Source organism: Trifolium pratense, linkage group LG2 (assembly GCF_020283565.1).
Source record: "Trifolium pratense cultivar HEN17-A07 linkage group LG2, ARS_RC_1.1, whole genome shotgun sequence".
NCBI classification, from domain to species: Eukaryota; Viridiplantae; Streptophyta; class Magnoliopsida; order Fabales; family Fabaceae; genus Trifolium; species Trifolium pratense.
The window spans coordinates 8861473-9005651 of NC_060060.1; the positions used below are offsets into that span (position 1 = coordinate 8861473).

The 144179-nt window shown below is 34.7% G+C and overlaps 11 protein-coding genes across 14 annotated transcripts; 6 read left to right on the forward strand and 5 right to left on the reverse strand.

Moving 5' to 3' along the window:
- Nucleotides 1-3781: 3781 nt before the first annotated feature.
- LOC123905764 lies at nt 3782-6451 on the reverse strand. The gene has a single exon (XM_045955485.1). The coding sequence runs from the start codon at nt 6381-6383 to the stop codon at nt 4101-4103; it is 2283 nt and encodes a 760-aa protein (XP_045811441.1). The 5' UTR covers nt 6384-6451; the 3' UTR covers nt 3782-4100.
- Nucleotides 6452-15843: 9392 nt separating this feature from the next.
- LOC123905765 (transcription factor TCP10-like) lies at nt 15844-17623 on the forward strand. Its single transcript, XM_045955486.1, has one exon. The coding sequence runs from the start codon at nt 16217-16219 to the stop codon at nt 17210-17212; it is 996 nt and encodes a 331-aa protein (XP_045811442.1). The 5' UTR covers nt 15844-16216; the 3' UTR covers nt 17213-17623.
- Nucleotides 17624-37802: 20179 nt separating this feature from the next.
- LOC123905766 (PLASMODESMATA CALLOSE-BINDING PROTEIN 5) lies at nt 37803-39633 on the reverse strand. Its single transcript, XM_045955487.1, has 3 exons — nt 39142-39633; nt 38941-38968; nt 37803-38185 (listed from the first exon to the last, which is right to left on the reverse strand). The coding sequence occupies exons 1-3, from the start codon at nt 39491-39493 to the stop codon at nt 38038-38040; spliced, it is 528 nt and encodes a 175-aa protein (XP_045811443.1). The 5' UTR covers nt 39494-39633; the 3' UTR covers nt 37803-38037.
- Nucleotides 39634-40532: 899 nt separating this feature from the next.
- On the forward strand, nt 40533-44001 carry LOC123904121 (protein FAR1-RELATED SEQUENCE 4-like). The gene is made up of 5 exons (XM_045953811.1): nt 40533-40632; nt 41338-43451; nt 43523-43693; nt 43777-43833; nt 43924-44001. Exons 1-5 carry the CDS (start codon nt 40533-40535, stop codon nt 43999-44001), a joined length of 2520 nt encoding a protein of 839 aa, XP_045809767.1.
- Nucleotides 44002-75700: 31699 nt separating this feature from the next.
- Nucleotides 75701-90961, reverse strand: LOC123905767 (aspartate aminotransferase, mitochondrial). Its single transcript, XM_045955488.1, has 10 exons — nt 90515-90961; nt 90070-90155; nt 86699-86905; nt 86449-86554; nt 86088-86192; nt 85829-86001; nt 85540-85699; nt 76550-76645; nt 76224-76318; nt 75701-76105 (listed from the first exon to the last, which is right to left on the reverse strand). Exons 1-10 carry the CDS (start codon nt 90686-90688, stop codon nt 76039-76041), a joined length of 1269 nt encoding a protein of 422 aa, XP_045811444.1. The 5' UTR covers nt 90689-90961; the 3' UTR covers nt 75701-76038.
- Nucleotides 90962-95992: 5031 nt separating this feature from the next.
- Nucleotides 95993-106102, reverse strand: LOC123905768 (probable alpha,alpha-trehalose-phosphate synthase [UDP-forming] 7). The gene is made up of 4 exons (XM_045955489.1): nt 105591-106102; nt 102939-104987; nt 102155-102428; nt 95993-96444 (listed from the first exon to the last, which is right to left on the reverse strand). Exons 2-4 carry the CDS (start codon nt 104939-104941, stop codon nt 96136-96138), a joined length of 2586 nt encoding a protein of 861 aa, XP_045811445.1. The 5' UTR covers nt 104942-104987; nt 105591-106102; the 3' UTR covers nt 95993-96135.
- LOC123905769 (uncharacterized protein At2g29880-like) lies at nt 96441-101188 on the forward strand. Of its 3 annotated transcripts, none has more exons than XM_045955491.1 (4): nt 96441-99066; nt 99161-99386; nt 99462-100509; nt 100599-101188. In XM_045955491.1, exons 3-4 carry the CDS (start codon nt 100156-100158, stop codon nt 101139-101141), a joined length of 897 nt encoding a protein of 298 aa, XP_045811447.1. In that variant the 5' UTR covers nt 96441-99066; nt 99161-99386; nt 99462-100155; the 3' UTR covers nt 101142-101188. The 3 variants fall into 3 exon arrangements, with proteins under 3 accessions (XP_045811447.1, XP_045811446.1, XP_045811448.1); XM_045955492.1 differs by having other exon boundaries at nt 98454-99066; nt 99161-99183; nt 100178-100509; XM_045955490.1 differs by lacking the exon at nt 99161-99386 and having other exon boundaries at nt 97876-97995; nt 100154-100509.
- A 1755-nt stretch (nt 106103-107857) lies between the features above and the next one.
- On the forward strand, nt 107858-112200 carry LOC123905771 (sm-like protein LSM36B). Its single transcript, XM_045955493.1, has 4 exons — nt 107858-107978; nt 108063-108203; nt 111687-111800; nt 111890-112200. Exons 2-4 carry the CDS (start codon nt 108092-108094, stop codon nt 111934-111936), a joined length of 273 nt encoding a protein of 90 aa, XP_045811449.1. The 5' UTR covers nt 107858-107978; nt 108063-108091; the 3' UTR covers nt 111937-112200.
- A 12196-nt stretch (nt 112201-124396) lies between these two features.
- On the reverse strand, nt 124397-127075 carry LOC123904122. Its single transcript, XM_045953813.1, has 2 exons — nt 125894-127075; nt 124397-125833 (listed from the first exon to the last, which is right to left on the reverse strand). The coding sequence occupies exons 1-2, from the start codon at nt 127073-127075 to the stop codon at nt 124397-124399; spliced, it is 2619 nt and encodes an 872-aa protein (XP_045809769.1).
- Nucleotides 127076-138370: 11295 nt separating this feature from the next.
- Nucleotides 138371-139401, forward strand: LOC123904123. The gene is made up of 5 exons (XM_045953814.1): nt 138371-138520; nt 138603-138870; nt 138951-139047; nt 139155-139273; nt 139382-139401. Exons 1-5 carry the CDS (start codon nt 138371-138373, stop codon nt 139399-139401), a joined length of 654 nt encoding a protein of 217 aa, XP_045809770.1.
- On the forward strand, nt 139374-140804 carry LOC123905772. Of its 2 annotated transcripts, none has more exons than XM_045955494.1 (5): nt 139374-139449; nt 139559-139846; nt 139958-140075; nt 140169-140360; nt 140445-140804. In XM_045955494.1, the coding sequence occupies exons 1-5, from the start codon at nt 139403-139405 to the stop codon at nt 140604-140606; spliced, it is 807 nt and encodes a 268-aa protein (XP_045811450.1). In that variant the 5' UTR covers nt 139374-139402; the 3' UTR covers nt 140607-140804. The 2 variants fall into 2 exon arrangements, with proteins under 2 accessions (XP_045811450.1, XP_045811451.1); XM_045955495.1 differs by having other exon boundaries at nt 140172-140360.
- Nucleotides 140805-144179: the final 3375 nt, after the last annotated feature.

Below are 144179 nucleotides of genomic sequence, written 5' to 3' on the forward strand. Positions count from 1 at the left end.
GTACATGAATTTGTTTTTTATTTTATTTTTTGTTGAAGCAAAGATGAAGAAGGGTCACTATAAGATCCACCGTAAATTAAAAGTTTGAATTTTACCATTAAACCTGTTAAACCAACTCATATATAAAGGTCTGCAAATTTGTCAAAGTGTGTAAATCACTAAATTGAAATCTTTTGGGTTTTCAAAATGTAAGTGATGCTCTTATGAGTGGAAATAGTAGTAATTAGATCACATATTATGACTAGAAAGTTCATCTTAAAACTAACTCTCCAATTAGGAGTGTAGACTTCACTGAGAATGAATTTATATTCATAGGATTTGTGTTGTTGATGATGAAATTTTGTTATTGGTATTGTTGAAAAGAAAAAAGGAGAGAATGAAGATGAGAGAGAAATGGGAAGAGGAGAGAGTGATTGTGTGTGGATACACTACCATGAAATCTGTAAATCCTACTAAATCTATGGTTAAAAATTGATGAGTCCAAGATGGACCAATAGATGTATTGGTCCAGCTTATACGGATCCTATTGACTACTACTAGAAATGCCCCTCTTAACTAAACTACGAGCAAACCCCGATACCCAAGTTATATTAATTTGAAATAGGACAAAATGAGGTGGTGACATGCAATGGAATGTAATAAATTTGTTATGAATCTTATGAAACTAAAAAAGATAAAAATTTGCTTCATTGTTTAATAAGTATAGACTTAATTATAAGGTGGGATGAGCAGTTCAACTGATTTAAGTTAAGGGTGAAAGGAATTAAGAGTAAAAGTCTAGGGTTCAAGTCTCGACGAAGTAAAAAACTTACAATAAAACCTAATTACTAATTTTACTTTGGCCATTTCAAAAAAAAAAAAGTATAGACTTAATTACAATTTAGATCCCTCTTTAACTCACTCACAAAATTGATCCCTCCATTTTAAAAACACTCAATTTTGGCCCCTCAATTAAATTTTTTGTACTTATAAATGATTGATCATATTTTAAATGACATGACACAACCTAATGATGTACAATCATCTAAATTGATTAATTATTTATATTTTATTAATTAAATTACAAAAATGAATAATTTCTAAAGTTAAATTGAAGTTTTTAATGAATTTTTAATAATTCAATATATCATCCAGACATATGTCACATCATTTAAAATTATAATTGTTTCAGTATAAAAATTTAATGAATGGCCTTAAACCGGGTGATTTTAAAATAGAGGGACAAATTTCATGAGTGTGTAAATATGGGGAAGTAAAACTATAATTAAGCTATAAGTAAGTATATCACATAGGAAGCAAATCAGTAAACAATAAGTTTGTTCCATTGTCAAAAGAATAAAAAGGAAAATGAAAAATAAAGGTAATAAATAAAAAATTAAAGTTAGTATGGAGGGCAAGTAAATTCCTAGGTAGAATAGCACTAAAAAAGGATGCTAGGGTTCATTCTACAACTACACAGGTACACACTTGCTAGACACTGACAACAGGTGAGGATGAAATTGCCAGATAGAGTGCCTAAAGATTTTTACACATCCCTGCTTGTGTAATTATATTTTACAAAATAATATAGAGTGCCTAAAGCTATTTTAACTATCACATCCCTGCTTGTGATTGCTTATCGATCAGCCTCTTGTTCATATATATCTAACTTCCGCTTCAAGATGTTAATGAGCAGCAGTAAGTTTCATGAACATAATTCTTACATGCAGTATTAAAGAAAACACATTCATCTAGACAGAAATATATGTCAACAGATACACAAGAAGTTTCTCTTCTAGCACTCAATCACAAGACTGTACCCGAAGTACAGTCAGTAAAAAAATATTAACTATTCTGTTGAGTTATTTATAATTTAATCTATTCTTAAGTTTTGTTTGTACAATATAAGTGGTCTTTACCAACCTTGTCTTCAGAATACATGCCAAGTAATATGTAAATGGAAATCAACAGTATGCTTATTCAATAACCAACTCGTAAAAGTTCCACTGCTGGTAGTTTATTCTCATCACAAACTCTCGCATCAACTTGTATTTGAGCAGCAAAACTCATGCATCAAAGAAAATGCAGACATCTAAGTACCAAAACCATGGATTATCACCAAAACCAAAACTGTTGCTAAATTATCAATCTTACAAGTGTGATCAACACCAAAACCATTACCGCAGGTAGCGTTATAAGCCATATACTAAAAACTGTAATTTAACTTGTATAAGTTACAAGTTATAAACAATATGTACCAATCCTGCATACAAGGTCTTAAAAAACGCATTTTAAATTATTAATAAGAAATCAAAGTTTTAAGCTTTGTTTGGGAATTTGGAGGGAAATGGAGGACTTTGAGGATAAAGAAATGAGTCAAATCCTCCTATGTGGAGAACCCAAAAAATGCATTGGGGGATGGTTTTGAAATAAATTTTAAAATCCTTTACTTCTCTTTATAATATTTTCAAAAAAAAAACAAAAAATATTACTCAGTTAGTATTTTCATCTCACTAATAGAAGACTCTATTTTAAATTTTAAAAAAGTCTTCTCTTACCTATCCTGCCTAACCCCCAAACAAAGCCTTTAGCTAAAGATACAGGTGCTTTTATGAACAGCTAAAGATACATGCTAATAACAACATAATAAGTCAAGGAATAAATCAGTTTAACACTGAGTGGATGATGCCTTGGCTGCACAAAGCATGAAAAAGGTAAAACAATCACAACAGAACACAGATAAATACAGGAGTCGGCAAGTAGAACATAACGAAGGTTAAGAAGCAACAGAAGGACAAGGGAACAAGCAGAAGTAGAAGAAGGCACAGATCTTTCTTCTATTTGAAAGGACTAGAAGACAAAAAGAGTACAAGCTTTGCATTGACTGCTGCAAGTAAAGCTTTAAATATTTAAAACCTAAGCAAAAGGTTGTTCTGATGAGAAAGAAAGGGGTGAAATCGCAAAACAACCAGAAGAGATTGTCCAACAACTCAAAACTTTTAACCCCTCATTTCAGAAAAGTGGCAGCACCAGACAAAATTAGAAACTGCTCCACATTTCCCACAGCAGGTGCAGCACTATGGCACACTATTGATAATTCTGGGCTGAAAACAGAGTCTTGAGTTTTCATCAGTACATACACAAGGGGCAAAAAAATTCACCACTTACAGATGATATAATCTTGCTAAATTCAAGATAAAATAAAACTTTATGCTTGGAATTTAAGGACAACTAATGAATATTGAAGTTAACACTTGAGTTTTCCAAGAGGCCTATGACAATAGATCAGATTTTTCGTTAGTTGGCAAAGAAATAATAGTTGATTAGAAAGGTCAGCCTAGACAAAGAGAGTTTTCTAAGAAACAAACATAACCAACTTAAACTGTTTTCCTGTTGATCATAACAGGTTAAAACTACCAAAATGATAAAAATCAGACAAGTAACATTCTTTAAATTAAGTAACGCTGATGTTTACTTCAAACAATTATGATCACTTAATAGAAAATTAGAAACTAAAGTAAAGAGTAAAAAAAATATGGAAACCATCAAAACAGCATGCCGCCTGAAACTCTACTGGAGGAATCTGGACTATAGCTGTAAACAAGACTACGACCATAAAGCAACATAGCATTGTAAGATGTGGCTAAGTAGGATTATAATAACAAGTAACAATCATCACATAAAACTGGCATGCACCAAATTAAATCAACTACCATAGCAATAGTCAATCATGCATAAGTTCCCAAATAGATTATCCTAGTCAGTAAATATCACGACATTCTTCCAATAAGATACCACTAGGTCAAGAAAAAGTAACATACCATGTAAAACTAGGACCAACTTTTTCTATGGCAAACAACAGAAAATTTTAGTTGGACCCTAAGGATAAATATTTTTTTTACATAAACCTTAAGGATAAATAAGAATGGCGTAGAGATGCAAAACAGGGAAGTAAATAACCACAAATTGTGACTAGGTCTCACACAATTGTAGTAGCATTACCTTACTTATAAGTCTCAGTTTTTAAGATAAGCCCTGTATATTAAAACATATACAAACTGGGGCCTTGAACTTATAGTGGACCGATTTTAATTGCATACTAATGGAAAAGCTAAACCTTACTAAGCAGCTTCTGCTTCACTTAGTGGAGCAATTTCAAGAGGATCAGAAATTTTGGATTTTGCATTCACTTCCTTCAATTGTTTTACTTTGTCATCAAGAGCCTGCAACTTGTCACCCAGGGATTCAACTCTACTTAGATGTCTTTTCAGGATACCCATCTGTCCCATCCACTCCTCTTCAATATCTTTACAGTTCTTTTCAAAATCTCGAAAAAATTCTCTCAATTTTACCCTTTCCTCTTCTTCCTTCTTCAGGCGTTCCTTTTCCAGATCCATCACACTCAAAACAAGCCCCCCAGAGTCAGGAACATCCTTGTAAAGTGGCTCATCAGCTTGTGGACAACGTGCTCTATAGTCAGCAAAAGCCTTTTGTGTTTCTTTCAAGGCTTTTCGGTAGCCTTCCACAAGGCTTTGCATCATGTAAAGTTCCTTCTCAAGCCGATATACCTCCACCTGTCTTTTCTGAGTCTCTTCAATCTTTGCTTTATGCAAATGGTTAACCACTTCATCCCTCTTCTGTAGCTCCTCAAGCAAGATTTGTTGATTCATTGCAGATTCTTCAACAGCCTGATCTTTTGATGCATACATCATCCTAGCTTTCCCCATCCAATGTTCCATCTGTTCCATGCAACCTTCAAAGTCAAGTGGCTTAGAACTCCATGGGCTATCGCTTCTCTGCCGCTTGTTACCGCCATTTAGGGTGTGATGAGAGTTATGATTATCCAAGCCACTGTCTCTCTTGTGACCGTTACCAAAAAGTGATGAGCCAGCAATCATCTGAGGATCATCCATAGCAGAGAGGAAATCTCCTACGTTATCACGAAGATCAATCCCAGAACCAAAAGGCATTTGCACTGCTTCCATTGATTGAATTGGACTCCCATTTGCAGAAGGCATTCCATCCATATGATACTTCGGTGACAAATGGAACCCACCTTCATGCTCATCTTCTTCAGCATCTTCATCCTCCTCTTGTTCATGATCTTCTTCGTATTCTCCCTCATTCCCTTTCACTTGGCCATAGTCCAAACTCTTCATCTCACTTTTTTGACACCGTCTCAAAGAGGGCTCCCCCACACAGTTCTTTTGACCCAAAAGCCATATCTCCGGTTCTTCTTCTTTAGACTGCTCAAAATCCATCATTTGTTCCCCTTCAGCTTGCTCTTTCTCCACCGGTAAAGTCTCAACATTATCTTGCCCCAAACTCAATTCAACATTGTGTTCCTCCAACTCACGAACCTGACTCTCTTCAACCCCACCCATTCTAACATCACCACTCCCATCCACCTCATCCCTTAACACCACTCCCTCTTCCTCTTCCTCCTCATCTTTGGCCTCACCCTCTTCCTCCTCATCTTTTGTCACACCCTCTTCTACTTCACCCTCCACCTCATTTGCCCGTGTTTCCTCCAGCAGTTCCTTGTGTTGTGACTTAATCAAATGTTGTAAATGTGAAGCATAGTAACACTCCATCAGTTTAGGGGACTTCAATTCCTTGTCCAACATGCTCCACATCAGTCCCGCCCAATCAACCTTCTCAAAATTTCTTTCCTTGATCAAACTAAACAGCTGCACAATATCATCCGTCATGATAAATGTATCATCATGCAAAAGCATCCAATTCGACACCAATTCATTAAGGAAAGCAATATCCCCCATACCAACTTCATCAACATCAATGGTAGGAGCAGCAGCAACTGAATTCTTCTTCGGAAGCTTAGGAAGCTTAAGAGCACGACCAAGTTCAGCACGGTTCACCATGACCTTAACATCATTAACATAACTACACCGATTGGTAGGGTTATAGCTAGCAATAAGCTGAGCAACGATATCGGTGCGAACAACAGAATCAAACTGAATGTGAACAAAATTCCAAAGCCCCAGACGCTCTAAAAGGCTCTTATGACTCTTAAAGTCAAGAGCTTTAGAAGGTGCAAAAGGAATAGGTTTTAGGGTTTCGATCAAAACCTGAAATTTCTCCTTGAACTTCTTTTTCTGTGCAGCGGTTCGCTTCTGAAATTTCTTCCGCTTACCTCCACGGCGAACGGTGTAGGTTGCAGGGGAAGGTAGTTCGGGCTCCGGGTCGTCGGCGATTTGGGGATGAGACGGATCGTCCATGAGAACTTGATTAGGGTTTGTGGAATCGGGAACGTTTTGGATTTGGGAATTTTTAGGGGCTTCGTCGGATTGAGGATCGGTGAGTGGTGGTTGTTCTTCCGGGCATTGTTGGGAAGTGTTAGGGTTTAGGGTTTCGTTGGGAGTGTCTGTGATTGGATTGGTCATGGCGCTCGATCTTGTAAGAGAGACGGAAAAGAGTGTTTTTCAAAACCAAGTGGAAAAGGGAATCGGTCAATCCTTTCTCACCTTATATATACAAACTTTTTGACCAATCAGACACTAATTTGTCACCAATATTAAAATGTCACATATTTTATTTTGTGTTAGAATTAATTAAATTAATTATCAAAAAATAAATTGTGCGATCAAAATCAATATTTTTTCTTTATTCATTAAAAATAAACTTATCTTTTTACGTGTTTTTTATTATAAAAGATAAAAGATAAATAAATAAAAAATATATTTGTTGAAATCAAATAAAAAAAACACGTAAAAAGATAAGTTTTTTTTTTTTTTGTACCAAAAAAAAAAAATAAACTTATCTTTTTACGTGTTTTTTATTATTTCAACAAATATATTTTTTATTTATTTATCTTTTATGTTTGGAGAATATCCGACTTTGTAATAAACTTCAATCATTGAACTATTTGGTTATTAGATTTAGCCGGCCCTAGCTTTTTTTTCGAGAAAAAAATATCTTTTCTTTCTAAGCTCTTTTCTCTTTTGTTCATAGGAGAGATAGAGAGTGATTTTAGGTCATTTTTTCCTAGAATCACCCCCAATACACCTTTTATTTCATTCTTTTAACACAAATAAGTGATTTTTACCCATATTAAGTTTTTTTTGTTTGTTTTTCGTGATTTCGTCTTTGAGTGCGGCGTTGTGTTTTACATCATATTGTTGTGGTGTTCGTTTGATTCATATTGAAAGATCGACTTAAGTAAATTATAGATTCAATTAATGATTTGGACATCAACGTTGCATATCCGGAGGCATAAATATTCCGGTCACTCTAATTTTATCATATTATTTATAGTAAATATTTTGCCGTTGTATACTATTAACTCGAATTTTGTGAGTATGTTCGCAGATTCATCCCTTACGTTTGAATGAATGAATGAATAACTTGTTTCTGTAAAAAAAAAAAAAAAAAAAAAAACTATTTGGTTCGTGGTTTCATGTCTGATAGCATGTGTATGAAAAATATATTTAGTTTTTATATGAATTTTAAATTTTTTGAGGAGATAAATTTTTCCTATTACGCACATGTATATCAAAACCTGCACGATTCTAATCAATTTTAATATAAAAAACCACAATTAATAATCCAGAAAAATTATTCAAATAATTTTTAATATATTTCTGATTTTAATTTTGATTAAAAAAATGTTAAATCAAATACCAAAATTCAAATCTGACAAAATGTGAACAAATACAAATACTCAGAATTGCTGAAGAACTCATTATGGTTAAAATTTACTTAATTCCATGTGAATGAATTCGATTGATGACATGTCAGTTATGGACAACTACCTTCAATTTATGTAAGGATAGATGAGTAGTTATCGTTTAACTAGTGTCCTAAGTATACTATTCAGCATTTTTTTTAAAAAAAACAATTAGCTCTTCCACAACATTGTGGTATATAATTTTTTTAATTTAATTTATATACACATATAACATAATATTCTTACACGTACTATTCAATCAAATTACATAGATAATTGTGACAATATTTTATCAACAAACTTACTCCCTTCGTCCCGAAACTTTAGTCTTTTTAGGATTTTAGTTTTGTCCCAAAACTTTAATCATTTTAAGGAATCAAGAAACAATTATACATTTTTCCATTTATACCCTTGCTAACCAGTGCCTCCGGGACACTAGTTAAGGAACCAAAAGAAGAAATAAAATAAAAGTTGTGCATGGAAAACATCAAAATATAAACTTTTGTTGTATTGACTACACTATTTCCAAGTAAAACTTTCTAAATTTGAATCCTTAACAAGTGCCCCTGGGGCACTATTTAGCATTTGCCTTAAACTAAATTTAAGTGCTTGTTGATAAAAACTGACACAGTGTAAAGATCATTGGGCATGCAGATCGCTGCCGTGTAGCTCTTGCAAAACCAAGTTAGCTACTTTCAGCATAATTAGTGCAAGCAGCAAATGTAATCAACAAAATGTCAATAAAAATAATTAGGTTTTAATGCACTTTTGATCCCCCTATTTTGAAAAACTTAAACTTTTGATCCCCTTATTTTAAAAACCAACTTTTTGATCCCCATTTTAGTTTTCTCTGAATTTTGGTCCTTCATCTCAATTTGGTCAAAATTTCGCTTGCGTGTCATTCTCATTGATGATGTGGCAGTGTCCATATTTACATATCATATTTCATGTCATTATTATTATTTTTTAAAATCAAATATTATGTTTTAAAAATATTAAAATAATAAAAAATAATCAATTAAATAGTTAAAAATAGTAAATTATCCAAATATATAATTAAAAATTACTAAATAACCCAAATATTTAATTAAAAATTAATAAATTACTCAAATATATAATTAAAAATAGTAAATTACTCGAAAATATAATTAAAAATTAATAAATTACCCAAAAAAAATTTGAACAAGTAAATTACCCAAATATATAATTAAAAATTACTATATTACCCAAATATTTAATTAAAAATTAATAAATTACACATATATATAATTAGAAATCAGTAATAATGTTATATAATTAGTTATATAATGTTTTAATACTTTTAATAATTACTGGTTTTTTATTAACTATTTTTTATTATTTTAATATTTGATTTTAAAAAATAATAATGACATGGAATATGATATGTCAATATGGACACTGCCACATCATCAATGAGCATGACACATAAGCAAAACTTTGACCAAATTGAGATGGGGGACCAAAATTCAGAAAAAACTAAAATAGGGGATCAAAAAGTTGGCTTTTAAAATAGGGGGATCAAAAGTCCAAGTTTTTCAAAATAGGGGGATAAAAAATGCATTAAAGACAAAAAATAAAAAATAAGGGGCAAATCAGCCCATAAGATTTAAAATTAACTCTTTCTTAATCTTTATGCCCAAGGCCAAAAGGATTAAAGTTTCGGGACTAAATTTTTTACACCTTGTGTACATTAACAATTGATCTCTAATTTCCTATCTCTATATTTTAAGCCTAATAGGCTTAAATGCAGTTTTGGCCCCCCAAGTTTCACAATTGCTTGATTTTGGCCCCCCACATCTCAATTGATTGATTTTAACCCTCTAAGTTTTACAATTGCTTGATTTTAGCCCTCAAAGTTTCAATTGCTCGATTTTGACCCCCAAAGTTTACCACATTTTGCATTTGCTAGCTTCCAGTTTGTAACACCCGAACCCATTATTTATATATTTCTACCTTTAGTAAAAAAAAAATCAAAATACACAACGGAAAGTAATGTTTGATATTATAAGAGTTGTGGTTCGAGTATTACATTCTTCAATCAAAATAATACTAATGTAATTAATTAGTAAAAACAGTGTTTATACAAAATAATCCTCTTTATCAAAATGTATAGTTTTACAAATAAATATCGAAAGTCATAAAGACTCTATAGTCTAAATACAACCCTTTCCCGTGTCACAATCAGAGCAGAGCTTCACCGACGACTCGACATCGAATACCACAAAACCTGTAAATCTGGACCCCCAACGGTCCAGCACATAACACATAAAAGAGAGTTAGACAACATACTCAAAATATACAAGTGTAAGTAAATGGTACTTAAACACTTCTTCATAAAAACATGCATAATCATACATTATACATATACATCACCATCATTCATGCATATTCATATATCATGCATATTCTTCATTTATCACGTCTAATTAGGAGTTACAACCTAATTGTTCTCACACTTCACTTATAAGCATACATCATTAATCTCATTCAATTATAAGCTACGAAAGGTTATAACCAAATATCAATCATAATTCACAAGATATTGAAGTCAATTACATTTAAAAATCATTGGACAATCAACACATACATCAAGTCTAACACACATAGACAATTATTACAAACTCCAAACATATGTGTCACATATCAAATATCAAATAATGTACACATATCCTAATGCAATCTAATGCCACAATCTTCATGCTATGTCCCCTAGACATATCTAATGCATGTGGTACCATCGTCTTTATTAGAGTATCTCACCTCTAATATTCGTCTTTATCGGATAAATATAATCCGATATCCGTCTTTATTGGAATATCCAATATACATCAACAATTCATGAATGCATGTATGTAATTCATAAATTCACACTCACACAATTAGCAATTTGCTCGTCATTTATAATGTGAAACACTATCCGACATTTCGTCTTTATTAAGATAACACTATACCTTAATATACGTCTTTATCGAATAACATAATTTGATATACTTCTTTATTAGAATAACATACTCTAATATTCCTCTTTATTAAGTTGATTAACACCTTAATATACTTCTTTCATATTTAAACAAACATCATCAACAATCATCAACAACAATTATATTACACAAATATAATCAACAATTCATCACAATACAATTAATCATGGTTATAGACACCTATTGTATGTTAGAATACCCTAATCACATGTTACAAGTGCCAAAATGCACTTAAAACAATTATCAAAAAGTTGTTGTCACAGTGTTGTTCGCTGAGCGAAGGCTTAGCGAGCCGTAGCGAACCTGCCATGTTCGCTGAGCGAAGGCCTAGCGAGCCGTAGCGAACCACACCAGTGGAACTCATGCTCGTGGCGAGCTGTAGCGAGCCGTAGCGAAGGCCTCATGTCAGGAATGCTCAAAACATGCGATTTTCACTTCAAATCACCCAAAAATCCCATTTTTCATGTTATAAACCCCAAATGAGTTTGTATTCAAGTGCAACAAACATATCTAAACACAAAAGGACGGTTCATTTCACCGATCTACTATTTTTACTATGAAAAAGTAAAGATTTAACACTTTTACTCAAAACTCTCAAGAACACAAAGTTCTTGAGTTTAATCATTCATAAACTTCGTTTTTAACCATTAAATTCGTTCATACATCATGATAAGAGCATATTAAACATGTTATGAACCTTAGAATCGATTTCCATTAAGAAAATCCATTCACAACTAAAACGAAAATGGGGTGGAGGAAGTTCGGGTGAGGAGAAATCGACATTCTCCCCTTCCTCGAGTCACCCACGAATATGAAATCTACTCTCTTACCTTAAATCGACGAACTCACGAAGATTGCTCCTCGAATCTCTCCTTCGAGCTCTTGCCCTAGCTCCTCTTGCTCTCCCTTCTCTCTAACTCTCCACAAAAACAAGAAAGAATGAGACATTCTCTCTCTAATGGGCTTCATATAGCGCCCCCCACCTTAAGTCCAAGGCCCATTGGGCCTCAAGCCCAATAGCTTGGCCCAACTCGCGTTAACTCTCACTAACTCGCGTGTTAACTAAAACCATCAATAAATAACTTAAAGTTACTATCTTACTTAAAAACCACGTCACCAAATAATTAAACACTTACATAGTGAATAATAAATTTGGGTCGTTACACAGTTGACTTTTTTACTAAAAATTGCTTATGTGACATTTTAAAAAAAATTAAAAATATGTTTTAATTAAAAAAAATAAAAAAATAATAATATTTGCTTTTATAAAAATGTATTAAAAATTGTTTTTTTTATTAAAAGCTTTAATAATTATTTTCTATTTAAAAAAAAAGTTTACAAAGGTTTTAAAAAAATAGTTCATAAAATGTTTTTTTTTTACTTTTTTATATAACAAAATTATTTTACAAACTACATATAATAAGAAAAATATTTTATAATTTAGTTTTAAAAAACATTTGTAATATATTTATTTATTTTTAAATACTTATTTAATTTTAAAATGCTACATAACCAATTTTTAATCAAAATATTCAACGGGGGCTAGCAAATGCAAAAGGGGTAAATTTGGGAGGCCAAAATCGAGCAATTAAAATTGGAGGGCTAAAATCAAGCAATTGTAAAACTTAAGGGGTTAAAATCAAGCAATTGAAACGTGAGGGCCAAAATCAAGCAATTGTGAAACTTGGAAGGCCAAAACTGCATTTAAGCCTAATACTCCCTCCGGTCCTTATTATAAGGAACAGTTTGGATTTTTTTTTTGGTCCTTTATATAAGAAACACTCCTTAAATCTATGCTTTATTAAATAAGTAATTCCTTTTATACCCTTATTGAATTGAATTGTATACTCCAATATAACCTATTCCAATGCTTAACATTAATTACACACACATTTCCTGTACAAAAAAAATGGAGGCAAATTTTAGTAAACAAAGAGTCACCTAAATGATAATGTAACATTGGAATTAATTAGCTTTGTGTATAAGAGGAGTTACATTGGAATTAAGAATAGTGGTTTAGTATATTGATAATTACAAGAGACAACAATCAATTAAGACCAAGGTTATTTTTGGAATTAAATATAACATTTTAGAATTTTTAATAAAAAAAATAGGTCTCCTTGATCTGTGTGTTTTTGTCAAACTGTTCCTTATAATAAGGACCGGAGGGAGTATGTAATATGTATATATATGTACAAACTACAAAGGGTAGGTGTTAAACGGTAAACATCTAACTGCAAGAGGGATTCATAAGACAAATCATCAAATATGCGTTTGTGGGGCTAAAAATAAAAACAACCAAAAGATCTTTCATCTCTTCTCTAACCATACTCTACCATACTTTTGCAGAAGCCTCCACGTACAATCTTTAATAATAATCCATAAGCCAAGGTAACTTTTTCCCCTACACCCATGTGATTGATTGATAGATATTAAATCATAGTTCAATGTATTTTTTTGGTAGCTTTTGTTTTTACCCTCCTAACTTATTACTATAGCCTATAATAGTACAATTAATGAATTTGTTACATTTGAAATTAATTCTTCACGTAGAACTAGAAGATATCACAAATCTACACCAACTGTAGAAGAATAAGAGAAAAGTCACATGAAGAAGCATTGAGTAGTACTAATTATGTTTTGTTTTTATGTATATGTATTCATGTGTTTTTGTGAGTGTTGGTGTTATTGGATAAAAGGAATCTGAAAGATTGCAATGGCAGGTGTTGGCTTTTTGGGACCAGCAGTAGCAGTTGTATAGAATTGTCACTGTTCAATAGTCTGCATATCAATGGAAGAAGCCAAAGACAAGAACCAAAGAAAATTGTGTGTTTTCCTAATGAAAATCTATAAGAAAACAAACCCTTAGAAAGAAAAAAATTTAACCATAGAATTATTAATTAATACCGTTAAGAGTCCTATATCGGTTGAGAGATGGTCTGACTAAGTGTTTATATACTAGAGACAATCCTCACCTTACAAGCCGATTTTGTAAGGATGAGTTGGGTCTAATACTCATTTCTAAGATGGTATCAGAATCTCTCCACGATCCGTTGGGCCACCTGTTATCATGTTTCCGTTATCGGGCCACCTACCGTTTATATCCACGCACCAAGCCCAATAGTGCTGGGCTGAGGGGGTGTGTTAAGAGTCTCACATCGGTTGAGAGATTGTCTGACTAAGTGTTTATATACTAGAGGCAATCCTCACCTTACAAGCCAATTTTGTAAGGATGAGTTAGGTCCAATACTCATTTCTAAGAATGCTACTAAAAAGCATAGGTATAATTTCTTTATATCCATTTACAATTCAACATATAGACTTTATTATCCAATAAATAATAAATATAAACATATACAATTTAAATTTAACTAAACAATTTAATCCGCGTGACATATATTATTATAATTAACAGCAATGCTATAGAGCACGACTAGTTTGTTCGTCTAAATGCACGAGCGCGGCACTTGAGTTTTCTCATTTACAAGCCTCCTTACTTAATTAAGGCCCTCCATGCCTCTTTTGAATTAATTATAATAAAATAAAATAAAACTAAATAATTCATAAGGTTAAATTATATTTTTGTACTTTGTTGTTTATCCCTTGAGCTTAGCTCGGTTGGTAAGAACATCACACTTTATATGTAGAGTCGAGATTCAAATCCGGACATTCTAGTTATTCACCTTTAAGCTAGATTTTTTAGCCACTAGGCTACTTTATAAAAAAAAAAGTTACAACATTTTACAATTAGGTCATTAAGTTTGGTGATGAGTTTAGTATACATAAAGTCTTAAGTTTGATCTTTATTAAATCCAATATAACAAAAAAAAAACATTTTAAGTCCTGTGATGCACGGACACCTCTATGATTAGCCGTGACGTGGTATCCGACACTTTTATGACACTTGTACGGCACCTGTCGGATAGTTTAGACAAATGTAAAAAAAAATCATTTTTTTTCCTTTACTCCGACACTCTTTGGGTCGTTGTCCGACACTACACTTTTTTCATTGCATATACTTTCTTTAGACACATATTAAACACATTTACAAATATTAAAGATGTGTCAAAACAATAATGTTAGTCAATGAAGATTAAAATATTACATTTTGATTACAATATTTTTAGTTTTTTTTGGAATAAGTAGTATTTTAGTAAGGAAGTCTTGAGATCAGTTGTATCTTGAATAAGGAAATCTTGAGATTAGTAATATTTTTATATATTAATTTATTTTAAATAAATTTTAATATATGTACATTATCATCAAGATTTTAGTCTCACAAATTTAACAAACTTTATATAAAAAAAATGGTTGGATGTTGGTCTTTTTGGTTGGTAAGTAGATAAATGGTTGGCAAGTAGATAAGAACAAAACTTAGAAACTGTGCCATATGTCCTGTTTTTACTGTTGCCTATTATAACAAGACACGTGGATTAAAAAATCTCAAAACAAATCCAAAAACTGTCACGTTAACTTTCGGCTTCGGCTTCGGCTCCGTTAACTTTCATAGAAGGATGAAGGATTATCTCGCAACAACCGCCTCAACCATAGTTCTTTCCAGATTTTTTTTTCTTTTCAATCTAAGGAAATTCAATATGAATTTTTTTAATCGTTGGTTGTTCTATGGAAATTCAACCTTCGTTGGTTGTTCTATGGCACAACACGATATTGTTTTTTCACCGCGGTGCATAACTACAAGCAGAGAGATTAATAATTCTTCCTCATCCAACATATATTTTAGTGGACAAAATTTCAAGAGATCTAGCAGAGGCAAATTCAATACAATAAAACACTTCTTTACTCAAATTACTTCTCACTTTTAGGAAGTACTCAAATTGGGACCCTCAAATTATCAATTTTTTGCGACAGTTACTCAAATGATCAGGAAAACTAGATAAATAAGAAGAATGAAATATAAACGGTATCTTAAAAGTTTCAGGCGGGCCGGGTACTGAATCAACGCCCCCAAGTGAATCAAAGTCTCAAACAAGTGTTATTTTGTTTTAAGAAATGTCTAACGATAGTTAACGGCGCTTAAAAAGATGATAGAGGGTGCTGGGTTGACGTGGAATTTTTAATCCACTTGTCTTGCTATTAGAGGATATCAGTAAAAACAGTATATAAAGCACTGTTTCTAAGTTTTGTCCAAAAAATAACGCTGCAGTATCAAGTCGTGCCTTTAGACGACAGACCGCGTCATGCAATCAAGCATTTCCCTATAACTAATCGTCAAAATGCACAAACAACACCTAAAACAACACATAAGTTTCGTCTTGAAATGAAAAGATAAGAATTTTAAAGAGCGTATGATTCACTTGAACACTATTAAGTATTGTATTTATTTATATTAAACATAATTAACTATCTTTATAAAACACAACGACTCTCTTTATAAACTCTTTTCCGATCTTACCTCCTTTGCATTTTTTCTCAATAAAGATACACACAAACCCTCATTATCAATATCCTCATCAATAAGCCAAAACCAACCCCACCAAACAGAAACAACTATTATAGAAAACATATATAGAGGAGTAGAGAAATAGGGATGAGGAGTACTACCGGAGGAGAGATAGTTCAAGTAGAAGGAGGGCACATAGTTCGATCCACCGGTAAAAAGGATCGGCACAGCAAGGTTTACACGTCAAAAGGACCCCGTGATCGTAGGGTTCGTCTCTCAGCACACACAGCCATCGAATTCTACGATGTTCAAGATCGCCTTGGCTTCGACAGACCAAGTAAAGCAGTGGACTGGCTCATCAAGAAAGCAAAGTCTTCCATTGACAAACTCGCCAAGCTTCCTCCATGGCATCCGATTGGCGAAAATCACACACTAAAACCTCAAGAAGAGCAGAATGTAGCTGCAGACACAACTGGTATGGCTATTGGAGAATCATCAGAATCTAATGGTTACAGTTTTCATCTCTTAAGTCAATTAAGTGAGAATCAAGTTAACAGTTCATCTTTCATTTCACCACATGATGTTGAAACTAATCCTATACCTTTCTTTCCAACTACCTCTTCTACTTCCTCATCCATCAATTTCCAAAACTACCCTTCTGAAAACCTTGGCCTCTCTCTTCATTCCTTCCAAGATCACAATGGTTTCATTCCTTGGCAATCACAACAAGTATGTGAAAACAATGAAACTTCAGATGTAAACCAAAACCAAGCACTTTTTGAGAACCAATATCAGAGAATTGTGAATTGGAACAATGAAACAACCAATGATTATATCAAGAAAGTTGGATTCATGGTAAACTCAAATCCATTTCTAGGCCAAGGTTCATATTCAGGTTCAGAATACTCTCCAAATGAGACACTTGAGTCGAATTTTTCACATTCGGTTAGAACATGGAATGAAATTCCTATGGCTGCTTCTTCTTCAGAGGTTCATCATCACAGGTCTCAACAAGCTTCAATCTTCGGAAACAGGTTTGGTTCTGATGGATTAGCAGGGTTCTGCGTTGCTGATACAGTTCAAGGTGGTGAAGAGGGTCATGGAGTTTCTTCTAATAGGCTTTCTTCTCCTAACAACAATTGAGCAATGTTTTTTTTTTTTTGTAATATTTCTATCAGGTATTATTCCACTCATAATATTAGGTTGAAGTTGTAATCTTTTTTTATATTTTTAGCTTTATGGAATCAATGAAATAAAACTCAGCAAATCAAGTACCAAATTTAAATTTCTTTCATGCCACTGAGTGAAGATTAAAGGGTCACCATTTTGTGAATTTTTTTTTTTTTTTTTGTGGTAACTGTGTGTGAAAAATATGTCTTTCAAGTTTACTTTTTTGTTTGTTGTTAGTTTTAAATTTCAAATGATTCCATTGAACCATCCCTGCTTGCATTCATGTAGGCTTGATGTATGCAAATGCAATTGCTGGATTATAGTCGTTAGTGTTTGGTGAATGTTGAGAACGATTATGTTCATTTGATAAATAAAATCTAGGGTTAAACACTATTTTGCCCCCGGTAATGTTAGGGAATTTCAGTTTACCCCACCTGTAATATTTTTTTTGCGATTCAACCTTTTTAATTTGAAGATTCCATTTTTTAGTTCCTCATTAAATACGTCGGCATATTACCGGACATAAATGACATGTCCTGCTTATTGAGGGGGTAAATCGAAATTCACTAACATTACATGGGCAAAACACTATTTAGCCCAAACAGTCATAAGCCAGCATGTTCACTCGGGGTTGGAATAAAAAAAAGAGCCGATTTTTCATTTTACAATCCAATGAAAGTCGATTTTTCTGTTTTTAGTTGTTTTGGATATGAATTTTTCGATTATGTTACTGCAATTTGCATTAGATTGGATTAGTTGACGAACATGATGCAGATCAGTTAATATTTCTAATAAAAATATAGTTGACACTCCTTCAGTTTGGCAACATGAACTTTTTTTTTTAACGGCAAAATATATTAATAATCGGGTCTTTGTACGAGACGAACAAAGACCAGTAAAAAAGTAGCTACAAAATAAAGGTGCCGCACGTAGACGGAACACAAAAAATAAACACCAAATCAAACACTCACATGCCCCCGAGAAATACCAGCCCGACCCAGAAAGATGTCTCTAGACAGTAACTCCCAAACTCGAAGCAAAAGCGTTCAGCCCATTAGAATCCAGAAAACAGTTCTGTGTGACAAAGACTGACACGACCTGAGTAAAATCAGTTCCCACCGACGTAGTAGAGAGCCAACCACATGCGGCAGCCACCGAAACACCCAAAGACTAGAAACAATAGACACCGAAGCAGCAAACCAACACCAAAACCATTGTCAGAACAACGAGCATCTCCATCAAAATAGATTTAGCTATACTTAGAATAGATTTACCTTAATTTTTTTTTTGTCAAGTAACCTAACGGCTAGAAATTTCATCCTTAAAGTGGATAAGTGGGATGATCGGGGTTCGAACCCCGGTCCCCTACATATATAATGCAATGTTCAACCAATTGAGCCAAGCTCACGGGACGATTTAGCTTGAATTCTACTAAGTTAAGTGTTAAGTATGTCAAAATTTAATCCGTCAAAAAAAAAAGTATGTCAAAATTTAAGTCTAACTATTAATTTTTTTTTCAATTTGTATATATAATTTCATTAATAATTACACAATGAAATACAAACGGAAAAAAGTTGTGTCGCTAACTTTTTTTAATGTGATTATGATAATACATGTGACTATAATTATAATCTTTTCCTATGGATGTTTATTTGTATACATGGACGGAGCTAGTAGGGCGACGACCGAGGCCACGGTCCCCCCTAATTATTTTTTTATATTAACATATCATTATATTATTAGTATTAGTTTAATTTTATTTTTGATCCTCCAATTTTATTAAACTCATAAAAATAGTCTCATTTTCTATATAATTCAACTTTTTAAACTCTTTCGTCAAAAAATTTTTTTTAACTCTATTTATACTTTGTAAGTTTGATCTCAATAAATGTTTTCTTCCTAAAAATAGTATTTTTTGTACCAAAGAAGGAGATTTATATGGCTCTATATTGAATTTAATGGTAAATTATCTTTTTTTAATCAAAGTTTACCTTATATTGTGCAAAAAGTTACAATTTTTTTGACAAAATTTATTACTTGAAACCAAAATTACAATAAATATGAAAATAGAGTTGGCAAAAAATTCGACTTAAAAAAGGTTGCCCATAAAATGTAGAATCACACTTTTAACTTTAGATTTATCTTACAATATTTGCTTCTTTTTTTTTGGGTAAACAAAATGTATCATCTGCGCGTAATTGCAGAGACTAATCCCTTCGAGGTAACTGAGATCTCCCAACAAATGATTCTACGGACCAATATTTGCTTTTATATGTTATGTTTTGAAAACTTAGTTTTTCTTTACTAAATTATACTGTAATTTTAAATTCGGTCCTCTTAAGTTAAATTTCTGACTCCGTCTCTGTATATATATGTGTGGCTATAATAATACATGTGCATGTACATATAATAATTTAAGATTTAAGATTTAAATTGTGGCGTTACAGAAAGTCAAGGCCTGAATGCTAATGTATATGTAGCATATAGAGTGTACTATAAGTTTTATTGTAGTGACTTGAAAAGTTGGAATGCATAAAAAATTCAAAGAGCAGGTCAATAGAATATAGGACGGCAGATATGAAACAAGTTACTGCTAAACTTACCTATGCATTCCGTAATTACTTTACTACTAACATTTAAGTCACTCTTTTTGACAACTTCCTTTGAAATCACTTCTACTTACCACAACTTAAGAGTGTGTTTGGATGGGGGAATTTTTTGAGGTAAAGTAATATTTTGAGGAAATTTAAATGATTTGAGGTGAATTCCATTGTTTGGATGAAAATTTGAAGAATTTTCAAAATGATGGAAATTTATAAAGTATTTTGTTCAAGTTAAATTTAAAGTGTGTTTGGATGGGGGAATTTTTTGAGGTAAAGTAATGTTTTGAGGGAATTTAAATTATTTGAGGTGAATTCCATTATTTGGATGAAAATTTGAAGAATTTTCAAAATGATGGAAATTTATGAAGTATTTTGTTCAAGTTAAATTTAGAGAATGTCAAAATGACACATAAAACCAAAGAATTTGAAATTCCTTCTTATCTAAAAACTTTTAAAAATTATTAATTGATCGTAAAACCTAAAATTAGCCGAAAAACCTAAAATCGACGATAAACGCTAAATCGGCCGAAAATCAAAAAAATTGGCAGAAAAAACCTAAAATCGGCCAAAAGCCCAAAAATCGAATATAAACCCTAAAATCGCCTGAAAACCCAAAAAATCGGCAGAAAAACCTAAAATCGGCCAAAATTCCAAAAATTGACTATAAACCCTAAAATCGGCGAAAAACCAAAAATCGACCGAAAACCCAAAAAATCGACCGAAAACCTAAAATTGGCCAAAAACCTAAAATCGGCCAAAATCCAAAAAATCGACTATAAACCCTAAAATCGGCCGGCAACCCAAAAAATTGGCAGAAAAACCTAAAATCGGCCAAAATTCCAAAGATCGACTATAAACCCTAAAATCGGCCGAAAACCCAAAAAATCGACCGAAAACCCAAAATCGGCCAACATCCAAAAAATCGGCTGAAGAATCTAAAATTGTCCCTAAACCCAAAAAACTCGGCCGAAAACCTAAAATCGACACAAAATCCTGAAATCGGCTATAAACCCCAAAATCGGCCGAAAAACCTAAAATCGACTATAAACCCATTTTTCGGCCGATATTAGGGTTTATAGTTGATTTTTGGGTTTTCGGACGATTTTTTGGGTTTTCAGCCAATTTTAGGGTTTATAGTCGATTTTAGGAATTTTGGCCGATTTTAGGTTTTTCTACCGATTTTTCGTATTGCCGACCGATTTTAGGGTTTATAGTCGATTTTTTGGATTGTGGCCGATTTTAGGTTTGCCAATTTTTTGGGTTTTCAGCCGATTTTAGGGTTTATAGTCAATTTTTGGAATTTTGGTCGATTTTACGTTTTTCGGCCGATTTTTTGGGTTTAGGGTCGATTTTTGGGTTTTCAGCCGATTTTAGAGTTTATAGTCGATTTTAGGTTTTTCAGCCGATTTATGGTTTTTGACCGATTTTAGGTTTTTCCGCCGATTTTTTCGGTTTTTCGGCCAATTTTTGGGTTTAGGGTCGATTTTATTAAAATAAATAAAATTAAATGAAGGAAATTCAATTACATTATCCAAACAAAGAATTTTACAATTGATGAAATTTCAATACTTTATCCAAACACTTGAATTTGAAAATTAATAATCAATTGAATTGCCTAATATTTAAAATCCCTTAAATTTCTAGAATTCATCATCCAAACACACTCTTAGAGTGTGTTTGGATGAAGGATTCTAGAAATTCAAGGGATTTTAAATACTAAGCAATTCAATTGATTCAATTGAATTCCCTTGATTTTCAAATTCCAGTGTTTGGATAAAGTGTTGAAATTCCATCAATTGTAAAATTCTTTGTTTGGATAATGTAATTGAATTTCCTTCATTTAATTTTATTTATTTTAATAAAATCGACCCTAAACCCAAAAATTGGCCGAAAAACAAAAAAAATCGGCTGAAAAACCTAAAATCGGCCAAAACCATAAAATCGGCCAAAGCCATAAAACCTAATTTTATTTCCATCAATTTTTGTGTTTACTGTCGATTTTAGGGTTTTTGGCCGATTTTAGGTTTTTTGGCCGATTTTAGGTTTTTCGGCCGATTTTTTTTTGTTTTTCGGCCAATTTTTGGGTTTAGGGTCGATTTTATTAAAATAAATAAAATTAAATGAAGGAAATTCAATTACATTATCCAAACAAAGAATTTTACAATTGATGGAATTTCAACACTTTATCCAAACACTGGAATTTGAAAATCAAGGGAATTCAATTGAATCAATTGAATTGCCTAGTATTTAAAATCCCTTGAATTTCTAAAATCCCTCACCCAAACACACTCAAACTAGAAGAAAACAAGGGTATGAAATTATTTGGTTAGTGGTTGGACTGGGCAACGGGCCTAAAAGCAAAATCAAACTAGCCCAATTAATATGAGAAAGGAAACAGGCCCAAAACAATTAAATCCTAAACATCCATTTGGCGACATAAGGTCTGGGCGAGGTGGGCAATGACTGATAACGCCTATAAGACGGATTTACCCACGATAACAAAATATCTTCCTCCTTCCCTGCCTTGGCGATTAACTTGGGAATGAAGAAAACAACTCCTTGAAACTGCCATGGCTTGGAGACCAAGGTTTTTATTCCTACTTTCACGCTGCATCACCGGAAAAGGCGCTGAAGACCGGATTTGTAGGAACCCTAGCTTGGAGAAGAAGACTTTAGTGGTCTATAAATAGTTTCATATTTTCATCTGTAAAGAGATCGAATTCTGACTTATTAAACTCCCAGGGTTGTTGGGATTGAACTGAGTGTAATCACACCATTTGATCAATAATACAAACCCCCTCGTTTTTTACCAGAACATTTTGGCGCCCACCGTGGGGCTGCGGTAAAATCATTTGATCCCAGCCTATCACAAGCAACTAGACGAAAAATCAAACATCTTCACATGGCTGGAGAACACGAAAACAACGACAACTCTAACGTTAACACCCTGCAAGCCGCCGTCGTAGAGATTCGGCGCTTACAAACTCAGATTGCGGCCATCGAAGCCGAAAGAACTAATGAGAAAGAGAAAGCGAAATTGATTTTGGAGGAGGAGGAGGGAGAGGGCGTCATGGACGTACAACCCTTAGCACAACACTTGTGGGATGCCCAAGTAGTGGAAACAATCAAGGTTCCTCACCTTCCTACCTTCGACGGAAAGACGGATCCAAGGGAGCACTTGATGGCAATTGGGACACAAACTGCCATAATCAATGCTCCGGAGCATCTGAAGTGTAAATTACTGGCCGGCACCTTCAAGGATGTCGCCCTACGTTGGTACATGAACCTTCCAAGAAACTCAATCGAGAGTTATGCTGACTTTCATAAAAAATTTATTCACCAGTTCGCTGGATCGAAACACGTGAAAGTCACATCAACCAGTCTTTTCTCCATCCGCCAAAACCATGGCGAGTCATTACGTAACTTCCTCGCCAGATTTAGCGAAGCCACCATCAAAGTCTCAAATCCAAATCAGGAGATGTTCGTGGCAGCCTTCCACAATGGGCTAAGAGCGGGACATTTCAATGAGTCCTTAGCCCAAAAGCCAGCCTCGTCAATGCAAGAGGTGAACAAGAGGGCGGAGTGTTATATAAAGGGCGAAGAAAGTAACGCCGAGAAAAGGCAAAGAGATGTTAAGGAGAAGGAATACGTGGGCCGTGCCACTAGAGCGCCCGAACACCCACGACCAAAATCGGGAGGCCACCAAGGGGACCCATGGCAGAGGCACCATGGGAAGCCCTACCGCCAACCGCCCAGAAGAGAATTCAGGAATCATCCCGCCAACGAAGACCTCACGCCATTAAACGCCTCAAAGGTTTACGTCTTAAATGAGATTCTGGCCACTGGTTTGGCAAACCTCCCCCCAAGGAGAACCAGTAACATCCCCATGGGGCTGGACGATAACGCCTGGTGCGCATATCACAGATGTAGAGGTCACTCCACGGAGAAATGCTTCCGCTTAAGAGATTTAATCGAAGAACTAATCAAAAGCGGACACCTTCGCAAATTTATTGACGACGCCGCCCAAGGGCGGGTTGTCGTGCCAAAAGTTCCCCGGCAGGAGCCACGAGACCCTCCTGGGCCAAGCAGAGAGCCTCCCAAGGGGAGAATCTCCGTGAATACAATAGCGGGAGGATTCTCAGGCGGGGGCGAATCAAGCTCAGCAAGGAAAAGGTATGTACGCCGAGCCATCTCGGAGATATACCTCGTAAGTCAGCCTCAGCCATTAGACGTACCAGATTTGGCATTCACGGCAAAGGATGATTTGGAGGTAGCACCCCATGACGATGATCCTTTAGTGATACAAGTCCAAATTTTGAACTGTGATGTAAAAAGAGTACTGATAGATTCGGGGAGTTCAGCGGACATTATGTACTGGGAAGCTTTCAAGGCCATGCAATTAGCAGAAGAGCAATTGCAACCATACTCCGGAACCCTGGTTGGGTTCTCTGGCGAACAAGTGGACGTAATGGGTTACGCCTCCCTTCTTACCACGTTTGGAGAAGGCAGCAACGCCAAAACTATCAAGGTGCGATATCTGGTAGTTAAAACTCCTTTTACCTCCTATAATATTATTATAGGAAGACCCGCCTTTAACGCATTAGGGGCGGCCATGTCCACTTTATACCTGGCAATAAAATACCCCCTCGAGAATGGGGGAGTAGGAACAGTAAGGGGCGATCAGATTCTCGCCAAGAAGTGCTACGAGTCTAGCTTAAAAATACGACACCGAACTTCCAGCGCAAGCGGGAAATTCGAAAGAAGACAAGCCGCAACCCCAGGCGGCATAAACATCATAGAGAGCGCAGATATGGATCCAAGGGAGGAATTCCAAGATCGAAGGGTAAGCCCTATAGAAGACCTGGAGCAGGTTCAAATTGGCGATTACCCTCACCAGACAACTAGCTTGGGAACAGCGTTGCCCAGCGAGGAGAGGAGACGAATCATCAAAATCTTGAAGGATAACGCTGACCTATTCGCATGGAAACCTTCAGACATGCCAGGGATTGACGAAGGGGTGATAACACATAAACTCTCAATATCACCCAGCACAAAACCAGTTTCCCAAAGAAAAAGGAAGGTGGGAGAAGAAAGACGAGTCGCTATAGCAGAGGAAGTAGAGAAACTAAAGGAAGCAGGATTCATCGAAGAAATAAAATACCCCTCATGGTTGGCAAATGTCGTCATGGTGAAAAAGGCCAACGGGAAGTGGAGAATGTGCGTGGACTTCACAGACTTAAACAAGGCGTGTCCCAAAGATCCATATCCCCTACCTAACATAGACAGGTTAATTGATGGCGCCTCGGGGTGTAAGATGCTGAGTTTTATGGACGCCTACTCCGGATACAATCAAATAAAGATGAACCCCTCCGACGCCCGCCATACAACCTTTATGTCGAATACCTGCAACTATTTTTACAACGTCATGCCTTTTGGACTGAAGAATGCGGGAGCAACATACCAAAGGTTGATGGACAGGGTTTTTGCTGAGCAAATAGGGAAGAATTTAGAGGTATATATCGACGACATGGTAGTAAAAACTTCCGAGGGAAGTCGCCATGATGATGATCTGTTGGACATCATGGGATCAGTAAGAAAGTACAACATGAGACTAAACCCAGCAAAGTGTTCCTTTGGGGTACAAGCCGGAAAATTCTTAGGGTTTATGCTCACCAGCAGAGGAATAGAGGCTAACCCCGAAAAATGCCAAGCCATCATAGACATGAGGAGCCCTACATCCGTGAAAGAAGTACAGACCTTGACAGGCAGAATAGCGGCACTATCCAGATTCCTATCATGTGCGGGCGAAAAGGGTTTCCACTTCTTCGCATCTCTTAGGAAAAATGAGAGATTTTCCTGGACGCCAGAATGCGAAGAAGCCTTCAAACAACTAAAAGAGTTCCTGGCATCACCGCCCATCTTGACACGCCCATTACCAGGTAACACCCTTTACCTATATCTCGCAGTTTCGGATAGAGCTTTGAGTTCAGCTCTAGTTCAAGAAATAGAGGGCGAAGAAAAACCTATATATTTTGTAAGTAGAACCTTAAGGGGAGCAGAAACAAGGTATCAAAGAATAGAGAGGTTATCTCTCGCGGTAGTTGTCACAGCCAGAAAGTTAAGGCAGTATTTTCAAAGCCACCAGGTAGTTGTTAAAACAGATTACCCTATCAAGAACGTCCTCCGAAAGCCAGACTTGGCAGGAAGGATGGTGGCGTGGTCCGTGGAATTATCGGAATTTGACATCACCTTCTCACCTAGAGGGGCCATTAAGTCACAAAGACTAGCTGATTTTGTATTGGAGATGTCTACTCCGCCAACAACAGAGAAAACGGCGTTTTGGACACTCTCAGTTGACGGGGCCTCCAATGTGCGAGGAAGTGGAGCCGGAATAGTACTGGAAGGACCGGATGGCGTGATGATAGAACAATCACTACGTTTCGCCTTCAAAGCTAGCAACAACCAAGCGGAATACGAGGCTTTGATAGCAGGAATGAAGTTGGCAAGCGATATGGAGGTAAAAGAGCTAAAGGCCATGAGTGATTCCCAACTGGTAACCAACCAAGTATCAGGGAAGTTTCAAACGAAGGAGCCGCAGTTAATCAAATACGTGGAGAAGGTGCAAAACCTAGCTAAGCATTTCGATTCGTTCGAGTTAGTTTACGTTCCCCGCGAACAAAACGTGAGAGCAGATCTATTGTCAAAACTGGCGAGCACCAAAAAACCAGGAAGCCATAGAACCGTTATCCAAGAAACCATAAAAACTCCCAGCATCAACGGGGAAGAGGTAATGATGGTAATAGAAGAAGAAGACTGGAGATCGCCCATTATCCGGTACCTCCAAAAGGATGAGCTCCCGAAAGAAAGGGAAAAGGCTTTTAAACTGAGGAAAATGGCGGCATGGTATTCAATGGTAGGGGATAAGCTATATAAGAGGGGATTCGCGTCCCCCCTCCTTTTATGCGTCAGTACTGAAGAAGCCAAGCGCATCATGAATGAAGTACACGAAGGATCATATGGTAGTCATATCGGTTCAAGAGCGTTAGCAGGAAAGATATTGAGAGCAGGATTTTATTGGCCAGATATACATGATGATACCGCCATGTATGTAAGAAACTGTGACAAATGTCAAAGACACGCCAACCTGCATCACGTTCCGGGGGAGCCACTAAAGTCAGTATTATCCCCTTGGCCCTTTTTCATGTGGGGTGTAGATATCGTTGGTCCATTTCCGGTTGGCTATAAACAAGCGCGATGGATCATCGTCGCCGTAGACTACTTTACAAAATGGATTGAAGCAGAGCCGGTATCCAGCATCTCGGCGGAACAGGTAAAAATCTTTTATTGGAAGAAAATCATCTGCAGATTTGGATTGCCCAAATACATCGTATCCGACAACGGTACACAGTTCGCCAGCGAAAAGGTCGTTGAATTCTGTCGAAGCAAAGGAATCAAAAACACCTTTATATCAGTGGAGCATCCACAAGCTAACGGACAAGCAGAGTCAGCAAATAAGGTGATACTAAGAGCCTTAAAAAGAAGGCTAGATAGTAAAGGCGAAGCTTGGGTAGCCCACATCTCACCCATCCTCTGGTCGTATCACACCACTCCCCAATCCTCGACAGGAGAAGCGCCATTTACAATGGTCTATGGTTCGGACGCGATGATCCCGGTGGAAATAAATCCTCCTAGTTGGCGCAGAGAAACCACGACGCAGGAAGAGAACGACAGAGCTCTGGAAGAGAACCTAGACATGATCGAGGAAAGAAGAGAAAAAGCGCATTTCAGGGAATTCGCCATAAAGCAAAGAGCCGCTAGGCGTTATAATACGAGAGTCAAACAAAGGAGTTTTCAAGAAGGCGACCTGGTGCTGAAAAGACCTATGGGAAAGGATAAAGGAGGAAAGTTCGCAGCAAACTGGGAAGGCCCCTTTCGGGTGCAAGAAGCTTTCGAAGGAGGAGCATATCGCCTAGAGACCATGGAAGGAAAAATCCTCCCAAGGACATGGAACGTAGCAAACCTAAAGTTCTACTATAGCTAATCACGGAGCATCACTTTATCGGTGGAAGAATAAGTAAAACCATTCTCTTCTTTTAGCAATATTTTTAAATTATGTATAAGAACCGTTTTCATAAATGAATAAAAAACAATGAGACACTCTTTTCCCCTGTTTCAACGGGGGTTTTTATCGAGGCTCATTGAATTTCAAAATTCTAGTAGTTTATATCTTCCTGCATATCCCAAAATATTTGCGTCAATAAAGGTCAACCTGATTAAGTTACGGGCTCTGAACCAACAAAAATGGTTATCTCAAACTTGAGCTCTGAATCTTTATTTAAAGATCAACTCAGATGTGAGCGCTGAACCAAAAACAAGGGTTACAGTGCCTTGGCGTCACCTACGAGTTGGGTACGTCAGAAAAAAAAATATAATTATTAAACAAGGGTTACAGTGCCTTGGCGTCACCTACGAGTTGGGTACGTCAGAAAAAAAAATATAATTATTAAACAAGGGTTACAGTGCCTTGGCGTCACCTACGAGTTGGGTACGTCAAAAAAAAAAAAAAAAAAAAAAATGTTTTTAAACAAGGGTTACAGTGCCTTGGCGTCACCTACGAGTTGGGTACGTCAGAAAAAAAAATAATTATTAAACAAGGGTTACAGTGCCTTGGCGTCACCTACGAGTTGGGTACGTCAGAAAAAAAAAAAAAATTTTTAACAAGGGTTACAGTGCCTTGGCGTCACCTACGAGTTGGGTACGTCAGAAAAAAAAAAAATTTTAACAAGGGTTACAGTGCCTTGGCGTCACCTACGAGTTGGGTACGTCAGAAAAAAAAAAATTATTATTAAACAAGGGTTACAGTGCCTTGGCGTTACCTGTAAGTCTTACGAGTTGGGTACGTCAGAAAAAGAAAAATTAAAAAGGTTGAAAGGCCTCGGCGTTACCTATAAGTCTTACGAGTTGGGTACGTCAGAAAAAGCAAAATTAAAAAGGTTGAAAGGCCTTGGCGATTACCTGTAAGTCTTACGAGTTGGGTACGTCAGAAAAAGAAAAATTAAAAAGGTTGAAAGGCCTCGGCGTTACCTATAAGTCTTACGAGTTGGGTACGTCAGAAAAAGCAAAATTAAAAAGGTTGAAAGGCCTTGGCGATTACCTGTAAGTCTTACGAGTTGGGTACGTCAGAAAAAGAAAAATTAAAAAGGTTGAAAGGCCTCGGCGTTACCTATAAGTCTTACGAGTTGGGTACGTCAGAAAAAGCAAAATTAAAAAGGTTGAAAGGCCTTGGCGATTACCTGTAAGTCTTACGAGTTGGGTACGTCAGAAAAAGAAAAGTTAAAAAGGTTGAAAGGCCTCGGCGTTACCTGTAAGTCTTACGAGTTGGGTACGTCAGAAAAAGAAACAGCAGAAAAAGGCGAGATTATCAACACCGCCAGAAGAAGCTTATACACAACCAAAGCAGGCGATTCATTATAACGCCAAAAGACAACAGGTATAAAGTTATTTGTATCAATTTACAATTATTATAGAAAGTCGAAGATGTCGCAGGTGCAAGGACAAAGTTTCCTAGACGAGAACGACAGAAGGCGTTACCTCACAACGTAATGCAAAAATAATTCATAAAGTTATGAAGAGAAGAAATCAGGCGAATAAAGAAATTTATAAAGGACCCAGCCAAGGGCCAAATTGTTCAAAGCCACAAAAGGGCATACAAAATAGTTACAAAAAGCCACAGAAGGACAGAAACAAGATCATTACAAAAGAGATCATTCACTGAGGAGGAACATAGGGAACGAGCTTGCCGTCAACAATTTGATTCATTGCATCAGCTTCGCCAAGGCGCTTAGCATCGAGATCTGGAAAAAGAAGCTTAACCTGTTCTATAGCAAAAGAAAAGCCCTCGTCATATTGGTTGGCGGCATAGAGCTGAAGCTCTGTGACATCACTCTCCAATCTAGCTTTCTCATCAGCTAAGGTCCCAACAGACAGTACCGCTTCATCCTTCTCCTTGGATAGCTTAGAGAGTTTCTCATCCTGGGCAACAGCATTCTCCTTGAGCTTGGCCTCCGAAGCGGCATAGCTTTCTTTAACTTTGGACAGCTTTTCCTCATACTCTTTCTTCAGTCTCTCTGTCTCGCCCTCCCGTTCTTCTTTCAGCTTCTTAATGTCGCCTTCCAGCTTTGCCTTAGTTTCAGAATACCTCTTCTCAATGTCAGCGAGATTATCATCAACCATCTTCACTTTTTGCCTCGCCTCTAGAACCTCTTGCTCTTGGCGGTTTGTCAGTAGATAATTAAGAAGAGTACCCTTGACTTCATACTCTAAGGCCTTCTTCCTTAGGTCTTCCGTCGGAGTGTCGGTGAAGCGAGTCATGTCGCCCACCATGGTTACTCCCCTCTCAATAAACTCCAGAGGATCGAAGGAGCTCCAGGAAAGGGGCGCAGCGGTTTCAGCGTCTTGAGCAGGAGGCTGAGAAGAACTGGAAGCCGCGCCTTTGCCCTTGTCAGCGCCCCCAGCCTTCTGAGTAATCTTCTCAACTTTTTGCTTTTTGGGAGGAGGAGGAGCAACACCCTCATTCTCCTCTGCTCCAGAGGCCGTTTTTCCCGGGATCTCGACACGGATACGCCCCTCATGCTTCTTCTTGCTCCGCCCTTCCTTCATAGCAGCTTCCTCCACTTGCAGCTTTTTCAGTGGGTCAATCACGGCGACAACAGGATTGGCTTTTTGCTGGCGAGCCTTAGCCAAGAATGCCAGTCTCTCCTCAGTAGAAATAGTCCTCATTCTCTCTGCAAAAGTAAAAAGAGACAAAAAAAAAAACACAAGAGTTAATAATAAGGCGAGATCAACATTAAACAGAAGTAGAAAAATACCAAATGCGTTACTTACGTAAATACTCTGTCAGGGCTTCACTATTACCCTCACACCTAAGAATATCGGCGGTATCCATAAGAGCATAGGAGTCAAGGAAGTTGACGGTATCTTGCTCAAAATCGCTTAAGGCCTCAAAGATAGCACCCTTGATAAGCCTAGGGTTATCAGTCCAGTAAAAGGGGAATAGAGGATCCTCAACCTCATCATACATCAAGTCAGAAAGTTCCTCAGCACTACGAACTCGAAAGAAAGAATTCTTAAAGTTCTTGAAGTTGGAAGCGTATAGATTCAGAAGGCGACGGTTAGGTTGACTGCTAAGGGAGACCAAAGTATGCGGCTTCAAGTTCTTTATGTGGTAGAAAGAGAAAAAAACGCCAATTGAGGGCTCCAATTCGAAGCCGGAACACATTACCTCATAGGCTTTGATAAAGGCCCAACTATTAGGATGGAGTTGGGTAGGGGCGACGTTGAGAACCTTCAATATCTCCGCCTCAAATGAAGTAAAAGGCAACCAAATGTTGAGGGGTTGGATCACGCCGGTATAAAGATAGAAATAATGCGGCGGGTTGTCATTCTTAGAAAATACAAACTCGTCCTCTCTGACGGGTTCGGTTATAATAGAGTCTTCGCGAGAGGGGTCTGAAAGCTTGACGGCTTTCCTAAAGCTCCTCACCATTTCCGTACTGGTATACTTTGAAGAAACTTCCATGGTGACGGGAGTATAACCAGCAACAACCAGATCTCGACAAGGATTCTTCCGCTTTCCTGTGAAAGAGGAAGGGGAGATTATGACGCAATCACTGTCATTACCACTATCAGCACTACTACTATCACTATCACTATCACTATCACTACTACTACTCCCAACATCAAAACCCCATAATTCCGAGTAAAATCCTCGGCTATTAAGAACACCGTTAGCCCTAGTATAGTGGGCGCGAACTTGTTGCGCCCATTCGAGATAACTAGGAGCAGAAATAGGAACCCTCCCCTCATTATCGTCTAACTCCCTCAAAATAACCATCTTTCTAAACCTAAATCAGAAAATTAGGGTTCCTACGCAACACAGACCAAACCGGCGAAAAGGAATAAGGTATAAAAGAAGAATACCTTAGGAAATTGACAAAGCTTGGAGCAATAAACTGGAAGCGTCCTAACACGAAGCGTTGAACAAAGGCTTGCTGGAGAATCGAAGAAGGATATGCAAAAAAGAGTACGGATTTGCGAGAAGAAATAAGTAAAGGGAAGGAAACAGAGGTACTATTTAAAGAGAAAAACCTTTTCGGCTGTTTGAAGTCCAGAAGTTGAAGCAAGAGGTAACGCACGCGTCGTCGGATTAAATACGTGTCAAAGCGCGCATCTCAAGAGTAAATCATGGAAGATTTATCGTCAGACAGTTAAAAACCACGCCCACCGGCGAGGTAACTATCTATAACGCCTTTAAAGGAAGGGCCACGCCAGGACGCATTATCTCGCCAAAAAAGCAAAAACTTGATTCGCCTTGGGGGCGCAACAAAGATATCCAAAACAACGCCCAACGAGAAAAAGCCAAAAATCAAGGAGAGGCAAGACATAAAATAAAGCAAAGACAAGACATAAAGTAATGCATTCTACTCAAAGCAAGAAAGAAAATCTTTATTATTAGCAGAAAATGGAAAGTACAACGAGGAGAAACCAAGGCTACATGGAGAAATCCTAAAATCCTATCAATCAGACTCCGAATCCTTTTGCACAGGCTCAGGGAAAGTCATCTTGGATTCCACGGTGACCCGGGACCCCTCTTCTTCACTGGACGAAGAAGCACGAAGCTCAGGAGGAACATAGGTCTCCAGAAACGAAACGTAATCCTCATCACCACTACCAGAATCGGAGGTATCCGAGGAAAGAACGATAACCTCCACCTTTTTGACATCCTTAGACCTTCGGGAGCGAGTGGAGTTAGAGGTTGAAACCTCAACTCTTTTCTTCCTCCGCTGAGGCGGAGTACTTCTGGCAACAGGTTTTTTCGCATTATTATTTTCCATCATAAAGATTCAAAACAAGATGATAAAAATTCAAGTTTTCAGCAGGTGATATTTATAGTCAGTGTTTAACCTTAACATCGTTATTAACGATAATAATAAATGCGCGGACGGTTAAAACTACCAAGTTTTGACTGTCTCGATAAATGCCACTTTTATGTTTCCAAGGAGTCAAAATTTGACCCATTTTAGTTATCGAAGATCGCAAAGGAAGGCGGTACTAAAAAGAACAGAAGAGCAACACATAAGGAAAGGAAATTGCTTAATATTCAAATTTTTCGCAAAGAAAATACAACGGAAGCAAGAAACAGAATGAAAATAACGAAGGTTCAAAGATACGGAAACAAATTACAAACATAGAAAAAAGACATAAAAGAGCAAGTAAGTAAAGACTTCATGGCATGGTAGAACTCCCCAATTCACCGGCGTCGGCGACGGCGAGACGGTGCATTTCCTCCAGCGCCCGTTTCACCCTCTTCGCCTTCACCATGTTTTCTTCAATAGGCTTCAGATCCTCTCTCAGCTCGTTCTGCTTGTCCAAAAGGTCCACCAAAGAATGGCGCCTGGAAATCAGCTTAGCAACATCATCCCTAATCTCGCCTTGAAGAGCCCTCTTCCTCTTCACAAGCGGCTTCATCTCCTTGTTCAGCAGCGCCAAACGATCGTCCACTCTCCGCTCCTCGTTGAAGCATATCCCTAAGATTTCCTCCTGCACACCCAAGGTTTCTTTCGTGATCTCTATCTGACTGTCGACAGCTTCGACAACTTCGGCATGGCATTCTTTGACATTCTCCACAGCAATCACGAAGGATGCACTATCCTTTAACTCCTTCTCTAGACGCAGCACACTGTCTAGAAAACGCTTCTCTTCCTTGGTCAGCCTCCAGCAATAGTCATTAAGCTCTTTGACAAATTCCGAGAATTCACCAAAATCGTCCATTAAGTCCTCCGTACTCAGGGTCAACATACGGCGGAGCCGCTTGATGACGGGGGAAGCAGGGGATTGTCCTCATTCAAAGGGAAGATTTTTGGGAGACATACTGTAACAAAGAAAACTGTTAGGTAAGCAGGTGAAAAGGTGATGAGCGGATACTATCATCGAGTGATCCATTTTATAGAGGAAATATCCGATCGTGTCATCGGTAAATGGAGAAACGGTTGATAGATACGGCATAGGAGAGCGAGATCGTGCATCAGAAAGTGGAGAGAAACGTGATGAAACTGTTCCCGCGCTACAAATTTTAGAGGGAAAATTCGAATCATACTCAAGCACTTCACCCCTTTGGACTTCGTGCTTGGGGGGCTGTGGACTGGGCAACGGGCCTAAAAGCAAAATCAAACTAGCCCAATTAATATGAGAAAGGAAACAGGCCCAAAACAATTAAATCCTAAACATCCATTTGGCGACATAAGGTCTGGGCGAGGTGGGCAATGACTGATAACGCCTATAAGACGGATTTACCCACGATAACAAAATATCTTCCTCCTTCCCTGCCTTGGCGATTAACTTGGGAATGAAGAAAACAACTCCTTGAAACTGCCATGGCTTGGAGACCAAGGTTTTTATTCCTACTTTCACGCTGCATCACCGGAAAAGGCGCTGAAGACCGGATTTGTAGGAACCCTAGCTTGGAGAAGAAGACTTTAGTGGTCTATAAATAGTTTCATATTTTCATCTGTAAAGAGATCGAATTCTGACTTATTAAACTCCCAGGGTTGTTGGGATTGAACTGAGTGTAATCACACCATTTGATCAATAATACAAACCCCCTCATTTTTTACCAGAACAGTGGTGATGAATTTCTGGTCGTTAAGGAACAAAATAGTGTTTAGAGGTTCACCAAAAGAAAAAAAAAAGATGTTTGGAGTTATAATTTATTGGGTCCAAAATGTCACTAATTTTTAAAATTGATCTATCTATATGTATGTTTCATCATATTTCCCAAAATTATTTAATATAGGTCATATTTGGAATAAAATGACAACAATATAACATTAGTTTCATCGGTATCGGTAGCTTTTTATTTTTTCTTCTTATATTTACCAGATGTAATATTATGTAATATCACCTTCCTTCCGGTTACTCACGCGTTTCTCATTTTACCATTCTGCTACTTAGGTAACTGACGTTATAAAAATTCTGACTGGGTGTTTTTTCCTCAAAATTTCTCATTTTTATAACATCCGCTATTTAAGTAATGGGTCTTGCTAACGAGTGCCCCCGGGGCACTCTTTAAGCATTCCATTTAAAGAAACTTTTTATTCAAAAAGTTAAACACTACAATTTCCAATGTGTTGACTTTACGCATTCCGATAAAAATTCTATAAAAAACTTACTATTTAAGGGCTTAAATAGTGCCCCGGGAGCACTATTTAGCATTTGCCTTAAGTAATTGACGTTAAAATCTTGATAGGGTGTTTTTGTCTCAAAAATCTGATTTTTATAACGTCCGCTACTTAAGTAGCATATGTTATGATGTTATAAATTTTTATAACATCCGCTACTTAAGTAACTGACGTTATAAAAATGAGATTTTTAAGAAAAAAATCCTCTTATGTATAATTTGTTACCTAAGTAGCGGACAAGAGTATATTGATAATTCCATAGAGTGCGCTGTAGAATAATAGGGTGACAAAAGTAAGTCTCTCGCCAAAGTCCAAACAATTCACCACATCTGTGCTTTGGTGCTTTCACACGTTTTTAAAACACTGTACAACTAAAAAGAAAATGAGGTTGCACAAAAAAATGAGGAGGTGCATTCTTCATATTGCAAACATCTCACAAACGACTCATACTACTATACAAAATTATTTAAATCGGCCCACTTAAATAAGCCAACATTAAATAATAATAATAATAATAATAATAATAATAATAATAATAATAATAATAATAATAATAATAATAATAATAATAATAATAATAATAATAATAATAATAATAATAATAATAATAATAATAATAATAATAATAATAATAATAATAATAATAATAATAATAATAATAATAATAATAATAATAATAATAATAATAATAATAATAATAATAATAATAATAATAATAATAATAATAATAATAATAATAATAATAATAATAATAATAATAATAATAATAATAATAATAATAATAATAATAATAATAATAATAATAATAATAATAATAATAATAATAATAATAATAATAATAATAATAATAATAATAATAATAATAATAATAATAATAATAATAATAATAATAATAATAATAATAATAATAATAATAATAATAATAATAATAATAATAATAATAATAATAATAATAATAATAATAATAATAATAATAATAATAATAATAATAATAATAATAATAATAATAATAATAATAATAATAATAATAATAATAATAATAATAATAATAATAATAATAATAATAATAATAATAATAATAATAATAATAATAATAATAATAATAATAATAATAATAATAATAATAATAATAATAATAATAATAATAATAATAATAATAATAATAATAATAATAATAATAATAATAATAATAATAATAATAATAATAATAATAATAATAATAATAATAATAATAATAATAATAATAATAATAATAATAATAATAATAATAATAATAATAATAATAATAATAATAATAATAATAATAATAATAATAATAATAATAATATGATAGCTTAAATAAGATACTCAAACCATTTCTTGGTTACCCATCCTGCCACATTGTAGTTTCTCCAATGAAAAAAAAAAACACCAAGACGGTCGAAATTGGATATTGTTTAACTAAGAACCCAACAAGGATTTAATTCAAGTCATGGATTAATCGTGGTATTCGTTTGTTTGGAGTGGTCAATTTCAATGAAAACAAATTGGTACGCTCAGTTGGACATGGTTAGAAATAGTTGATTATAATTTTCTAATTTTGGTGTCAAACGAACACGAAAATGGCTAAAAAAAGGAATAATTAGAGCAATGACAACAATTCAAATGAGGATGAACTAGGGATTAACATGTCTCATAACGATGAAGTTTCATTCAGTGATTTGCCTTCTGATCTTGTCGTTAACCAAATATAGTCAGATTCTGTAGGAAGTTCTCCAAATCGAAGAACAAACGCCAATATACCACCTTTTGGTTCCTCCACTACACTTCATAAACTATTCTATAGGAAGTTACATTTGTTGTGTCTACAGTCACATTTGTTCCTCCACTTCACAACACACTTCATAAACTATTCTACATAAATGATAGCCATACGTATGTGTGGCCATTTTAGGAATGCATAATAAATTTAAAACATAAAAGAAATTAAAATGACAACTATTTTTGTTTACCAAAAAAAAATTTTACTATTTTCTATTGGATTTCTAACTTTAATTTATGGGCTGGATCAACCATAAGCCCACTATCAGAATGTGACGAAAAGAGCAAGCATGTGACTTTTGAAGAATCAATAATCAATTAAGAGATTATAATTCAGAACATTTGAACCATAGGATATTCAAATTCTCTGTAAAATCATTACTTGAATAAAGTAGACCCAAAAAAATTGTTTAGCAACAGAGTGCTGGTCTGTCACACAGCTCACAAAATCATATCACATCACATGTCTACACCAGCAAAGTTTGAGTACCAATTAGAAACTCATGTGACATACTAACATTGAATGAGTGCATTGTGTGGAAAGGCATAATGAAACTGAATAGGAAATAGACTTGTTTAGATTGAGTCATTTGAGTGTATCTACAAGCATAAGCATTGGTGAGATTGTTTGCAAAAGTTCAAGGAAACAACTAATGTCATGTTCCTAAGCTGTTTTCAGCTTATTTTCATAAGCTCTTTGAGATAACTTATGAAAGCAGCTTAAAACATATATGAAAACAGATTGACTTTATTTTATCTTTTGTTATATAGGAATAGCTGATACTGTTATACATAAACACTTATATGACAAGAGTTTATGCTATAATTGTTTAATTTATTTGTTTAAAGCTTCTTTTCACTAAACATGCAATGACTCGGGCAAAATCTTCAAAGGTTCACAAAAATTGTAACGAAGCACAAATCTCCATCAAATTGATACTTTAATTTCAAACAGACCACCAAAGGTACAGATTTGAAAATAGCCAGATTAAGGAGAAACAATACATTCATCATTTCTGTTCTACATTGGTAGTAACACACAATTCGATATTCCTAAAATGTCTAACCTGTGCAGCGCATACAAAAACAAGGAAAGCTTTTTCTCTTGCCATTCCTTCATCAAATCAGTGCCTATTTTCACCTCTTTTTATGCAGAAACTCAAACCATGAGCAGCAAATGAGTGATCCCCAAAAGCCAAAACCACCATCCCCAAGAAGCTTTACTGCATCCGCTCACATTTTCACTTGGTCCAATTCCAATTGGTGGTGATGGTGATCCAGTAAAACTTCCATTGCTCACTGCCAAACTGTATCACCAAAAATGAAACCTCAGTCAAATCACAATCAACAATCTCCAAACACTATGATCCAAACCTTGGAGTTTCAACATATTAAATTTCAGCACAACAAGTTCGGCAAATTTAGAAAGAAAGTTTTGTTTCATATATGTTAATATATCTATATCTATTTTCATGTTAATTTTTTTTCTTCGATTTTCACCATCGGTATCCGGCCCACTGGACTGCCTAATCTGGTTCGGAGGTCGGTTCTCGTCAGTTCACGCATCAAGTGGTTCCAGCCTCCTCCCAATTGCACGTGCGGGGATCGAACCGTGGTCCTCCCTACCAAGTCCAGCATCAATCACCAATGGACCAACTAACGATCGAATATTTTCATGTTAATTTGTTAGTGTATTATTATCATCTAAAATGATTCCAATCATAGATCAATTCACTCAAACAAAACACCTTCAAAGTCAATTTTACAACAATAAGATATTCTAAAATCAAGTGTGTTTAGTTATACAGTTTGAAAAAATTGATTTCAATTAAAAGTAAATTTAGCGAAATGAGTTCAATTCGACGGCAAAATTAACATTTGGAGGCAAAAGCAACAAATCGTAGCTTCAAGTTAGAAAACACTATAGGCGAAATCAATTCTAATAAAAAAACTACCAAACATACCAAAATCATTTTTGAAGTCTTTAGAGTCACTTTTAGGAGTCTCTCCCAAAAGTGATTCCAAACATGCAATCAGAAAATTAAAATTCTAAAACACTTACCCAGATGGAAACTTGCAATTACCATAACCTGAAAATCAAAATCCAGAAAAGAGTGAGGAGAACTTCTACAAAAAAAAAAACTTCCAAAAACCCTGAAAGAATCAATTTTTATTCATCAGCAACAGTTACATTGCATGCATTTGAAAAATCCCCAAATTAAAAACAAAATCAGATGAACAAGAGGAAGAGAAAATAACTAACTAGGGTTTAAGGAAGTAACAGCAGCATTGTTACTAAAATTGCAGCTAACATCAGTCAAACCATGTTTGAGAAAATAATCATTGAAAGCATACGACGCCGTATTCTGAACACTGGTAACGTCATAGCAAGGTCCTCCGTTTTGGATTGGACCACAATTTGCTCCACCGGCTCCACAGGCCCAATCAAGTGCCGTCTGTAACTCGGCGTCTTCCGCGTTGTTTTTTGCCACGCACCATAGCTCTTGTTTTGTAACGTCTCCGCCGTTAGAGGCGCCGCAAAACGGAGAAAGGAGTAGAAGGAGAAGGAGGGGGGGGTGGTAATTGGAAAAAATGAAGGTTTTTGTTTTGGGCATGGTGGAAATGTGAGTGTTACTCGGAAGCAGTGTGTGTGAGTGTGGTGAGATTAGAAAACGAAGAGTTTGAAAGTGTGAATGGAATTGAAGTGGAGAGAGTGTTTTTGTAACAGTGACTGTTACACACACATGCTGATCTGTGTGGAACCTTGTCTTCTTCCATTCTTCTTTTTTGTTTTTTACTTTTTCTTTTGATATCTTATAAACTTCTTTGATGGTAAAAAAAAGAGATAGTAAATAATTTGCATTAAATTTCATGAGAATAAATAATACTACATCCGTCCTAATTATAAGATCTTGTATGACCACTTCACGTACGTCAATGCACAATTTTGATTACTAATATTTTTTTTTTGTACAATAGAGGGCAAAGCCCATATCTTTAATTGCCTCTTAGTAAAAATTATAAAAAGTTAATATTTTAAAAATACTCATAAAAACAAATTGAACAATATCTTATATGCTAATATTTACATTTATATATTATTAAAAAAATACGGTCAAAATAAGGTAAATAAATAGTACATTTTTGTCAAACAAGATTTTATAATTAGGGACGGAGGTAGTAGTAAATCTTGAGAATGATTAAAGTTAGTTGTTTTTGCTTATAATTTGGATAACAAAAAATATTTTTTTCTTATAATATGGGACGAATAGAATAATTTATAGTGTGTAACCAAATGAATTAATGAAACCAAAAAACTAATTTACATCGAATAAACTAATTGATTGAATTTGTAAAATTTTATAAATATAGCGGTTGAACTAACTTATCAATATTATGAAATAACATAAAAGATATATGGTTTAATATTTATTTTTTAAATTTTTTTTTGAAAGTAAGCTTTTGTTTTTAACAAACGAAAATTAGAATAACAGAGTGAAATCCAAAACCCAGATAAAGAAAGAATGACAAGCAGCTGATGAACAAACAATTAGAATATAAAGCACTTGTTTCATCGTGAAAATTGTTTTGGACGGAAAATTGAGCAGGTAAATTAGAGGGTAAAATTGAGTTTTCATAGCAGAACATGAGTTTATGATTTCTGGGAATAAAATTTTCCAAACCTCATCTCATGAGAATAATATTGACAATAACAAGATCGTGGGGGAACGTGAGGGGGGTTTTAGTTTCCTGGGTAAATTTTATTCCCAGATTTTTTTTTTCTTTTCCATCTACCAAACATAGAAACATTTATTTCCAGCCTATGAATCCCATGAATATTTTTTAAATCAGCGAAACAAACACTCCCAAAACAAATAACCCACCACTGCTATATACAGCGAATGAACTCTTCCCGAAATTTTCACGAAAGCAGACGTGGCATCTTTGCCTCTTTTTTTAAGAACGTGGGCCACTTTTAATATATCAAACAGTTGATAAAAAATAGAAATATTGCCCCCTGATAGCGCTAAACCTTAACCCACTAATTTTTAACCTAAAGAAAAATCAGAGACCAGCCACCGTTTTGTTTACAAGTTATTCCTCTGTTTTTTCATGTGTTGTGATATAGTAAGTTAGTAACCAAGAAAAAACCTAACTCAAAGAGGGCTAACATCAGGTTCAGCAGAAAAATTTATCAAGTAAGTTTACTCCTCTAAATTAAACTATCACTCATGCACAATCATTGTTCATCAAACTGTTTTTATGCAATGAATTATGCCTATTTGAATACACTGATAGTAAGGATTAATGAATACCTTTCGTGCTGCAATTGAAATTAAATATAAGTTTATCAATTGGCCTAGATTTCTATTTAAAGCTTAATCCAGTGTTCTTCCCATATCTCTTGTATTTTTAGTGACTAACATAAGTTTTTTCTCTCTTTAATTTATTGCATTAGTGGAAGAAGTAGTCGTATCTTCTGATGGAGAAGAAATAAACGAAGAAAATAATAAATGTGATGATAGTTTAGAAACAAATATTGTTCATGAAGATGAAAAACCTCGTGTTGGAATGATATTTAGTTCTAAAGATGAACTTACAGAGTATTACAAGAGATATGGTCAATCTGTGGGTTTTGGAGTTACTAAACTTAGTAGCAAAAATGGAGATGATGGAAAAAAATATTTTACTCTAGCATGCAGTCGTGGAACGAAGTATGTGAGCAAGTCAAAGAATCTTTTGAAGCCAAATCCTATAACAAAAACCCAATGTAAGGCTAGATTGAATGGATGTATTTGTTTAGATGAAACAGTTACTATTTCAAGTATTGTTCTTGAGCATAATCATGACCTAAGCCCTACTAAAGCACGCTATTTTAGAAGTAGTAAGAAGTTGGAGCCTCATTTAAAAAGGAGGTTAAAACTCAATGATCAAGCTGGAATAAATGTAAACAGAAATTTTCGATCTTTGGTTGTTGAAGCGGGTGGATATGAGAATCTGACATTTGGTGAAAAGGATTGTAGAAACTACATAGATAAAGTAAGGAGACTGAGACTCGGGATAGGAGATGCTGATGCGATTCAAAACTATTTTGTCAGGATGCAAAAGCAAAATAGCCAATTCTATTATGTAGTATACATTGATGATAATAGTCGTCTTCGAAACGTGTTTTGGGCTGATGCGAGATGTCGGGCTGCATATGAATATTTTGGTGAAGTTGTTACATTTGATATAACTTACCTAACAAATAAATATGACATGCCTTTTGCTCCTTTTGTTGGAGTAAATCATCATGGGCAATCTGTGTTATTGGGTTGTGCTTTGTTATCAAATGAGGATACTGAGACCTTTACTTGGTTGTTCAAAACCTGGTTAGATTGCATGCATGGACGTACCCCAAATGCCATAATTACTGATCAAGACAAAGCCATGAAAAAAGCAATTGAGGTTGTTTTTCCAAAATCTCGTCATCGATGGTGTTTGTGGCATATAATGAAAAAGGTTCCTGAGAAGTTAGGTAGACGCTCTGACTATGAGTCTATCAAAGCACTTTTGCATGATGCTGTATATGATTCTTTGAGTAAAAGCGATTTCATGGAAAAGTGGGAAAAAATGATTGAAGATTTTGAACTTTGGGATAACGAATGGTTGAAGGGCTTATTTAATGAAAGAAATCGTTGGGTTCCTACATATTTGAGAGACACATTTTGGGCAGGAATGTCAACAACACAAAGAAGCGAAAGTATGAACTCATTTTTTGATGGCTATGTAAATTCAAAGACAACATTGAAGCAATTTGTTGAACAATATGACAATGCATTGAAAGATAAAATTGAAAAGGAAAATCTGGCTGATTTTGGTTCATTTAATACATTGATAGCTTGTGTAAGTAATTTTGGCTTTGAGTCTCAATTCCAGAAAGCATTCACCAATGCAAAATTCAAAGAATTTCAAGATGAAATTGGAGGGATGATTTATTGTCATACTGTCTTTGAGAGATTGGAGGGATTGAATTCTATATATTCTGTTATAGAAAGCAAGAAAAAATTTGACAAAATAAAAGACATAATTTTCAAGGTATCCTTCAATGAGAAAGACTTTGAGATACAATGTATGTGTTGTTTATTTCAATTCAAAGGTATTTTATGTAGGCACATCCTTTGTGTGCTTAAGCTAACAAGAAAAACAGAGTCAATACCCTCTTATTATATTTTCTCACAGTGGAGGAAGGATATAAGGAGAAGACACACCCATATTAAATGTGGTTTTGATCATTTAGTTGGAAATGTTGAATTGCAAAGAGTTGATAAAGCGTGTGCTGCCTTTTACGAAGTAGCTTCTATGGTGATAAATAATGATGACGATTTGTTAAAAATGATGAATCAGATCAAGGAAATAAAAATTGAGTTTACCTCTAAAGAAACATCCCCTGACATTATAGAAGAAGATGGTTTCAGTGAAGAAATTGTGAAAAGGAAGTCTTCTAAAGTTGATCAAATTGTGAAGAAATTTGCAAAAAAGAGGATCCAGATAAGAAGTAAAAAAAGTGGAAAAGATCAAGGTCAAAATGAGGTAATTTTAAGATTTGTGTACATCTTGAGTAATAATTTTGGACATGTCTAATTTTCAATATTTGATGGCAGAACTTGTGTGCATCTAGAGTACAAGAGAGTGTTCAAGTAATTGATGGAATTGACACACAAGAGAGCATTCAAGTAAGTGAACAAAGTAGCTTTGGGTGGAATGGACAAAGTGGTACATATAATTTAGCTCCCTTCAATCCAAACTCAGTACTTATTGGTGAAGTAAATCAGGTACAAGTATGAACCCTACTGCTCTTTAGTTTCCTGCAACATTTATATTATGGGACCTAACAAGTATACTTAATGTTATGTAGGTTCCATTTTATTCTCAAGTCATGAATCATGATGTTTCCTATTTTGAATTGCTACAGGTACTAGGTCTTTATAGTTCATTTTTTTAAAAAAATAAATAATTATCTATTATGATATAAATCATCATTTTGTCAATGTGTTCTTTGTAGGCACAACACCATGTGAATGTGAATGATCCGTCATCATCAACAACACGCGAATCATACAGAGATGAAGCGAATGATTAGTCATTTTGATACTAGTTAGAAGCAATTTAGCATAGGATTCCTTTTGAACTATTTAGTACCTTTATATTTATTTGCTGCTTGTTTGAAGTAGTGGATTTCAATCTTAAGCACAATAATAAACAGCTATGTGGCAATTTAACATTTTATGTTTCTACTTGTTTGAAAGCAGTGCATTTCAAATTTAAGTGGAATACAAATAGTTATGTTTCCTATTTTACCTTTGTACTTGTTTGCTAATTCTTGAAAGAAGTGGATTTTAAACTTAAGTGAAGAAACTAGAAAATGATATATCACTGTACCACAAGAATCAGACTTAGTCAAAATTCAAATATTTAGCTTGATGAAATTAACAATTGATCATAGTCTGATATTGTAGTTACACCAAAGTCATTCACAAACAATTAAAAATTCCAAGTTTAGCATGATGAAATTAACAAACTACTAGGAAATTCAGCTCCAATAACTAATCGAAGACCAGTTCCACTTCCAAGCTACTCAACCTTGTGATTTAAACTCCTTGAAGTATCTCAATCTAAATCCATTAATTACAGCAACAAGGATTTAGCTTCAAATGCCTCATTAACCGACCAGGAATTAACCAACTGTTGAATATCCTTATTTGACAGCAACACAATGCAGGGACAACATGGATGGTACTAAAGACCACAAATCCAGAACTAAGCACACTATCGCACCACTGATTGGAAGACTGCTAACTACCAAAACTAGCTATAAGTATTGAAACTATATACATATGCAAGAGATAACAACATCAAATGTACAACTCCACTGCTACTACAGGCAGTAGAAATTGCACTGTTACTACACAAACAATTAGGAAATTGTGGTTAGAAAATCCCCACACCAGGAAGCAACCAATCAAAAACCGATTACGACCTGCTTCGGTCGCCATACTCAATTCTCCACACATTTGAGGCAAGCTCTAGGATTCAAAGGGGTAGAAAAGCTTGGTATGAACCCAACTAAAGGAGTAAGATTTTTTCTCTGTTATCATTATAATGAGAGCAGGCTTCATTCCTCTTTGAAGCATTTCATCAAAAAACTTGTCTGCTTGATCGAGTTAACTGCAAAATATGAAACAACTTTTTTTTCTTGAACAGGCAAAATATGAAACAACTGAACATCAATGTTCGATTAAGAGCAATTGCAAAATGCCTCCATCACAATCTTTGTGCCATTGAAGTTGAAGATTTCTCTGGTTGCGTCACGTGCAGACTCACCGTCATCGACAACAACATCCATGGAAGCGACAACCATGACTTATTTCGTAGATGTTACAGAGCAGGACGACTCCAACCCCAGACGCAACGTTGTTTCTCTTCTATTCAATCGTTCGCATCACACACTATTTATTCATCATTTTTGCTTCGATTATCTTGTTCACACTGTTTCGACAGGTTGATCACTTCTTCAACCATTTCTACAAAGATGAAAGAAGAAAAAAAAGAGAGAAGAAGCACGCGGAGAGAAAAAAAAATCAACTTAGGGAAATTAGTTAGGTTGGCAGAGAGAGAGAGCGAAATTGACGGGACACATCATTCGGGACAATTTCGTGAGTGAAATATTCGCGAGATGTAGCATTTCCCCAAAACAAAAGAGTAACAAACCTAAGGGACATAACATTTGACCCGGTAATTAAACACCCAAACGGGTAATGGATACACTAAAAACAACAATAATGGATCCAAACCTCTAATTCATTCTAAGAAAAGAAAAATATCACCAACAAAATTAAGCACACTTGCGAATAGGGGCGGACCTAGATATGAATTATCGATGTGGCTAACTTTTTTAGGCAGTATTGAAAAAAAAATCATCATTATCTTAATAATTCAGTTAAACAACAAACAACATATGAAATTATTATTAATACAATATGTGTATCTAAAAAAAACACTAACAAACCAACAATTCAGAAAATTTCCATTTAAAAAAAAAAAGAAATTAACAAACTAACAAACTATATCCAAAAAACTACAAAGTTTCTATTCGGAAAAAAAAAAGACTATAACTTATTGATTATATGTAAAATCATACATATTACTATTGTTTGATACATCACAAGATTCTATCTTGGACCAAAATATATAGAACCCAAACTTCTATCAGCTTATAGTTTATTTTGATAAACTAATTCAATTAACTTATAACTTATTAATATTTATTCCAATTTTACTCATACCTTCTTGCTCGAAAAAATTAAACCTATTATTTTATGTCATTTCATATTTATATGCTACAATCGTTAAAGTTAAAGTTGATTTTTATACAATTAAAGTATATAACTTAAAATAATATACTATGTATAACCAAAGAGTTGAATACTATAAACTAATATTTGCACTAATATTTAAATTAATATGTATCGAGAGACTTACAATCATTAATAATAAACTCTAAACTAATTAATATTTACATTAATATTTGTACAAATATGTATACAGAATAATTTAAAATTATTTATAAAATTATTATTATTATTTTTAAAAATATTTGGGCTAGGCTGGTGTGGCTATAGCCACACCAAGCCTCACACAGATTCGTCCCTGCTAGTTATGAGCTAATTTAAATAACTTATCAAAATAAATCATAAGTTAATATGAATAAGCTATGCTCGTGATAAAAAAAATGTTATAACATAAATAAAAAATTAAATATGAGAATATAAGTCATAGGCTCAAATTTTGCCAAACAAGTAGATAATACCAGAACACTTTTTTTAACACTCACTCTCTTATTTCGGCAAAAGTTAATATGCATAAGCATTTTCTTATGTATGGTGCATAAGTCATTCACAGTTATCAGATGATTTTACACATGTAATAATCATAACTGGAGAACTTTCTATTTTTGCTTGCTCAATTTCGGCCACATTTTACATGCGATTCGATCACCGATTTCGAAAACTAATATCGGAAACATTCATAAAATCGAACTACGATCAAAACGGTATAAAGAACGCCGAGTTTCGTTGATTATTGAGGGTCGACGAACCGGGTCGTCGTGACCCGTTTCTGCAGAAAATGGGTGAGGAAGATGATGAACAGTGACGCGCGTCCACGCCCACTCTCACTGGCGGCGTGTGGGGGCGCGTGCGGTGCTAAGGAGACTCCAAATTTTTTTATTATTTTTACATAAAAATAGTAAATAATTTTCTGAGAATTTTGGGACCAGTTTGGTATTTTTCTGAGACCTGAAACTATTTTTAGTTAATTAAATGAGGTAAATATGCTTTTATAAATATAAGATATTAATAAAATTTTCCCAAAATTTTATTTAGGGTATTTTGAATTATTTGGAACGGTTGGGGATACCTCACTCTCTTCGGTTTTATATCGTCTTAAAAATTTAAATTTATTTCACAATTTTTATTAAGGGTTAAATATGTTTTTGGAGAACAACTCTTTGAAACCATTCCACAGCAAAAATGATTTCATACCGTTATACACTGAAACCATTAGTCTAGTTAAATGGTTTCATGGCGTTATACACTGAAACCATTATTATAGTTAAATGGTTTTATATTATGAGCATTAGTGTCAAGATGTTATACACTGAAACAATTAGTCTTGTTAATTGGTTTCAAGATGTTATACACTGAAACCATTTGTCTAGTTAAATGGTTTGTTACTGTTATACACTGAAACCATTATTATAGTTAAATGGTTTTATATGAGAATTAGTGCCAAGATGTTATACATTGAAACCATTAGTCCTTTTAATTGGTTTCAAGATGTTATACACTGAAACCATTTGTCTAGTTAAATGGTTTCATACTGTTATACACTGAAACCATTATTCTAGTTAAATGGTTTCATAGCGTTATACACTGAAATCATTAGTCTTGTTATTTGGTTTCAAGATGTTATACACTGAAACCGTCTAGTTAAATGGTTTCATAGCGTTATACACTGAAACCATTATTTTAGTTAAATGGTTTCATATGGGCATTAGTGCCAAAATGTTATACACTGAAACCATTGCTATTAAGTAAAACATCACATAACCATTTTACAAAACCATGCTACATAAAACAAAAAATCATATAAAGCAATTAGGGTTAGTTTAGTTGAAAAAAATTTGGATAGTATGCATGAGATATTTGATTCAATCATTTTTTTATTGTAAAGAAAAATCGATATATATATATATATATATATATATATATATATATATATATATATATATATATATATATATGTAATTAATGTATGAAATTTTATTTATATTGTGATTATGATTGATAAAACTTAAAATTAAATTGTATGTTTGACAAGTATGCTTTATATATACATGAACCATTCGTTATTATGTTGGGCTTCGAGGGGGTGTATGACGAAAATTAATTAAAAATGGATTTTTATAATATATACTTCAAAGGAACAAAAATTATTATTTAATTGGAAACGGGGGGCGCGCTAAAAATTTGGGGGAGGGGTGCGCTAGAAGTTTGGAGGAGGGAAAAAAATTGGGGGCGCGCTAGAAATCTAGGGGAGGAAAAAAAATTGGGGGGCTCACAAGAAATCTAGGAGAAAAAGGGAAAAAAACTTGGGGGTGCGCTAAGCAAAAGGGGGGCGCGCAAGTAATGGGGTAGTATATGGGGGGCGCGCGAGTAATGGATTGCCTAATTTTGGGCTTGGGCTGACCTTTGGTTGACTTTTGGTGTATGAAGCAAATATGGTGGGTGTAGGAAGCAAGTTTATGCATGGGGCATAAGTTTAGGCTTATGCACCATAACCACACCCTCTTATTTCATGTAAGTCTCGCATTTTAAAAATGAGTTCACAAAAATTGACGGGACATACGCGAGCTTTATGTTGGAACAAAATTGATTTAAAAATGTTTGCCCCCAAATCTATTAAGGTTTTGATGATAACAAAGTATTAATAAACAATTGGAAGGACTAAAAATTTAATTTAAGTGTGCAGGACTTAGATTCAATTAAGCTCTGATTAAAGATCAGAAGATAAGGACTTCAGAAGTTTGTAAGCGTTCAGAAGATTGTAAGACTCAGAAGTTGTAATCTTCAGACGATGAAGTCTTCAGAACTTCTTAAGATCTTAGCTTCATCAAACTCTGATGATCTTCTTGAAGTTTGTAAAGATTCTCTTTTGCAAGTCAACTCTTCTACCAATGAAGAAAAGGACCTTTCAAGCCTGATCAGAACAGCTAATCTCTTTTTGTCTGTCCTCTTTTGAGAACGTGGGTCATCAGTGGTGTTAGCTGAATAAGGAAAGTCTTCTCTGCAGTAGTCAAAGTACCTGAAACTCTTACTCAGTTTTGGATACAACCAAACTGCATCAAGACAGGCTGCTTGAAGACAAAAGATTATCAACTTCAACGGTCATCTTTGCAACGACTCTTTTCTAGTCGTATATATACTAAAGGAATCAGTTGTAATTAAAAATCAAGGATTATTATCTCGCACGAACAAACTCTGAATTCCTCATACAAAGCTCTGAACCTCTGAACTGTGTTGTTGCACTTTTAGTTCAAATATTTAGTATTTGTTCTTCTAGGTTCTGACTAAGAGCTGTTGTATACAATCTATTATTCATTACATTTGTACTTGAGAAGTCTCTTGCTTGTGTGCTTGAGCATTGTTGTGAAGTCTTAAGCTTGTGTGCTTGAGCATTGTTGTGAAGTCTTAAGCTTGTGTGCTTGAGCATTGTTGAGAAGTCTCTTGCTTGTGTGCTTGAGCAGTTGTAATCTTGTGTGATTATAGTGAAATCCCTTGGAAGTGCAAGGGGACTGGACTACTCTCGTTTTGTGAGAGGAACCAGTATAAATTGCTTGTGTGATCTCTCTCTCTCTTTGAACTTGTTTTATTAAGTTATTTATCCGCTGCTGTTGAAGTTAAGTTAAGAACTTGAAAAAGTTTTAAACTTCACTAAAACACAATTCAACCCCCCCTTCTTGTGTTTTCACACCTTCAATTGGTATCAGAGCTCTGGTCTGTTACTTTCACTTAACAGTGAGACAGTAAAGATCTTGTGAGAACACTATGTCTGGAGGAGACGATAGTAGCACTAGAACAACCGGTGAAGCCGGTGATGCCAGTGGTGCTGGTGGTGGTCCTAGAAATGCCTTTGGTTTTGACTACTTAAGTAATGAATCACATGAACATAGTGGCAATAGGAAAGCCCCTATATTCAATGGTGATGCATCATTATTTGAGTGGTGGAAGGAAAGACTGTATAGCAATATTACTGCTATTGATCATGAGTTGTGGGATTTGGTTGAGCTGGGAGTAACTTTTGAAAACTTAAATGAACATGGAAGATTGTCCATTGAGCATAGAAAGTTACTCACACCAGCTAACTTAAAAACCTACACTAAGCATCATAGAGTAAAGGACATTGTTGTTGGTGCTATTAGACATGAGGATTATGTCAGAATAGAAAACAAGTCTACTGCTAAATCTATCTTTGATTCTATGTGTGCTACCTATGATGGTAATGAAAAGGTTCAAGAGGCTAAGGCTAGTCTCTTGATAAGGCAATATGAACTATTCACTATGCAACAAGATGAAAACATTGAAACTATGTTTACAAGGTTTCAAATCCTTGTATCTGGTCTTAAAGCTCTTAAGAGAAGTTATTCCACCTATGACCATGTTCAGAAGATTCTGAGAAGTCTTCCTATTGCTTGGAGACCTAAGGTCACTGCAATAGAAGAAGCTCAAAATCTCAAGACTCTGAGTCTTGAGGCTCTGATAAGCAATCTAAGAAGCCATGAGATGGTTCTGAATGCTGATTCAGAAGCTAAGAAGTAGTCCAAGTCAGTGGCTTTACAGTCAACTAGGACTCCTTCTAAAGCTCTTAAGACTCAGCTTCTTGACTTTGAGGAGGAATCTTCTGCAGATGGTCAAGAGGAGGAAATGGGTGAAGATGAGTTTGCTTTATTCACCAAGTTTCAGCAATGGAACAGATTTAACAAAAGAAACTTCAGAGGTAACAGCTCCAGAAATTTTGTCAGCAAAAAGGATGATCAGAAGAACTGCTTCAACTGTAAGAAGCCAGGACACTTTATTGCTGACTGTCCAGAAATGTCTGCCAAAGACAAAAACAAAAGATACAGCTCAATGAAGCAACAATTCAAGAGCAAATTGAAAAAGAGTCTGATGGCTACTTTTGAAGAGCTATCATCTGAGGAAGAAGTTGAGGAAGAGGAAGAGGCAAATCTAGCCCTGATGGCTTCAACTGACTCAGATGCAGACTCAGAGGATGAATCAGAATCAGATTCAGAAGTAACAGATGAGGTATTTTCTGACTGTTCTAAATCTCAACTTATAACTGCACTTAACAAGGTCATTGAGAAACATCTCAGAGTGTTAAGTAAACAAAAAGTTTTACAAGAAAAGCTTAACACTCTGACTGAACAAGCAGAACATTTTCAAGGTCTATATCAAGAAACTCTGAATAGAGTAAATGACTTTGAAAAGGGTTGTGCTGTTTGTCACAAACCTATTGATGAGCAGGAAATAGCTCTTCAACAGTTTGTGCATCTCAACCTTGGGAAGAGCAAAGCTGCTAATAGAATTTATAATGTTTTGAGACATAGAGGAGAAGGACTTGACTATGAATATGGTAGAACATATTCAAAGCTGAAGACCTTTGCCAAAAAGGTTGGAAAATCTTGGGTTTATTATGTTGTTCCACCAAGTGAAGAGGGAAAGAATCCTGGTATTGTTAAAAATGACAATGATGATCTGAGTGATTTAGAAGTTGACAGCTCAGAGGAACCTAGTTCCTCAGGATCTGGAAAGAAGAGTTCAGAAGATAGAAGTTGTTCAGAACCTGAGAACATCAGTTCAGAAGTTCTGAAAGCTTCAACATCTGAGACTCCAAATTCTGGATCCAAAGGAACTTCAGTACCTGAAGCTAGTCAATCTAAAAGATCAGAAGTTTTTAAAAGAAAAAATTCAAACTCCAAATCTCAGATGAAGTACAGGACTCAGATTATTTATGATTCTAGAGTCAGTAGATATAATCAATCAGAACATGGGATTGATGATAAATACAAACCCTGGAATCATAAACAATCCAAATCTTGGAACAATAACAGATTTCAAACAAAGAAAAGGTTTCAAAAAGGTTATTATTCCAAACCAAGATCTTTCTCTAACACTAAACAACATAGTAAGCATTTGTGGACTAACAAGCGTGGACCCAGAAGATGGGTACCAAAAGTTGAAATAATGTATCATTCAGATTTACCAACTAGGAAAGGATATGTCCTACCTAGAGTATGGAAACAAGTCCTATGCAAAGGAAGAAGGGCTTATGTCCTAGACAACTGGCTGACAAGTTCTCAAGTTAACAATCAGAACTTGAGAAATGAAGAGGAAGAATACTGGGATGACTTTATCATTAACTGTGATGAAGAGTTCTACCGCAATGATTAAAGTTGTTTCTCATACAGCCTGCCACTCAAAGAAGTATCATGAATCACTCATGGTATCTGGATAGTGGATGTTCAAGGCATATGACTGGTGACAAACAACTATTTTCTAAGCTGACTATGAAAGAAGGAGGATCTGTTGGCTTTGGAGGTAATCAAAAAGAAAAGATAATAGGTACAGGTACAGTAGGTAATTCTTCCCTATCTATTAATGATGTGGTTAGTAGATGGACTCAAACATAACTTATTGAGCATAAGTCAATTTTGCGACAATGGTTATGTAGTTGTCTTTAATAAGGAATCATGTATTGTATCTAAACAATCTGATAACTCCATTATATTCAAAGGTCTGAGAAAGAACAATGTTTATAAAATTAATCTTTCTGATTTGAATGAACAAAAAGTGATGTGTCTTTTGACCTTGAGTGAAGAAAAATGGATCTGGCATAAGAGGTTAGGCCATGCTAACTGGAGGTTAATCTCTAAGCTTAGTAAGCTTGACCTTGTCAGAGGTTTACCAAAAATCAAATATCACTCAAACACACTTTGTGGTTCTTGTCAAAAAGGAAAAATTACAAAATCATCTTTTAAACCTAAGAACATTGTTTCTACCTCAAGACCATTGGAACTTCTTCACATTGATCTGTTTGGGCCAATTAACACTGCCTCTATCAATGGAAAGAAGTATGGATTAGTAATTGTTGATGATTACAGTAGATGGACTTGGGTAAAATTCCTAAGAACAAAAGATGAAGCTTATGATGAGTTTAGCATCTTCTGCAAACAAATTCAAAATGAAAAAGGCTACACTATTTTAAAAGTTAGAAGTGATCATGGTGGAGAATTTGAAAATGAACCTTTTGAAAACTTTTGTGAAAAATATGGCATCTTGCATGAATTCTCTTCTCCTAGAACTCCTCAACAAAATGGGGTTGTAGAAAGGAAGAATAGAACTCTGCAAGAAATGGCCAAAACCATGATGCATGAAACTAATGTAGCAAAATTTTTATGGGCAGAAGCTGTAAACACAGCATGTTATGTTCAAAATAGAATCTATATCAGATCTAAATTGAACAAAACTGCTTATGAATTGTTCAAAGGAAGAAAACCTGACATTTCTTATTTTCATCAGTTTGGATGTACTTGTTACATCTTAAACAACAAAGTCCATCTAAAGAAATTTGATGCTAGAGGTTATAAGGGTATCTTTATAGGATATTCTGAACGCTCAAAAGCATACAGACTGTATATTTCTGAAACACACACTGTGGAAGAAACTATGCATGTCAAGTTTGATGACAAAGAGCCTGACCAAGTGTCAGAGCTTGTGGAAGGTTTGTCTAGATTTCAGGTATCAGAGGATCAGTATTCAGATATTCCAAACTACTCAGAACATCCATTCTCTGAAGAACCTCTGAACATAACAGTTCCTACAGACTCTGAACAACAAAGAACTGAAGCAACTGCTGAACCTGCTGTTGATGAGTCTGAAGATGATGAGCCCCCAAGAAACACTTTCAAATACAAATCATCACATCCAGAGGAACTGATCTTAGTCAACAAGGATAGTCCAATGAAGACAAGATCTCAACTAAGAAATGAGGAATCTTTAGTTGGTCTTATCTCAATGATGGAACCTTCAAAGATTGATGAAGCTCTGAAAGATGATGCTTGGATTGTAGCAATGCAAGAAGAGCTGAATCAATTTCAAAGGAATGATGTATGGACTCTAGTGCCCAAACCTTCACACAAGAACATTATTGGAACAAAATGGGTATTCAGAAACAAGCTGAATGAACAAGGTGAAGTGGTAAGAAACAAGGCTAGATTGGTTGCACAAGGTTATAGTCAGCAAGAGGGGATTGACTATACTGAAACCTTTGCACCAGTTGCTAGACTTGAAGCAATCAGGTTACTTCTATCTTATGCTGTTAATCATGGAATAACCTTGTATCAGATGGATGTTAAGAGTGCCTTCTTAAATGGTTTTATTTCTGAAGAAGTGTATGTTAAGCAACCTCCTGGTTTTGAAGATATCTCAAACCCAGAACATGTTTTCAAATTGAAGAAATCACTGTATGGTCTGAAACAAGCTCCAAGAGCTTGGTATGATAGACTCAGTAATTTCCTTCTTGAAAAGGGTTTTGAGAAAGGGAAGGTTGACTGCACACTCTTTAGAAAAACAACCAAAGAAGACATTTTAATCATTCAAATTTATGTTGATGATATTATCTTTGGTTCAACTAATGCTTCCTTGTGCAAGAATTTTTCTAAGATAATGCAGGATGAATTTGAAATGAGCATGATGGGAGAATTGAAATTCTTTCTTGGAATTCAAATCAATCAGAAGAAGGAAGGAACTTATGTTCATCAATCAAAATATACCAAGGAACTTCTGAAGAAATTCAACCTAGATGACTGCAAGATAATGAACACTCCTATGCATTCAACTACCAACATGAGCAAGTCAGAAGATGAAGGAAAAGTAGATCAAAAGGTCTACAGAGGTATGATTGGTTCCTTACTCTATCTGACAGCCTCTAGGCCAGATATTTTATTCAGTGTTTGCTTATGTGCAAGATTCCAGTCAGATCCTAGAGAATCTCATCTTACTGCTGTAAAGAGAATCTTTAGGTATCTGAAAGGAACAACTAATCTTGGACTTCTCTATAAGAAATCCAATGATTATGTGCTAAATGGATTCTGTGATGCTGACTATGCTGGAGATAAAATTGAAAGAAAATCCACAAGTGGCAATTGTCAATTTGTTGGTGAAAACCTTATCTCCTGGGCTAGTAAGAGACAAACTACTATAGCTTTGTCTACAGCAGAAGCAGAATACATTTCAGCAGCTAAGTGTTGCACACAACTACTCTGGCTAAAATATCAGTTAGAAGATTATCAGGTAAGCAGTCACAATATTCCTTTATATTGTGATAATACTGCAGCCATTCATTTATCTAAAAATCCTATCCTACACTCTAGAGCCAAACATATTGAAATCAAACACCATTTTATCAGAGATTATGTTCAGAGAGGCATTATAGATATTAAGTTTGTTGATACTGAAAATCAATGGGCTGACATATTTACTAAAGCCTTACCTGTTGAAAGATTTGATTTTATAAAGAAACATCTGAACATGTTTTCAATCTCTGAATGAAATTTTTTTTTTACAATTAAAGTGTAAGAGGTTATGTATATCAGAACTTATGATTCAGAACATCTGAAACACAAGCTCTGAAGTACTTAACTCTGATAGAGAATTTTAAATATCTCAGAGGCTCTGAACTATTTAAGTGGGAAACGTTTAGTATTCGCTGCTGAACAGTTGTCCATTAAAATAGCAGTTACCGAGTAAATTTCTGAACGTGGTCTACGTGTGTCAGGTAGTGGGTGGTTAATGATGATTTTTAGTATTCAACTTTCTGTCAATTAGCGTAACTTCCCAAATTTGCTATTTTCGTGTTAACTGTGTGCATTTAAATAAAACTTACACAATACACTTGCACACTTCTCACTCTCACAACCTACACTTTCTTTTCTCTCTAAACCTTCAACAAAATTTTCTTTCTCTCTCATTAGTTCCTACCCTTACCTAAACTCCATCATGGCTGGTTCTTCGTCTTCTTCAACAACAAAGATTCCTCCGTTCATGTTCAGAAATCTTCAAATCGTTGGGAACGAAATGGAGTTTCCAGAATCTGAACTCATCTTTCTCTCTGAGAAGATGATAGATTTTGATAGCTTGAAGGCAAATGGGTTCGATGTGAAACAGTACTTCTCCACTCAAGGTTGGGATAAGTACTTCAACATGCTTAATGGTCCTATTTACCCAGATCTCTTGAAGAAATTCTGGATGAAAGCTAAGGTTTTTGATAAGGCTGAAGCTAAGCAGGAAGAACTTGCTGCTATTGAAAGAGATCCTAGTTTAAAAGGTAAATTTAGGAAAGAAATGGGTTTACTGGAGTTTACTGGAAAACAGATTAGGTCAAATATCTGTGGTATGAATCTGGCTTTCTCTCCTATTCACTTCAACGCTTTGCTTGGCTTGGATAACTCTGGGATAGAGTTAGATGTTTTTGAGAAGGACACAAGGTACAGAGATGATCTTCTGGCTCTGATATGTACAGATCTGAAACTGAAGGGTAAAGTCAAGGGTTTGACTGATGTCTGCAGAGTGCTATTCAAGATCATACTAGCTGCTATCAGTCCAAGAGTTGGTGGTACTGATACAATCTCCTGGACTCATCGTCATTTGATCTTCTTCCTTCTGAAAGGAATGAAAGTGAATCTAGGAGAATATTTCTTTGAGAGGATCTGTGAAGCAATCTTCTCAAGCAAATCTCAGAGGAAAACAACCATAGCTTATCCAAGATTACTCTCAGACCTTCTTTATCAAGGTCATGTTGTTCAGAATCTGAAGAAATTCCATCCAGAACTTGTGGAAAAGAAGTTCACTCCTGAGATTCTGAATGCAAGTTTTCTAAACAAGATGCGTATCATCTCATCAAAGTTGGTTCAACCTCCACAAGAGTTTACAGCCAGTCTTGAAGATCGACTGTATGTAGATGGATATCCAGTAATTTCTGAAATGGATGCTGAGCACATCATCCAAGATTATCTGGAAGTTCTTAGAAAAGAAGGGTATACTGTTGATAGGAGTATGGTCCCTCCAGCTCCTGTAAACATGTATAATCCTAAGAGGAAACCTAAGAGGAAAGCTGAACAAGAAAAACCAGATCTTCTTGCTCAGAAGAAGGTTAAAGTAGAAGAAACTATTGCTGAGCAAAGAACAAAAAGGAAACATGAAGCTATTTCTGGAAAAGCTGCTGCAACTTCATCAAAGAAGCCTATTGTTATTGATGAAGAGGAAAGTGAAGAAAGTGACTCTTCTGAATCTCAGTCTGATTCATAAACTGAGTCTGATGAAGAAACTCTGAGTACTAGGATGCATCAGAAACAAGTTCCTGATCCCAAAGGTAAGTCTCCTAAGTACATCTTTAATGAAGCTGAAATTGGAATAGGGTTTACCAAACCGCTTAGAACTATTCTTCCCAACATTTCACCTTTTGATAACCCTCTTTCTGAACTAGAAAAACACCTCAGCCCTGACCCCCTCAATAATCAACCTCTTACTCATGAAACCCACAAATCTTCATCACCTTCTAAAACAAAATCACCTCTACCTCAACCCCAACCACAAAAACAATCACCTGCCATTCAACCATCTGAACCTCAACCAGATATTCCAACTGCTGAACAAACCTCTCCCACCAAACAACCTTCTCCACATAAATCTCCTGAACCAACAAAACTCTCTACCATTCCCAATATCTCACCCTCATCCTCTGACCCTTTTGGTAACCTCTCCAATCAGCTTTATGATGATTTACTTAGGTTATCACACATTCAGGACAGGTTTTTGGTGTGTCCCTCTGATGTGGATATGGAGGTGTCACTAATCAAGGCTAAAATCTGCAATGCTCTGGATGCAATGGGTGATGAAATCAAGACTGTGATTGGACAACGGGATTTGGATATTGTACATCTGCTGAAGGACAGCTTAGCAAGAGCTAGTTTGAAACGACTGACTGGGTTTAACCATGAAGAGCATGAGCGTGCTAATCTAGCTGCTATTGCTGCTACTGCAAGGCATATGTCTGCTTTTAAGGAATGCTGGGTGGATTCCAAGCTTTTTAAGAGCCTTGAGGATCAAAGGATTGAGAATGAACGTCTAGCTGAAGCTGCTGCAAGAATTGCTGAAGAAATCCCTGAGCTGAACCAAGAGGATGCTCCAGATGCTGATATTCTGATGATTGATTATCCAGAGGAAGGTGAACCCTCCTCTGATAAAGGCAAGGCATCTTTGGTTGAAGAACAGGCACCTTTGGTTGTAGATCAGTTGCAGATTCTTCAAGAAGCTCTGAGGGAACAACAAGAAGGTTTGGAAAGGCAAAGGACAGCTCACCTCAATTTGGAATCTAAAATGGATGGTCTAGTTTCCAACGTGGGGTCTCTGAATGACAAATTTGACCAGCTCTTAGCCTTTCTCAAGAAACCTTAGGATTCTTTGCACTTTCTGTCTTTCATGATATTTATCTTCTGAACAATCTTATTTTAAATTTTTACTTTTTTGTTGGTTTGATATTTTTTTGTTGTGTGATGTTTACTTTTATTTTCTTTGATAAACAAGAACATAAGAACACAAGATGAATTTAAAAGAAAATTTTTATTAATGATCTAACAATGTTGAGTACATTGGTAAAAAGAAAAAGACGACCTAATCCTAGTCAGATGGATAATACTCAGAAGAAATCTCAGATTTCTCCTCAGCATCCTCTGATGAAATTTCTATGGGATCTGGGTTCTGCTCTTCTTCTTCTTCTTGTTCTTCTTCTGGAACATAGCCAGCCAAGAACTCAACATAGTCAGCATCATCTTCATTTTCTTCAGCTTCAGAATCTGATGAAATGATTATAATCTCAGCATCTTGTGGTTTCTTGTCGTTTTCTTTATCTTTCTCATCTTTTTCGCGTTTTTCTTCTTCTTTCTTTCTCCTAAACTCTGCAATACGTGAACTAAATCTTCTCATTCTTCTTGATCTTTCTTGATATACTCGTTTATTATTGTTTTTATGTGAAGAATGTATGTTAACTCGTTCACCTTTTATAAACCTTTTAGCGCGTTGTTTTTTGTTTTTTGAAATAAATTCACCTTTGTAACAACCACTCTTCTTCTTTCACTGTCTTGGTTATCTAAATTTTTTTACTTTTTGATAATGACAAAAGGGGGAGTAGTTACGCATTAATTGATAAGTGATAAGTTTCAAAGCTGAAACCACGCTCACGCTTTTATCCGTTAAGTTAAAAGTTGTTTCTTTTAAGTTGTTTTACGTATTTCAATGTGGAGACTAAGTAAGTTGAAACTGAGATAAATTTCATAAGTAAGGATAAGTTAAGAGTGCAATTTTAACTTAGCCTTATGAGACTTAGGGGGAGAGCTTGCAAACCTCTCACTCTGAAGAAAGATATGAAATTTGTTTTATTTCAAATTATCTTAATCTTATACTAAATTAAATTTTCATGGATAAAACTTAAAGCTTAGGCTTTATGGAGTATCAATCTTAGGGGGAGCTTGAAAACCTCATAAACCTAAGAGAAACATGATAAGTTGATTTAACAACAATTGTCAATTAATACTTATGTTTGTCATCATCAAAAAGGGGGAGATTGTTGGAACAAAATTGATTTAAAAATGTTTGCCCCTAAATCTATTAAGGTTTTGATGATAACAAAGTATTAATAAACAATTGGAAGGACTAAAAATTTAATTTAAGTGTGCAGGACTTAGATTCAATTAAGCTCTGATTAAAGATCAGAAGATAAGGACTTCAGAAGTTTGTAAGCGTTCAGAAGATTGTAAGACTCAGAAGTTGTAATCTTCAGACGATGAAGTCTTCAGAACTTCTTAAGATCTTAGCTTCATCAAACTCTGATGATCTTCTTGAAGTTTGTAAAGATTCTCTTTTGCAAGTCAACTCTTCTACCAATGAAGAAAAGGACCTTTCAAGCCTGATCAGAACAGCTAATCTCTTTTTGTCTGTCCTCTTTTGAGAACGTGGGTCATCAGTGGTGTTAGCTGAATAAGGAAAGTCTTCTCTGCAGTAGTCAAAGTACCTGAAACTCTTACTCAGTTTTGGATACAACCAAACTGCATCAAGACAGGCTGCTTGAAGACAAAAGATTATCAACTTCAACGGTCATCTTTGCAACGACTCTTTTCTAGTCGTATATATACTAAAGGAATCAGTTGTAATTAAAAATCAAGGATTATTATCTCGCACGAACAAACTCTGAATTCCTCATACAAAGCTCTGAACCTCTGAACTGTGTTGTTGCACTTTTAGTTCAAATATTTAGTATTTGTTCTTCTAGGTTCTGACTAAGAGCTGTTGTATACAATCTATTATTCATTACATTTGTACTTGAGAAGTCTCTTGCTTGTGTGCTTGAGCATTGTTGTGAAGTCTTAAGCTTGTGTGCTTGAGCATTGTTGAGAAGTCTCTTGCTTGTGTGCTTGAGCAGTTGTAATCTTGTGTGATTATAGTGAAATCCCTTGGAAGTGCAAGGGGACTGGACTACTCTCGTTTTGTGAGAGGAACCAGTATAAATTGCTTGTGTGATCTCTCTCTCTCTTTGAACTTGTTTTATTAAGTTATTTATCCGCTGCTGTTGAAGTTAAGTTAAGAACTTGAAAAAGTTTTAAACTTGACTAAAACACAATTCAACCCCCCCTTCTTGTGTTTTCACACCTTCACTTTATCCAACAAGAGTGAATGTTATATTGACCGTTAAAAAATAGTGAAAAAATGTTGCAAACACTCTCTTGAACACTTAAGGTGTGTTTGATCTGCTAAAAAAAATATGGGACTGGACTGAACAACTTTTGTTGTACCCTGTTTGATTTGAAACTGATTATGAGACTGGACAAATTAGACAGCAAAGGACAGGACAAAAACAAGATTTTTTGTCCCTCACTAAACCACAGACCAACTTTTTGTCCACAGTACAACTATAAAACATATGAAAATACCTATTTTATTTTTGAATATAAAAATATTATCACCCTATATCTCTCCGGTACAGTATTGTCATGTCCTGTATTATCTTGTTCTGTCCTGTACTGTTCTGTCCAGTTCTTGCTGTTTTACGAATCAAACACACGATTCGTAAAACAACAAGAATTGAACAGAACATCACAGGACAAAACAAGATAATACAGGACAGGACAAAACTGTACCGGAGAGATATAAAGCGATAATATTTTTATATATTCGAAAATTAAATAGGTATTTTCATATTTTTTATAGTTGTACGGTGGACAAAAAGTTGTCATGTGGTTTAGTGAGGGACAAAAAATCTTGTTTTTGTCCTGTCCATTGCTACCTAATTTGTCCAGTCCCATAATCTGTTTCAAATCAAACAAAGTACAACAAAAGTTGTTCAATCCAGTTCCCTATTATTTAGCGGATCAAACACACCGTAATATTCACTTTTTTTTGTTACAACCGTAATATTCACTTTAATAATTATCAATTGTGAGAACTTGTGTTTTATAATAATAAAAGTGGTTTGGTCTTGTATATACGGCTATGTTTGGATTTGGTCTTGTATATACCCCTTTTTGGAAAATGTTGACATAAGATTCCACAAAAATGATAATGTGGCATCGTTAGTTAGAGGGTAAACGACCAAAACTCGTTAACATTAAGGGGTAACGATGGAATCTTAAGTCAACATTTTCCGTTAGAAGGCAAACCATAAAATCTTCACATTACAGAGGGGCAATAAAAAAAAAACATTTGCAATGAGGTAGACCAAAACCTGCATATTTTGTAGGGGGTAAAAATCTATTTACCATACAAGTAATGTCAAGAACAAGCATGAACCAATATATATATGTGTGTGTTTACGCTAAAACAATAATCTTATTCATATGACACAAAATAAGCAAGTGAATGATCAAATACATTTAAAAGTCATTCACTAATGAAAATTTATAGAAAATGGAAGAGATGAAAGATTATTTTCTTGCTATATGAAAATTGTGAAAAATAGGTTGAGAAATAAGATAGAAAATGAATTTCAAACTAATTAATACGGTTCAGTTGTTGATGAATTTTATGATATAGAGCAGTCGTGTACAATTTAGATAAACAGTATAATGCATTTTTTATTTTTATTAAGCATATTTAAGTACTATTATAATTATTATGATTTATTTAATTTTTATTATTTAATTATTCCGGCCTCTCATTTTATAGATTCTTGGATCCGTCCCTGTGTATAGGAGCTCCGCCCCGGTATGTTCAGACGCGAATACACTTTACAACAACATTTTTAGAATTTTTTTTCCTACCCTAACATTTAACACTTCACCCCTACAAATAATCAAATATTCCCATTTTACCCCTTTTATTATTTCATTTCACTTATACATTTAATTAAAGTTATAAATTGGAAAAATTAAAAAAGAGTTCTAGACATTTAGCCACAGTTAAACCGTGGCTAAATGGAAACTTTTCAGACCACTTCAAGAAAGTTTTCCGGTAAACAAATACAAACCGGAACAATTGTAAAATGATTTCCAGTTAAACCGTAGCTAAATATAGAATATGGAAATACAGAGAGAAAAAGAGATTAACGAAGAAGCTTCGAAGATTCAAAATCACCAAGTGAAGTTCGAGATTTCAATTCAATTTTCTGAACTTCGTTAAGATTAGAGTTCAATCAATGTATACTTTTTACTCAATTTTCTGCTTCATTTCATTGAAATTCTGTAATTTCGTAATTTTTGTAATTTCCCCAATTTTTTTGTGAAGAATAAAAATCTAATTTTTAATATTGGGTTTGCTCAATTTTGTTCAATTCAATGATCTCGTGATTGTTTAAAGTTTGGAGCTTTTGGGAATTCGCAAAGCAATGAGGTTTTTTGGATTGGTGCAAATATTGATAAAAATGTTCTTGTTATCATCACCTTGAGTAGCAATTCCAATTCGGAACGCTATTGTCTAACTTTAGCCCGGGAAAGTCATGTGACTTTGGGAAAATCTAGTCCATCTGATCAATCTGGTGTATCATATTCTGCCACGTGTACTGCACTTTAAATTTAAATTATTTAATATTTAAGTAAACACGTGTGTAATCTGAAGAACGATTTAAACTCCAAACTCCACCGCCATCGCCGACCAAGTTTCTGCCGTCGACCAAACGTCACCGCCGCACCTTCGGACCACACAACAACGTTGACCCTCTTCCTGTCGTTGACCTGCACCACAGTTTGTTTTTCTCTACTTTTTTTTTCTCTAGTGAAATAATTTCTTCAGATGGTTCTAATTAGTTTATAAACAATGAAAACATGGGAGCTTTATTGCGAAAAATCAGCAAAGGAAACCAGAAACAAATGGAGCTTTATTGTGAAGTACTGTAATTTACAACACAAAACAGATGAAAGAAACAAAGTAAAGAGGTAACAGTTGAGAAAGTCAAAAGAAAAATAAAAAATCAGCAATCAGCGTCGAAAGAGAGGAGATCGGCGTCGGTAGCTATACTGGAGCAAGGCGGCGTGGCAGCGATGGAAGGTGGTACCGCGGCGACTGAAGGTCGGGCAAGGAGGTTCTGCAACCTATCTTCTTTGCTTCATGTTTATTTTATTATTAAAAATAAATAATTTAAATAGCAGCCCACACGTGGCAGAGTATGGTACACCAGATTGATCAGATGGACTAGATTTGCCCAAAGTCACATGACTTTCCCGGGCTAAAGTTAGAGAATAGCGTTCCAACATGAGATTCTGATCTCTTCCTCAAACATATGTTATTAATGTTGTTGTTGTTGATGTTGTTTTCAAGCTTAATAACAGATGAAGCGAAATTGAGATTTCTTTGAAGATGAAGCAATTGTTGATGTTGTTCCCAGATCTGTGTATACATCTGGGAAATCATCATGGCTTGACTGCAATTGTTGCTAATGAACCAGAAACTTGGGATTTTATATTGAGAATAAATAACTTTTTGCTCTTTTGGAAGTTTGAAAATTAGTTGTGATCTCAATCGAGGTAGCTAGATGGGGACTACCCTAGGAAATATTTCAGTACAATGTGGCTCCTTAACATACCGGAGTACTCGATAACATAATTTTTTTTTTGCAATTTTTTCTATACCGGAAAACATTTTCAAAGCGTTCCGGTGACCAATTATAATAAGTTCTTAATAAAATACAAACCGGAACACTTGTTTTAAGTGTTCCGGTAAAAACGATGAAAATTTTTGCAAATTGAAAAATATCGTACCGGAATACTTTTGAAAAGTGTTCCGGTAAAATTAACAAACCGGAAAAAAAAAACTTACCGGAACATTGTGTTTGAAGGGGTGTACAGTTTACCTGAAAAGTAAAAAAAAACGACAAAGTAAAAAATAATAAAATATACAATAGTAAAATAAGGGTAAAATGGGAATTTTTAAAAATATGTTGGGGTAAAGAGATAAATGTAGGGGTAGAAAAAAAAATTCCACATTTTTATGATACTCTTGTATTTGTTTAAATTAATTTGAGTTCCAACAAATGGAGCCACACAATTTGGCCACTATAAGAAAGTTGTCGTATACCCACTGCTTATGGTAACGGCAACAAAAACCGTTGGTATAGACAACGTATACCCACTTCGCTTAAGGGTGTAAGTGTCATATACCAGCGGCTGAACTTTTTCACTAACCACAATAGGGATGACAATTTGACTCATACTCAGAGGGTACCCGCAAAAATTACCCACAATGGGTAGGGTAAAAACCCGCATTTTGGATACGGGTACGGGTATGGGTAATTACCCGCAAAAATGAACGGGTATGGGTGCGGGTACGGGTACCTTAGTACCCACCCCGCCCCATACCCGCATAATATATATTTATTTATTTTATTTATATTATTATATTATAATATATGTAAATCAATTTAAAAAAATATAACTCTACTAAATTATTACATATTTTTAATAAAAATATTTATTTATAACATAATATAAAAATAATGTGAATATTTAACATAAATATGAACTTTAACATAAGGTTAATAATAATTTTGTTTATAATTTTTATTAGTCAATATTAAAATCTTTGAAATTGTTTTAATTCTATTAAAATTATATGATATTTTATAATTGATCAATTTATTTTTAGTAAAAATACGGGTAACGGGTACGGGTATGGGTACTATAATACCCTACCCATTGTCATCCCTAAACCACAATAGCAACTCTGTTGTTACTACAAGCTTGTTAAGTTTTACTTTTTTTGTTAATTTAATTTAGACCAAACTTATGTACGGTTTTATAATACACAGTTCTTAATGTGCTAAATATATGGAGAAGTTATTTTTTTAAAAAAATATTTTTTTTCTTTTTTTAATTAAAAAATATAAATAACTACATTTTTGTGTGAGGAACATGAAAAACTGCATCTAAAGAAATACATGTAAGTTTATTATTTCACTGTGTCAAAAAAACAAAAAGCTCACTATTCGCGTTCTCTCTCACTCTTCCTTCTCCTTCTCTTCGCTCAATCTTCTTCATCTTTCACTCTCTATCACTGCACACTCATTCATCTTCCAAACCGTTCACTCTGAATCCTTCATCTTTCAATTTTTCAAATCGTTCACTCTTAATCGATCCAATCTCGGCACAATCGTTCAAATCCCTAAAATTTTCAAATCTTACAAATCGCTCGGATCTGCTCTCAATTGTTCGGAATACCTCTGAATCATCCCAAATCGCTATCTAGTTTGTGTTAATTGAATTATATCTATCATATTTGTTCTGGACTGGGCCAAGAGCTGGCCCAATCCCTTCTGCCCGACATTTGGGGCACAACCCAATAAGGGGAGATTTCCCCGACACGTCAGCCAATGACGTGTCATGCTCGACATAATGGGTAAGCAGCACGTTAAACACGTGCTCGTCTATCCATGCATGTTGACTCATTCCGCCTTAGCTTAACAGCTAAGCAGCACGTTTAGCACGTGCTCCTCTATCCAGCCACAGCTGTCACGGAGCCTATCCCTTACCCGCAAATAGCGGAACGGCTCCAACCAAGATAGAGGCAAATAACGGCCTTCCTCTACGATACGGGGACTATCTTGGCAGTTGAGTCTATTGGGCCGGTTATCCCGGCCCAATAGACCAACCTTTGGCCCAGCGCTGGGGGCACTATATAAGCTCTCCTAGACAGGAGAGCCATGTATTCTAAACCATTCTACACTTTCTTTCTCTCTCTTCTTTGTATCTCTTGTCCTCTTTGCAGACTTAGGCATCAGAGCACCTGCAGGTACAAACCCCCCCTTCGGTGTGGAAGCTTGCTCAACGGACCGGCCTCAACCTTTCTGATCATCAGGTTAGATCAGTGGCGCCGTCTGTGGGAACTGAGTTCCTCCCCTTCTTTAATCTTTCCTAAAGAAACAAAGATCAAAACCGATTCTCTCAACAACTTTCATCATGGCCAGTTCATCACAGCAACTCAACACCGATACCGGCGACGAGAACGTGCTCAACGTTCCACCCTCTCCGCCGCCGCAACATAACACCGTCCTATCACCGGTGCGTGACGATACCACCGCACCACGCGGTCCAGAAACCGATCCCCGCGACGGACGGGAAACCTCACTCTCATCCGATGAAGAAGACGTTGAGGTCCTAACCGATCGACGAATGGGCAAACGCCCGCAGTTCAAGCAAGAAACTCCGGCAAACAACGCTGGACAACCCGCCATCTTGGCCAATTCTGAGATCACGGCCTTGATCGCGGCTCTAAAACAAACAACGGAGGCCATGCAGGCTCAAGGTCGTCGGTTAGACGAACAAAGTGAAAGAATCACCGCGCTGGAAAGGAGCCAGCGCCGCAGAAAGACCAACTCTCCCCCACGGAGACACCAGGCTACCCATTCCCCTCCCCGTCCTGCGGCCGTCAAACATCGACACCCCGACCTAGAGAGGGTCGAAGTTACTCCTCGGAAGAGGGATCGCACTCCTCCACAACGCGAGGGCAGACTCTCCCCGGGCAAGAAAGGGAAGCACGAAGCCCCGCACCGCCATTCACCTCAAGGGTTGGCGCAGATGGCCAAGCATGGCGCGTCGGGCAGCTACCGTCCTCGCAAATCTCGTAGTCCAACGCCCATGCCCGGCGATTATTCTCCCCGGTCGTCCGAGGACCATTCTCCCAACGGGAGTGACGAGGGTGATCCCCGATGCCCCCTGTCCGCAGACATTCTGAGGAAGCGTGTTCCAAAGGGCTTCGAGAGACCTCCTACGCTCCCCGCGTATGATGGTTTGACCGACCCCGACGATCACATAGCTAATGTCAACGCTAACCTGGATTTCAGGAATATTAGCGGTGCCATCAGGTGCAGACTTTTTCCGACCACGCTGAGGAAGGGAGCGATGGCATGGTACCAAAGCCTGCCCCCTCAATCTATCCACTCGTGGAAGGACCTTACAGACCAGTTCTGTAGACACTTCACTGCTTCCCGCAAGCACCCGAAAACCGTGCACGCCTTGGAGGCCATATACCAAGCCGAGGAAGAAACTCTCCGCAACTTCGTCGAGAGGTTCAATAAGGAGGCTGTGCAGGTCGAAACAACCGACGATATGAAGAAGTATCTGCTACAAAGGGGCCTTCGCCCGGGCAGCGATTTTGCCAAGGCTGTGGGCATAGAAAAACCACCCACCTGGGACGACCTCCTCCTAAAAGCTCAAAAATACATTGAGTTCGAGGAAGTCCAGGCAGCTGATGTCGCCCGCCTTGCCCGACCTGGAAGCAGCCACCCTGCCCGCGAGTCCTCCCATAGGAACGATGATAGGGGCGGCGACAGAGGAAACGACAGAGGCGGCGACAGGGGTGGCGAGAGGGGCAGAGACAGAAGGAGGGGCGAAAGACGAGAGTCTCGTGGCCCTCCAAGCGCATTCAGCACTTACACCCCCCTCATCAAATCTCGGGGAGAAATATTTGCTGCAGTTCACATCTCCGAGTTCAACAGAGCAGGTGTGAAACAACCAAAACCAACCCCTCTGAAGCCTGGCCAAGACAAGAATAGGTATTGCAGATACCACAAGAGCTATGGCCACAGGACCGACGACTGCATCCAGCTGAAGGATGCTATTGAAATAATGATAAGGAGTGGACACCTGAGAGAGTTTGTCCAGAGAAACAGTGACCCTCGACCAGCGGCCGCGGAGACACGCGCGGTCGAGGAAATACCTCCACAACCAGCCGGGCAGAACAACGCCAAACAGATAGCCATGAGCGTATCCCGGCCAGAAGATTTTGCTATCCCCAGCGGTTTTGGGGACACTTATACTGGTCCTACGCTTAGCACGTGGGACTATTTCACAGACTCGTTCGTCATATCCGGTGGTCATATGGACAAGCACACCGTCGGATCAATAAAAAGAAAATTCGAGGATCTCATCAACACGTCCTCGAATATGAACGCAACACTGGACAAGGCGAAGGGGCGATCAATGCCTTTAGCCTTCTATCGCGAAGAGCTGCCCGGTGGGACAGCCAATTTCCAAATTCCCCTCCTCGTCCGGGCAGACATGGCCAACATGGACGTTCGTCGGGTCCTCATCGATCCGGGGAGCTCCTGCGACATCATGTACGCCAGTTTGTTCAGAACCCTACAGCTGGACGAGACACACCTCACCCCGTACTTGGGCTCAGATCTCACAGGATTCAACGGGGCAACCACTAGGCCTTGGGGCTATGTCGACCTCATAGTCACTTTCGGCTCCGAGGAAATCGCCAAGTCGATCAGGGTCAAATTTCTGGTCGTAGACTGCCCCTGCCTCTACCAGTGCATCATCGGCAGGACGGCCATAGCAGACCTGATCGCTGTCCCCTCCACCGCCCACCTGAAGATGAAGTATTACACTCATAAGGGGCAGGTTGCTACGTTACACGGGGACATTGAAGCCGCGATGAGGTGCTTTGACGCAGCATCCAAAGGCAACAACTTCATTGGCAAAGCTCCTGAACCAAAGAAGCCAAAGCCTTCCTCGGAAACACCACCAAAGCCATCCCCGGAAGCGCCACCAAGTCTGCCCAGTCCAAGTGTGAGCTCTGTTGACCTTGACAGCCGCACCTCCAAGAAAGAACATAAGGAGGAGAGAAAGCTGAGGAAGGAGGAGAAGGAGGACGACGAGGCGAGCAAAGAGCATCATCGCCCCATTCCAGATGGAGACTTCGAGATAGTCCAATTTGGCGAGGATCCAGAAAAGGGAGTCAAGATTGGGACAGGGCTCCCTGAGTTGGCGAGGAAGCAGCTGAAAGCCTGCCTTAGAGAAAACGCTGATTTGTTCGCATGGCACGCTGCCGACATGCCCGGGCTGGATCCAAACATCGCTTGTCATCAACTTACTGTCGACCCACTTGCTAGTGCCGTAGTGCAACGTAGGCGTAGGCAGTCTCCCGAAAAAGCGGAGGCTGCTGAAAAAGCTGTAAAAGACCTCCTAGAGGCAAATTTTATTTCTGAAGCCAGATACACTACCTGGTTGTCTAACGTTGTACTTGTGAAAAAATCTAATGGAAAATGGCGAATGTGTGTGGACTATACCGATCTCAATAGGGCTTGCCCTAAAGATTCCTATCCTTTACCTTGCATTGATAAACTAGTCGATAATTCTTCTGGCTTTAAATTATTGTCTTTTATGGATGCATATTCAGGATACAATCAAATCCCAATGGCTGTGGCCGACAGGGGAAAAACAGCTTTCATGACCGAGTCGGGCAACTATTACTACAACGTAATGCCCTTCGGTCTAAAAAACGCTGGTGCTACATACCAACGGATGATGAACAGAGTATTCCGGGGAGAAATAGGCGACATGCTCGAAGTCTACATGGACGACATGATCGTAAAATCCCATGAGGAAATTGACCATACCGCCCACTTACGTAAGGTCTTCGAGCAGGCCAGAAGACACAACATGCGGTTCAACCCAGAAAAGTGCACTTTCGGGGTACGGGCAGGAAAGTTCCTCGGATTCTACCTAACAGAACGGGGAATCGAAGCCAACCCCGACAAATGTCGTGCCTTTACGGAGCTCCCAACTCCGAGCAACAAGAAATCTATACAAACCCTAAACGGAATGCTAACCTCATTGTCCCGCTTTGTAGCAAAATCTGCTCAACACGCATTACCGCTTTTCAAATTACTAAGGAAAGAAGCTGTGTTCGAATGGACGGACGAGTGCGAGCAGGCCCTCCAACATCTTAAGAAGGCCCTGTCCGAACCCCCAGTCCTCTCGCGCCCGGATGTCGAGGAAGTGTTATACATCTACCTCTCCGTCGCATCTGAGGCCGTCAGCGCAGCCCTTGTCCGAGAAACAACGGAAGGACAAAAACCAGTATACTTTACAAGCAAGGCTCTCCAGGGGCCCGAACTCAGATATACACAAATCGAGAAGGTGGCCCTTGCCTTGATCAACGCAGCAAGAAGACTACGTCACTACTTCCTAGCACACACAATCGTAGTCCGAACCGACCAACCAATCAAGTCATTGCTTGGTCGGCCAGATATGGCGGGCAGGATGCTCAAATGGTCCCTCGAGCTTTCCGAATTCGACATTCGTTACAAAAGCAGAAAAACACTAAAATCACAAGTCCTAGCAGACTTTGTGGCCGAAATGACGAGTCCATCCTCCACGACAAGCGAGGCAGACAAATGGACAATATTCGTCGACGGAGCATCAAGTGCCACGGGAGCAGGAGCAAGAATTATCCTGGAAAACGAGAACGGGATCATCATCGAGGTATCCCTAGCGCTATCCTTCCCGACATCGAACAACCAGGCAGAATACGAAGCCTTCCTAGCAGGACTACGACTGGCCGAGGACATGGAGGCAAAAGAGATTAAAATCTTCACAGATTCACAACTTGTTGCCTCACAGGTATTAGGGGAATATCAAGCCAAAAATGATAACCTCTCCGAGTACTTAGCGTTAGTGAAGGAAAAAATCACTAAGTTCGAGTCCGTGGAAGTGCAACACGTTCCACGCGAGCATAACAAACGGGCAGACATCCTGTCCAAACTGGCGAGCACAAAAAAGAAAGGCGGAAACAAATCCGTCATTCAAGAAATACTCCCTCGACCAAGCATCGAGAAGACGACCAACGTCCTCGACATAAATGTCATTGGCGACAAAAATTGCTGGATGACCCCCGTCTACAACTTCCTCGCAAACGGAACCCTCCCCGACAATCAGAAAGAAGCTGCAATAATAAGACGTCGAGCGTGCGCGTACGTCATCCTCGACAGAAAGTTATACAGACGAGGGTTCTCAATCCTGCTCTTAAAATGTGTCGACGAGGAAACAGTCGACTACATCCTGCGCGAGGTTCACGAGGGGATCAACGCCCAGCACCTGGGAGGAAGATCGCTGGCCAGAAAAGCTCTTCGAGCAGGATATTACTAGCCCACCATGCAGCAAGACGCTAAGGACCATGTGAAAAAATGCGACAAATGTCAACGACATGGGGACATGCACCTGGCTCCTCCCCACGAACTCAAATCTTTGTCGTCACCATGGCCCTTCGCTTGGTGGGGCATGGACAGCTTTCAACAACAACAACATAGATGAGGCAAGAAAGCTTTTTTTGTTTTATTTTTAATTAAAAGGTGAGACACATGTCGTAATATGTGTGGTTGGATTAATCTGACGGATCAAAACAGTTGAAAGGTAGGATGCAGTTCCTGAAAAAAGTAGAGGATCTCTTCCAATTGCCACATGTGCAAAAGTTAACGTTTTTTTTTATAAATTAACGGAAGGGACCAATTTGGCTAACAGAGATGTCTTTAAGGGACTAAAGCGAAACTTTTTTTCTTTAAGGGACCAATATGAAACCAAAAATATCTTTAAGGGACTAAAATACTAATTAAGCCTTTTAATTTTTATACATTCAACATTTTTTACTTCAGTCATGCTAATTAATATACTAAAATAATATTTACCATTATTTAAAATTACAACTGAAATCATCTTTATTTTACTAAAACTGAATACCCATTTTTTTTTACTCAATTGAAAACCCATTTTTATTCTTCACCCAAAGTTTTAACCCGAACAAAAATCTTTGCTTCAAAAAAAAAAAAAACCCGAACAAAAATCTAAACTTTAAACAAAAATTAACCTAGAGATTTAAACTTTGAAGAAGAAACAAGATATAAAGGAAGAAATGAGTTAGAGATTATTTATGGGTAATTTTGTTCTTATTGAAGGAGATATATAGATTCCTTCCATTTCTATTCAATAATTTTCCAGATCCCCTATTGAAATAGATTCCTTCCATTTCTTCATTTCATTACTAATTAAAAAGCTTTGGAGTATATATAGAATATGACTTCACTTAATATCATATTAGGTGAAAGCGTGAGAGAGAAGTGTATTCAATCAACATCTAAAACCCAGATCTGAAAAGAAAAATCTAAATCAACAATAACAATAACCCCCAAAAACAATCCTTCATATAACAAGCAACGAAATGGATCTGAAACAGTAGCTGTATTTGTTGTTTTCTTCTGAGTTTAAGTTTTAAGGTGATGTTGTTGTGAGGGAGATGAAGAAGGTAGAAGAAGACATATATATTCCATGTAGAGAGTGATGGAAGTTGATGAAAATTATTGGTGGTAGTGATGAAGTTGATGAATAAATTGTTTAAAATTTCTATTTTTTATTTTTTTTCATTTAGAAAAATAAAGTGAAATCACAAATTTTTATTTACGGGGAATAAAACAAAACTGATCTACTTTGCGATGGGTAAAAAGTTATTTACTTTAATAACAATCATATATGAAACTTAGTTTTAATGAAGTGTCATAAACTTTACCGAATCTATCAATTTTGATTGAAAATTTTTTAAATTTAATCAATCCGACCGTTCAATATAACATAATTAAACTGACAAACAAATGAAAAAAAATAATTTTAATGACTAGACTCTGAATGGATTGAGAGATTGTAATAACAGACTCATCATAAATCTAGTTTTGATGAAACTGTCATGAAGTTTGAATAAAACCGTTGATTTTGACTGAAAATTTTGAATTTAATCAATCCGACCATTGAAGATCACCTAATTGGACTGCCAAACAAATGAGAAATTTTTTTTGATGATTGGACTCCGAATGGATAGACAGATTGAAAAAAAAAATTGATGAATAATAGTAAAATAAAGATGGTTTCATTTGTAATTTTAAATAATGATAAAATAAAGATGCCTTATTTAAACAGGTGGAAAAAAAATGGGTATTCAATTTTAGTAAAATAACTAGTATAACGCATGGGTCGCGGCATTGCCACAATTATTTTATTATAAAGCGGAATTAGTCTCGTTATAAATTTTTTTTTATAGACACTTGTATTTATATGAGAATAAATATAGGTTCCCAATTAAAAAAAAAAGTATGTTTATTAATGTGTAAGTAGAAATATATGTCACGTACAAATTATAAAAAATTAAACACTTGTTAACGCCGCAATTTTTTATCGAAAGGGCAAATATTGTATAGTGAGAATATTTTTTTAATACATGGATCAAAAGTCGTGACGAAAAATATTTGGGGTTATGAAAAAATAGGTAATATGTAAGTAGAAATATAGGTCTGCATATTAATATTAAAGTAGAAATATAGGTCCCTTGACCAACGATGAATCGGTTCAAGTAGTACTAGTAAGTGTCTTGGTCCCCTTAAGCATATGGTCAGGGGTTCGTTGCGTCTGTAGAAAATTCGGTTGGGAAGAAACCCACCTTGTGTGCCACACAGGTTCCACGACATATTTTAGTCATCGATAACGATAATAGAAACTTTGTACCAATATCATGTAATCCTAAATATATATATAGGTCCCCGTAGAAAGTTTTAAATAGTAGACATACGTATTAATAATTTAATATATGAGTAGAAAATATAGATTTCTGTAGAAATTATAAAAAAAAATTAGTCAACCTTACTAATATATAGTATAGATCTCCTAGAAATAACATAAAAAAAAAAAATAGGTCTTCGAATTAATATATCATTATTGATACAAAATTTTGGTAGAAATTATAAAAAATAGACAACGTTATTAATATATGAGTAAAAATATAATATATGGCTCATGCGTATAGAGAAAATTTGGTTGGGACGGGAGAAGTATAGGTCTCCCGTAGAAATTATAAAAAAAAATCAACCTTACTACTCCCGGCGTTCCTTTTTAAATGTTATTTTAGATCACTACACACATGTCGATGCACAACTTTGATCACCAATATCTTTAATTATCTATTATAAAAAATTATGAAAATTTTATATTTGGAAAATACTCATCGAGAAAAATTGAACAATATCTTATATACTAATATTTATTTTTATATATCAAAGTAGATTATAGGAATAGTGCGCACGATTCTCAAACGACAATTGAAAAGAAACGGAGAGAGTAATATATAATATAAATCTCGTAGAAATAACTATAAAAAAATTAGGTCCTCGAATTAATACATAAGTATTAATATAAGTCTCTTATTATCAAAAAATAGAGAACCTTATTGTAAAATCAATGTTGGCCCCGTAGAAATTATCAAAGATATAGGTTCTATAGAAATCACAAAAAAATCATGTCACGTAAATATAGGCCCTGTATAAATTATCAAAAAATAGACAACCTTTTAAACTACCGTAGGTGGTGGTCGAACTCGTTTAATTAATATTTCATGTTGTTACTTCATTTTTGACATTTTGTATTCTTTTGCGGTCTTCTCGACACATCTTGTGAGGAGATTATTCGATTAATATATATTTCATTTTTGCCTTTCAAAAAAAAAATAGATAACCTTATTAATATATAAGTACAAATATAAGTCTCGTATAAATACTAGTAAAAATAAAATATAAAAGCAATGTGTAGTAGAGTATAATGATTATAATTAAATTTTTATATGAAAAGACTAAAATGCCCCTTAATTCAATGAGGTGTCAAAGATAGAAAATATATAAAAGGGGTAGAAAAGGAATGTCCATAGTATTTGCTTTTAATAGATTTATTATTATTATTATTATTATTATTATTATTATTATTATTATATGAAGATGGTTTCATTTGTAATTTTAAATAATGGTAAATATTATTTTAGTATATTAATTAGCATGAACATATTTTGTAAAAAATGCTGAATGTATAAAATTTAAAATGATGGAAATAGTGATGGTAGTACTAGTTAGATAAGAAGGGGGAAAAAACAATGATAAGAGTGCAGGAAAGTGAGCCTTATTCACATGCTATAAGTGCAGGAATTTTCCTTTCTCCAGTACAGCATCACAGCCGTTTAACAAATCCTATGGTTTAAATTCAGTCTCTCACGGATGAGAGATATCAGTGGGTCTCTCACGCTAGCCCTCGCCAATATTAAGAACCAATTTACCTATCCACTCTATAGAAATGGATCAAAACTTTACACACATTTGCCTCTTCCCTAAAAAACAAACCAGCACCAAGTATGAACATGAACTTTGAGTTTTTAAAATTACCATATGTAAATACTAATTGAACACAAAGAATTATGAAGAACTTTGACCTCAGGTAAATGTTCCTATATGTACAGATTGGAGAATTATAAGTTTTAATGTTCAAACTCTAGCAATTAAATGCCATTTGCCTTCACAATGTTCCAACATAGGCAGAAATATTAGCATGGGCTCAAATTAGCCGCACTTATTAGTCTCAATTGAACTCTAAGCTTTCAAATATCTGTTCTAGCATCAACAAAATCGTAACAATTCATCGCCAACAATAATCCTTTTCAGTGTGAAACAGTAAGAATAATCATTAATAAAACCTCTTATTCAATCTACTTCTCAAATTATTCAATATATCGAATTGCAAATGAAACAAGGTGAAAATGTAGAAGATAGTTACAAGAGCCCAAATTTATTTCTGCTCTCTCCAATAATAATACTACTTCTGAGGTGTTTGTTGTTTCCAAGGACAAAAATTTGGTATTCCGCACAGATGAATAGTCTAGGTTCATTTTGTAACCTCGTAGATAGCGTTAGCCACATATCCAACGTTGCCCGTATTAAGACCAGCCATACTGTCATAAATCATGTATATACAATGTAAGCAAACACAATATGCTTCTATCTCCGATGAACTCGTAATGTAAATAAAATTCCAATAGAAAGAAAGAAACTTAAGATTATGTTTGTCACCTTATACGACCGTTACGAGTCATGTAAATATGAAACTCGCTTGTCAAACGATCAACCTGTTCTGGTGTCATCCCGCTGTAGCAGAACATGCCAATCTGCACAAGTTCAATCCTGTTTTTAACATTTTGATGTGAAAATGATGAAGGAAGTTCAATCCTTCATAAACCATTTATCCCTCTCCCCTACAAAGATTCTTGGTCTCCAAGTAAATAGTAATCATAAAAATAAGGGGGAAGGGGGTGAAATTTCCTTAAGCAACTAAAATAAGCAAGGAAAAGAAAAATAAGTGGTTGAAACAGTTGTGCATTCAATAAATTCAACTGAACCTGATTGGTTATGTGCTGCCATGGCAAAGAAGACCCCAGATTTTCCAAGTTCTCTCGTAGTGTAGTCCTCATTCCAATGATGCGGTCTGCCATAACCTGTAAAGAACCCATCTATGTAAGTTCATTTTCTATCCTATGCCACAACTTAAAAATGGTGTCTTCTTAAATTATCATTTGAAATATGTTAACATAGAATAACATGATTGTTAAAAAAAAATTAAGTATAGAAACAGAAATAAATAGCATATATAACAGAGGTAATACAATCTGAAAACCTGGTAAAATCATCGTCATTTACAATATATAGAATATATTCTGAGTTCAAACAGTAACCCTAGGATTTGATGAATTTTACTTGTGGTGTAGGCTGTGTAGCATCTAGCTTATATGGTGCTTTTACTTATGGTGTAGAACCCAGCAATGCAGCATTATATCAGTGACTGAGCATAACTGTTGGTTTTTTTTAGAGGAAGGAGGAATACAACTCACACCATTTTATTGATATTATCATCCTTTAAATACATGAAAAACATAACATAAAAAACATAAACATGAATCAGAATTAAACTACCTTAAATTTGTAACACACCAACTAATACTCATAATTCCTATAGTTAAAACTAGTAACAATAGGAATCCTAAGAAACTCAATAAACTCTATTAAACTATAATAATAATATTGATTCAAACTTTCAACACTCCTCCTTGAATCAATAGTTATTGACTTCAAATTTCTCTTCTTTGGACTTCTCAACTTCTCTAATGAACTTTGTAGATTTTCTCAACTTCAAAACTTGCCCCTTCATGACTTGCCACATGAGCAAAATCATTAGAAAAATAAACTTCATGTTCCAGAAAGCCTTTGTCAACCAATTTTTCCTGAAATTTGTTCTTAGAACCATTATGATCAAGTTTAGTTCTATAAACCCACTTAACATTATTCAACTTTTGATCTCTTGGCTTGTCTTCAAATTACCAAGATTCATTTTTCTCTTTCATATTTTTCTCCTCCTGCATGACAACTCTCCAACCATCCATGCTTGCCACATTTGCATCACCCAAAGGATTGACCATAGCAACATTGCACATTTCAAAAATTTCAGCATGAGGTTCACACTTTTTAACAGAAAAATTAGCATTATCATCACATTTTTCTTCTGCAGTTTTAGAGTTTTGGCCTTGGAGAATTTCTACTCCGTTCTTCTCTTTATTTGAGGCTTCTACTACACTTGGAGATGCATGCATTGCTGTTTGCTTCCACTCTATCGGAAAACTTCTATTTCTCATTTTAATAGACATTAGTTCACCACCAACAGGATCAAATATGGTGCATTTCATGTCATTAAAATGCAAAGTGTAGTGCTTTTCCAGCATTTGTCCAACACTCAACAAATTTTGATTCAACTCAGGCACAAATAAAACATCATAAATATATTTAGTACCTGAGAGAGTTTCAACAGCAACAACTCCCTTGCCTTTGACATCAACACTTTGTCCATTGCCAATGGTAACTTTTGAAACAATTGTTTTGTCTAACTTCTTGAACAACTCTTCATCATGGGCCATGTGATGTGTGCATCCACTATCAACCAACCAATTTTTCTTATTTTTGTCGGTAGACAAACATGTTGCTGCAAATAAGTATTCCTCCTCCTCATTTTGATCAGCCACTTGTGCCTCAACTTTAGGTTGTACTTCATTTTTGCAAAATTTTGCAATATGACCCGGCTGATTGCATTTGTTGCAACGGAAATTAGGTCTACTCCAGCATCTGAAATGTGGATGATTTGTTTTTTCACAATGCTGACATGGAGGATAATTTGCCTGCTCATCTTCAGCTTTACTACTCAATTTATTAGAACCTTCTCCTTTCTGGAAGTTATTCCATTGGACCTTTTTCTTCTCTCCTTGGAGTTTTCTAGAGAAGAAATGGTGGACTCAAATCTCTCAGGAACAGTTACAAGAATTTTTTGGACTATCCTTGTATCAGAAAATTCAGTTCCAAGCAATCTTACATTGTTGACGATGCTTAGAAGTTTGTCAGAATACTCCTTGATTGTTTCTGACTCCTTCATCCGCTGCATCTCAAATTCTCTGATCAAATTCAGCACTTGCATCCCTTTGATTTTCTCATTTCCTTCATACTCCTGCTTGAGAAAATCCCATATTGCTTTGGCTGACTTCAGAGTCATAATTCTTGTAAAGATTGCTTCAGAAACAGCAGAAAAGAGATAAGACTTTGCCTTCGATTTTCGCTGCTTTTTCGTCTTACGAATTTTAATTTGTGCAACCGTTGGATTGTCCGGTAATGGATCAATCTCATACTCATCCTCAACAGCCTCCCAAAGATCATTGGCTTCAAGATAAGCTTTCATTCTGGTTGCCCATAAGTGATAATTTTTACCCTAAAAAACTGGCAATTTTATGGCTAAGTTTTCTGATTGCATTTTGATCTCTTTTTTTTTTTTTTTGTGTTTGATGGAACTCTCAACCTCACTAGGTCCCTCAAGAAAAAAGCTCTGATACCACTGTTGGTTTTTTTTAGAGGAAGGAGGAATACAACTCACACCATTTTATTGATATTATCATCCTTTAAATACATGAAAAACATAACATAAAAAACATAAACATAAATCAGAATTAAACTACCTTAAATTTGTAACACACCAACTAATACTCATAATTCCTATAGTTAAAACTAGTAACAATAGGAATCCTAAGAAACTCAATAAACTCTATTAAACTATAATAATAATATTGATTCAAACTTTCAACAATAACCCTCATGAATGTTGTTTAGTAATTGTCAAACCTATCCAATACTGTGATAGTGTGATGTGCTATTAGATGGTTAAGCATCTGTTCTGTTATCTGCTGTTACAGTTGTAAGGCAGTTAGGCAGTTAGCTAGTCAGTTAGACTGCTAAGCATTGCAGTTAGTTAGTTAGTTACTTAGAGAGGTAGTTACACTGTATAGTCTATAAATACAGTTGTAATCTCACATTTGTAATCACCTCTTGTAAACTTTTCTCATATTCTCTAATCAATAAAACTCTTTGATAGAACTAAGAGTGAATTGTATGTAAAATATATGGAAACTAGTAATTGTATTAATGGATAGAAGAACAATTACAAGTACGAATGTAAAAGTAATGTGAGCAACAAGCAAAGATAACTGTAGAATTGATAAGAATTATCAATTCCCCCAAAGCACTAAGGCCCCAATTCACGTATTGTGAATACAAATTCTAACAGAAAGATAAGATGCCATTTCTCTCTCCTTCTAACCAACTATAAGTAGTGCAAGCAAACTCGTGCATCCCCTCCACCTTTTCAATCCACGTCATCCTTTATTATTCTTCTTGAAATGCTTCCTTTCATACACTCTCCACATTTTGGGCTTAGGACCAAAGTCAAGGCCCACTTGATCCACCCTTCCATCAATGCCACCCTCTTTAATCAAAACCTTGTCCTCAAGGTTAAATTCAGGAAACTGTCCTTTGATTATATCATTGTCTTCCCATGTGACATCATCAAGAGATTTATCTTTCCATTGGATCAAACTCTGAGCAACAGAAGTACCTTCTTTCAAAACAGAGCGAGTTCCCAACACTTTAATCGGATAAACCTCCTCATCAATGACCACATCTAATTCTTTAGGCAATTCTCCTTGAGTCTGGTAGTCACCTACAGCCTTTTTCAATAGTGAAACATGGAACACAGGATGAATTCTTGATTGTTCAGGAAGTTGTAACTTATAAGCTACTTCACCAATTTTTTCCATAATTTTGAAGGGACCATAGAAACGAGCAGCCAATTTCTGGTTTATTCTTCTGATGACAGAATGTTGTCTATGAGGCCTAAGCTTCAAAAAAACCCATTCACCTACCTCAAACTTGAGGTCTCTTCTCTTCTGGTTAGCATAAGCTTGCATCTGCTGTTGAGCCTTTAATAAATGCAATTTGAGCTGATTCAAAGCCTCATCTCTGTCATGCAGTTCCACAGCTACTGCAGCCACTTTAGTTTCATTCTTAAGAAATTTTAACAGTTTAGGTGGTTGTCTACCATACACAACTTCAAATGGGGACTTACCAATTGAAACATGATACGTAGTATTATACCAATATTCAGCCCATGATATCCATACTGACCATGTCTTAGGTTGTTCGATCGCAAAGCATCTTAAGTAACCTTCAAGGCATCTATTGATTACCTCAGTTTGCCCATCTGTCTCTGGATGGTATGCAGAACTCATTTTTAATGTAGTTCCCTGAAGCTTGAACAATTCTCTCCAAAAGTGACTGACAAACACAGGATCTCTGTCACTCACAACGGAATTAGGAATTCCATGGAGTCGGACCACTTCCTTCACAAATATTTCAGCCACTGATTTTGCAGTATAGGGATGTTTTAACAAAATAAAATGACTATATTTCGAAAGCCTGTCCACCACAACCAGAATTGCTTCAAACCCTTTTGATTTGGGTAGACCAGTAATAAAATCAATAGAAATATCTTCCCATACTGCATTGGGAATAGGCAGAGGTTGTAAGAGACCACCTGGAGTAGTAGCTTCATATTTTTGGCGTTGACAAATGTCACAAGCTCTTACAAAATCTCTAATTGTCTTTTGCATGCCAACCCAGTACAAATTCTCTGCTACACGTCTGTAAGTCCTCAAGAACCCAGAATGACCACCCATTGGTGTTTCATGGAATTCTTTCAACAATTTAGGTATGATAGATGATTGAGGTCCTATAACCAATCTTCCTTGATACAACAAAACTCCTTGTTGTACACTGAAACCAGGTTTAGCACTAGGGTCTGCCAAAACTTCTGCAAGAAGTTTCTGAACAGAAACATCATGACTGATTTCATCCAATATCTTATCTCTGTCAACCCAAATAGGATTAGATACCAAAGCATTAAACTCACCCGCATCATAACAACGTGATAAGGCATCTGCAGCTTTATTTTCAAGGCCTGGCTTATATTTTACTTCAAACTGGTAACCCAACAACTTAGCCAACCAACATTGTTGATCGGGAGATGAAATTCTTTGCTGTAGAAAGTGCTTCAAGCTTCTATGATCAGTAAATACTACAAATTCTTTCCCCGGTAAATAATGCCGCCAGTGTTGAATGGCAAGGACCAATGCCATTAGTTCTTTCTCATAAACAGATTTAGCCAAATTATTGTCAGATAATGCTTTACTGAAATAAGCAATGGGTTGCTTATTCTGCATTAATACAGCTCCCACTCCTCTCCCTGCTGCATCGCATTCAATTTCAAAAGGTAGAGAAAAATTTGGTAACACCAATACAGGAGAAGTAGTCATGATAATTTTTAGCCTTTCAAAAGCTGCTTTAGCTTGTTCTCCCCACTGAAAGTTGTCTTTCTTAGTAAGGTCAGTGAGAGGCCTAGCTATTTTTCCATAATCCTTTACAAACTTCCTATAATAACCTGTGAGACCTAAAAAACCACGCACTCCTTTCACGTTTTTAGGTTCAGGCCACTCCAAAATACATTTCACCTTGTCAGGATCTACTGAAACTCCTTCTCCAGATATGATATGGCCCAAGTAGTCAATATGTAAACAACCAAACTTACATTTTGACTTATTGGCCACAAAACAATGTTCAACCAACACAGCAAGAACTGATTTCAAATGTTGAACATGTTCTTCTTCTGACTTACTATATACCAATATGTCATCAAAGAAAACCAGCACAAATTTTCTAAGAAATGGTCTGAAAATGTCATTCATGGTAGATTGGAACGTAGCTGGAGCATTCATCAAGCCGAAGGGCATGACAAGGTACTCATAATGACCATTATGAGTTCTAAAAGCTGTTTTATCAATATCATCATTGTGCACTCTGATTTGATGATATCCAGACTTCAAATCAATTTTAGAAAAAATAATAGACCCATGTAATTCATCTAATAACTCATCAACAATAGGAATGGGATATTTATCAGGTACTGTTACCTTATTCAATGCTCTGTAATCCACACACATTCTCCATGTATGGTCCTTCTTCTTGACTAAGATCGCAGGGCTAGAGAATGCACTCAAACTAGGCCTGATAACACCAGCTTGCATAAGATCTGCTACTTGTCTTTCAATTTCTGCTTTTTGGTGATGAGGATATTTATATGGTCTAACATTGACCGGACCATGATTTGGAAGCAGGTTAATTCTGTGGACTTGAGCTCTTACTGGTGGTAAAGCAAGTTTGTCTGTGAAGACTTCAGGGTAAGCCTTCAACACCTCAGCAACATTCCTTTGAATAACCTCAACAGACTCCTGTTTCTGCTCCAATAGTGACCACCATCCTTCATAACTACCCTTACCCTCCTTTCCACCCAAGAATGAATTTAAACATTCTTGTTGTAATTGTCTTCCTCCTTGCAATGTCACCAACTCTCCTTTGTGATAAAACTGCATAGTCAAATCCTTCCAATCCATTACTACCTTCCCTAACGTACTCAGCCATGACACCCGTAACACCACATCCAAACCTCCCAACCCAAGCACCAGAGCATCAACTTCAAAGGTTTTAGATCCTAACTTGATCTTAATCCCTTTACAAATGCCTTCAGACAAAACTCTATGTCCATCTCCCAACTTAATACGCTTAACCACAGTAGGAGTTATAGTTAAGCCTAAAGCAGTAGTAAGTTCTGGAGAAATGAAGCTATGACTAGCTCCACTATCAATCAATACTTCTACATCGACATCCTTCAACTTTCCTTCCAACTTCATCGTATTATATTCCCCCATCTTTCCCAACACCCCAATTAGTTTGCACTCTGCTTCTATTTCTTCCTCCTCCTCAGAATCTTCAACCTCCAAGGCCACAATTTCTCCATCATCGTTCACCATCTCACCCTCACCGAGTAGCAACACACGCATGGATCTTTCTGGACATTTGTGTAGAGTGGGGTGCCATTTACCCCCACACTTGAAACATAACCCTTTGGCTCTTCGTTCTTCCGCTTCTTCACTTCTCATCCCTCTCCATCGCTCAGATCCACCATGGCGACGATCACCGTCGTTTTTTCGTCCAGTAGAACTCATAGATGAATTTGTGTTGGTGAAATTAGAATTCGAATTGAAATTAGGGTTCGACGAACCCGTTTTCTTGGGCGGGTTATTTCCACCAGAATAGTTGGACCGGGTCATCTCTTTCTGGGCCGGGTTATAACCGCTCCGAAATTTAGATCCAAACCCAATTCCTTCGTTTCGGCCCACTGATTTCTTACCCAGTGAACGCGTTTCTTCATCGTCAACCTCTTTCAATTCTTCTTCTACGTCCTTTGCCATTCTCATCATTTGCATACGAGTTTTTGGATTCAGAGTTCGTACACGACGACGAATTGCTGGCTTCAACCCACTCATGAAGTCTCCCAAGTACTGTTCCTCAGGTAACCTTCCTACCTGCGAGGACAGTAACTCGAACGCCTCGACAAACTCTTCAACCCCTTCTGTTTGACGCAGCGTGGATAACTCTTCAAATGGGTTTTCTAACCTGCGACCTCCATAACGAGCAATCAAAGCTTTCTTCAACCGTTCCCATGAAAGGTGATCCTCTGTTTCCATCAATAAATTAAACCAATGGATTGTTGGACCTTCCATGCTCAAACGTGAAAGCTTTACACGCATATCCTCTGGTGTTTGTTGCACATCAAAATAAATTTCCGCTCGCGTGATCCAAGCTACAGGATCGTCACCTTCGAACAATGGAAGTTTAACCTTCTTCCCAGCCAAGCGTGATTCATTCATGGTTGAAGCTTCAACCGAATCTTCTCTCACCGGTTCGTCTCTCGCCGGTTGTGGAACGATCGTTGGATCAGATGTATTTGAGTTAGACCTCTGGAGGAGCTGTGTCATCTGTTGCACCAACGTACTCAGGGTACCTTTGATTTCTTCAACTGACGCTTCCAAAACGGTAACTCGATCTCCCATATTAGGTTTTCCTTGTTTTTTTGGCATTAATCAAAACAACGGAGGTGGATTGGATCTGGTAGGTCGGACCAATTGATAGAACTAAGAGTGAATTGTATGTAAAATATATGGAAACTAGTAATTGTATTAATGGATAGAAGAACAATTACAAGTACGAATGTAAAAGTAATGTGAGCAACAAGCAAAGATAACTGTAGAATTGATAAGAATTATCAATTCCCCCAAAGCACTAAGGCCCCAATTCACGTATTGTGAATACAAATTCTAACAGAAAGATAAGATGCCATTTCTCTCTCCTTCTAACCAACTATAAGTAGTGCAAGCAAACTCGTGCATCCCCTCCACCTTTTCAATCCACGTCATCCTTTATTATTCTTCTTGAAATGCTTCCTTTCATACACTCTCCACATTTTGGGCTTAGGACCAAAGTCAAGGCCCACTTGATCCACCCTTCCATCACTCTTTTCTTTCTCCCTAAATTCTCTTCTTCTTCAATAACACAAAGTGTGTGTGCTTGTTCTCCAACAATGAAGGCTATGCTCAGTCATTGATGCTTAACAGATACTCCATCTTTCTTATTATGTGTCTCACTTGCAATATTTTTCTGTCTGAAATTATTTGTCACCATAGAATATACAAACATCATTTATTATATTTTTCCAACAATGACCTCGTTTAATTAAATAGATCACCTAGCTATTCAACAACTACTACTTTCAACCACTCCAATTAATATGATTATTTTATTGACTATACACACTATTTTACTATTGAATTCAACATGACTGGTCATTTTCTTAAAAAGTGTGCATTACCATAAAAAGACACATAATATGAGACAAAGGCAGTATATGAATATGATATATTCTACAGCTCAACCTTAGAAAAATAGCATACTGCAGCATTATATATGGTATTTTTAAGAATGGAACTATGATAACAAAGGCTTGGAGAGGTGAGGTGGGTATTAAAGGAGGACAGGGGAGACTCTTTGTCTTTAAGAAATAATAACAATTTACCTGAACTTCTTGAAGCCATAGCTTCTTCAGTTCTGGATCACCAAGGACAGTTGAAACCACAAGTGCTCCATGAAGAGGTGGATTGCTGTACATGGGTCTGGCAATTAACTGCAACTGACTTTTTACTGCCACAGCTTGTTTCGCGTCTTCACAAAGCACGCTGCAAGGAACTCAAAATCATAAGTGTCATCTTTGCAAAAGGTAATTTACATTTTATGCTAAAGTTGTTATACATAGTCTACTTACTAATTAAAGTGATATCTCTATTCAAAAGATTAATATAAATTACCTAAGGCATCCAACTCTCTGGCCATACAGTCCCATATTTTTTGCATATGATTGAGCAAGTCCTATTAAATGACCATCATCAAGAAAAATCCTGATGGCTTTTGCATCTCTCTCTGGACTTCCACTAGCAAAACCTTGATATGCCATGTCAAACAAAGGGAAATGACCTTTAGCCTGGAAACAGTCAACAACAAGAAGAGTCAAAATAACTGACACAACAAGAACAAAATCCCATGATTCAATATATCATTCCCTTTTACCTTGATCTGTGAAGAGATCTCTCTCCATTGTTCTTCTGAAGGATCTACTCCAGTAGGATTGTGAGCACATGCATGAAGTAGAAAGAAGGAACCATCTGGAGCATTCTGTGTAAGAAATAACCATTTTAAGAGGTGAGAAGGGTACATATATGTTTTTAAAAAAACTGGGGAAGGGAGAATGGTCATTTTACAACCGTCTTCGAAGGGATTTGAACTTCTCCCTTGAGGTTACATTGTCAAACTCTTACTACTTAGCTAACACCGCATGGACTGAAGAGTACATAGTAAGTAAATCATCATCTATAAAAAATGACCTCTACTAAAGCGCATTGGAAAAATGTTATGAATCAGAGCAATGTACCATAATGTCATCCATCAGTCCAGAAAAATCCAATCCTTTAGACTCAGGATGATAGTAACGGAATGTCTTGATAGGAACTCCAGAATCTCTCCAAATGTTATGGTGGCTGTAATTTATTACATTATAAGAAAAATAATTCCAGGCAAGCAATATATTTAACAAATATAAAAATTTGTAACTAAATATCAAACTCCGAAAACTCAAAAAATAAATGGTAATATTTAAAGGACAATTTGAATGAAATACTAACTTGGCCCAGGTGGGAACTGGTATATAGATTTGGGTGTTGGGATGAAAACGCTGTTGAAATGCGGCAAAAAGTCGACATGCACCAGTCCCGGATAAAGCCTGCACTGCAGCTATTCGTTTATCCTTGATGAGCTCAGAGTTTTCTCCATATGCCAGCTTCAGTGATTCTTCAACCAGATGTATGCTTCCACCCATAGGAAGATACTCCCTGCTCAGAATTAAACAGTAATGAACAATATTGTTTCAGGAGAATGCGACTCGGGGCTTGTCTTGGAAGTTTGTTGTCCAAGGTAAGTCTGAATCTGATGGTCCATTCAGCATAAGAAATTAAGTTTTAGTTATTTCTTCCCCAATTTTTTTGAAAACAGATATCATAAAAGCTAATTAAACAAACTTAGTTTCATTTCATGGCAGGATAGCAGAAGTCAAGAAGTGGAAAGAGTTATGTGCAACTACTTCAAAAAAAAATTCTTTATCTTTTTCACTTCCCCTCGGTAATCAGAAAATGTCATGAGGCAGTTCAGTTGTTGAGATGGGGGTTTAAAATCCAAAAACTAACATAACCACCAATTTGCTAACTATTATCATTTTCTTGTAAAAATTCCTCGTCTGCAACTTTAACAACATCTTCAAGGTTACATGCCACTTTTCACACTTTAAGAAATATTTTGGCAGCTGACTACCCATTCTAATAAAAAGGCAAACTTGAAAAAAAAAATAAAAAAGATGATACTACCTCCGTCCCTAATTATAAGACCCCGTTTGACAAAAATGTACTATTCATTTACCTTGTTTTAACCGTATATTTTTAATAATATATAAATGTAAATATTAACATATAAGATCTTGTTCAATTTGTTTTGATGAGCATTTTCAAAATATTAAATTTTTATAATTTTTACTAATAGACAATTAAAGATGTTAGTGATCAAAATTGTGCATTGACGTACGTGCAATGGTCAATCAGAGTCTTATAATTAGGGACGAAGTAGTACAATGTAGTAATAGATGGATACCATTTAAAATTGAATAATCTAGTAATACACTTTTTAACACACTATTTTTTATTGATTGAAATATTTACATGGATCCCAAGAATTTATATGGGACCCATGTGAATTTAACCAAAAAAAATTGAAGTTTCCAACTAGTTTCACGATCTACAAAACCAATTCTATTAGCATGATATGAAATATTTGCTTGGGCACAACCCCAAATAAGAAGTATTTGGAAGCACACAAATAAAATAAAAAATTAAAGAGAAAGATTAAATGATGTCACTAAATTTTGTTTCAATTTTTTTTTCATTTGTGTGTGCCCAAACATTTTTTATTTGAAGTTACACCTAAGCAAGATATTTCTATAGTTAAGTGCATTTTCTTTCTACTTAAAATATAATATTGGAGGACAAGTAAAAGAGAAATGTCAGCTATACACCGCCGGCCCTAAAACTCTTTTTGATTTTCTTCTTCTTCTCTCACCCATAGAGGGGTGGTTTTAGGTCAATTTTGGCCTAAAATCACCCCTTTATATTTTTTTCTTCTTGCTTTTTAATACAAATAAGTGATTTTCACATAGTTTAAGTCTTATAGTTTTGTTTTCATCTTTGCGATTTTATCTTTGTTTTGATTTTCAGTATTGTTGTCCCGTCTTAGTGCGGAGTATTGTTGTCCCGTCTTAGTGCGGAGTATTGTTGTCCCGTCTTTGTGCGGTGTTCATTTGTTTCAGGTTTGAAGATTAAGGTTCATCCAGTGCAGATCCAATCAATGACTTTTGTACCATCAACGCTACAGATCCGGCGACATGAATGTTCCGGAAACTTCAATATAGTCAAATATGTAGGCTTTTGCAATATGCCGTTTGATGCTATTAACACGGATGCTGTGAGTTTGTTCGCAGATTCATCCTTTTTGTTTTTAGCGATTTTGATTTGTATTGCATCGATGTACTCTTATCAATTTGAATGAATGAATATCTTTTATTTAGCCAAAAAAAAAAAGTATCTTCTTTATGAAATATTCTTAAATGGTCACATGACCAAATAAATTGCATTTGGTCACAATCACAAAAAGTAAAATAAGTATTCAACAAAATAATTAAATAACATTTACTTTTCAAATTATTAAATGATATAATAGTTTTTGTGAATGTGACCAAATGCAATTTATTTGATCATGTGACCATGTAAGAATATCTCTGTACCCCGTCAATTTGGTCACCCTCACAACAAAATTTTAATTTTTCATTTTATTTTTATTTTTATTTTGAAACAAACACAATCAACTTAATTCATTAATTATAATATGTTCAATACAATGAGGGACATAATCAAAGAAAGCGCGACAAGGCCAAGAAAAGGCCGCCCTAGCTAAGGTATGAGCCGCCATATAATATGTTCATTTTATTTTTTTTATTATTTCATAAATAGTCAAAAAATTATGTAAGTGTGTTTATATGGTCGCATGATCATAGAAGTTTTGCTCCACACTCCAATAAAAATGACCATAAACATTTATGGGATGTGGACCACACAATTTTTTATCTTTTTGTTTTTTGACAAACAATTTTTTATCTTTAAAACCAGAAAAAGCACAGCAATAAAACAAGATTCCCTACATCATCCCAAAACACCTAAAAAAAGAAACGAATTACACCACACAAAGCAATGAATCATGAATAGCTGTAGCTGTCAAAGGACACAGCATCAACAATTAGGTAGCGTCATATTTCCAAAGAGATTATGCCATTCACGGCACATACCCAAAAATCAAAATCAGCTAGTGGGTTACGTGATCATCACAAAATGGCACATGAAAGCAATCATAGTTCCATTCATATTAAGTAATGTTAAAAAAAAAAGTCTCCTGAGCTTAGCTCAATTGGCAGGGACGTTAGTCATTCCATTTATCCACTTATGGGTGAAATTTCTAGTCATTAGACAACTTGAAAAAAAATAAAAAAGTTGAATAAACAAAATGCTACCTAAAGATTGTTTTTCAATAATCAATAATTAAATTAAAAAAACATCCAGCACTTAACAAAAATCCAATATTTAACAGGATCTCATGTATTTTTTATTTGATTTAAAAGAGCACAACTGGCTAAACTCACACATTAAGTACTGGGGGATCCGCAGCAGATTCAATCCACGCCCTCATATATCAAATGTAAACACAGTCTTTTTCCATGTGAGTTGTACTTACGGGACAAAATCTGATGCTTTCATGTTCTATTATTATTATTATTATTATTATTATTATTATTATTATTATTATTATTATTATTATTATTATTATTATTAACTATTTTCCAATCTATAACAAATATCCTAAAATCAATGTTAGCATTTGCCAAAAAAAAAGTTTTACTCACATGAATTGGTTTCCTGCAATTCTCCTCTCTGCTTCTCTAACACATTCCAAAACCACGGGCTTTCCATTGTCATCGCGATATGCACCCTTTTGCAATTTGCAAATAAAGCGTAAATTCAACTTACACAATGATCCAATCCAAATAAATAAACATAAAATCAACAAAATCACAATTTAGTGTGCCATGCAAATATAATATTTCAACAAAAATAAAATAAAATAAATTATCATGTTGCTATTGAAATGCACGCACGAATCAGAAATCTGAATAGAAAATAAACGAAATTCAATTAACAAAAAAGGATTAAAAAAAACAGTGTTGCTCTGTTCTTGTGATTAGATTAGATTAGATTTGATCATTTCATTGCAATCGAATTGAGATTGATGAAATAAACAGAAAAAGAGATCGGAAACAGAGATAGAGAAGGAGAATTTCAAGAACTTACAACTCCGACATTGACTTTATTTGGACTCTGATCGGCGAGAAAAGCTTCGGTAACTCCGAGGATTGGATCCTTGGGAGCTGGCTGGATGTTCCTGAACCACGAGGACATGAATCTAGCTCCGATAACGGAGCTCCGATTGAGAAATTGTCCATTGAGCAAATTGTGAATCGCCATAACAGAGGAGACAGGTAGGTAGGTAGGTAGGTAGGTAGATAGAAGATGAGTTGAGCCTTAACTCGGAACTCAAAATCAGAGAGAAAAAATGGTAATCGTGTCTTTTTCTTCGCTTACTAAATACTAAAGTATAGCTTGACCAAATGTATATAAAAGTGTAAAAATAAACAAACCAAATCTAACTTGACTGAAAATTTTATTTTATTTTTCATCGACTCCCATGTTTTACAAACTTCTTGAAAGAAAAAAAAAACATGTTTTACAAATTTTTGTAACGTATTCATGTCTCAGTCGATAAAGATATTGTAGGTAGGCTGCTTCTATTATGCACAAGTTCATCGAGTGGTGCACGGTGCACCACTTATCAATAACCCGATAACGAATACGAATTTTACAAAATTCACCGTTGGATAGAAATTTTATATCGTATAGATCATCCATATAAATTTTTAAAAAAATTGAAAATCATTTGATGTGTTATTGAGACCTATCAAAATTAACGGTATTTAATAAAATTCAGAAACCGTTAATTTTGATGAGTCTCAATAACATATCAAATGATTTTCAATTTTTTTAAAAGTTTATATAGATGATCTATACGATATAAACTTTCTATCCAACGATAGATTTTATAAAATTTGTATTCGTTATAGAGTTATTGACAACTGGTGCACCGTGCACCACTTGTCTTACTCTTTCACTTTAGCCCAAGCCTTGTATGTAATATGTACAATTAGAATTTGAATTATGGTACAATTATTTATTTATTTTATGATTTATAAAAATGAACAATCACATTACTTCCACTTATTCACTTTAAAAAAATATGAAATTCTATACACTATCTTAATTGACCAGGGAAAAAAAAGTGTGTGGTCGACCTCTGCTGGAACAACTAACAAATTTTAGACCAAAACTTATCTTGTAGTTTAATAAAATACACAAATTTTAATTTTTATCCAGTTTCTTCCATCCTAATTTATCTAAATTTAGAAATTATTTAAAATTCAAAGGCATAATTTTTCATTGTCCAATGGTTTCTACTCAAGTAGGAGGCTTGCATTGTCCATTCCGGGAGTTTCATTGTTGCTCAGATGGTAGGGAAGGGGGTAAGGGTGTGTCCCATATGGTGCCTCATCTTAAGGCACCACACCTTTGCAGTGACGAACGTAGGAGTATATTACGGGAAGCCATTGTGAGTGACTTGGGTTTGTTTATGGCAGTGGAGAAGTCTTTGAAAGCGCTTAAACAATGGTTGTGTGGAAGGTGTATGCATATTCATGCCTTGAGTCGAACATGTCATCATTTCGATGGTTTGGTTCGTGTCACTCTCGGGTCCGAAGAGGTTACGAGTCACATTATAGGTATTCCAAAACCATCTATAAAGAACCCGATGTTCTTGGTGCAAAGGATGGATTGGTTTTGGATGCAAGACTATTAGAAGAAGTCCTCCAAGCGCCTATCTTCACTATGAAGAGTATACCTCATAGTTGTCGCATCGCATTCTCCCAAGCATTGAAAGAAGCTCTTTATAAGGTGGTTGCTGAGCCAAGTTCTGTAAGTGCATGGGTTCAGTTGTTGCTTCTTCCTCGGTAGGGTTGGGAATAGGTCAGGCGGCCTACAGGGGCCTTCGGCCTGGCCTGTATAAGCCTGGTCTGACCTGGTTATTAAAAATGCCAGGTTTAGGCTTTGAAAACGGCATGTTTACATAAATAGGTCAGGCTTAGGCTTCTAAAAAGATCTATGAAGCCTGATAGGCCGGTCTGTTTATAATAATTATTATTTATATCTTATAAAAAAAATATTATTTATATAAATACAAAATATCAGAGAAAAAATTTTTTTTTAACAAAACAGAGAAAATATATTTGTTTTTATATTTCACGCATATAAATTAAAAATAGAAACCTTACCTCCATTCCATCTCTCATTCTCTCGAGCAAGTAGCAACTCATCCTATATTTTGGTTGTTGGCTTGTTGCTAACTACACCTAGCAAACAATTTGTATTATGGCGACTTTGTCGTAATCGTATTTGTTATTTTATTAGTTTTTAATTATTATGTTAATCATATTATTAGCTTTTTCTTAATGTTGTAGAAATTATAAAAATTTAAATGTGAACTTTTTAAGGTCTGTTTAGCCTATTTAAAAAGACTATATAGAGAAGCTTTAATGTAACACATGCTTTTAAATAGGCTACAAGGTCAGGCCAGACTTTTAAAACGCTCAGGCCAGGCAAAAAAAAAATAACATTTGATAGGCCGCAGGCCAGGCTCGGGCCTGAAGAAAAATCGTAGGCCAGGCTCAGGCCTATCAAGGCCTGGTCTGTTCCCAACCCTATTCCTCGGTGCACTTTACAGGTGGTCAAGCCTTAGACTAAGAGTGATCGCAGGTCTGGGAATCAGAAGTCCTTACAATTTCTTAGGTTAACATATTTAATCCCATTTAACCCAACACAATTTCTTGTCCTCTAAACTACCACCCCACAAGAAATTCCTTTGAATCTTTAGTAATCTATTATTTATATGTTTGAGAGTTTCTCTCTCATGATAAAATTCATATGTGGCAGTCTCTCAAAACTCCTCAAAAAATCATCCTACATGTCATTCAATGACGCTTTCACAGCCTACGTGTCATTTAACTAGAACTTTTACATTTTTTGATATAGATTTAAGAGTTTCCTTTAATAATCAATGCTAAATTATAAATATATATAGAAATATTTTTTTCTTATAAATTATTTTGAACAGTATTCAATGTTTAGATTTTTGCTTCGTTTAAAAAATGTTCAACAATATTTTTTTATTCTTAATATTCTAATAGATGACATTATAGTTGCGTCAGAAAAAATACATCTATTATTTATATGTTTGAGAGTTTCTCTCTCATGATAAAATTCATATGTGGCAGTCTCTCAAAACTCCTCAAAAAATCATCCTACATGTCATTCAATGACGCTTTCACAGCCTACGTGTCATTTAACTAGAACTTTTACATTTTTTGATATAGATTTAAGAGTTTCCTTTAATAATCAATGCTAAATTATAAATATATATAGAAATATTTTTTTCTTATAAATTATTTTGAACAGTATTCAATGTTTAGATTTTTGCTTCGTTTAAAAAATGTTCAACAATATTTTTTTATTCTTAATATTCTAATAGATGACATTATAGTTGCGTCAGAAAAAATACATGACATTAATTTTTCTATTTAAAAAGGAAATATTCAATTCAAATAATTCTAATACAAAAATAATTCAATTCAATAAAAAAAAATCGATTCAAATAATTCTAATTCTAATTAAAGGAAAATAATTTTTCCAAAAAAAATAAATTAAAATTAAAATAATTGTACAATTTCAAATAGTTGTCTTCTTTAGATATTAACTAAAAAAATGGTTTTTCCTTTATAAGTTGAGAAAAAAACTTATAATTTGGAATGGTGAAATATATCGTCTAGATAAATTGGTCATTTTTCTAAGAAACTTGGACTAATTTTTAAATGTTTCAAATGTTTAATTTCACTTTTATTCACTTTAGTTGATCAATTTTTGCTTATATTTTGGGACGCAGAAAGTATCTATAATATCATTTCTTAGAGTTTTAAGTATTTATTTATAGTTTTTTATATTTTATTGTCATTTTTTTTAATCATACGTTTACTTATTAAAAAAGAATTGTTGTTCATATTATTTTTTATTGGATTTAAATCATGCTCATAAATGTTTTTTTACTATTATTTATGAATAAATGTTGTACTCTATTTTTTTACTCATTATTTTTTTATTTGTCTAATTTTTCATGTGATATTTAACAAATACACTGATAAAATAATAGAAACTCCTCGAATGACTATACTATAGAATGAATTGGAAAAATGTGGAATTGAGAAATTGATATGCTTAAAAAAAATTATTCTTAAACTTCATACTTATCAAGTAGAGAAAAAGGTGTCATTGTCTGAAATATAAAAGGAATGAAGTAATTGACTTCATAGATTATTTTTCTATTTCATTTTATTATTCTATTAATTATGGTTTACCTTAATGTGGTTTTTCTAATAAAAAAAAATACATAGTGATTTGTACCAAACAAAATATTAAAATACGGGGGTATTGATAAAAAAAAACCTACATGGAGGTATTAAACAAAAAATAACTTACACGGGGTGAGACATACATTTGTAGATTTTATTACATAAAAAATACGATATCAATTGAAAGCAGGGAAAGTAACAATGATTTTATATATATAAAAAAAAAGAATTAAAAGCAATAATATCATGTATTACTTTATTTTTATTCTCCATACATCACTGTAAAATAAACAAATAAAAATAAATAGATACATTTTTTAAAATTTTCATATTAACAAATGAGATATGCTTAAAAAAATTATATAATTTTTTTTTTGTGTCAAGCAAATGACAAACGATTCTACTGTTCATTACTTTTAAATAAATAATATTAAAATTAAAATCGCCCCATTTTGCTTCTCAAATGTGAAATTTTTTCACACGGGGACATGAGATAAAATACTCCTGAAGAAAACAAATGTCTAAAGGAGAGAGATGACGATTAAGAACAAATATATTAACCGTTAGATTAGTTTTTGCATAATGACATTTTTTTTATGAAAATAAAAGAACAAATATATGAACATGTGAGTTGGGAACGGGGAGTGGAGTATCACTCTTCATTATGCCATTTCTCCTTAAAATCTCTAAAATTTGGATCTTTTATCATATTTAAATAAACTATTACATTAAATATAAAATTAATTTTACAAATAATTAAAAAAAATCACAATATTAAAATTTTAATAATTCATATTTTTCATGTGTGAAAAAAAATGATCTATATTTTTCATAGAACATTAACCCGGGCGATAGCACGGGTAAGTTATACTAGTTGCTTTATGATGCATTTAGGAGCCTTGAAAAAGAAAAGTAAAGAGGAATGCATACCGAATTAATTAAAGTAACTCGCCCTCCGTAAGATAATAGACGACTACTCCATAAACTAAGCCTATTGGACATAGCATCAAATTGTATATGATAATTTGGAGTATATTTTTGGTGTTTTCTAAGTTTCATGGGTTGATTATTGTTTATTAAAAAATGTGGAGAGCAAATTAAAGGCAATTAGTATTTAATTTCAAAATCTACGTTTCCATGTCCTATGTTATTTCAAAACTAGAATAAACTATGAAAAGGACAGAAAACAATGACAGAAATTTCCCAAAAGTATATGTAATATGTAACTGAAAAAAGATAAATAAAAAAAAAAACCGCAAGAAAATGAAAAGGAAAATTTTATGCAAACATATTCTGCAAACGCCCCAATTGTCACAAAGAATTTTTACATTTTAATTTAGAAAGGAAAAAAAAGAGTAAGAAAAAAGCATCATCTAAATCAGGAGAAATCTCAGTCACATTTGGATTCTAAGAGGAATCCCTAGATTCTTCTATGCAGGGTGAAGAATCTGATTCTTCAGCCAAAGATTCTAGCATGTTTATTACTTCATACGTATCATCTAGATAATACTTAGCTTTGCTTGGCTTTTGTCCAACCGTGCAAGCAAATACAGAAGCATTGGAAGAAAGAATATTTCTTGAGATTGCACTACTAACTATTTCAAACATGTCCTCATCTGATCTGTCATCACCAACACACAGCACAAAGTCAGCCTGTTTGCCGCTCTCGGTCAATGACGAAAATATCTTCTCTGCAACTAAGCCTTTGCTCACATCCTGTGTAATGCAAATAGTATAAGATGAATTATAATTTTCCCAAATCGTGTGGCACAATTAATAGCATATCAAAATTATAATGTTACCGCCAAAATTATACGGTAAACAACAAACCGCTATTCTGGATAACTCTATTGAATTATTATTCTTATATATGATATAAGAATTCAATGTTGAGTTCCAAGAAACTACTTCAATAGCATCAATTGCATCCAGAGGAACAACATGAAGTTTGCCATTTGTCATTGAAAAACATTAGAGGAAAGAGAAATTCAAAGGAGTTTCGATATGTCAGATATCCAAATACTAGGATAAAATCGGTCAGGTTCTTGGTCCAGTAGATGAAGATTTTCTTATTATATGCCCGTAATGGAACAAGATAGAATTATAAGAATGCATAGTACCATCTTGGGTAAAGTTCGACAACAAATTGCCGACCACTAATTACTTCTATATTTTGAACAAAACGAGAGCATAAAAGTATATAACGCTCCACCAATAAAATTGCATAAAAAGTACCACTGAGCTTTCTACAAAAAAAAAAATGAAAGCAGAAAGGGCATATATAATACAGGGCAGCAAACCACAAAAGTATTAAAAAAAGGGAAATGTTAAGGAGCAATAAATGATGTGAAAATTAATTTCAGTTAAATAAGGGACATATCAAGTGAGAGAAGGTTTTATCTGAGAGATGAGAGGACTGATTTGTAACCGTTAGATTGAAACTTATAAAACTTAGATTTTGGGTATTGATTTAGGAACTTTCAATTAATTTCCCCAACATAGTTCTTAAATTGAGCTGATGAAACAAAGGGCTTTGAGAGCAAGAATTGGAGAAGCTGTAATGGTGAGAGAGAAACACCCGGATCGATCGAGCAGTGTAGGAACTGAGAAAGAGGAGGAAGAGGGATGGTTGTATTGCGGAGAAGATGAACAGTGACAGAGGAAGAAGAAACAACGTGTTACAACCATTTTTCATTCTTTGATCTGAGCCATTGAATTCTTTTTTTCCACATGTCAGCCATCTATAAAATGAACTTATCAAAATGGAAGATAACAAAATGGAGGGGATCTGGACTTCACTTTATAATTACGAGACCAACTATCATTTATTACTCCTTAACATGTGCCCTATATGCACATGTTAACAGCACCCAAAAAAAAATAAGGACCTACTAAGTTTTAGTCTTTTAGGGCCCGTTTGGTGCACAGGATAAGGAGACAGGATATGATAAAATTAACCTATCCTGTTCCTATCCGATGTTTGGTGCACCAATTGGAAAGGATAAATTTAACCTATTACTAATCCTATCCTATTGACTCTTTGTTATTCTAATCCTTATTTTGGGCTGGGTTAGCAACCTGATAGGATTATATTAACCTAGCGCTATTTCACTCTTCGATTCTCACCAGTCGCTTTTTGCTTCTTTTTTTTTCACGCTACTCTCTTCTCCTACTGTTGCCGTTTCTCATCTCTTAGGTATACACCGATAATTATTTTATAGCTAATGAATTGTTTTATAGCCACTGTTGCCGTTTCTCATCTCACAGGTCCTATTATTATCATTGTTTTATATAGCTATGAATTGTTTTTTATTCTCTTTTGTTATCAATCGATTCTGCTTTATATAGCTATGAATAGTACACTGCAGTTTTTTTCCCTATGATTTGCGTTTTTAATGTTGTCTATGAAGAGGAACTTGTTGTTTTTTAGTATCTCTGTATATTCCTTATTGAATAGCACTTCTTGTGCTTTTATGAATCAATGATCAATGATTTTATTACTATGTTATAACTCATCGATTTGGGATTGACAGGTTTTGGTTCTTTGTTGCTGTGCTGTTATTGCATAGTCTTTATATCTACCTAATACTATTGCCTATTATTATGATTATAACCCATCGATTTGCTACATGTGGATATTGCTACTGCCTGTGATTTCTTTACTGCTGTTCTGCTATGTTTTTTTGCTGCTGTTCTGCTACTGCTATGTCTTTGTTTTCTTTGCTACTGCCTGTGTTTTTTTTCTGTTTTGGGATATTGTGTTTGATTGAGAGAAAATATCAAGTTTCAAAACACTTGTTCTGTTTTATAGGTAATATGGATGATTTACAGAGACAACAAAATTTGATGCTATATCAAATTTTGCAGCAATCATTTTTAGAGATGATTGATCTTTGTTTTACAATTTTAATCATAGTGAGTCATTCTTCAATGTGGTTTTATGAAAATAATTGCATTAGACAACAACCGGTTGATAGAGAAGGATTAAGGGGAGAATTTTTAGAGTGTTTGATCAATAGAGATGATGCCGTATGTGTTAATCATCTTCGCATGGATATTAGATCATTTCGTATATTGTGTTGTCTCCTCCGTAATGAAGGTAAATTGAAAGAAGATGGACTAGTATGTATCGAAGAACAAGTGGCTATTTTCTTACACATATTGGCACATCATTCTAAGAACCGCGTAATTAAGTTCCTATTTAAACGATCGGGGGAAACTGTTAGTAGGTATTTTAATTTAGTGTTGAATGGAATCTTAAGATTGCACGAAACACTTCTCAAAGCTCCTGAACCTGTCCCAGAAGATTGTTTGGATGAAAGATGGAAATTGTTTAAGGTACTTTTTGTTATAATATATTTTTAAATTTTATCCATGTTATGTTCTTTCCCATAAAGTATTCAATATCTAACTGGACATTTATTGCTTATAGAATTGTCTCGGGGCACTAGATGGAACACATATCCAAGTTAATGTACCAGCAATTGACAAGCCCCGATATCGTAATAGAAAAGGGGATATATCTACCAACGTCTTGGGTGTATGTTCTAGGGATATGCAATTTATTTATGTGATGCCTGGATGGGAAGGATCAGCATAAGACTCGAGGGTATTGCGGGATGCTATTTCTAGGACGAATGGTTTACATGTTCCAACAGGTTAGAATAATTATATTGATTAAAAAATTTAATAGTGAGAAAGAATATTTATTTGACAAGTTTATTTTATTATAGGTTACTACTATCTTGTGGATGCTGGGTATACAAATAGTGAAGGATTTCTTGCTCCATATAGAGGGTGTCGTTATCATCGGAGTGAATGGAGACATGGCTACACACCTTCGAATAAGAAAGAACTGTTTAACATGAAACACTCCATGGCAAGAAATGTGATAGAAAGAACTTTTGGATTACTAAAAATGCGTTGGGCTATACTTAGGACTCGCTCTTTCTACCCAATAAAAATTCAAATTCGCATTATAAATGCTTGTTGTCTGCTACACAATTTCATTAGAAGAGAAATGCCAACAGACCCAATGGAAGAACAATTACGCATGAATATGGAAGCACAATTACATAATGAAGATATTGCACACGCTGCTCCTATAAATACGATTGAGGGAAGTGATGCATGGTCTACTTGGAGAGAAGACTTAGCAACAGAATCATGGAATGAATGGCTTGCTAGACACATGAATTGATTATTTTATTATTAGTTTATTTATTTAAGATTTCAACAAGGAGTTAGACTACTTTTTATTCTGTTAATGCATATTTTTTTGTGACTTGGTTGTTCCCACTTTTTTCGGTTTGAAATGGTTGATTTATTCTAGTATTGTTTGTTTATTTTTTTGTTTTGAAATTGTCTATTTTTTTTGGTATGATTTGTTCCCATTTTTGTTATTTATAATTTAATTATACACTAGGAATGGAATCTGAGATCAACATGCAACAAAACAACAAACGAAAGAGAGATCGTAGACCATGGTCTGACTTGGAGGTTGAAGCCTTTCTTGATATACTCATTGAAGCTGCGAACAACGGTCAAAGATGTGATAATGGACAGTTCAAAGCGCACACTTTAAGAACGGCTGAGACAAAATTGGAAGAAAAGTTTCCTGGGTGTGGAATTAAGGTAAAGCCACATATTGAATCTACTATGAAGAGGCTAAGGACAACTTATGCAATAGTTTATGATATGTTAAATCAAAGTGGATTTGGTTGGGATGAAGAGAAAAAGATTATTAAGGTGGATGATGAAGTGTGGAATGAGTATGTCAAGGTTAGTCTTTGTTAATATTTATATTTTTCTATTTTTTTTGTTTGCTTCTTATGATTACTTGACAATATATATTTATTATTCTTGTGTAGAGTCATCCAAATGCCAAAGATCATAGGTATGCTCCAATTCCACTCTTTGACAAACTTGCTCATGCGTTTGGAAAAGATCGTGCTACTGGTAAAGGTGCTGCACCCCCTGCTGATAATGTTGAAGAGATTGATAAAGAAGATGAAGAACAAGGTAATGACGAGGAGAATGAAATAGGAATGACTCAGTCACCTTCTATTAATCAATCTAAAAGAAAGGCTGACATCATGGAAATTCAATTTGGGAAAAGAAACAAAGGAGCAAGTATAATTGCTCAGAGTATATCTGAGTTAGGAAAGAGTTTCGGATCTATAATTGAAAAAAGCTCAAAAAATATGTGTGAAGCTGCAAATCGTCTAGGATTTGGTAAAGATTTGGTTGATGATTCAAGAAACCTTATGGCTGAGTTGGAGAAAATGGAGATAACGGAACAAGAGCGTTTTATTGCTGCCGACAAAATATTATCTGTGCCACATCGTTTGCACATATTTATGGGTTGTCATGATGCAACTCGTCTTGCATTTGTTAAGTCTTTGATAGGATAGTTTAAGTATGGTTTGATAAAAATATTTGACAATATATTGTTGCTTTACCGTTGTTTTGTTGCTTCGTTGATTTCTTGCTAATGTGTGTTTGACAATGACAATTTTAATTTGATACAATTTCAATTTCTGCAAATTTTTTTTAATTTATTTTATGTTAATTAAAAATATATTTTTTAATAAAAAATGTATTTGTTTTACGAGAATAATTTTTTCATTTAATCATATCACATCAATATCAAGTCTTCACCAAACACAGGATATGATAAAATAATGATATCATCTTTATTATCCTGTGTGCACCAAACACATGATAGGATATGTGCTTATCCTGTCACTATCCTATCCTATTCTTATCCAGCTTCTTATCCTATCCTATCGCTATCCTATCCTGCGCACCAAACGAGCCGTTATAGACAACATGTTAACATGTTAGATTTTATTTTCTGTATTAATTACGGAAATGCCAACTTGCTTTCACTTAGTTTCCTGTTTTTGAAGTCATTTTACAGGAAATAGTTGTGTGGTTTTCATTATTTACTGCAAAATAATTTGTACATAAGAAAAAAGCGAAAACAGAGTGCCATTTAACAGAAAACTTCTGAAACCAATTAGACCCTAGGGGCCTTTTTGGTTTCTGCTCCTAATCTTTTTTTCCCCATTTTATGTTATCACATGCTTTCATTTTGTTTTCTGATTTCAAAGTCTAGGATAGGAATTTTGTCAAAAAGAAAAAAGTTTAGGATAGGAAGTAGTGAAAAAATTGTGCAAAAAAAACTTTGACAATGAAAAAAGAAAATGAAAACAAGGTAATTTTTTTATAATTAAAATTGAAAACAGAAAATGGAAAGCCAACATGCCCACTATATTGCTATCTAAGCTCTTTTTTAGACTGTGACCGATTAGAAATCTAAACTCAAGAATGCATTTTTGAAAGGATATTTTCATATTACCAACAGTAAAATGAAAAGCCGCATTATTTTTATAGAAAATTTATTTAGAGAAATTATATATACCTGAGGCTTCACTTCAACAATAAACTGGCCACTCTTTGCAGAAACAGGCTCATTGGCCAAAACGCTTTCTAGATGATCTAACATTTCCTTAGCCTGAGAAGATCCAAAACCAAGGTCTGCATCCCTGTATTGCCAGACCAAAGCACTTTCCTTTCGTTCGATGCTGGAACCATCAGTTGCCTCTGTATATAGATTCATTACAGGTTCAGCAATCTGCATCCATCCAAAATCGGAGCAGTTACCACAAATTTCCCATTCACCATCCTTAGACCACCTGAAAAAATGCTCAAAATTGTTTTAAAAAATGCCAAATTATGAAAAGCAGAGAACACAGGACAACATAGCTCAAGTAAGTGAAAATTTAGGAAATTATGTTAGCAAAGTGTAAATTTAGCTTCAATCAATGCGCATCCATATGTAGAGGATGCCATCAAAAACATTTTCAACATAAAATATAGTACCATTGAACAAGAACTTCTCCCTGGCATGAGACAATGCTTATGTTCTCAACACCGGTTTAAACTACAGTGCAAGATGACTTTCTAACGCAATTTACAAAACTAGAGACAAACGAACTTCAAATTATGGTAAACAACCGTACACTACCAAATCGGACTTGAAAACAAAATAAACAGATGATATGTCGGAGAGAAAGTGTGTGTTTATTTTATATATATATATATATATATATATATATATATATATATATATATATATATATATATATATATATATATATATATAGAGAGAGAGAGAGAGAGAGAGAGAGAGAGGCAGAACAGACCTCAAAAAGTATCCATGTTCTGCAGCAATTCCAAGTTTTTTGCAGGGAGTAAACCAGTCACTTAAGCTATCCCTACCCCGTCCACTAACAATGAAAACTGTATTTTTGGGGTCTAAAGAGAGAGTTTCCAAAATAGAGATGACCTCGTTGCTTGGACTTTTATTAATGGAGTTTTGTGGCATCACAGTACCATCATAGTCCAACAAAATGGCCCTACTCTTTGACCTCTTGTAAGCTGAAACCATAGCATCAATTGAGAGCTTTTTAAAGTTAGGATCAAGTGCCACAACTCTGAAACCAAAGCTAAGACCTATTCCCCAACATCTTTTCCTAAGAAGGTCTGTGCAAGCCCTCTCCATGTCTTGCAAAAAACTACGTGACCAGTAAGCCACATCATGAGTGCTGACATACCGATAATGCTTTTCATGCCGCAGCTGCTTCTCATCATCACCCATTGAAATGGCTTCATTCATTGCCTCTGCAGTTGATTCAACATTCCATGGATTGATACGGATTGCCCCACTGAGTGATGGAGAACACCCGATAAATTCTGATATGACAAGCATGCTCTTCTTTGGGTTATTCACATTGGAACTTGATTCGGAACCAGATATTCCCTGTCTACAAACTATATATTCATAAGGAGTTAGGTTCATCCCATCCCTTACAGCTGTGACAATAACACACTCAGCAAGGCTGTAAAAGGCAACTTTTTCAGTAATTGGAACCGACCTATCAATAAAAACAATAGGTTCATAACCAGGTCGTCCATACACTCTGTTGATCCTTCTGCAGCTTTCTTCTATTTCAGTATGTATTTCATCTACATGTATCCCTCTACCTCTAGCAGGATTAACTATCTGGACTAAAACAGCCCTTCCTTGCCATTTGGGGTGTTGTTTGAGCATCTGCTCCATAGCCAAAATCTTCAAATTTATGCCTTTAAAAATGTCCATATCATCAATACCAAGCAAAATGGTTTTTCCTTCAAATTGCTGTTTGAGCTCCCTTACCTTACACTCTTCATCCGCCATTCTCATAACAGATTCAATCCGACCCAGCTGAATCCCAACAGGCATGATCTTGATACTGATAGTCCTCCCATAATATTCCAATCCTAGATAGCCCCTCTTTGACTGATACTCTAGACCCAACATACGACTGCAACAGGAAAGGAAATGACGAGCATAGTCAAAAGTATGGAATCCAATGATATCAGAATTGAGTAAAGCTTTCATTATCTCTTCCCTGACAGGAAGAGTCCGATATATCTCTGATGATGGAAAGGGGCTATGCAAGAAAAATCCCATTTTAACCCTGTTAAAACGCCTTCTTAGAAAAGTTGGCAGCACCATTAAATGGTAATCGTGAACCCAAATATAATCATCCTCCGGGTTTATTATTTCTACTACCTTTTGAAAGAAGAGCTTGTTTGCCAGAACATAGGCTTCCCACAATGTGCGATCAAAACGGTGGCTTTTATCAGTCGAAAACGGTAACTTGTAATGAAAAAGTGGCCATAATTGTCTTTTGCAAAAGCCATCATAAAATTTTGATAAAGTTTCAGGAGGCAGAAAAGTAGGAACACATTTGAATTTATCCAATAAATACTGTGATACATCATCTTGTTCAGCGGGATCAACATCAATGCGTAGTGACCCAACATAAAGAACCTCCATCTCTTCCGGAAATCCATCCTTAAGCTGTAAGAGCAAGGAATCCTCGTTCCAACTAAAACTCCACCCTTTGTTGTCATCTCTTCTCTTTGCTTTCAAAGGAAGCTGATTTGCTACAATGATAATTCGATCAGTAGAAATAGTTGACGGATTATCAGAAGACACACTTACTGCCTGATCATCATCCAGCTCGGAAACAATCCCTGGGACACTCATAACCCTCGGCATCCGCCTTCGTTCTTTAAACTCCCTCCCCGATCCCGACCCCATTGCCGGAAAATTCCCAGAAGCCAAATCTAAAAGGTTTGTATACGATCTGGACATCATCTTTGCGTCCTTCTAGAAACACAATTTTCCACGAAATTTGTTCACTCTACAAAATTGACAAAACACAAAACCAAATGCAAAGCCATTAATCATCGACAGGACAAAAGAAAACCATAATACTCACAACCAACAAAACACACACACACACACACACACACTCACAGAGAGAGAGAGAGAGAGAGAGAGAGAGATACATTATCATACATCAACACATAAAACAGTATCAATGAATCTGATAATAAAAAACAAACTAGTTTCCTGCTTTGTCCCTTCTGTAGACAAACGATCAACAGTTTACCCTAATGCAGATACATCAGACACACACACACACACACACACATGGTAATTTTCTAAGAAAAGTTTGAATCTTACACACTAAAAACACAAAAGCCCCAAATGCTATTATACCCCCCTAAAACAGGTTACATCACAATGAGTATAGGAACAAATAACACGCTTCATAAAAAGACATAACAGAATTTAAACACCAACGTTTCTCGCTACAATAAGATCGATAACGATAAAAAAACAAATTAAGTTAAGCAAAATAAAAATACACCTTATTTGGTAAACCCGATACCAAAAAAATAAAAAAAATAAAAAAAGACACAGAAAATTGAATTAAGAAATTGAAGAATTGAAAACGAACCTTGTGTTATTGGTAATAGTAGCTAGCAGATTGTAGCTGAATTAATAAGAAAATAAGCCAAAAAAAGGAAAAACTAGGGTTTTCTTATTTACACAACAAGATCTCCCCTTTCTCTTTCTGTATCTCGTTCTTTCTCTTCTCACAAAAATAATACAGTAATAATGAAATTGAATTATGAATTAGAAAAAAGCGTTATTGATTGAAAAATATAATAAAAGTGAAGATTCACGGAATTAATATAATATTGACATGTTGATTGTATTAATTAATAATAATATTAGTAAGAACGGAAAAAATATATTTGAAAAGATTTAAAATTGAATTGAATAAAAATTCTCTAGCTCTCTCTCTCTGTTTGTTTTAAGCACAAGTTAATCGTGAACTCTTTCTTATCTACTACTGTTTGGTTTGGTACGGTGACACGCAATTACGTCACGGACCAATGAGAAGACAATAACGTAATAATAATGATTGGTGTGTTTTGGGGTGACCAATAGGGTTGACGGTGACGGAAGAAGGTGGGTGAGTATATCGGAACTTTTTAATGAGGAATTGGATAAGGTTTTGCAGCCGAGTGAGCCGACCCAAATGCCAGCTGGCAACACCCGGCGAGAAGTTTGACCACGCGCTATGCACGTGCTTAGAAAGGAACGCGTTGATTGATAGTAATAGTACGTTGGTGCGTCACTTAGCTGTACCCACCACACCACCATGAAGGTGTATGTTTGGAAGGGCAAAAAGGGTTTTTTATTTTTTTTTATAAGCAAAAAGACCAAAAAGGGTAATCGCTTAGGAGGCATTCTTACATAGGCACAAAACATTTAGGCACAGAGAAAAAAGTAAAAAAAACTAGATAAGACAAACAACGTATGATATGATTGATGATCTTGCACTACACCCTACATCTACAAACAATAACATTATCCATTTAGCTGCGTATAAAAAAAATAAATAAATTGATGGATACCAAATATATAATAAATGTGTCAACGTGAGTTTATTTTAGTTGATAGGGACATCATATATATTATTTGAGAGTCAAGATTCGAATATCGGACACTCTACTCTTATTCACATTTAACACATAACACATACATACACACAAAACACATACATTTTTCTTTCTCAAACTTCAAAATCATATCTATCAAGATTGATTCATTTGTTTTGCAGAAATGATATATAAACACAATTTTTAGACACAAATCAGATAAACATACACCTTTTTTATTTTTTAAATAATATAATTCACTTTATAGATTTGCGTGAACACTTATTCCCTATTGTATTAAAACGGTGTCAACAAAATTTGTGTTTAAATAACACAGCTCTTTGTTTTGAAAGATGAGAATTAATATTAAAAGAGTTACCATTCAAATCTTGTTTGACGTCTGATGTGACTATTATCACATTATTTTTTTTTACTTGACGGGGTGCATAACTAACAATATTCCTTTTTACATTCTCAAATTCAAACAAACGAGGTTGTCACCATCTCCCCCAATTCTTGGACCGCCTACTGATCACTTCATTGCCCACAAGCGTCAATTTCTTTCTTTGTGACTACCTCGCTGGTGCTACAACTTCTACATATCCTTCAACTAATTCTTCTTCGATTACCTCATAAATTCCCAACATCCAACAGTTAACAACCTCCTAGGATTGGTTCCCGAACAACAATGGTTTCTCTCTCCCTTGCCGAACCAAAATAACATCCTTAACTTGTTGCACATCATCCAACAATCCAATATTTTCAAAAGAATACACTCTTTATTCACAAGTCCTTGCTATTTGTTGGATACATTTGCCCTATTCATTTGTGTCTTTTTTTTTTAAGTGAATAAATGTCAATATAGATATTGGTCAAAATATCTCAATTATTTTTCCAATAATAAAATTTAGTTGATAGTCTTTATAAATAATCTGAGTTTATTTTTCATTTAAAAATTAAAATAAAATTTAGTTTTTTTTTTTTTTGTTATAAAAAAAGGGCAAAGCCCAATTAAAGTTTATATTTTTATGAAAAATGAAAAAGAAAATTGAGTTTATTTTTTGGCAAATGGTGTATTAACTTGTTTTCTTTTTCCCCTAACTTTTTTTTCGAGTTTAATTGATATGCACCGACAATGTAAAATAATTTTAGACGATCATTTAATAAACGATCATCATTTTGCCATATCATATTAAGAAAATGGGGTGAAGTGAGGTGATGTGATGGAAAATATGATTGATATTAATTGATAGTCTAAAATTATTTTACACAGGTGCATATGAATTAAATCTTTTTGTTCATATTTTAGGCGCTACTCACTCAGTGTTCCTTCCAACTCCAATCGAAACCCGTCGTATCTGTTGTGCCTCTTCCCTTCTGGATTCTCTACCTGCCAGGTACCATCTCTTCTTCTCATTTCGTTTTCTTTCTTCTATAATAACTTGCACGTCGTAATTTTGTTTTCCCTTTGTTTCTTGAAGCTTTTTTAGGGTTTAGATTGTAAACAAAGATGAGTGGAACAGAGAAAAGTTCAGGAACCACAAAAACCCCAGCTGATTTCCTCAAATCCATTCGTGGTAGGCCTGTTGTTGTCAAGCTCAACTCCGGTGTCGATTATCGAGGTCAGTCAGATTCATCTCTTTTCTACTACCTCTTTTTTTTTTCTTTTTCGTTTTTATGGATTTTAATTACATTCTTAGGTTAGGTCACTTTTTTTGTTTGATTCTTTTCATTTAGAAACCATATATTCTTTTTCAGATAATTAGTTTACATTATTTGAAGATGAGTGGTGGTAGAAACTAAATTAACTTAGAAATTTATCATTTTGATTTTAATATGAATGATTTGAGGATTTGTCAATTCAAGTGGTTCAAGTAGTATTTATGAGTATGTTGCGCTATTTACTTTAAACAAAAGGCTATAATGTTCTCTTTAATGGAAAGAGATGTAACTATATTAGTTTTTCTTATTTCAATCGTTTCAAATTCGATCAAATGGAATATAACACGATATTATCCTTTTTACTTTCTCTGTTGAATTTGGAGTTATGAGATGGAAATCGTCTTTTTTCCCTTCCAGAACTGTCTAGAAATAGTTGAAGATACAATGTTTACAATATATTTTAAAAACTCCCTTTGTCAGAGCAGTTGAAACGAATTGAGAATCAAAGTGAGAAAAGTTAGAAAAACAGTTGATAAGAGGCGCATAGTAAAAAAGGAGTAGACTAGGAGAAGTAAACACGGCAGAGAGGGTTATCACCTCTAACTATTTACTTATCATGTAGTTAATGGTTACAAGCAGTGTTGTCGATGTTGGATAGTGGTTCATGGCAACGAGCCAAAAATTCGAGATAAACATATAGTGGATGGTCCTAGGATGTTAATAGCGGCGCTATAGCGTGCTATAGCGCTATAGCGTAGCGTTTTACCACCTCTCTGCTATGCTATAAGGCTGCTTTCCGCTATTTAGAGAAGCGGAAATAGCGGCCGCTATTTGCAGGAAAATAGCGTTTTGGTAGCGGTGGCGTAGCGGTTTGGTAGCGCTATTTGACCGCTTTAGCATTTTGGAGGGGAAAAAATTGATGAAAATCCTTATTTTGAAAATAAATCATAAGTGAGCGGTTTGGTAGCGCAATGGCACCATCTTCTAGAACTGCTGATAACAGAGGCTTCATTAAGCCTACTGGTGACAACCTTGATATAGGTTGCAAGTGGAATTCTTATAAAGACAGCAGCAAGAAAACAATTATTTGTGATTTTTGTTTTCACCCTTCCAATGGAGGAATAACAAGAGCAAAGAAGCATCAGTTGGGGATATCGGGAGAAATAAAATCATGGAATGTTATTAGTCTTTATTTAGAACCTATTTTGATGGTAAATGACAATATTTAGTATAATTATTAAGTAAGAAAGTCCTTTTAATTTTGGGTATTTTTCTATTTTATTTATGTTGTTGGAATTTATGTTTAATTTGTACATGACCGCTATATCACTATAGCGCTACCCGCTATACCGCAATAGCATTTTTGAGGGTCGGCGCTACACGCCGCTATCCGAGATTAACAACATAGGGATGGTCTAAAAACTAGGTTAAAAACAGAAGAAAATAAACAAAACACCAATTAAAAACCAAATTAAGTTTAAACAGAGCAAATAAATAAATATACATAAAGAAAAAAAAAAAAAAGAAACATAATATTTATCCGAATAAGAAAAATAGAAAACAGAGAGGGTGGTGCCATGATTGTTGCTCACACTCAGTTGGGTGGATGTCGCACACAGTAGAAGTAGAGAACCATGTAGAGAGAGAAATGCATAGAGAAGAGGGTATTGGGACTGTGTCGGGTCACACGACCCAAACCAATAAATTTTTTTTACAAAAAAGGGGTAAACTGGTAAGGTAACCATTTTTTAGGGTTTATTAGAATTTTACCCCATTTTTGGGCCTGGCGTTGGGTCACATGACCGAAACCAAGTTTTTTACAAAAAGAATCTGCCTTTTACACCACGCCACCATGTCCGTTACATTTGTGGCAGCTGTCATAACCCTGCAATGCAAAAAACGGCACTCCACCGCTTTTCTATGGCGTTCTGTTGAAATCCCACCACCGCAATCCACCATAGTGCCGCCATGACCGATATTCAACACACCGGTTAAGAGTAGCAGTTGAGATAGGAGGGAAAGGGGAGATAATAGTAGAGGAAACAAAAAGTTAGGTTTGATTGGGGAGAGCATTAGGGTCTTTCGAATACCTTGCAGGATGACTAATATCACTTCATCTTCTAATTCTATTGATCTCCTATACCAGAGCAGTAGCTCTGGAACAATGTGGTGTTTGTATTTTTTTTGGACCAAAGTGAGGATTGTTTTTTGATTGTTCATTAAGTTGCCTCTGTTACTAGTTTGGTTCTATCCCATTGTTGGTGTAGGTTGGTGCGTATGTCCATCTGTATTTGTTATGTTATGCTTCTATGCAGTGGCGGATCCAGGACCTTGGTCTGCAAAAGTTTAGACTTCAATTATTAATTATAAGCATATCTACAAATGGCGTGGAAGATGAGATGAGAGATGCTAGGGTTAGATCAAAGTGTGTAATAAATTATGAGAGTACTTTTAGATTTTGGGTGTGTTGGGCACATATATAGTCACCTGATCCGCAATTCGTTGATATGTAGTACGGATTCAGGTATACGGAATACACCTCTTAAAATACTGGATACATAGTATATATGGTCGGTACGTTATTTGGAAATCTGGTATTCTAATCAATTAAGCCATCAATTATTTTTTATCGAATCTAGTTAAAAACCGTAAACATGTTAAAAAAGTAAATATCATAAATAAAAAATTAACCTCAGAAAACATTTTTAGGACAGTGGTTTTCTCTTCTAGTTCTAGGACAATGATTTTTTTGGAAGATCTCCGCGAAGGATGGTGAACACCGTGAAAACTCAAGTCATCCATAAAACGATTTAACTGTGTAATTTAAATGCATTTCAATCCATAGATAAAGGTTGAACCGTAAGGCACATAATTTTCCAAAGTGATTGAAGCTTTTAGCTATTGGTAAGTGGTTTGGGGTCATAAGATTTTAAATAATGAGTAAATAGTGTAGTTTGTGGATGGTGTTTAAAAAATTTAAATTAAACAAGTAGAACACTTATGAAAAAGAAAAAGTAACAAAGCCAACAACTACATAATGGATAATAGTATCTGGTAAAAGGAAGAAAAAAAAATAATGGCTAAGGATGTCTCCACATTTTGACTATAGTTAAGTTCTTTCATCCTATCCTATTAAAATAATAGTCCCACATCGGTTATGTTGTTAACAATAGAGAGGGCGATGCATTTATAAAAGAGTAGTTCACTTTCAATGCATCAGGAAGCAAATGCGCAGGTTCTACGGACTGACTCGCCCAATTACTTGGGTCTGAGGTGCAAAATTTAAGTTTCAGGGTGGTCAAAATGTAAAAATATAAAAATTTTGGTGTATTTTTATAAAGTTCAGGGTGTGCAAGTGCACCCTCTGAACAAACACTGGATCCGCCCCTGCTTCTATGCAGGTATAGATAAACTAGGCTGAATCTTTCTGGTTAATCTTGCAGGTATCCTAGCTTGTCTAGATGGCTATATGAATATTGCAATGGAACAAACAGAGGAGTATGTTAACGGACAACTGAAGAACAAGTATGGTGATGCATTCATTCGAGGAAATAATGGTACTACTAGTGTTTGAAATCAAATATTCTTGATTGTTTATTGATATTTGATTGCAGGAATAATTGAAAATTTATTTTCTTTAATGCAGTTCTATACATCAGTACCTCAAAGAGGACTCTAGCAGAAGGGGCATAAAATTACCGAAATCTAAATTTATGTTGGTTTGAATTTTGTAAAACAGTTGTAACTTTTTGTATTATGCTGACTGCCTGTATGTAGCAGCCGTTACCTATTTGTCTGAAGTTTTTCTTACTTCATAGTTTGTCATGGTAATTGAGTTGCTATGCTTATATATTAAGGCAAAACTGCACAGCCAGTTTGTAACTTACTCTTGGCAGAATATTTTAGTTTAGTGTGGAATTTTAAAATAGTAATATTAAATGTTATCATTTCAATGTAGTTTTTTTTAATCTTTATAATGATAAGACAATGGAGAACTCTAATTTTGAGTGCTTAACTGGGTCCCACGTTGACACATCACACATTTATTATTTATTTTTTAATAATAGTACCTAATAGGTATGGAAAATTCTAGGATGAAGTCACAAAAGTCACTTCTTAGAAGAAGTTGTCATTGTGGTCAATTAATCAAACAGCTGAATTGGTCAACTGCCACATAGGATTATATGGTACAGAAGGCTTACCATACATCTCCTTATCAATTGTCCTTGCAATTAAGTCCCTAGCAAATTAAAACTTATAAAATTACCATAAACTTATATTGTCTTTTAACTTATAATTTTATAGTTATAATTGTTATAATAAAGAGAAAAATAAATTTTTTCTTCTTCCATTCCTATTAAAAAAAAAAAAATCTCTTCTTCTATTATAATCTGGGTTTACAAATAAAAGTAAAAATAAAACATTTCTTCATCCTCCTCCTTATCTTCAACATCATCAACAACAAAACAAATTATGGATTTACCAACAACAAAAAAAAAAATAGCATAATATTTTTTTACAAAAATAATAGATTTGAGTTCATCATCACAAAAGGATGAAACTTTAAATGGGTAATTAATTGTCCCATAATAGATCTGTGATGTTTTGGTATGAAATCATTTAAATGGTGTGATATGTGATATTTTTTCCGATAATTAATTGTTCAATCATTTAAATGGTAATAGATCTGTGATGTCCGATAATAGATTTTGGTACGAAATCATTTAAATGGTATGAAAAATAATAGATCTGTGATGTTTCTGATAATTAATTGTTATTTTTTGACGTTTAAATGCTTGGAACCGTCGGGTTTTATGTTGGATTCGCGGGTCTGAAACCGGGTTGAAGTGACCCGCTGAAGGTTGAAGATGAAGATTAATTTAATATATTTTTGTAAACGCTTCATTTATAAATATCAAGTAATGCAGGAAGGAACATGACTTATTTGTGTGTCACAAATGGTTCTTGTGCTTAACTGTTCGTCCCAAGGTTGTGGGATTGATTCCCATTTCAAACATTTTGTGAATTAATTTTTTTTTAAAACCGCCACATATGAAAATTAAAACAAAAACTAAGGATTTTGGCACATGCAAGATTCGAACACACGACAGGCAGAAATTACAATGATGGCTTAACCACTTGGCTATGACTACTCTTTGATAAGCCATCCACTCTCTCTCTCTCTCTCTCTCTCTCTCTCCCTCTCTCCCTCTCTCCCTCTCTCTCTCTCCCTCTCTCTCCCTCTCTCCCTCTCTCCCTCTCTCCCTCTCTCTCGCTCTCCCTCTCTCCCTCTCTCCCTCTCCCTCTCTCTCTCTCTCTCTCTCTCTCTCTCTCTCTCTCTCTCTCTCTCTCTCTCCCTCTCCCTCTCCCTCTCTCTCTCTCTCTCTCTCTCTCTCTCTCTCTCTCTCTCTATATATATATATATATATATATATATATATATATATATATATATATATATAATATTTTTCAATTTTAATCATGTAATGTATGCATTAAAATTAATTGCTTATTATTTATGCAACTTAATTATTCTGAATTAAATGTCAATATTGTTTATATATATATATTTAATTAACAAGGAAGTAGTCGCAACATCTTTTATTAACTTTGTTCTTTCACTGATAATTATATTCCGGTTGAAGTTAATAACTTAAGATTATATAAATAAAGTAAAATTTAAAAATAAGGTATAATTTGACTCAATATTATACTCTGGTTCAATTGAAACACTATTAACCTTAGTCTTTGAATATGGATTATACTCCGGTTCAACTGAAGCATTATTTTTTTTGAAGAAGCTAAATTAGCCCACCCAAATTGGCACTAGAGAGAATCGAACCTCAGACCTCAAGAGGAGCACACTCCTATGTCCCAAGTCAATACTAATGCACCAACCCAAGTGGGTTTCAACTGAAACATTATTAACTTTAGTTTTTGACTAAGAGTTATACTCCAATTGAAGTTAATGACTAAAAATCATAAAATTAAAGAAAGATTTAAAAACAAAGTATAATTTGACTTAATATTATAATATGGTTCAAATGAATCACTATTAACCCTAGTCATTAAGTTTAACTCATAAATATACTTCGGTTCAACTGAAGCACTATTAGCTGAAGTATTGAATCGAAGGGTATACTTTGGTTTAACAGAAGCATTATTACCCATAATCTTTGATTGGTCACTATACTCCAATTCAACCAAAAAATTATTAACCATATTATTTGACTGAAGATTATTCTTCGATTTAACTGAAGTACTATTAATGCTGGTCTTTGAATGGGGGTTACACTCTGATTAAAGTTAATTACTTAAAATTTATATAAAAAAAGTGAAATTTAGAAATAAACTATAATTTAACTGAAGATTATAATTCGGTTCAACTGAAGGATTATTAACCATAGTCTTTTGTTGATGATTATACTTCGGTTCCACTTAAGCACTATTAACCCTAGTCTTTGACTGAGGGTTATACTCCAATTAAAGTTAATGACTTAAGAAGTATAAATAAAAAACGAAAAATTTAAAAATACAGTATAATTTGACTTAAAATTATACTCCGATTCAACTGAACCACTATTAACCTTAATCTTTGACTGAACATTATACTTTGGTTCAACTAAAACACTATTAACTCGAGTCTTTAACTAATGGTTATAATTCGATTCATCTGAATCACTATTAACCCTAGTATTTGATTAAAGATTATACTCTGATTCAACTTAAGCATTATTAACCCTAGTCTTTGATCGAAAGTTATACTCCGGTTGAAATTAATGACTTAAAAATTATATAAATAAAGAAAAATTTACAAATAAAATACAATTTGACTTAAGACTATACCCTGGTTCAAATAAAGTACTTATAGTTTTTTATCGAGGGTTATACTCTAATTCAACTGAAGTACTATATATTACCTTAATCTTTGATTGAGGACTATACTCCGGTTCAACTAAACCATTATTCACCCCATTTTTTGACTGAAGATTATACTCTGGTTCAACTGAAGCACTATTAACGCTAGTCTTTGACTGGTAGTTATACTCCGATTGAAGTTAATGTCTTAAAAATTATAAAAACTAAAAAATTAAAATAAAATATAATTTGATTGGAGATTATACTCCGGTACAACTGAAACAATTTTAACCTTAGTCGTCTTTGATTGAGGACTATTATACTCAGATTCTATAAAACATATTTTTTTTTAAAAATATATCATCATTAATTTGTTTTTTTTTTCTTTTCGGTAGAGATTAATTTAGTTTTTTACTTTTGGTTTATAATGAAGTTGAAGATTGAACCTAAGACCTCTAGCATACTACCAAAACTCCTCACTACTATACTAAACCTAGTGGTTTTATTTTTTTACTTTTAAATGAACGGTGTTTGCGCATTTTGTGTACTTAAATCTACAAAAACAATTTTTTTATGTATCGATACGATAATAATTTGAAAATTTGTGAGTATTCCATTTTAAGGAAAATTATTGGTAATCCATTTTATTAAAGTGAATGAATTACGAAGTGGATTAAAATGAAAAAGGTATATAATGATAAAAATAAAATAATTATTTATTCTTTATATATTATTATTAATAATTTTATTTTTTTTTTACAAAATTTTTATATTTATTATTTATATATTAAGACAAAATACAATCTACACACATTTAGGCGCCTAAATTTCATTCATCCCGCCTAACCCACCTAAATTTCATTTATTCCGCTTAAATTTGTAGTATAAATTTTAAGTATTTTGTTTTTTAAGTGACTTTTTGTTAACTCAATACAGTACTTTGGAAACATAATTATGCTGTGTTTTCAGACTTGGGAAACGTAGTTACCGAATACCAATAGTCATCAATAGATGCTAGGAGTGATAATTATGCCAATGTACTTGGGAAACGTAGTTACCGAATACCGAATACCGATAGTCATCAATACGGTATACGAAGAGATTGCAATGATGACATAAAAAAATAGAAAGAGATATTGCATTGAAAATTGCCACCGATTTTGCTCTAAAAATATGCATGTGGTCTATGTTTAGGTGAGTAATTTAGAATGAGTGATAAATAAATCTATTTGTTCTCGTGAGTTTATCTCAGTTGGTAGAGATATCATACTATATGTATAGGAGTTCGGGTTCGAATTCGGGACACTCCACTTATTCACATTTAAGGTGAATTTTCTAGTCACTAGGCTACTTGACCAAAAAAATAAATAAATAAACCCATTTTTTTGCTAAAAAAGTAAAATATTATTATGCACTCTGTATATATTTCATAATTTCCAAAATATAAGAACTTGTTAACCATCACATGTATGTATGCCAATATATAATTTTGATTATGAATATCTTTAATTGTTTATTAGTAAAAATTATAAAAATTTGTTACTTTAAAATTGTGTACTTTTATTAGTAAAATATGTTATTTTTTCTTTAGAAGGTTGTCTATGTCCATTTCATTTAAATTATTTAAAAGGTTGTCTTTGTCTTTTTCAATTGTCTATGAGATTGATTTCATTTAGTTTATTTGATTATGAAAATACGATAAATGTTTAAGGATGTTGCATGAACATAGTGAGATGGGAAGTACTCCCCATTCCCCGCCCAACAACACTCATAGATTTTCTCTCTCGTCTCCATCTCCCAAGACTTTGTAGGGACTTCATCAACAAAAAAGGTAAAACAAACAGGGGGAAATAAAAATCTATTTTTGAATATATAAGTACATAAAACCCTCAACGAGTACGGAATAGTTAACAGATTTTAGCATATTTCACACTACCAAAAAAAAAAACTACTCCCTCCGGTCCTTATTATAAGAAACAATTTGGAAAAAACACACATACCAAGAAACCTTATCTTTCTTAATAAAAATTCTAAAATTTTACAATCTATTCCAAAATTAACCTTGGTGTATTAATTTATCCTTAGGGAATATATCACTCTAATTAATGCATAACTTTGGATTGAATACAATTTAATAAGGGTAAAAATGGAATTGTAAGAATAAATTTAATGATTGTTTCTTATAAAAAGGACCAATTTTTTTTTTCAAATTGTTTCTTATAAAAAGGACCGGAGGGAGTATTATTTTATAGAACTTCTACGTTTATGTTGGTATTTTAAAAACACTCCCGTTTTTAAAATTGTATCATATCGAAACATAACAAATTTGTTTCCTCATATCTAAACACAAATAAATTGCCACGGGTGCTGTACAAATATTTAACATATAAAATATAAAAAAAATTTATAAAAATACTACATACGTCAAATAGTTTGTGTCATTTCGAATATTTTTAAAATATTAATATTAGTGTAGTATTTCTATAAAATATTTATTGTATTGTATTACATTTGTGTAGCGCCCGTTCCAGATTTTATATGCAAAAACCAGTTAAACTTTTCAAAACTTACGTGCGCGACAGAGATAATAAACGAAATTTTATATTTAAAATAGAAATATTTAATAGACATATTACATTAATGTTGATATTTTAAAAATAATCACAAGTTTTGAAAACTTTATCATATTGAAACATAAAAATTTAAAGTGAAAACTTGCGTGCACGGGTCTTTTACTAGTTTAAACCTTAGTCAAAGACTAGGATTAATAGTGCTTCAATTAAACCGGAATATAATATTTAGCAAAAGTCCAGGACTAATAGTGCTTCAGTTGAACCGGAGTAAACTCACTATGTTCGATATAATAAATTACCAATAATATCACAAACTTGATTTTAAACTTTTAATATACTACATGTGTCCCTAAATATATGATCGGACTCCGAATGAATAGATATATTATAATAAGAGTGTCGACGGAAACCTAGTTACTATGAAAGACCCGTGAAGTTTGACTTAAACTATCGACATTGACTGAAAATTTTGAATTTTATCGATCTGACTGTTCAATATCACTTAATTGGACTGACAAATGATTGAGAATCAAAATTTTTACGATCGAACTCCTAATGCATAGACATATTGTAATAAGAGTGTCGACGGAAACCTAGATTTTATGAAAGTGCCGCAAAGTTTGACTAAAACTACCGACATTGACTGTGGATTTAGAATTTTATCAATCCAACCGTTCAATATCACCTAATTGGATTGACAAATGATTGAGAATATGAATTTTTACGATCGAACTCCAAATGCATAGACAGATTGTAATAAGAGTGTCAATGGAAACCTAGTTTCTATGAAAGGACCGTGAAGTTTGACTAAAACTACCAACATTACTACAGATTTTGAATTTTATCAATCCGACCATTCAATATCATCTAATTAGACTGACAAACAATTGAAATTAGAATTTTTACAATCGAACTCCGAATGCAAAAACAGATTGCAATAAGAGTGTCGAATGAAACCTAGTTTATATGAAAGAGTTGTGAAGTTTGACTAAAACTACCGACATTGATTGCAGATTTCAAATTTTATCAATCCGACCGTTCAATATCACCTAATTGGACTGACAAACGATTGAGAATCGGAATTTTTAAGATCAGACTACGAATGCATAGACAGCTTATAATAAGAGTGTCGATCGGACTCCAAATGTATAGTCAAAGTCTAAGATTAATAGTGTCTCAGTTGAATCAAAGTACAATCCTAAATAAAAATATACTTTATTTTTAAATTATACTCTATTTATTTAGTTTTTAAGTATGTGTTTGGTTCTGAGTCAGAAAGAATTGATTTTGACAGAATTGAGTTTGATAGAATTGATTTTGGTTAAAAGCGAGTTGAACAAAATTGATTTATGTTTGGATACATCAATATAAAAGTGATTCTTAATATTTCATGTTGTTTGGATAGTTTGAGTCAAAATTGAGTTTGAATGTATAATTACCAAATTAGCCTTACACATATGTATTTAAAATTAGATTTAATTTAATTTATATTGTATTAAAGGCCAAAAAAAATACTGTATTAAAGACCAACAAAATTATATTGTATTATTAAGTTTAATTATTTATGTTTCCGTCCAAAAAAAAGTTTAATTATTTATGTTCTTTTTGATTAAAATGCATAATGTATTATACTTGTAATTTTTTAATTAAAATGGTCAAACCATTTCTTATGGAAAGACATCAAAAAATACAATGGGCCTTTGGTCTTTGGAGCCCATCTCTTATTCTGTTTTGACCCGCAATATCATCCCTAATCTTGGAGATCGTTAAGTCATTTTATATTTTATTTAGTAAAATTGTACTAGTCAATAACTAGGGTTAATAGTGCTTCAGTTGAGTGAGAGTATAATCTTAAGTCATTTTATATTTTATTTAGTAAAATTGTATTTTGTTTATATAATTTTTAAGTCATTAACTTTAGCCGAATTATAACCATGAGTCAAATACTAGGGTTAACAGTGCTTCAATTTCAACCGGAGTATAATATTCCGTCAAAGTCTAGGGTTAATAGTGTTTCAATCGAACCAGAGTACGATCTTACTTTATTTTTAAATTTTACTTTATTTATATACTTTTTAATTCATTAACTTCAATTGAAGTTTAACTGTCCGTCAAAGACTATGGTTAATCGTGCTTTAAATGATAACTCATTAACTACAAATTGTAATAAAAACTCTAAAAATATATTAACTCATTATCTCCTTTGAATGATAAAATTGTAAGAATAATATTAACCGTCAACAAATTTAATACTACCATCCAATTTCTTAATCTTTACGATTTTTTTAAAAAAAGTCTTATTTTTAAAAAGAAAAATACTATAATTTTATTTAATTAAATATACTACAACTATGTCATAATCAATTAATTCTAATACATATAGGCATGATTAAAATGTTAAAATCGTACAACACAGCTTAACAGAAATATGTGTATATGGTGTGTATAAGTTTAACACGAAAAATTTGCCGCTAAGCTGGTAAGTGTTGTTGAATTATAGTCAAAGCCTTAAAGGTCCGCTGTTCGAATCTTGCTTGTGCAAGTAATGCAATTTTCTTTTCACTGTATTTTTATCAATATTGTTTAAAAAAATTTAATTTACAAAAATGCTTCCAAGAGGAATCGAACCCACGACATGTTGGCAACGGATTAACACATTTACCGCTGCGACATTTGAATGTGTTATTAATATATTTGTGTCATATAATATTTATAAAGGTAACGTAAACATATTAATTATTAAATTAATCATCATCTTCAACCTTCAGGCGGGTCACTCCGACCCGGTTTTAGACCCGCGTTGAAACAACCTCGATTCCAATAAACGCAGAAGCTTCAAATTATAACTTCAAATAGATTTTGAATTTCTAGAATCGATTTTGGATGACAAATCTTTTTTTGGTTACACTTGAATGACAAATCTAAACATAGATATTTTTTACTTTTCACGGATGGAGAATGAAAGTTGTTCGCGTTTGGGGCTACAGATCCGGTAAAAAAGCGCAGATCTAGAACAATGGTAGTAATTTCCGAAAAATTTAATGTTAAGTTAAAGGGTGTTGTTGTTCAAAGAATGTTAAGTTAAGATTGTTGTTGTTCAAAGAAAATGGAGGATTTGAGTGGTGAATGATGAACACATGAAAAATGGAGAACAAAGATAATGAGCAAATTTGGACTTTAAAAAAATAAATTAAGAGTTAGATATTAGTTATATGATTTTATTTTTGAGAAAATATTAGTTATATGATTTAAATCTAAATAAAATAAGTTTTAATTATTACAATAATTTTAACCAAAAGAAGGATTGATGTGCAATAAGTAAAACTTTACTTATAAAGACTCACCATAAACCTTCATAACACACTAAAGCTGATGTGGAATCAACTACATTTCTATTGGACAGTTGACCTGACTTCTTTTAAGAAGTGAGTTTTGTGACTTCTTCCTAGAAGCTCCCAATAGGTATTCGTAAAAAGAATATTTTAATCTAAAATAAGGTGAGTGCAAGAAGAGAGAGAGGATTCTTATGTGAGAAGTGGTACCTAATGGGTACTCAAATGTGTTTTGCTCTAATGGTAGTACCTAATAAGTATCATGAGTACCTAATAGATTGGAGATGGTCTAATGATGTCTTCTACAAATAAATGGTTGTTATAAAATTGGCCTAACTCTATCCAGGCATACTCCTCAACGTAAAACTAGATTTCAATAATGGATACCATTGATTGAGGTATATAGTTCTTGAATTGGTTGCACTTGCACCATATATAAATGGGGTCGGGTATTTAAGCAGTATGAACTAATTTTACCATATATCAATTCAATACATGAATATTCAATGGGATTTTCTAACCTGAGCAACATTGCACAGGATAAATAGTAGTTAATACCTTGTTTTTTGGGTTTTTCCGGATCTTATTAATGACTTAATCCTATTTTTTTATCTCTTTCTCCTATTTTTTCTCTCCTAATTTAATAAAGAGTAATTAATGTCTATTCTATCTCTCTTTCTCCCCTATTCAAAAAAAAAGAAAGAAAAGAATTAAGCAACAAAAGTAAAACCAAAACACAACCAGACATAACAAAACACCATAAAACAAACAAGTTCCTTCAACAAAATACTATCACCGTAGACAAACTTCATACAAAAGTGTCATTCTTTTTTGTTATAGTTTCATGGATTCAAATTTTGTTGTGCTTGATCTTCATTCTTCCTCTTCTTGGTGATTGTTGGTTGAATGTAATAGCAAATCAAAGTATTAACTTACTCTGATATAGCAACCATATGAGTATAAATGGGTGATTCTTTTTACTTGACATATTTTTTATAAATTTTAGGGGGGTGTATTCAATTGGGATTTCAAAAGAATTTTAAAAGACTTTTTTATAATGAAAGAATTTTGTGGTATTCAATCAAGATTTATATGCAATGTAAATAAATCTTGTGGTATTCAATTAAGTGAAGGTGTGAAAACACAAGAAAGGGGGGGGTGGTTGAATTGTGTTTTAGCTACGTTAGCAGCGGATAAACAACACAAAAATAACGAGATCAGAGAGAGAGAAAGCACACAAGCAATTTATACTGGTTCCTCTCACAAAACGAGAGTAGTCCAGTCCCCTTGCACTTCCAAGGGAATTCACTATAATCACACAAGATTACAAATGCTCAAGCACACAAGCAAGAGACTTCACCACAATTCTTAAGCACACAAGCTTAAGACTTCTCACTTAAGCACACAAGCTTAAGACTACTCAAACTTACAAAGTAAATAGAGTTCGATGATTGAATACAACTGCTCTCAAGAGAACCTTAAAAATCAAATACAGTTAGTACAAAGTATTTGGACTAAGAGTTAAAAACACTAGTTCAGAGGTTCAGAGCTTGTATTCGCAAATGTGAAAATGTTGAGCGCGTGTTGTAATTGTTGTTGTTATCTTGCAAACCGATTCTTCTAGTATATATAGGACTAAGAAAGAGTCGTTGCAAAGATGACCGTTGTTGAAGATAACCTTTTGTCTTCAAGCAAGTTGTCTTGATGCAAATTGGTCGTTTCCAAAACAGAGTAAGAGTTTCAGTAACTTTGACCAAGTGCAGAGAAGACTTTCCTTATTCAGCTAAGAAGTCTGATAACCCACGTTCTCCATTGTGGACAGACAAAATGTAAGTAGCTGTTCTGATCAAGGTTGAGAGGTCCTTTTCTTCATTGGTAAGAGAGTTGACCTTCAAATTCGAATCTTCACACAATCCAAGATATACCTCAGAGTTTGATTCACTTCAGACTTTAGCAAGTTCTGATGTCTTCATCCTCTGATGCATGTAACTTCTGAAGATTCTTATCTTTTGAGTTCTTGCGAACTTCTGAGAACTTGTCTTCTGAGCTTTCTTCAGAGCTTGTCTGAAACTAAGTTCTGCACACTTAAAATAAATTTTTAGTACTTCCAATTGTATATTAATACTTTGTTATCATCAAAACCTTAATAGATTTAGGGGCAAACATTTTTAAATCAATTTTGTTCCAACAATCTCCCCCTTTTTTATGATGACAAACATAAGTATTAATTGACAATTGTTGTTAAATTAACTTATCATGTTTCTCTTAGGTTTGTGAGGTTTGCAAGCTCCCCCTAAGATTGATACTCCATAAAGCCTTAGCTTTAAGTTTTATCCATGATATTTTAATTTAGTATAAGCTTAAGTAATTTTAATGTAAAATTAAAATCCATATTTTTCTTCAGAGTGAGAGGTTTCAAAGCTCTCCCCCTAAGTCTCATAAGGCTAAGTTAAAATTGCACTCTTAACTTATCCTTACTTATGAAATTTATTTTTAATTAAAACACTCAGTCTCCGCATAAAATAATTAACAAGAATATTTTATAACAAATTGTAACAAACTTTAAACGTGGTTTCAGCTTTTTGAAACATATCAATTAATGCGTAACTACTCCCCCTTTTGTCATTATCAAAAAGTAATAGTAAAAAAAAATGAGAAAACCAAGACAGTCAAAGATAGGAATTGGTTGTTACGGAGGTGAAATTAATTTTCAAAAGATAAAACCAAGGCGCCAAAGTGGCTATAAATAGGTTCCGGTTGAACAACATTTTTCACACAAAAATCAATCTCAGTACGCAAAGAAAAGAAATTGAAAACATAATGAAAAGATTCAGCGCACGCATCGCAGAATTTCGTAGGAGAAAAGAAGATGAGCGTGAAAGAGAAAACAAGAAGAATCAAGAAGAGGAAGACAAGAAGAAACAGGAGGCAGAGATTATCATCATCTCTTCAGAGTCTGAGTCAGAAGAGGATGAAATAGACGCTGACTATGCTGAGTTCTTAGCAGGCTATGTTCCTGAGGAGGAACAAAGCGAAGAAGAAGACCCAGTGCCAATAGAAATATCCTCAGATGAATCGGAGAAGAAATCTGAGATTTCCTCTGAGACTTTATCTGATTAGGATTAGGTTTTCTTTTTCTTATGCTAATGTACTCAAGGCATTGTTAGCCAATTGAATGAAATTTTTTTAAAAAGTTCTGCTGTGTTTCTTTGTCTCCTTCTTTTGATATTTGTTTAGAAAATTGTAAAAAAAATAAACGAAAAATAAACCAAAATAAGCACAAAAAAAATAATCAAGAACATAATAAATAACGAACCAAGTGTACGATAGTTAACAAGATAAAACAAAAAAAAAAACTTTAAAACAAAAGCAAATAATGTGCATAGAATCCTAGGGTTTTTGGAGGAGGGCTATGATCATATCAAATTTGTTGTTCAGAGTGTCCACTTTGTAATCCAGCTTATCCACCTTGGTTGCAAGAACTTGGTGTTCGGACCTCTGCTCTTCAATAGCTTGCTCCAAGACCCTCAGATGATCCACATTTGCTTCCATAGGAGCTTTTCCTTTATCAGATGAAGATTCACCATCCTCTGAATAATCAATCATAAGCACTTGTTCCTCTATCATAGGCACTTGTTCTTGAGTGAGCAATGCAGTCTCTTGAGCGATCCTCTCAGTTTCTATCCTCTGATCCTCTAAGCACTTGAACAATTTGGAGTTCACCCAGAAGTTGTTGAGCACATGCAGAAGCATATCATCAGCAGCTTGCCTTGCAGATAAAGCTGCAGCCTTAGAGATCTCAGCTTCTTCATGATTAAACATGGTCAATCTCTTCAGACTAGCTCTAGCAAGAAAATCCCTCAGCAGACTTACAACCTCCATGTCCCGTATACCAATCTCAGCTTTGATGTCCTTCCCAACCATATCCAGAGCATCACAAATCTTGGCCTTGATAGCAGAAACCTCAACATCCACATCAGACAGACACACTAAGAACCTGTTCTTAAGTTTAGACAACCTTAAAAGATCATCATAAAGCTGATTGGATATGCTTCCAAAAGGGTCAGATGTTGTGGGATAGGTAAAAGGGATTGTGTAAACCTTGGATGATTCAGAAGCAGAGTTGGTATTATGAACAACAGTTACTTCTGAAGGACAAGGAACACAAGTGTGAACACGTTCAGGAGATACATGTTCAGCACTTGAGGTTGGGTTTGGTTCAGAATTTTGTTCAGAGTTTGTGGGTTCAGAAGTTGGTTCAGGAGATTTGATAGGAGAGGTTTGTTTGGGTTGTTCTGTGGGAGAGTGTATGGGTTCAGGAGATATTTCTGGTTGTGGATCAGATGATTGTTTGGCAGATGTTTCTATTTGTGGTTGAGTTTGTGGTGATGGTGATTTTGGTTTGGTGGTTTCGTGAGAGAAAGGGTGATTGTTTAGAGAGTCAGGGCTAAGATGTTTTTCTAGTTCATGAAGGGGATCTTCAGAAAGAACTTGTTTGTCCATCTGCTGAGACTTATCAGAAGAGGTAAGTTTTGAAAGATTTTTCTTACCTTCTTTGATCAGCTCATCAGTTGAACAAATTTGTTCCTCTGAGTCTGAAATATTGATGGGGTTAGGGTGAATGGTTCTAAGAGGTTTGGTGAAACCTAATCCAATTTCAGCTTCATTAAAAGAGATCTTAGGAGTCTTACCTTTTGAAACAGGAACTTGTTTCTTTCTCAGCCTATCAGCAAAAGTTTCCTCATCAGAGCGTGTCTCTTCTGAATCATCTTCATCATCATCCAGCTTAAGTTTCCTCTTAGGAGCTCTAGAGGATTCCTCAGCAACCTTTTCAGCAGGTGCTTCATGCTTCTTCTTTGTTCTTTATTCAGCAACAGCTTGCTCTACCTTGATTTTCTTCTGAGCAAGAAGATCTGGCTGAACTTGTTCCTCTTGAGTTTCAGCCTTTCTTTTGGACTTCCTCTGCCTAGGTTTGTACAAACTGACAATTGGCTCATTTGGTACCATTTCCCTAGTAACATTATATCCTTCTCCCTTAAGCCTTTCCAAGTAGTTCTGAATTACTTCTTCACAGTCCAATTCAGAAACTATTGGATAACCACCTACATAAAAGGGATCTTCTGTGCGTACCTGGAAATCTTGTGAAGGTTGAACCACCTTAGTGTTGATGAGATGCATTTTGGCTAAGAAGTTTGCAGTCAGAACTTCTGGCATAATCTTATTCTCAACAAGTTCTGGATAAAACTTCTGAAGCTGCTTTACGATTCTCCCTTGAAAAAGTAAGTCAGACAGCAATCTAGGATGAACAATGGTTGTTCTCCTCTGAGACTTGCTGAAGAAAATAGCTTCACATACCCTTTCAAATAGGTAATCTCCCAGATTAACCTTTCTATCAGTCAGAAGAAAATAAATCAAATGACGATGAGGCCAAGAGATTGTATCAGTACCACCTAATCTTGGACAGATAGATGATATGATTATTTTAAACAAAACCCTGCACTCATCAGTCATTCCCTTGACTTTACCCTTTAGCTTCAATTCGGTAAACATCCTGTGCAGAAGATCTTCTCTGAATCTAGTATCCTTTTCAAAATTGTCCAAAATCATACCAGAGTTTGTCAACCCAAGTAGAGCGTTGAAGTGAACCTTTAAGAAGGTGAGATTTATGCCGCAGACGTTAGACTTAATCTGAGTACAAGTAAACTCAAGAAGACCCATCTCCTTTCTAGATTTTCCTTTCAGACTTGGATTTCTTTCAATAGCTAGGAGTTCTTCTTGCTTTGCTTCGACCTTGGTGAAGACCTTAGCTTTCATCCAGAAATGCCTAAGGAGATCTGGATAGATTGGACCGTTCAACATCTCAAAATACATGTCCCAACCTTGAGAAGTGAAGTATGGTTTAACATCATACCCATTAGCTTTCAAGCTATTGAAATCGACCATCTTCTTAGGCAAAAGAGTTAAAAGCGATTCTGAGAATTCCATCTTGTTCCCAACATATTCCATGTTCTTGAAGATGAAAGGTGGAATAGTGATAGGATTCGTTGAAGTTGAAGTTGAAGCAGACATGATAAAGGTTTAGGTTAGGGTTGATGCTAACGAGAGAGAAAGAAAGTTTTGTTGGAGGTTTAGAGAGATGAAAAGTGTATGTTGTGAGAGTGAAAAGTGTGCAAGTGTATTGTGTAAGTTTATTTAAATGCGTATAGTTAACACAAAAATGGCAAACATGGGAAGTTACGCTTATTGACAAAAATTTGAATACTAAAAGTCATCATAAACCACCCACTACCTGACACACATAAGCCACGTGTAAAAAATTACTTGGTAACTGCCATCTTAGTGAACAACTGTTCAGTAGCGAATATTTAACGTTTTCCACTTAGATAGGTCAGAGCCTCTGAGTTGAAAAGATTCTATCAGGGTCAAGTACTTCAGAGCTTTTGTATTCAGATGTTCTGAAGCAGAAGTTCTGATGTACACAACCTCTTACACCTTAGAAGCCAAAAACAAATTTTTTAATCAGAGATTGAAAACATGTTCAGATGTTTCTTTATAAAATCAAATCTTTCAACGGGTAAGGCTTTAGTAAATATGTCAGCCATTGATTTTCAGTATCAACGAACTTAATATCTATTATGCCTCTCTGAACATAATCTCTGATGAAATGATGTTTAATTTCAATATGTTTGGCTCTAGAGTGAAGGATAGGATTTTTAGATAAATGAATGGCTGCAGTATTATCACAATATAAAGGAATATTGTGACTGCTTACTTGATAATCTTCTAACTGATATTTTAACCAGAGTAGTTGTGTGCAACACTTAGCTGCTGAAATGTATTCTACTTCTGCTGTAGACAATGCTATAGTAGCTTGTCTTTTACTAGCCCAGGAGATAAGGTTTTCACCAACAAATTGACAATTGCCACTTGTGGATTTTCTTTCAATTTTATCTCCAGCATAGTCAGCATCACATAATCCATTTAGCACATAATCATTGGATTTCTTATAGAGAAGTCCAAGATTAGTTGTTCCTTTCAGATACCTAAAGATTCTCTTTACAGCAGTAAGATGAGACTCTCTAGGATCTGACTAGAATCTTGCACATAAACAGACACTGAATAAAATATCAGGCCTAGAGGCTGTCAGATAGAGTAAAGAACCAATCATACCTCTGTAGACCTTTTGATCTACTTTTCCTTCATCTTCTGTTTTGCTCATGTTGGTTGTTGAATGCATAGGAGTGTTCATTATCTTGCAATCATCTAGATTGAACTTCTTCAGATGTTCCTTGGTGTATTTAGATTGATGAACATAAGTTCCTTCCTTCTTCTGATTAATTTGAATTCCAAGGAAGAACTTCAATTCTCCCATCATGCTCATTTCAAATTCATCCTGCATTATCTTAGAGAAATTCTTGCACAAGGAAGCATTAGTTGAACCAAAAATAATATCATCAACATAAATCTGAATGATTAAAATATCTTCTTTGGTTGTTTTTCTAAAGAGTGTGCAATCAACCTTCCCTTTCTCAAAACCCTTTTCCAGAAGGAAATTACTGAGTCTATCATACCAAGCTCTTGGAGCTTGTTTCAGACCATACAGTGATTTCTTCAATCTAAAAACATGTTCTGGGTTTGAGATATCTTCAAAACCAGGAGGTTTTTTGACATACACTTCTTCAGAAATGAAACCATTTAAGAAGGCACTTTTAACATCCATCTGATACAGAGTTATTCCATGATTAACAGCATAAGATAGAAGTAACCTGATAGCTTCAAGCCTAGCTACTGGTGCAAAAGTTTCAGTATAGTCAATCCTCTCTTGCTGACTATACCCTTGTGCAACCAGTCCAGCTTTGTTTCTTACCACTTCACCTTGCTCATTCAGCTTGTTTCTGAATACCCATTTTGTTCCAATAATGTTCTTGTGTGAAGGTTTGGGCACCAGAGTCCATACATCATTTCTTTGAAATTGATTCAGCTCTTCTTGCATTGCCACTATCCAAGCATCATCTTGCAGAGCTTCATCAACTTTTGAGGGTTCCATCATTGAGATAAGACCAACCAAGGATTCCTCACTTCTTAGTTGAGATCTTGTTTTTCTTGGACTATCTTTGTTTCCTAGGATCAGTTCCTCTGGATGAGATGATTTGTATTTGAAAGTGTTTCTTGGGGGTTCATCATCTTCAGACTCAACAATAGCAGGTTCAGAAGCTGCTTCATTGCTTTGATGTTCAGAGTCTGTTGGAACTATCATGTTCAGAGGTTTTTCAGAGAGTGGATGTTCTAAGTAGTTTGGAATGTCTGAATACTGATCCTCTGATACCTGAAATTTAGAAAAACCTTCCACAAGCTCTGACACTTGGTCAGACTCTTTGTCATCAAATTTGACATGCATAGTTTCTTCCACAGTATGTGTTTCAGAAATATACAGTCTGTATGCTTTTAAGCGTTCAGAGTATCCTATAAAGATACCCTTATAACCTCTAGCATCAAATTTCTTTAGATGGACTTTATTGTTTAGAATGTAACAAGTACATCCAAACTGATGAAAATAAGAAATGTCAGGTTTTCTTCCCTTGAACAGTTCATAAGCTGTTTTGTTCAACTTAGATCTGATATAGATTCTATTTTGAACATAACATGTTGTGTTTACAGCTTCTGTCCATAAAAAGTTTGCTACTTTTGTTTCATGCATCATGGTTCTGGCAATTTCTTGCAGAGTTCTATTCTTCCTTTCAACAACCCCATTTTGTTGAGGAGTTCTAGGAGAAGAGAATTCATGCAATATGCCATAATTTTCACAAAAGGTTTCAAAAGGTTCATTTTCAAACTCCCCACCATGATCACTTCTAACTTTTAAAATGGTGTAGCCTTTTTCATTTTGAATTTGTTTGCAGAAGATGCTAAACTCATCATAAGCTTCATTTTTAGTTCTTAGGAATTTCACCCAAGTCCATCTACTGTAATCATCCACAATTACTAATCCATACTTCTTACCATTGATAGAGGCAGTGTTAACTGGCCCAAACAAATCAATGTGAAGAAGTTCCAAAGGTCTTGAGGTAGAAACAATGTTCTTAGGCTTAAAAGATGATTTAGTAATCTTTCCTTTTTGGCATGGACCACAAAGTGTGTTTGAGTGATATTTAATTTTTGGTAAACCTCTGACAAGGTCAAGCTTGCTAAGCTTAGAGATTAACCTCCAGTTAGCATGGTCTAACCTCTTATGCCAGATCCATTTTTCTTCACTCAATGTCAAAAGACAAACCGCTTTTTGTTCATTCAAATCAGAAAGATTAATTTTATAGACATTGTTCTTTCTCATTCCTTTGAATACAATGGAGTTGTCAGATTGTTTAGACACAGTACATGATTCCTTATTAAAGACAACTACATAACCATTGTCGCAAAATTGACTTATGCTCAATAGGTTATGTTTAAGTCTATCTACTAACCAAACATCATTAATAGATAGGGAAGAGTTACCTACTGTACCTGTACCTATTATCTTTCCTTTTTGGTTTCCTCCAAAGCCAACAGAGCCTCCCTCTTTAAGAGTTAGCTTAGAGAATAGTCGTTTATCACCAGTCATATGCCTTGAGCATCCACTGTCCAGATACCATGAATGATTCATGATTCCTCCTTGAGTGGTAAGCTGTATGAGAAACAACTTTAATCATTGTGATAGAACTCTTCATCACAGTTAATGACAAAATCATCCTAGTATTCTTCTTCTTCATTTCTCAAGTTCTGATTGCAGGCTTGAGAACCTGTTAGCCATTTGTCTAAGACATAAGCCTTTCTTCCTCTGCATTGGACTTGTTTCCACATTCTAGGCAGGACATATCCTTTCCTAGTTGGTAAATCTAAACGATACATTATTTCAGCTTTTGGTACCCATTTGATTCTGGGTCCACGTTTGTTAGTCCTCAAATGCTTGCTATGTTGTTGAGTGTTAGAGAAGGACTTTGGTTTGGAATAATAACCTTTTTGAAATTTTTTCTTCATTTGAGAGTTGTTATTATTCCAAGACTTGGATTGTTTATGATTCCAGAATTTGTATCTATCACCAATCCATTGTTCTGATTGGTTATATCTTCTAACTCTAGAATCATAAATAATCTGAGTCCTGTATTGCCTCTGAGGTTTGAAGTTTGACTTTTTTCTTTTAAAAACTTCTGAACTTTTAGATTGACTTGCCTCAGGTACTGAAGTTCCTTTGGTTCCAGAAGTTGAAGCCATAGATTTAGAAGTATTCAGAACATCTGATTTAATATTCTCAGGTTCTGAACAGCTTCTATCTACTGAGCTTTTTCTTCCAGATCCTGAGGAACTTGGTTCCTCTGAGCTATCAGTTTCCAAGTTTCTCAGATCATCAGCCTCATTCCTCAGAGCACCAAAATTCTTCCCCTCTTCACTTTGGGGTACAACATAATAAACCCAAGATTTTCCAACCTTTTTGGGATAAGTTTTTAGCTTTGAATATGTTCTACCATATTCATAGCCAATTCCTTCTCCTCTGTGTCTCATGACATTATAAATTAAATTTGCAGCTTTGCTCTTTCCAAAGTTGAGATGCACAAACTGTTGAAGAGCCAATTCCTGCTCATCAATGGGTTTGTGACAAACAGCACAACCTTTTTCAAAGTCATTTACTTTGTTCAGAGTTTCTTGATATAGACCTTGAAAATGACCTTCCTGTTCACTCAGAGCATTAAGCCTTTCTTGTAAAGCTTTTTGTTTGCTTAACACTCTGAGATGTTTCTCAGTAACTTTGTTAAGCGCAGTTAGAAGTTGAGTTTTAGAACAGTCAGAAAATACCTTATCTGTAACTTCTGAATCTGACTCTGGCTCATCCTCTGAGTCCACATCTGAGTCTGTTGAAGCCATTAGTGCTAGATTTTCCTCTTCTTCTTCTTCAACTTCCTCCTCAGATGATAGCTCCTCAAATGTAGTCATCAGACTCTTTTTCAACTTGCTCTTAAATTGTTGCTTCTTTGAGCTGTATCTCTTACTTTTGTCTTTGGAAGACACTTCTGGACAATCAGCAATGAAGTGTCCTGGCTTCTTACAGTTGAAGCAGTTCTTTTGATCATCCTTCTTGCTGACTGAATTCCTTGAGTTGTTACCTCTGAAGTTCTTTTTGTTAAACCTGTTCCAATGTTGAAACTTGGTGAATAGGGCAAACTCATCTTCACCCATTTATTCCTCTTGACCATCTGCAGAAGATTCCTCCTCAATGTCAAGAAGCTGAGTCTTAAGAGCTTTGGAAGAAATCCTAGTTGACTGTAAAGCCACAGACTTGAACTTCTTCTTAGCTTTTGAGTCAGCATCCAGAACCATCTCATGGCTTCTGAGATTGCTTATCAGAGCATGGCTTCTGAGATTGCTTATCAGAGCCTCAAGACTCAGAGTCTTGAGATTTTGAGCTTCCTCAATTGCAGTGACTTTGGGTCTCAATGCAAGAGGAAGACTTCTCAGAATCTTCTGAACATGGTCATAGGTGGAGTAACTCCTCTTCAGAACTTTGAGACCAGATACAAGAGTTTGAAACCTTGTGAACATGGTTTCAATATTTTCATCTTGTTACATAGTGAAGAGTTCATACTGTCTTATCAAGAGACTAGCCTTAGCCTTTTGAACTTTCTCATTGCCATCATAAGTTGCACACATAGAATCAAAAATAGATTTAGCAGAGGATTTGTTCTCAATTCTAACATAATCCTCATGCCTTATAGCACCAACAACAATATCCTTTACTCTGTGATGCTTAGTATAGGTTTTTAGGTTAGCTGGTGTGAGTAACTTTCTGTGCTCAATGGATAACCTTCCATGTTCATTCAAGTTTTCGAAAGTTACTCCCAACTCAACCAAATCCCACAACTCATGATCAATAGTAGTGATATTGCTATAAAGTCTTTCCTTCCACCATTCAAATAATGAAGCATCACCATTGAATATAGGGGCTTTTCTATTGCCACTATGTTCATATGATTCATTATTTAAATAGTCATGACCAAAGGCAGCTCCTCTACTGCTTTCACCAGTTCTAGTACTTTCGTCTCCTCCAGACATAATGTTTTCACAAGATCTTTACTGTCTCACTGTAAAGTGAAAGTAACAGACCAGTGCTCTAGATACCAATTGAAGGTGTGAAAACACAAGAAGGGGGTGGGGGTTGAATTGTGTTTTAGCCAAGTTAAAACTTTTTCGAAGTTCTTAACTTAGCTACGTTAGCAGCGGATAAACAACACAAAAATAACGAGATCAGAGAGAGAGAAAGCACACAAGCAATTTATACTGGTTCCTCTCACAAAACGAGAGTAGTCCAGTCCCCTTGCACTTCCAAGGGATTTCACTATAATCACACAAGATTACAAATGCTCAAGCACACAAGCAAGAGACTTCACCACAATTCTTAAGCACACAAGCTTAAGACTTGTCACTTAAGCACACAAGCTTAAGACTACTCAAACTTACAAAGTAAATAGAGTTCGATGATTGAATACAACTGCTCTTAAGAGAACCTTAAAAATCAAATACAGTGAGTACAAAGTATTTGGACTAAGAGTTAAAAACACTAGTTCAGAGGTTCAGAGCTTGTATTCGCAAATGTGAAAATGTTGAGCGCGTGTTGTAATTGTTGTTGTTATCTTGCAAACCGATTCTTCTAGTATATATAGGACTAAGAAAGAGTCGTTGCAAAGATGACCGTTGTTGAAGATAACCTTTTGTCTTCAAGCAAGTTGTCTTGATGCAAATTGGTCGTTTCCAAAACAGAGTAAGAGTTTCAGTAACTTTGACCAAGTGCAGAGAAGACTTTCCTTATTCAGCTAAGAAGTCTGATAACCCACGTTCTCCATTGTGGACAGACAAAATGTAAGTAGTTGTTCTGATCAAGGTTGAGAGGTCCTTTTCTTCATTGGTAAGAGAGTTGACCTTCAAATTCGAATCTTCACACAATCCAAGATACACCTCAGAGTTTGATTCACTTCAGACTTTATCAAGTTCTGATGTCTTCATCCTCTGATGCATGTAACTTCTGAAGATTCTTATCTTCTGAGTTCTTGCGAACTTCTGAGAACTTGTCTTCTGAGCTTTCTTCAGAGCTTGTCTGAGACTAAGTTCTGCACACTTAAAATAAATTTTTAGTACTTCCAATTGTATATTAATAATTTGTTATCATCAAAACCTTAATAGATTTAGGGGCAAACATTTTTAAATCAATTTTGTTCCAACATTAAGACAATTAAGTTTTTTTTTTAAGGTAACGAAATCTGTTGGTATTCAATTGAGATTTCGCGCTACTTATAAAATGTCTATTGGTATTTAAAAATATACAGATTTCAATGGATTCTTTCACGGAGTGGATTTTAATGGATTTTGTGAGACTTTTAGTTAAAAATACACATGATCGACTCTTTCAACAATCTCATCCCAAGCCTTAAGATTTCAAAGGATTGTTTTTTCTATTGCCACCAATTTCTTCTCGTTCAGTCCATATATTTTTTCTCTCTTTGATTTCTCTCCAAGCTTTTCCTCTTACAATTTTTTAATTACCTATTTTCTTTTGCATACTACTGTTCAATTAATTTTTATATATTAACACAAATCAAAAGAAAAAGGTCATGTTCTAGCCGATGACATAGTAGTACACTAGTATGTATGGTATGTAGTTACCTCAAGAATATTTCCAGGTTATTAATGTTGTTGTTGGCATAAAAGAAAAAGATCATATATGCATATTGTTGCATCAATTGATAAGTTAGTTTGAAATTATAATGGATCAACATCGATCGAAAGATTATTTGCTGTAACACTTTTTCTTTCATTCACTTTTTCATTCACCTGGAAATTATAATGGATCATTGATAAATTAGGTTATTTACTTTTTCTTTCATTCACTTGATTTTTTTTTAAAGAATTATTGATTGATTCATTATATTTATAGAAGAAATTTGTATCAAATTTATTGAGTCATTTAAATATTAAAAATCCATAAAATATTTTGAAATCTCAAAAGTCTAAAATCTCACGGATTCTTGTGTTAAGAATCTTAGTCTTTAAAAAATGTCTTTTAAAATCTCACAAAATCAATATGATCTCACAAAGTCTTTCAAAATCTTCAAGATTTTTTTTTGTCAAAATAGTTTTTCGAAATCTCAATCCAATACACCCCCTTTAGTGTGCTTCAATGGTTGAAGGAGAAAGTGACACCGAGAGAAAGTTGAAGAAAAGTGTGACTTTTGATTTTTCTTTCCTTTGTGGTGTACCAAACTTAAGTAAAGTTAATGGATGAGAGAGAGAGAGAAAAAAAAATCAATTTTCAAAAAAAAAAAAAAAACTCATTAACAAGATCTGAAAAAACCCAATAAAAAAGCATTAACTACTGTTTATCTTGTGCAATGTTGCACATGTTGGTAAAATCCATATTCAATATTAGAATACTAACTTCACTGTTCACTGTCCTTTTATTTGTTTTTTTGAGGCTTGCCTGTCCTTTTATGATAATGGTTATGATTAATTCCTTTTACAAGAGCATGTTCACACATTATATATATATATATATATATATATATATATATATATATATATATATATATATATATATATATATATATTCGCATGCTATCCAGTCTTATTTAATGAACTTTCAAAAATCAAACTAAACTGAATTGTATTGTATTGAACTTCAAAGAAATCCGGTTCATATTTGTATCAAACAGTTCAATTAAGTGGCTACCATCTGGTGAAATGCATTAATCAATATAACTAATATCCAATTTTTAATTTGTCTTTTTAAAGTACAAATTTTCTCATTATTTGTGTTCTCCATTCTTCATGTATTCATCATTCACCATCCAGATCCTCCATTTTCATTGAACAACAACCTTAAAATTAAATATTTTGGAAATTACTACCACTGTTCTAGATCTGAGATTTTTCTCCAAACGAGAGTTTGATGCTGAAACGCGATTTAAACTCATTCCTTTGATGTGTGGATAATTGCAAAAGCAAATCTCAGATCTGTAGCCCCAAACGCGAGTGAACTCAAAACTATTTGGTTTTAAGTTTGACAATCCCAGAAACGTTTTTCTTCTCCAATTGTGAAAAGTAAATAATATCTATGTTTAAATTTGTCATTTAAGTGTAAACAAAAAAAAGATTTGTCATACAAAATCGATTATAGATTCAAAATCTAATTGAAGTTTTAATTTGGAGGTTCTGCGTATACTGCAATCGAGACTGGTGCCGCGGGTCTGAAACCGGGTCAGAATGACCCGGCTGAAGGTTGAAGATGATGCTTTGTTTAATATATTAACGCTATCTTTATAAATATTTCATGATGCGATGATAAGAACAACAAGTTCCGATGTCGTAGCGGTTGGTGCGTGTTACCCTTGCAAAGTAGTCGTGGGTTCGATTCATATTGGTAGTGTTTTGTGAATTATAATTTTTTTAAAAAGCGAAAAATAAAAAATGAAAACTATGACACAAGCATGATTCGAACAGAGAACCTAAAGTTATTAATCACCAACACTTACCAACTTGGCTGTAAATATTTCTTTTTAAATTATATTATGTTTAATTGTGTTGTAATAATCCCTACAGGGATTAAAATTAATTGAATATATTATTACAGTTTTATTAAATATTATAGAAATAAAGTACAAATTTACTAAGTAAAATATAAAATGAATTAATATTATAATATGACTTAACTGAAGTTAATGAATTAAACTTTAAAAATATATTTTGGACTATTAAATTATATTTTGACCGATACTTATAATCCGACTGAAGTTAATGAATAAAAACATTTAACAGTAAGGTAAAATTTAATAAAATTACATTTTTGTTTTTTGAACAACGTAAAATTACATATATGGTGATGGTGATGGTGGTGGTGACCTTTTTATTGGTGATTAGAAACATATACATAAAAAAAAAGTAAGGATTTTTTTATTTTTTTGTTTAAATATTTGCATTCCCAAAAAAATATAATTTCTTTTATTAAAATTTATTGATTCTTTTAAAAATTTTCAAATATACAAAAGTTTCCTAATATATAAAGTATTATGAAATCTTGATCGTAAAAAGTCTTTTGAAAAAAATCTCTCAAAACCCATTCAAATCATGTGTTAAAAATCTTGATTTTAAAAAAGTCTTTAGAATCTCACAAAATCAATATAGTCCAACAAAATCTCATAAAATCATCAAGACTTTTTTTGCCAAAATTGTCTCATAAAATCTCAATCAAATACACCTTAGGGTGTGTTTGATTTGTTAAAGGGTAAGTACTGGACAGAACAGTACAAGACAGAACAACACAACACATGACAGAACAGCACAGAACAAACTTTTGGAATATTGAACATTTTTTTGTCTTATACGATATTTTGTTAATAAAATGGTATTTTGGCATTTTAGACAACTTGTACTGCGGACAAAAAGTTGTGCTGTGGTTTAGTGAGAGACAAAAAATTCTGTTTTTGTCCTGTCTATTGCCTCCTAGTTTGTCCAGTTCCTGAAACAGTTTTACAATCAAACACAGTACAACTACAGTTGTCCTGTCCAGTCCCTTATTTTTTAGCGGATCAAACGGACCCTTAGTGTTATTTTCGATTTTAATTCTCCAGATTTCATTTTTTAAATAAATAAATAAATTCAAATTAATTAGTTAATGAATGCTCATATTCCAAATACTAATGTCAACTAACTATGTGGGTTCCCAACTTACTGTATGTGATAGAGAGAAAGTAGAATAGGTTGTTGTGCATTAATAGTTTCAATGCCTGCAATAATTATTTGCAGGAGCATGCCATCAAGAAAATAATATTTTTTTTTTACTAATAAAGAAAATAATACTAGTAATACACTAATACGTACCGCTATTACTTTTGTTTTATTTATTTATTTTGGTTAAGGTTTTATTTTTTATACTATAGTATTTAAGTTTTTTTTTATATAAAGTTAATATATATAGTTTTTTTTTTTTTTTACAATCTATACTCTTCACGAAGGGGATAACTTCACTTTTCACTGTTGATACCCACTTTTTGGTGGTTCGCGTTTCTGCCCCTTGCTGAACCGAATTGCTGCCTGCTCTTGCTCGCGTGTCACCGAGCAATTCGCTCTTAACCTCAGAAGTCAGGACCGTTACTTTGCTTTCCAGATTGTCGGTATGCAAAATTCCCTTCATTCCTGGTTGCTTTTCAGATCTGTAAATTAACATTTTGATTGTTAGCGTTAAGCTTTACATAAGCTCATGTCTGTGGTATATAACGACCTCAAAAGCTATTGAAAAAACGAAATCTGGGTTTATTTTGTTTTGCTTTAGGTTGTTTGCTAATTGGCGCAATGGTTGATGCTTATAGCAATTTAAGTGATGTTCGTGTTGGAAATTTTCCATGGTGCTTGAAGGTTCGTGTGATTCGTCTTTGGGTGGTCAAATCCAATTTAATTTCTAGGCAAGAAAATTCAATTGAACTTGTGCTTCTTGATGAAAAGGTTAAATATTTTAATTGATTTATTTTTGTTTATTTTATATATTGTATTTATGTTTTTCTAATTACACAAAATTGTTTCACAGGGATGCAAGATACATGCTACTGTCCGGAGACACTTGATTCCTTTGTTTAAAGCTGTTATTATTGAAGGTGAAGTTTATACTTTATCTGCGTTTTCTGTTGTTGATGCTTATGGATTATGCAGGCCAACTAGGCATCCTTGTCGGTTGTTTTTTCATTCTACTACTATTTTGGAGAAAATGGTGTGTCGAGCAATCAAAATGAATGGATTGTCGTTGGTGGACATTGGCCAAATTAATTCTCATTCATGTGATAGTAATTATTTAGTTGGTAAGTTTTATATGTTTTTTGAATTTCGTTATTTATTTTCTACATTGATTTTCTATTAAATTTTGGTTGTTAACCTATAGATTTTATGGGGGTAATGACTGGTATATCTTCCCAGAATGAGTTTCTTAAAGATGGTCAACGTGTCAAAATGATTGTTGTTGAGATATCTGATCACAGGTTATTGTTGTTTTATATTATTCTTTTTAATCGTAATCCATACTTTGTTGATTATTGCTTTGGGGTTAATTTTTTATTTTTTGATGATTTATGTTTGCAATTTGAAGAGGTTTCTGTCATGTTCTGTTTGGCGAAATGGTTGATTACTTGGTTCAGATGATGACCACTCTCGACGGAGGTCTACCGGTGGTTGTTATTCAATTTGCCAAGATCAGATTTTTTCGTGGTAAATTTTTTAATTTAAAAATGTATATTGATGTTTTCCCAGTATTGGAAATCAACTAAAGATTTGTAATGTTTTTTGTATTTTTGTATAGGTTGTGTTCTTTTACAGAATATTCAAAATCTAACTAGGATGTTGTTTAATCCTCCAGTTGATGAATCTGTACTTTTAGGAAGAAGGTATATTGGATATCTCTATAAGCATTCTCCTTCCATTATTCGTTTCACTTAGTTAATTAGAAATTGAGTTTCCTGTTTATTTGATATATTCCACATTTTTTATTGATAGGTTATCTAAAATGCGAGGTGGACCTGCAATGACTGTTCCGTTAATTGGTCCTCCCGTTAAACCTTCGGTCGTGGATGATTTTCTTCGTCTATATCCAAAGAAAACTATTGCTGAGTTGAAATCTACACCTGATGATGGGCCATTTATTGTATCTGGTGTTGTGGATGGTTTGGTCATTGGAGAAGATTGGTGGTACCCGTCGTGTCGTTGTTCAAAACGTTTAATAATTAATGCTGGATATTATTACTGTAGAGGTTGTTCAAAGCATGTGTTTGAATTTGTCCCTAGGTAGCCTTTTATTGGTTTTTTATAAAGTTGTTTTGATCCATGTGGTTATTGTTGTTTATTGTTATTTTATATTTTTTCTCTACAAAAAATAATGGATTTTCGTGCTTATAGGTTTCGCGTCAAAATACATGTTACCGATGGCATTGATGATGCCATGTTTGTTCTTTCTGATGATGATGTCCGTTACCTGACCCGTACCAAGTGTAGCATTCAGCTTTCATCATCCAAGGTTGTTACTTTATTCTCTATTATTCATCTCATTTGTTGTTGTTCTATCCCCATATTTTTTTGATTTGTGTTTTTTTCAATGGTTTTAATTTAGCAGGTTTTGGAAGGAATTAATCCACCTAGTGCTTTGATGAAAATTGAAGGTTTAAAATTGTTGTTTAAGATTGTCATGGTGTCTTCTTTGAATCCTATATACAAAGGTGCTTTCAAAGTTTCTAGGGTTTGTCTTGATCCTGATATTTTCAATGCTTTTTCTCTTAAGGGAACACGCCATACTCCTGCAAAGGTTGTCTTTTGTTGATGTGTGATTTCATTTAGATAGTGTTTGATTTTTTTTATAGTTTCTGATGTATGGTTTTTAATTTAGCAGGTTTATAGGCCAGTAATGAGCGAGGTTGTCTATCCCTCGGGTTTGAATGAAGAGATCAATCAACATGGGGAATATTTATCAAAGAAAAGATTGGCTGGTTCATTTGATAATACACTTGGGGAGGAAATTGCAGATCATCACAAGCGATCTAGAGATTGTTGAGGAAATTGCAGATCATCACAAGCGATCTAGAGATTGTTGAATGTTGTTTGTAACTTTATTTTTATTTTATGTAATTTTAATGATGCTGAGATGTAGGGTCTAATGTGTTAAGTACTAAATAATTATGATTTTGTAATGTGTCTGACAGATGACGTAGTTGTTTGCTATTATAAATCATGTGTTATAATTGGTATTTGTTGCCAGATTTGTGTAGATTTATATATATATATATATATATATATATATATATATATATATATATATATATATATATATATATATATATATATATATATATATATATATATATATATATATATATATATATATATATATATATTTATTTCATTATTAATAAGTGGTATTAGTTGGTGATTGAATCAATTTGACTGCTTGTGTTTTGGTTTTGGATTTGTTTTATTCTTAGTTACTATGGGGATAATTATCTTGCCTATTTTTTAGCCAATTTGGTCATCATTGCCGTTGCTATTGTTGCATTTTTATATATAATTTATAGCCATTTTTTGAAGGTTATGAATGATAATCAATGGCCTGAATATTTAGTAATTCAATGGCCATTGAAATTTTGTTCAGTTTATATTAATAATTTAAATCAATTGATGGTCGATTATGTTAAAATTAATTATTACTTTTGTTTACTCGGATTCATGATTAATTTTGCAATTTTCTTACTTTAAAAAAAGATTTAAATTGATTTTAATATCATATATCCCTCTTATGTTTACAAATTGAAATGATATTTTCAATGGTAATTAACCATACCACATAATTGATTATCTTATACTTCATTTTAAGTTGGATTTAAAATTATAAACAATTACCTTTTTTAAGTACGTTTTATGGTTTATTGTTAATAATTCCACACAAAATTGTGCCTAAATACAAAAATTATATGGTTCATGCTTTAAGTGGGCCTCCGGTAGGGATTTTAACAACAAATGGCCCAAGTTCTACTTTTATTTTTCAATGGAAAGCATATCTTTACCTTTCCATTCATAAACGTTTCTACCGATCGTTGCTTTTGCATCTTCTTCTCTTGAGACTTCAAAAAAATTCCTCTAACGACATGGGTTGAATATTGAGGTATCCCCCTAATTATTTTGATTTCTCCCCTAATGATTTTTTTTATTTGTTTTATCAAAAAGATGTAGCCCTCAGATTTGTTTAATTTTGTTGATGATTTAGGGTTTATAGTTGGGTCTCAAATTGTTTATTGTTTTTTTTGCCGAATTTTAATACTCCCCTTTTACTTTTTTGTTTGATGTTTCTCAAGTCAACTATTCCACCAGTTTTATAAGAATTAATCAATCTTTCTTAAAATTGGCCAAAAACCATATAAACGACCTAAAATAGGCCAAAAACCATAAAAATGACTACAAACACTAAAATTGGCCAAAAACAATAAAAACTAAATTGGCCAAAAACCATATAAACGACCTAAAATAGGCCAAAAAGCATAAACACGACTACAAACACTAAAATTTGCAAAAAACTATATAAACGACCCTAAAATAGGCCAAAAACATTAAAAACCACTACAAACACTAAAATAGGCCAAAAACCATAAAAACGACTACAAACACAAAAATTGGCCAAAAACCATATAAACGACACGACTACAAACACTAAAATTGGCCAAAATCCATATAAACGAGCCTAAAATAGCCCAAAAACCATAAAAACGACTACGAACACTAAAATAAGTCATAACCCATAAAAACGACTACAAACACTTAAATTGGCCAAAAACTAAAGAACGACCCTAAAGTAGGCAAAAAACATTAAAACCACTACAAACACTAAAATTGGCCAAAATCCCAAATATCGACCCTAAAATATGCCAAAAACCATAAAAACGACTACAAACAATAAAATAGGCCAAAAATCATAAAAACGACTACAAACACTAAAATTGGCCAAAAACTATATAAACGACCCTAAAATAGCCCAAAAACCATAAAAACGACTACAATCACTAAAATTGGCCAAAAACTTATTAAACGACCCTAAAATAGGCTAAAAACCAAAAAAACAACTACAAACACCAAAATTGGCCAAAAACCATATAAACGACCTAAAATAGGGCAAAAACCATAAAAAACGACTACAAACACTAAAATTGGCCAAAATCCATATAAACGACCCTAAAATAGGCCAAAAACCATAAAAACGACTACGAACACTAAAATAAGTCATAACCCATAAAAACGACTACAAACACTTAAATTGGCCAAAAACTAAAGAACGACCCTAAAGTAGGCAAAAAACATTAAAACCACTACAAACACTAAAATTGGCCAAAATCCCAAATATCGAACCTAAAATATGCCAAAAACCATAAAAACGACTACAAACAATAAAATAGGCCAAAAATCATAAAAACGACTACAAACACTAAAATTGGCCAAAAACTATATAAACGACCCTAAAATAGCCCAAAAACCATAAAAACGACTACAATCACTAAAATTGGCCAAAAACTTATTAAACGACCCTAAAATAGGCTAAAAACCAAAAAAACAACTACAAACACCAAAATTGGCCAAAAACCATATAAACGACCTAAAATAGGGCAAAAACCATAAAAAACGACTACAAACACTAAAATTGGCCAAAATCCATATAAACGACCCTAAAATAGGCCAAAAACCATAAAAACGACTACGGACACTAAAATAGGCCATAACCCATAAAAACGACTACAAACACTTAAATTGGCCAAAAACTAAAGAACGACCCAAAAGTAGGCCAAAAACATTAAAACCACTACAAACACTAAAATTGGCCAAAATCCCAAATATCGACCCTAAAATATGCCAAAAACAATAAAAACGACTACAAACAATAAAATAGGCCAAAAAGCATAAAAACGACTACAAACACTAAAATTGGCCAAAAACTATATAAACGACCCTAAAATAGGCTAAAAACCATAAAAACAACTACAAACACCAAAATTGGCCAAAAACCATATAAACGACCTAAAATAGGGCAAAAACCATAAAAAACGACTACAAACACTAAAATTGGCCAAAATCCATATAAACGACCCTAAAATAGGCCAAAAACCATAAAAACGACTACGAACACTAAAATTGGCCATAACCCAGAAAAACGACTACAAACACTTAAATTGGCCAAAAACTACAGAACGATCCTAAAATAGGCCAAAAACATTAAAACCACTACAAACACTAAAATTGGCCAAAATCCTAAATATTGACGCTAAAATATGCCAAAAACGATAAAAATGACTACAAACACTAAAATTGGCCAAAAACCATAAAAACGACTACAAACACTAAAATTGGCCAAAATCCATATAAACGACCCTAAAATAGGCCAAAAACCATTAAAACGACTACGAACACTAAAATTGGCCATAACTCATAAAAATGACTACAAACACTTAAATTGGCCATAAACTAAAGAACGACCCTAAAATAGACCAAAAACATTAAACAACTACAAACACTAAAATTGGCCAAAAACCATATAAACGACCTAACATAGGCCAAAAACCATAAAAATGACTACCAACACTAAAATTGG

Coding starts and splice junctions, on each gene's coding strand:
- LOC123905764 (XM_045955485.1), bottom strand. CDS start 6,383: ATGACCAATCCAATCACAGACACTCCCAACGAAACCCTAAACCCTAAC.
- LOC123905765 (XM_045955486.1), top strand. CDS start 16,217: ATGAGGAGTACTACCGGAGGAGAGATAGTTCAAGTAGAAGGAGGGCAC.
- LOC123905766 (XM_045955487.1), bottom strand. CDS start 39,493: ATGCCCAAAACAAAAACCTTCATTTTTTCCAATTACCACCCCCCCCTC. Junction 38,969..39,141: donor TGTTACTTCCTTAAACCCTA/GTTAGTTATTTT, acceptor TTTGATTTTCAG/GTTATGGTAATTGCAAGTTT. Junction 38,186..38,940: donor AATTGCAAGTTTCCATCTGG/GTAAGTGTTTTA, acceptor TTGGTGATACAG/TTTGGCAGTGAGCAATGGAA.
- LOC123904121 (XM_045953811.1), top strand. CDS start 40,533: ATGATTTCTGGGAATAAAATTTTCCAAACCTCATCTCATGAGAATAAT. Junction 40,633..41,337: donor GGGGGGTTTTAGTTTCCTGG/GTAAATTTTATT, acceptor TTATTGCATTAG/TGGAAGAAGTAGTCGTATCT. Junction 43,452..43,522: donor AAGATCAAGGTCAAAATGAG/GTAATTTTAAGA, acceptor ATTTGATGGCAG/AACTTGTGTGCATCTAGAGT.
- LOC123905767 (XM_045955488.1), bottom strand. CDS start 90,688: ATGGCGATTCACAATTTGCTCAATGGACAATTTCTCAATCGGAGCTCC. Junction 85,700..85,828: donor CAGAGAGTTGGATGCCTTAG/GTAATTTATATT, acceptor AGTTCCTTGCAG/CGTGCTTTGTGAAGACGCGA. Junction 76,646..85,539: donor TATGGCTTCAAGAAGTTCAG/GTAAATTGTTAT, acceptor GGTTCTTTACAG/GTTATGGCAGACCGCATCAT.
- LOC123905769 (XM_045955490.1), top strand. CDS start 97,953: ATGAATTGTTTTATAGCCACTGTTGCCGTTTCTCATCTCACAG. Junction 97,996..100,153: donor TGCCGTTTCTCATCTCACAG/GTCCTATTATTA, acceptor ATTATACACTAG/GAATGGAATCTGAGATCAAC. Junction 100,510..100,598: donor TGTGGAATGAGTATGTCAAG/GTTAGTCTTTGT, acceptor ATTCTTGTGTAG/AGTCATCCAAATGCCAAAGA.
- LOC123905768 (XM_045955489.1), bottom strand. CDS start 104,941: ATGATGTCCAGATCGTATACAAACCTTTTAGATTTGGCTTCTGGGAAT. Junction 102,429..102,938: donor GAACATGGATACTTTTTGAG/GTCTGTTCTGCC, acceptor GCATTTTTTCAG/GTGGTCTAAGGATGGTGAAT. Junction 96,445..102,154: donor TTGTTGAAGTGAAGCCTCAG/GTATATATAATT, acceptor TGCATTACACAG/GATGTGAGCAAAGGCTTAGT.
- LOC123905771 (XM_045955493.1), top strand. CDS start 108,092: ATGAGTGGAACAGAGAAAAGTTCAGGAACCACAAAAACCCCAGCTGAT. Junction 108,204..111,686: donor CTCCGGTGTCGATTATCGAG/GTCAGTCAGATT, acceptor TTAATCTTGCAG/GTATCCTAGCTTGTCTAGAT. Junction 111,801..111,889: donor ATTCATTCGAGGAAATAATG/GTACTACTAGTG, acceptor TCTTTAATGCAG/TTCTATACATCAGTACCTCA.
- LOC123904122 (XM_045953813.1), bottom strand. CDS start 127,075: ATGTCTGCTTCAACTTCAACTTCAACGAATCCTATCACTATTCCACCT. Junction 125,834..125,893: donor TTGCTCAGAAGAAAATCAAG/GTAGAGCAAGCT, acceptor CCTGCTGAAAAG/GTTGCTGAGGAATCCTCTAG.
- LOC123904123 (XM_045953814.1), top strand. CDS start 138,371: ATGGTTGATGCTTATAGCAATTTAAGTGATGTTCGTGTTGGAAATTTT. Junction 139,048..139,154: donor GTTGAGATATCTGATCACAG/GTTATTGTTGTT, acceptor TGCAATTTGAAG/AGGTTTCTGTCATGTTCTGT. Junction 139,274..139,381: donor CAAGATCAGATTTTTTCGTG/GTAAATTTTTTA, acceptor GTTCTTTTACAG/AATATTCAAAATCTAACTAG.
- LOC123905772 (XM_045955494.1), top strand. CDS start 139,403: ATGTTGTTTAATCCTCCAGTTGATGAATCTGTACTTTTAGGAAGAAG. Junction 139,450..139,558: donor TCTGTACTTTTAGGAAGAAG/GTATATTGGATA, acceptor TTTTATTGATAG/GTTATCTAAAATGCGAGGTG. Junction 140,361..140,444: donor CACGCCATACTCCTGCAAAG/GTTGTCTTTTGT, acceptor TTAATTTAGCAG/GTTTATAGGCCAGTAATGAG.